Source organism: Cibotium barometz, chromosome 15 (genome assembly GCF_041138505.1).
Source record: "Cibotium barometz isolate CiBa-2024 chromosome 15, ASM4113850v1, whole genome shotgun sequence".
Classification (NCBI taxonomy): Eukaryota; Viridiplantae; Streptophyta; class Polypodiopsida; order Cyatheales; family Cibotiaceae; genus Cibotium; species Cibotium barometz.
In genome coordinates, this window is record NC_141060.1 from 10,167,764 (window position 1) to 10,311,942 (window position 144,179).

The window sequence follows — 144,179 nt, forward strand, 5'->3', positions numbered from 1 at the left end:
TACAGCAAATTCGACGCCTGCACCTGCCCGACTACAGCAGTAGTATGCAGCAACACCTCATCAGAGCAAATTCGACGTCCCCCCCTTTCCTGCAAAACAAATTTTCAGAGGTACATGCTTCAATTTTTTTTTGGGATTTGCAATTGAGTAGGTACAATTATCAATTGAGCATGTATAGGTGCCAAATTGCTCAATTTTTGAGCAAAATTAGCAAAATTGGGTGACATTGGTCACAATCAGGATCAATTTGCAGGAAATTGGATGTCAAAATTTGGGGCTTTTGATGTAATTGTGCAATTAAGCACTCATACATGCTGTATGATGTGAGAAATCGCGCATTTGGGCAAAATTGCAGCAAATTGCAGTGCAAATCAAGGGGCTTTTGTGCCGATTGAATTGATTTGCATGCAAGCAATCACATTTGATGCTGTGGACAATGTGTTGATGCCTTACAAGCACTCAATGTGCCTGTAAATCAAGGGGCTTTCATGTATTGGATGTATATGTGGCCAGGGGGAAGCATCGTGAACACTCTGAATGCCTTCATGTGCGTCAATGTACCATGTATGATCAGAAATTGATCTCAAATCAAGGGGCTTTTCAAGATTTTATGCTTGTAGAGCTTGGCAAAGCAGCAGGCAAGACTTTTATGCCTTGAATCCTCAGAAATCAGCTTGCAGTCAAGGGGCTTTTGCCCAATTTCTGTTCGGGACTGTTGTATGCAGTGTTCGGGACTGTAAAAGTCTGATTTTCACTCTTTTGGACAGCCAGGAGAGCATTTATTGCTACTGTACCTGCTGGTACAGCTTTGGTACAGCTTTGTACAAGTTTTGGCATGGCTGCACATTGATTTGAGTGAGCAAAAGGTTCAATTTCAGCTGCTGTACTTGCCGGTACAGGTTTGGTACATCACAGGTGAGCACTTGGTAATGTTGTACAGTACTTTGGAAGGGGAACAGAGCACATTTAAGGTGCTGTCCTAAATCTGTAGCAACCAGATTTTGGTGATTTCATCACATAAAGTGGGAGTAGAGTTGCATTTGTGCTTCCCCAGTGGGAGATAAAGCTTGGGAGAACAACTGTGAGCACTTTGTGTGCTTTTGGTGCAGTGTTTGCACATTTTGCAGGGAGTCAGGCATTGACAGGTTGCATATTGCTATGGCAACCACAGGTGAGAGCTCTTCATTGCTTCACATCAAGAAGCTTGAAGGCTCACATAACTATGATATTTGGCAAACCCAGTGCTATAATGTGTTGCTCCAGAAAAAGCAGCACAAGCCTATCAAAGAAAGGGGTGTAATGCTCGCTTCTCTTACTGCTGAAGAGTGGGAAGATATGGATGAGCTGGCAAGATCTACTATCATGTTGTCTGTGTCAAACTCTTTACTTTTCAGCATTCGTGAAGAGAAGACAGCTTGGGAAATGTGGCAGAGATTGCAGGACTTGTATGCCCAGCAAAGTGCCTCAAGCAAAGTGTATTGGTTGAAGAAACTCATAGGTCTTCAGATGAAGGAAGGGGCGTCTATGACAGCCCATCTAAATGAGTTTAATGGTATTGTCAGCCAAGTTATAAATCAAAAGTTGGCAATGGACGATGAGTTCAAAGCCACCTTTCTCTTATGCACTTTGCCAGAGAGTTGGGACACATTCAGGACAGCCACTAGCAACTCGAATGCTATGCTGTCATATGCAGATGTTGAGGGTGCTCTTCTTCAAGAAGAGATGAACAGGAAAAACAACTCTGTTGGAAAGTCCAATGCAATGAATGCACGTGGGAGATCCCAGCAAAGGGGTAAAAGCCAAGAACGGGGAAGGAGCAAGTCTCGCTCCAAAAAGGACTTGGAATGCCATTATTGTGGCAAGAAGGGACACATCAAAAAGCAATGCTACAAATGGAAAAATGATCAAAAGGAAAAGGGAAAAGGCAAAGACAAAGACAAAGATGTAAAGCCAAAGGGCAAAAGTGGAGTCAAGATTGAAGAAATCAATGTGTCACATGCAGGTGACAGTGAGGATGAGGTCCTATTTACGTCTTCACTTGATGCCCATTCACTTCTTACAGGTGGTCATGGTATGCACTCATGGATCATTGATTCAGGTGCCTCCTTTCATGTCACAGGTTGCAGAGACTTGTTTGTCAGGTATACTGCTGGCAATGAAGGAGTAGTTTATTTGGGTGATAACCATGCATGCAAGATTCTTGGCAAAGGTGATGTGAGGCTTGTGTTTTCAGATGGCTCACAGCTTATGCTCCATGATGTCAGGCATGTGCCTGAGATCAAGAAAAACCTGCTTTCTACTGGACAGCTTGATGATGCTGATTATGTTACCACATTTGGTCGTGGAAAGTGGAAAATTAGTAAGGGCTCACTGGTTGTTGCCAGAGGCTCTAAGGTGGACACTCTTTACTTCATGCATGCAGGTGTTTGTCACCATGCTAATGTAAATGCAACCGAGTTGCCGGAAATCTCTATGCCGGTTGGGACACATGAGTGTCAAAGGAATGGAGCAATTGTCTCATTTGGGTTACTTGCCTTCTCTAAAGTTTTCAAGTTTTCAGTTTTGTGAGCATTGTATATATGGTAGGCAACTCTAGTGCCCCCACAAGAAAGCTCTTGGACAGAAAGATGCTCAGTTAGAGCTTGTGCATACAGATGTATGTGAGATGCCTCAGCTTTCTTTGGGAGGGGCAAAATACTGTGTGTCTTTTATTGATGATGCCACACGCAAGGTGTGGGTCTATCCTCTTCGTTTGAAGAGTGATACATTCTCAGTGTTTGAGAAGTTTGTTGCTCTTGTTGAGAATCAAACTGGCAAAACACTGAAGGCTTTGCGTTCCGACAATGGTGGAGAGTATATGTCCAAACAGTTTCAGGACTTTTGTGATGCTAAAGGCATCAAGAGAGAGCTCTCTACTCCTTATGATCCTCCACAAAACGGGACAGCAGAGAGGATGAAGAGGACCATTCAGGAGAAGGTCCGTTCTATGTTGTCACATGCTGCATTACCTCATGGTTTTTAGGCTGAAGCTGTTATGACAGCCGTTCACCTTATAAACAGGTCACCTAACACGAGGCTTGGAGGGAAAGTGCCAGAGGAAGTATGGACACGGAAGCCTCCGTCATACAAGCACTTGAGAGTGTTTGGTTGCGTTGCGTACGTGCACATACGGAGGGAAATGCGCACCAAACTTGATCCTAAGTCTCACAAATGCATATTCCTAGGATATGGTGACAAAGGTGAAATGGGGTATAGACTTTGGGATCCCGTGAATAGAAAGATTATACGCAGCAATGATGTCATTTTTGATGAAACATGCATGTATAAGGAGCCTGCAAGGCAACAGGAGCCTGACAGAGTCATCTTTGATGATGATGGACAACAACCAAGGGCTGTAAATCAGCCATTATAGCAGCAAAACCAGCCCTTAAATGGTGCTGAAAATGGTCCAAATGGACAGCCAAATATGGCAGAAGATATCCCTATGGATATACCACAGTTAGAGGAGACACCGGGCATGATTTTTCAGCCTTATGGCATGGAACAGGAGCCACCAATGGGTGATATGCAGGCTGGACAGCAACCTGCAAATGATGGTCATTGGGTCCGGAGGTCCACAAGACCCTCCAGAGCCCCTGACAGGTTTGTTCCAGAGGTTGACTACTTGATGCTCACTGACTGTGGGGAGCCCTCATGTTATAAGGAGGCTTTACAGAGGGCAGATAAGGCTCTATGGGAGCGTGCCATGAAGTCAGAGATGGATTCTCTGCACAAAAATGGAACTTGGAAGTTGGTGCATTTGCCTACAGGCAAGAAGGTTTTGCCATGCAAGTGGGTTTACAGGCTCAAAGTTGCACCTGATTCAAAGCCAAGATACAAAGCCAGGCTAGTGGCTAAGGGCTTCAAGCAGGAATATGGTGTGGACTTTGATGAGATCTTTTCTCCAGTGGTCAAAATGACCACACTTAAGAGCTGTGTTAGCTTTGGTTGCGCATGATGATCTGGACTTGATTCAGATGGATGTGAAGACTGCTTTTCTTCACGGTGATCTCCATGAGGAGATATTTATGCAACAGTCAGAGGGTTATGCAGTAAGCGGAAAGGAGAAGCTTGTATGCAAGCTGAAAAAGAGTCTTTACGGGCTCAAACAGGCACCAAGGGAATGGTATTATAAATTTGATACATTCATGAAATCCCAGAAATTTAGGAGAAGTGACATAGATCACTGCTTATACACCAAGAAAGCTTTGGATGGCAGTCTATTGATCCTCATCTTGTATGTTGATGATATGTTGATTGCCGGGAAATCTCGTAAGGAGATGGATGCCTTGAAGCAGAGGCTGCATCAAACCTTTGATATGAAGGATTTGGGTGATGCAAATCACATCTTGGGTATGCGGATACTTCGGGACAGAAATCAGCATGTGTTGTATTTGTCTCAGAAGGAATACGTTGCCAAAGTTTTGCAGAGGTTCAATCTGGACGGGGGGAAGAAGACTAGTACTCCTTTGCCTCCATATGTGAAACTCAGTGCTATGGACAGCCCACAGTCGGATAGAGACAGGGCTGATATGGCCAAAATTCCGTATGCTTCAGCTTGTGGCAGTCTCATGTATGCCATGGTTGCTACTAGGCCGGACATTGCATTTGCAGTGGGAGTGGTTTCTAGATACATGGCCAACCCTAGCAAGAAGCATTGGGAAGCAGTGAAAGGTGTCATGAGATACCTGAAGGGCACACAGGATATGTGCATTTGCTTTGGCAAACAGGATGCATTAGTGCATGGTTACACGGATTCGGATTATGCCGGTCATCCAGATAACCGGAAGTCTACTACCGGTTATGTGTTTACATTCACAGGAGGTGCTGTGTCATGGATATCCAGGATGCAGAAGTGCACTGCCTTATCTACTACAGAGGCCGAGTATATTGCAGCCAGAGAGGCTTGCAAGGAGGCATTATGGCTATCTCGGTTAGTGGTTGATTTGGGTTATACAGGGGATATTCCATTGTTGCATTGTGACAGTCAGAGTGCCATCCAGTTGGCAAAGAACCCTGTCTTTCATGCAAAGACGAAGCATGTGGATGTGAAGTATCACTTCATCAGAGAGGTGATAGAGAACAAGCAAATTCAGCTTGTTAAGATTCATACGGATGACAACCCGGCTGATCTGTTGACAAAGAGTTTGCCTCCGGAGCGGTTAGCTCATTGCAGACACTTGATGGGCATTGGATGAGGCCAGTTTCAGCCTTGATATGGCCTTGTATATTATCATGTACATGCTGATTTTTTCTCCTCCTTCATTTAAGGGCACTTTGCCTTTAAGTGGGAGGTTGTTGGGGTAAAGGCACTATGCCCACCCTTATAGTGTGTACAAGCCCATAAGTTATAGTACATAGTACACTTAGTACTTTTAATGTACTAAGTGCACTATGTGTACTAGTGCAATATACATGTGTGATAGGGGAGTCACACTCATCTTGATGAGTTGACTTATCCCCACAACTCTCTCTCTCCCTTGTTTCTCTGTGTATGTCTCCCACACATGAACTCTAACCCTAATCTTCTTCTCCCATTCAATATCATCCGTTCCGATGGGATTAGACTGGATCCATCAAAGGTTCGAGAAATCTTAGATTGGGACATTCCTAAGACCGCCCAAAAAATCCGCTCATTCGTAGGTCTTTGTCAAGCCTATAGTACCCATGTCCATGAGTTTTCCAACCTTGCAGCACCTCTTACCGACTTGCTCAAGGGGGTGAAGACTCGCAAGCAGAAAGTCTCAGTTACAAGCAAGACACTTGATGCATTCCGTGCACTCCAGAAAGCCGCCTCAGAAGCGCCTGTATTAAAGTTAGCATCTTGGGATGAACCTTTCGAGGTCATTACCGATGCAAGCAATGTAGCCATAGGTGTAGTTCTCCATCGTGACAATAGACCCGTGGCATACTACAATAGAAAGTTGGATGTCGCCGAAAAGAATAATTCAGTATATGACAAAGAAATTTTGGGTGTGATCACAACACTTAAACATTGGAAGCCTTTTCTTTATAGACAGGTTTTCACAATAAAAACAGACCACTAAGAACTTAAGTGGCTTCAAACCATGCCAAGTGCCCACTGGAGTGATCGGCAGGCCAGGTGGAGTCAACTCTTCCAACAGTTTGGAGGAATGATTGAATACATCCCTGGTAAGCATAACCCAGTAGCAGATGCTCTTAGTCGAAAGGCCAGCATCCAGGCAATCCAGGAATCTACCATTCTCGAAATCACAGGAAAGGACTTAGATAGCATGAAAGACCAATATGTCGATTCCCTTGAGTTTGGTACTCAGTATAATTTGGCCCTCAATTTTGAGCAGGGCCACTATTGAGTACAGAACGGTTGGTTGTTCTACAAGAACCGTCTCTGTGTCATTCGAGAAAAGCGGTCAGCTTTTCTCCATGATGCTCATGACTCCTTAGTTGGAGGACATAGGGGTATCAACAGAACCCTCGAGAAATTAGAACGGTCCTTTTATTGGCCAAAGACGAGGCGTGATGTCTATTCGCATTTTCCGAGATCATTGAGTCAGTCAAAGACCGCTTGACCAAAGCGCAGGAAGCATATAATAGACAGGCGAATAAGTCTAGACGAGATGTCCACTTCAAGGAAGGGGATTGGGTCTATCTACGTATCATGAAACGAAGATTGAAACAAGTGGGCAAACGTTATCCCAAGCTTTCATTCCGTAGTTTTGGACCTTTTCCAATAGTCAAAAAGTTAAGTGATGTCTCCATGAAGTTAAAATTGCCCACCAGTTGGACAATGCATGATGTTTTCCATGTTTCTTGGCTAAAACCATATGTTGGACCAGAAGTGTTTGATGTTTTAGATGAACAGCAGCCAAACGTGGTAGACGAAGCAGAAGTCATCAAGTCCGAGCAGATCCTTCTTCATCGTTGGAAGCATGGTTCCGGTCGACGGATACGTGAGTTCTATACGAAATTCTGAGATCGAGGTACCTACGAAGCCATATGGCTAGACGAGGAATTCTTTCAAGAGTACCTCCAGTTGTTGGCGGACTACCTGGAAGCCATGAACTTGCCGCCAAGCTAAGCAGGAGGGAATGCCACATGCACTCTGCACTGTAGTGCATGGTGACAAGCTGGCTCATCGTCATCAATGCAACTTTGTAACAGTATTAGTTGTTGGTCATGTCCACTCCCGGCTAGTTCAGGTGTGAACCCAGCTTACTCACGGGCACTTTTTCCCTGTGACTAGACACAAGTTTTTTCCGCGTGTGAACACACGTGTGTTGGGCACTTAGCCCTAGGCCTTTTAGTACTCACTTGTACTTTCATTTCATATAATGATTGAGTACATCTTTTCCAGCACTCACGTTTCTCTATGCTTGAGGTTGTGTGTGTGTGTGTGTGTGCAAGCTAGCTTCCCTCCTACCCAACATTGGTATCAGAGCCTGGTTAGGGTTAGGGTTAGCATTAGGGTTTGCCCCCTGCTGCCCTTCAGAGCTTGAGCCTTTTGCACACATCAGGGCATTAGGGTTTTGCTGCATTAGGTTAGGGTTAGGGTTTTGCCCTAAGCCGCCCTCAGCTGCCCGCCGCCTCTGCAGGTTGCCGCCACCGCCGCCGCCCTCAGACGCCTCTGCAGTCACCTTTAGATCCGCCGCCGCTCCTGTGCGCCACCGCCGTTCGCTGCGCAGATCTGGCCCTGCATTGTACGACTTCTGACGTCGCCTCTCAGATCCGCCATCGCCCCTTGCGCCTCAGATCTGTGCACTCCTCACCGCCTGCGCCTCCACCGCCGATAGATCTGCCCTTGCCGCCGCCAGATCTGAGTTCGTCGCCTCTCAGATCTGTGCGCCGCCGCCTCTACCGTTGCTTGCGCCACCGTACGACGCCTTGCCGTCGCCCCCTTGAACTGCCCGTACTGCGCCGACTTGCTCCGCTCCTATGCTACCCGTACTGCGCCGCCAACTTGCTCCGCCCCTGTACTTGCTCGTACCATTGTACCCGCCGATTATGCTTCTGTACCTGCAAGATTGAAGTTGCTCACAATTTGGTGTATTTTTGTAAATTTTTTTTAAATACTCAGAAATTGCTAAATACACAGCATTACTTTTGGGGCTTTTGAACATTGAGCTCAAAATTGCAAACCTGAAATTGCACAAATTGTCTATTGAAATTTGGGGCTTTTCACCATTGAGCTTGCAATTGCAACATTGGCACACATTGGCATTAATTTCAGCAGATTTGGTGTATAATTGCACTAGAAATTTGGGAATTTTGCAGAAATCGGCACTATTTGCAGAAATTGGCACTATTTTGCAGAAATTGGCACTATTTCCAGGCAATTTTGGGTATTACAGGCACATTTGGTTGGCATTGGGGAATTCCCCCCAATTTTTTGGGTATTACAGGCACATTCGGTTGGGATTGGGGCATTTTCCCCAATTTTTGGGCATTGTAGTTTTTGGTACAGGTGACAATCGAGATCCGGTTTAGATTTGGTCTAATTGGCTGCCTAAAAATTAGGGCTTTTCTACATTCAACCCATTTTTGGAACATTCGACCAATTTACCTGCCAGGATTTGCGCACTTGCAACTTTTACAGGTGTCAGCTGATTGTGTTTGTCACGGCACATGTATACATTTGTGGTTTGCTGCAGTATATGTATGCCATTGTGGACACTTTGACAGATTTGCATCATTGTGTAGTACACTTGCAGATTTGGGACATGCATATGTATTTCTCATGGTGAAGGAGTTCCCTTTCAGTCCATTGGTTATCCTGCTATTTATCTCCCGCATTCTTACGGTTTTGCTGGGCATCGCCTACTCGTGGTGACTTGTGACAGATTTGCTGTACTATCATGGCCAACAGTAATAATGACCTCTTTGGAATGCTATCTCAAGAGGACAAGCTCAATGGGGACAACTACCCTATGTGGGCTTATATGATGCGTCATGTTTTGGTTGCCAAAAATGTATGGCTGTATGTGGATGGCACTGAGGAGCGTCCTCTTGCACCTGCTCCAACGGAAGGTGAAGTGATTCCCGCTCACCTTCATGCAGGTCCACCTCCTCGTCTTCCTTCTACTCAGCAGCAGCAGCGTACTTGGGATACTAGGTATGCTCAGGCCCATGCATTGATTGCTCTCTCGTGCCGTAGGCATATCATTCCGCACATGTTCTTGCACCACTGCAAAGGGTGCTTGGGATACCTTGGCGGCATTGTATTCAGGTCACAATGAGGCTCGTGTAGCTTACCTTCGGGGCAAGCTTGAGACTGACCGCATGCTTGAAGGTGACTCTATCGATCAGTACCTTATGCATGTAAAAGACCTACGAGAGCAGCTCATTAACATTGATGAGGTCTTGACAGATAGCTATCTTGTTCAGACAGTTTTGCGTAATTTGCTTGACTCTTATTAGACATTTGGTACCACTTTGTGGTTGTTGGCTGGCAATGCACCTAATGCGGTCACTTTTGACAACCTTGTGACTCTCTTGCTCAGTGAAGAGCAATCTCATTCCAACAGGAACAACATGATGTCTGCTGAGTCAGCAATGACTGCTCCCTTTCATGGGAATAGATCTGGGCCTAAACCTAGCCCATCGGATCCTCCCAAGACAGAGGACACGCTTGAAAAGAAAAAGTGCTGTAACTATTGCAGGAAAACAGGGCACACCATAGAGGAATGCAGGAAGTGTATTGAGAGTGAAAAAAAGAAGAAGCTAGCATCTTCTTCCAGAGGTGCAGATCAGACCAATTTGGCTACACATGTGTCAGCCTTGACCCTTACATCTTCATCTCTTCTGATGCCGTTGCTTTTGATGACTATGCTCTATAGTCTGTACTCCATGGTATGCATTGTCTGGCAGATGCATTTCAGGGGGGGTTTTACTTGCCCACATGCAGTTGGTGATGCCTCATGGTCACTTATATGCTTGTTGACCCTTATGCTGGTCTATGCTAGACGCTTTCTCTGATGTGATGTCTATTGGAGATGCCTTTTATGATGTTTCCCCTTGCAGCGGGATTGTTTCTACAGTGTTGACATTGTCACTTTCTCACATGTGATGTTTACTGGGATTTCCTTTTACACACTTGGCCAGTGTTGGCTTGCTCTCATGGTTTTGACATGTCACATGTACATTATTCATTGTGGGATTATGCATCTTTACACTTGCCATACATGCCACTGATCATGGCATCGCTGAGAGTTTACCTATCCTCTCATAGCATTGGCTGATGCCCGCCTCGAGCCCCCACTTTTTCTCCCCATTTTCAGTTTTTCCCATTGCTGAATTTTTACTTTTATCAGCCCTACCATTGCTGATTTTTCCTCATCGGATCCTCCATTGATGAGTTTCCCTCTTGCAGCTTACATTGCATGTCTCACAGGCATGACTTCTGGATCCTGTTGCCTTTACATGTGTGTATATCTGCCACCTCTTCTTATGCTCATCACTGGTGCAGTTACAGAGCATTGATGTGGATTACATGCAGTTCAGCTTGGCATTTGGTACTTGCCTTCAGGGGGGTATTATGCGATGCCTCTTGATTTGATGCAGTTGATGTCCACATGATCTTTGCCATGCATTTTTGGTGATGCATTTATGTACTACTGTGCTCTAGCATTAGCGCTATGACATTGGGGATTCTCCTTTTTTCCGTCATATAGTGCTTGCTTCTCCATTGGCACTGCAATTCACTCTTACTGTGGAGCATAGTGCAGGGCAGCATTCACAGCTTTATCACCTTGTTGCTACGCGTTCACACCATTCACTTGAGGGGGGTTTGTTGGTCATGTCCACTCCCGGCTAGTTCAGGTGTGAACCCAACTTGCTCATGGGCACCTTTTCCCTGTGACTGGACACAGGTTTTTTCCCCGTGTGAACACACTTACGTGTGTTGGGCACTTAGCCCTAGGCCTTTTAGTACTCACTTGTACTTTCATTTCATATCATTATTGAGTATATCTTTTCCAGCACCCTCACGTTTCTCTATGCTTGAGGTTGTGTGTGTGTGTCCAGTTGTTGGCGGACTACTTGGAAGCCATGAACCTGCCGCCAAGCTAAGCAGGAGGGAATGCCACATGTACTCTGCACTGTAGTGCATGGTGACAAGCTGGCTCATCATCATCAGTGCAACTTTGTAACAGTATTAGTACCATTCAGGATGATATTTGTCTTACGCCATGACCCCATTGTAATCCTCAGTCTAGGATAAGTCAGGCACAAGCTACGTAGGTCATTCTCAGCCATAGCAAGTCAATCAATCAGTCTAAGTCCCTTAACCCATTTAAAGAGACGCATTCATGCATATACTGTCACAGTAGAAACCTTAGGATTTGCATCAGAAAGCATTCTGCATATTGCACATCATTCATCCATTGCATCTAGACCATGGCAAACACCCCAGATATCATCTAGTATTTATCAAGATATTTACTAGGATTTTTCTGGTATTTTTCCCATCATTTTGAGCATTGTACACATCATTTAGGCATTTATGGTGGACATGAGCAGTCGGCCAGCTCAGTAGCCAGCCGACTGGCTCATGGTGTCCATATAAATAGATCACTTGCATATTCAGCCATTCATTCAATCATATTCCGCATAGAGCAATCAACGCTTGGATCCTTCAACACAAGGAGCATAAATCGATTGCAATTTCCAGCCCTATTACCTCAGCATTTTCCTCCTACAGTCCTAGGCGCATCAACGCATGAGCATTCAGCCCCTGCATCAGCAAAACGCAACAGATTCAGCATTCAGCCTTGCGTTTTCTGCATCCATACAGTTTTCAGCATTCATCATCTCATCGTTTTGCTCCAGCCACTTGGTGAAGGTAAAACACAACATTCATATTCATTTACAGCATTCATACTCAGTCTAGAACAGTCCCAAACAGCCGCTCTCTCAACCCTAGCTTTGCATCCCTCCCTCATACCATTGGGAAGAGTGCATAGGCTCAAGATTGGACATCTTTGGTGCTTCTACAACAGTGTACAGTTTAGCCAAACACTTGGTCTTCAGAGGTCTTGCGTTTGGCTTATCATCAGTCACACCGTCAATCTCTTTAAAGATAATAAAGCAAATAATATCTCGGTAATGGGATAGGGGGGCCTTTAGTGGGTAATTTGGGACCCCATACGGTGTACAGTTCTCATCTCTCTCTCTCTCATATCTCTTTAAAGTTTGAAGTCATTAAAGTGGATTGCTAAACTCGCGAAACTCAGGATACAGAAGACGGTGTGAGCATTTGTGTGACAGGATCCTCCAATACGAATACTTCCGCTGCATGTTACACTAGTGGCCTTTCTTGCCACACCGCTCGGCCTTCAGTTTCTCATGGTTTGAATCGAGCTTCTTCCCGGAAGAAGTCTCCAATGAAGACTTCCCTTTGCCCTTGTTGTTGTTACGGCCTTTCGACCACTGGCCAGTCAACTCCTCGGAGCCTCCGCCGTGTGGAGGGTTCATAAAACACTCTTCCTGGTCCAAGACCATAGGCACAAGCTCCTCCCACGTGATGGTGCTGAGCTTGCAACTATTGACCAAAGAGGAGTAAAACGCTGAGTACTGAGAGGGCAAATGGGACAACAACATGATGGCCATGTTTTCTGAAGATATCTCTTTCCCTACCTGAAGAACGTCCTGTTGAAGAGCTTGCAACGTGTTGATGTGTTCCCGCATCGTCGATGACTTTGCAGGATTCATCACCCACATCTGAACTTCCAAGGAGATCCGCTTCATGGGTGATACCCTGTTATACAGAGAAGCCAAATGCTGCCAAATCCCTCTGGCGAGCGTCATATGCTTTATATGGTTGATCATGTGTGGTGTGCAATTTAGGAAGATGAAAGAACGGACGCGGACATTGACACGATCCCATAACTGTGCCTAAGCCTCCCGTTCCTTCCATATAGAGGGTAACTCCCCGTCTTTCAACTCCGGTTGTGGAAAACCAACTACAATGAAATCAGTTAAGTCATAAGACTCCAAAACGGGCTCCTTCATAACCTTGGAGAGTGGGTGGGAAAAAAGAAGAAGAGGAGGCTGCAAATAATATGCAAGGTGGCTGTCCAACGGTGATGGCCGCCTTCTACCTGATCTTTAAGTCCCGAACAGCCCAAGCAGTCTCCAATCAGCACCTCAAATCAACAAACCCTCTAGGTCCCACTGTCTCCAAGCTTCAAGCCACCGAGGGCTCTGATACCATGTCAAAATGCACAACGGAAATCAAGACAACTGCTGTAGAGAGCAAAACGCAGATGAAAGTGAGAGAGAGAGAGAGAGAGGGAGAAAGAGAGAGAGAGAGAGAGAGAGAGAGAGAGAGAGAGAGAGAGAGAAGCTGTGTAACTCTGCTATATACACACCAGAAAATCCCGAAACGTACAATGGCAAGTGTGGGGGGCAAGGGACCATTTATTATGGCCCCAGGCTGCTGGTCGATCAATCCAAAACAGGCCGATAGTACCCTGATGCTCACGACCAGCACAAAAAGTGCTTACGACCTGCTATATGCCAGTCGGCCAGGTTACCAGGACAAGTTGGGTAGCATCAAACTAGTCGGCCAGCAAAAGGTGACAGCCGACAGCCCTCCTACACCCAGAAAAATGGGAAAATATATGGAGAGTGAGGAAAAATGGGGAAACACCAAAACTGGGTGGGCACATCCACAACAGAGGCCCTGGTGTAATGTACAGACAAGAGATGACTGCTAATAGGCATGGTATGATAAGATTGATGTATTCTTTCTTTCCCTTGGATTCTAGAGATGCTTTGCAGACGACAATCTCTATGTCTTTGCTGAGGATGCTTTGCTTTGTTTGATTGTCTTATATGTTGATGATATATTGATCACTGGCTCACATCTTGCCAAGATTGAACAGCTCCAGTCAGATTTAGCTCTCACCTTTGAGATGATTGATTTAGGACTTCTCCACTATTTAATTGGGATGGAGGTCTATCAGTCTTCTGATGGAGTGTTTTTTAGCTAGTACAGATATTTGTAGCAGCTCCTGGAGACATTTGGGATGGCCGAGTGCCATTCAATTTCTTGTCTGATAGATCCTAACTCCAAGCTCTCCCATCATGATCCCTCTCCCCTCTTCGAGGACAGTATACACTACCAGAGGCTTTTTGGTTCTCTTATTTATTTGACTTACAACAGGCCCGACATTTATTTGACTTACAACAGGCCCGACATTTCTTACAGTGTAAGTGTTCTCAGTCAGTTTTCCTCCGCTCCTCGACATTCTCATTGGCAGGCTGCTTTGAGGGTTCTCCGATACTCATCCGGTAGCTTGGACTATGGTCTCTCTTTTAGAGGAGGCACTGAGCTTGGACTATGGTCTCTCTTTCAGAGGAGGCATTGAGCTTGTTGGATACTCTGATGTTGATTGGGCAGGTGATCATGATACTCAACGATCCACTTCTGGTTATTGCTTCACTCTTGGTTCCTCTTGGCTGATCAGAGGGAGGCACAATGTGTTATTGTGGAACACAGATCTGTGTGCATAGATCCTCTGTGCTGAGAAGGATTTGTGGGCCGTCAGATTGGACTTACAGGTGTAAACTCTTGGCTGATCTTTGTGTTGTACTCAGCCTTTCATATTATTTTTAATTGAATAAAGAAATACCGCAAGGGGCGCCAAGCTTTGGGGCCAACAGGTGTCGCTGTGTTTTCAGATTTGGGCACTCTAGCTCCAATCTGCTTTGTTTTCACATCTAGACTACAAGTGGACGGGTGATTGCTAATCTACCGCACTCTGGTTTTCTATCAGAGGCCGGTTTCAAGGATCCGTTGCCGGGACCAATCATCAACTTTCTGAAGGGGGTGAGCTCGTGGTTGCTTTGAAGAAAGCCATCGCTGAAAATTCAGCAAACATGTCTGATACAGAGGAAGAGTACTTCTATCAAGAAGAAGAAGAGCAAGAGACTTCTCCTGAGAGAGATGTATCTGAGGATATTTTTGCAGGAGAACAGGCTGCAGATGTTGAGCCTTATGAGGATGTAACACAGCCAGAAGATGTGCATGGTAAAGAGGATGATGATGCTCGGTTCAAAGATCGCTTGGCTGGTGTTATGGATACTTTTATGCAGCTCACACAGAGTGAGAGATTTGCTGAATTTATGAGATCTCGGTATGAATGTTGGGGGCAGCAATCTTACGAAACCACTTCCATATGATAATCTACCGCCTATGGGAAAGGCAAAGGATTACAAGGAAGGGGGAGCTGCAGTGAAGTTTGACACTTTCAGTGGGGCCAAGGATAAACTGAAGGCACTTACCTTTTTACAGCAGTTTGATGCTGCTTTTTCTGGTGGGAATTACACAGAGTCCTCTAAGGTGAGGAAAGCTGCCACTTTTCTCAAGGGCAATGCTTTGCAGTGGTGGTCTACTCTTCTTTTGCAGGGCATAGCACCCACCACATGGGTCCAATTCAAACAGGTTTTCTCTTCCGTATGGCTCACATCTACATTTGAGGTGGATGTTATGACCGCATGGCACAAGCTGGATGCTTCAAAGTGTGATAGTTTGGAGGATTATAACAAGAAGTTTTGGGAAGCTTTACTCCCAGTGACTTCTTATCGTGCCGTGCCATTATCTGAGCAGGTAGAGAAGTATTGTTGTGGGCTGCCCAAGGAGGTACGAGATTATTGTATAAAGACAAGAGTAACGAACATAACACAGATGATTGAAAATGCTATGACAGCTAATGCGTTACTCACAGGTGGTTCATCTGGATTTAAAGGCCGTAAGAAATTGGGCAAGAAAGCTGAAAAATTTGGGCATGCTTCTCGAGATGCTAAAGGGTCGTCAGAGACAAAGTATAAGAAGTTGCCAATGCCCAAAAGGACTTCTGAGGAAAGACAGGCTTTGAGAGATGCTCAAAAGTGTTTTTACTGTACTGAAGAGGGGCATATGTCATTCAATTGTCCCAAAAGAACGTCCAAAAAGGACCCTGACTATAAAGGAGAGCCCAAGCCAAAGAAACCAAAGCCTTCTGCAGGCTTAGTTCCTGATCTTGTGGGAGAGCAGCTAAGTGGTGAAGCTACAGAGTTGTGCAGGGCATGGGGCAAAGTGAGAGATCAGAATGCTTTGATCTTCTTTGACACAGGTGCTAGAGCCAACTTCATTTCACCAGATTTGGTTGGCCGATTGGGGATTCCGCAGAGGAGATGGGGCCGTTACATGAGGCAAATATGGCTTGTCCAGGGTATGCAGAACCCGTTACTCCTATCATTGGGAAGCTTCGGCTTCATTTGCAGGGTTATGTGGACAGCGAAGAGTTTTTCATCATGCCTTTAGATGGTTGTGATGTTTTGTTGGGGATGCCATGGTGCCACAGGGTACATGCGGTGGTGGATACTTACAATAGGAAAATCACTCTGACTCATAGAGGGAAAGAGCATGTATTGGATGTAAAACTCAAAGGGGAATCGGTTCCTATTGTATCCGCTTCGACGATTTCATCAGTAATGAAAAAGCATCTTTCCGCGTACTTGATTTATGTAAAGGATGCACAGGATGATAAGTCTAAGTCTAATTTGTCAATGTTAGATAAGGACAGGGCTAAGTGGGTTTCAAGACTATTTTTCCGAGTCATTGCCAGGAGAATTACCTCCTGAGAGGCCAGAAGATCATGCCATAGATCTAATTCCTGGTAGTACTCCACCTAATAGACCGCCGTACCGTGTTAGTGCAGCCCAACAGGAAGAGATTATGAGTCAGGTGCAGGAGCTTTTGAATAAGGGGTTGATTCAGCCTAGCTCATCACCCTTTTGCTCACCTGTGCTCTTAGTGCAGAAGAAGGATGGTTCTTGGCGCATGTGTATTGATTACAAAGCGTTGAACAAGAATACCATCAAGAATCGATTCCCCATACCGAGGATCGATGACATCTTGGACCGCTTACAGGGCTCCACAGTTTTTAGTCGTATTGACTTGAAAAGCGGGTATCATCAGATACGCATTAGACCCGAGGATGTGCATAAGACAGCATTCCGAACCACGTTTGGGTTGTATGAGTTTTTGGTTATGCCCTTTGGTTTGACGAATGCGCCTGCCACATTTCACAGAATGATGGACAGGATTTTCAGACCTCATAGAGAGTTTGTGGGCACATTCTTTGATGATATGATTGTGCATTCACAAACTGAGGAAGAGCATAGAAGGCATTTGGCCATTGTGTTTGCAGAACTCAGAAACCATAGGTTGGTGGTAAATGGCAAGAAGAGTGAGTTTTTCTTGCAGGACATACAATTCTTGGGGCATATTGTGTCTGGTCTTGGAGTCCGTATGGATCCAACAAAGGTGGAAGCAATACTTAATTGGCCAGCTTTGAGGACAGTGCATGATGTACGCAGCTTTCTAGGATTGTGTTCCTATTACAGGCGTTACATACGGCACTTTGCTGAAATTGCTTCGTCTCTTCATGCTTTGACGAAGAAAGCAACTCCGTTTAGATGGGCTGATCGGGAAATTACAGCATTCAAAAAGCTCAAAGAAAAGCTTACTTCGGACCCAGTATTGGTGTTACCGGACCTCCAAAAGGCTTTTGTTGTCCAGTGTGATGCATGTGGAAGTAGCATTGGTGCAGTTCTCATGCAAGAGGGACATGTGATAGCCTACGAGAGTAGAGTTTTGCAAGATGCTGAGAAGCATTTACAGGTGTATGAGAAAGAGATGTTGGCTGTAATTCACGCTCTTTCTACATGGAAACACTACTTGCTTGGGGCTGATTTCACTGTGCAGACAGATCATCAGACCTTGCGATATTTCCTCACGCAGACTAAGCTTTCAGAGAAGCATATGCGTTGGGCAAACTTTTTGTCAATGTTTCACTTCCACATTGTGCATGTGGAAGGCAAAAAGAATATAGTGGCGGATGCTTTGTCACGCAAGCCACAGGTCTCTGCAGTTTCACTTGCTTATCATCATGAGCTTGATGAAATGAAAGAGCGGTATGCCCATGAGATGAGGACTTTGAAAAGTTATATGATTAGATGTCTGAGGGTCAGCGGCATGAGCACTATACTCTCAGAGATGGGTTTTTATTGATGCATGGCAGACTGTGTGTTACCAGGCCATTGCGACTCAAGGTTATGATTGAAAGTCATGCTCCACCGTATGCAGGTCATAGAGGTATTGACGCCACGGTCAAAGCAGTGGAGACTTTCTTTTATTGGCCAACCTTGAGAAGAGATGTTGATGCTTTTGTGAGGCAATGCATCGTATGTCAGAAGGTAACGTTTGACCGTCAGAAGACACCAGGGTTATTACAGCCTTTACCTATTCCGGATAGACCTTGGGAGAGCATTGCCATGGATTTTGTATTTGATCTTCCACGGACACAAACGGGAAATGATGGCATCTGGACTATCATATGCAGGTTCAGTAAGCAGGCACATTTCATTCCCGTGAGGAAGACAATTAAAGTGGATCATATGGTGAAGTTGTTCATGGCGAACATCTTCAAGTATCATGGCTTGCCTACGTCTATCATTAGTGACCGTGATCCACGGATGACGAGTTTGTTTTGGAGAGGGTTGTTTGACAACATGGGTACAACTCTCAAGTTTTCATCGTCATTTCATCCATAGACAGATGGTCAGTCAGAAGAGGCTAACTCTACAGTGTTGGATCTTCTCAAATGTTATGTATCAGAGCACAAGCAACAATGGGAAAAGTATCTTCCTTTAGTGGAGTTTGCATATAACAACACTGTACATAGCTCAACAGGCAAGGCGCCTTTTGAGATTGTAGAAGGAGGGAAGAAGGTTCCACCCATTTTGCATACAAAGGATAAGATCTTTGAGGCTGATCAGTATGTGGAGAGCTTGGATGAAGCTTATCGGAGAGTTAAGTTGGCCCTCCAGAAAACTCAGCAGAAGCAAAAGAAAGCCGCAGACCGTCACAGACGTGATTTACAGTTTGCATTGGGTGATTGGGTTCTTTTGTGCTTTGAAAAGGCTAGACTCAAGAAGATGAAGGGTAAACAGCGCTTATTCCCTAAATTGAGCATGCGATATTATGGGCCTTTTCAGGTTTTGGAAAAGATTGGTGAGGTAACCTATCGATTGAAGTTACCAGATCACTGGAGGATTCACAATGCTTTTCACGTGAGTCTTCTTAGACCTTTCCGTGGGGATGTGCCTGAGGATGCATCAGATGAGGCTCAGCCGGAAGTTGAGGAACTTGATGAGGTTCTGATTCCAGAGCAGATACTGGCACATAAAGAAAGGAAGGTACGAGGTAAAGTTTCCCGTCGCTATCTTGTGAAGTTTAAGAACTATTCACCGATGGATGCGAAGTGGATGGAGGAGGGTGACTTAACAGATTCACCTCAGGTTTTGCAGCTTTATCTCGATGCCTTTGAGTTAGAGCCGACTCTTATTGTGGCTCATTCAGGTTCAGCAGAGCATGGGTCTGGAGCATTACCTGATGCTCAAGAGGGGGGTAGCACCTCCACTCCCTTGATACAGACAGGCTCAGATGACATCTAGAGGTCGCTTGGTGCAGTTTTTCTCTCACCCGAAGGTACTGAGGCTGACAGTACATCTGTTTATGGGACTTCTATGATATATGTGTACTAGTCACATGGAGATTTTCGTGGATATGTATGGTTCACAGTGGTATACAACTTGGACTATTACTATGCCATTGGTTTGCAGTGAATGTTGAAACATGTGTATGGCTTAGAGAGATTGGGACGCTGATCTTGCCATATTGTATATTTCACTTTGGATATTTTGATGCATCACCAGAATGCAATCGAGGACGCTTGCCATTTTTCAAGAGGGGGGTATGTCATGGCCCTGTGAAAATGGAACAGTACAAGTGTGGGCATGGTGGTTGCAGAGTCAGAATATTTTAAGTTTCACATGGGGGGTGCCCGGACAGAGTTTAAGATGTGTGGACATCCCTAGGTGTGAAGGGGGGAACTAGAAACATTAAACTTTAATGTTTATTAGAGTTTGCCCCTAGGCCTTAGTGGCCCTAGGGAACTTATTAAAGTTTGGGGCCCTAGGGATTAATTTGGGAAGAGGGCCACTTATGGAGAGTTTCTCTCTCTTCTCTCTCTCTCTCTTCCCTTTTGGGGAGTCGTGGAGCAAAAGGGATACACAAGCGTGGAAAAGCACAAGGAAGGAGGCGGCTGCTGATTTCTGTGTGTTTGCTGCTGTTTTCTTCTGCTTAATCAACTGTACTTTCCCACGTGTGCAGCCCGTACAGCACTGTACGACTGCAAGTACAGGCTGCTGCTGAAATCTGCTGCAAACGTACTTCTTCTCTGCTGGAATCTCTGCGCCCAGGCCCTACACAGGTTGTACCAGCAAGTACTCAGCAAGTACAGTACTGTACGGCTGCCGTACAGTGTACGGACAGCCAGGTACAGCAAGTACAGTGCTGCAGGTGGTGCAGACAGGTGCTGGACAGGCCTGTGTACTCAGATTCAGGCGACCAGAATCAGGACAGCAGACCGTTTGTGCAAGTACAACTCCTGGCACGTATCCCGAGGTGGTACAGACGGGTACAGTGCTGATTTTCAGATCTGTAATTTCAAGGACAGCATAAGAGTGAACATCAGGAGGAAGATACAGGCAATTACAAGCACATGTGTGAAGCAGGGTTGTGGATACAAGTGCCTGCAAGTACAAATTGGTGCTGTTGCTTCCTCCAGTGCTGTTTCACGGGCTGAACTTGGTAAGCTCTGTTCCTGTTCAACTATCTCTCTTTCTACTGCTTGATGTCTGTTTGCAGATATGTGTTATCTGGCCCCTTGTGAGAGGAGGGGTATGGCAGATTGACAAGGGTTGAGACAGAGTTTGGACAGCACATGTATGTTTGAGCTGAGATGATGTATCATGCACTTGAGTTATGCCAGATGTATGCCCATGGCTGGCCTGCTTAGTGATCTTGGCTGATCAGAGGGAGGCACAGTGTGTTATTGTGGAACACAGATCTGTGTGCATAGATCCTCTGTGCTGAGAAGGATTTGTGGGCCGTCAGATTGGACTTACAGGTGTAAACTCTTGGCTGATCTTTGTGTTGTACTCAACCTTTCATATTATTTTTAATTGAATAAAGAAATACCGCAAGGGACCAAGCTTTGGGGCCAACAGGTGTCGCTGTGTTTTCAGATTTGGGCACTCTAGCTCCAATCTGCTTTGTTTTCACATCTAGACTACAAGTGGACGGGTGATTGCTAATCTACCGCACTCTGGTTTTCTATCAGAGGCCGGTTTCATCTGGGGTGTTTGCCATGGTCTAGATGCAATGGATGAATAACTGGCAATATGCAGAATGCTTTCTAATGCAAATCCTAAGGTTTTTACTGACTGTATATGCATGAATGCGTCTCTTTAAATGGGTTAAGGGACTTAGACTGACTGACTGGCTTGCTATGGCTGAGAATGACCTACGTAGCTTGTGCCTGACTTATCCTGGACTGAGGATTACAATGGGGTCACGGCGTACGACAAATATCATCCTGAATGGTACTAATACTGTTACAAAGTTGCATTGATGATGATGAGCTAGCTTGTCACCATGCACTACAATGCAGAGTGCATGTGGCAACTAGTGGAGGAAGTGACCCAAGCGGAATACCAGGAAGAGTGCTGATTCTTCAGCTTCAGATACAACGACTCCAGCCGGATGGAGTTTAAGGAGCATTCTATTGCTCTATGGGACAGAGAAACAGACCAAGTTGTATGGGAAGGCGGAGTGGAGAACGGTATCTACAAACTCTCAGCACTCTCCTCTCTGACAGGCACTCAGATAGATGACTTGTAGCACTTTCGGTTTGGCCACTTGAATGTGGATGCACTGCAGTGGGCTTTCCGGGACCAGATGGTGGTTGACTTGCCAGATGTTGGCAACAAGCAAGGACGCTGTAATTCTTGCATTCGTGCTAAGCAGCACACGGAATCTTTTCTGAAGCAGGCTTCCAGGCGGGCTTCGAAACCTTTGGAGTTGGTACACACTAACTTGTGTGGACCTATGCAAACCCCATCCTTGGGAGGTTCTTTGTATTTTATGCTACTACTTGATGATTGTAGCAGATTCACATGGGTTTATTTCCTTTCCCAAAAGGACCAAGCTTTTGCTCGGTTCAAGGAGTGGCATGTGATGGTGGAGAAAGAATCTGGCTTGCAGATAAAGACTCTTCCGGCTAACAAAGGAGGAGAGTTTTCTTCCAATGCATTTGTACAGTTTTGTGCGGAACATGGCATCAACTGGGAGCTGGCCAATACAAGTTTGCCTTCAGAGAAAGGAGTAGTTGAGCGAAACAACCGGACTCTGGTGGAGATGGCGAGGACGATGTTGGAGCATCGTGATCTTCCTCGTCCACTTTGAGGAGAGGCTGTGGCTACAGCTGTCCATATCGTCAACCGATCTCCGACGGCTTTAGTACCAAAGATGACTCCCTTTGAGGCTTATTTTGGCAGGAAACCAGATGTCTCCCATTTCCGTGTGTTTGGGAATGATGCCTATGTTCACATTCCAAAGAAGCAAAAGGGGACGCTTGACTCGAAGTCCCAGAAGCTTGGCTCTATAGGATATAACTCTCTTTCCAAAGGATACAAGCTGTATGACCTGGAGCGGAACGAGGTTGTTGTCAACATCGATGTTGTTTTTGATGAGCATGTTCCAGCTTCCACTGTTGATGAGCCGCCATTTTTTGGAGACCAAGATGAGTCTGATGATGATTCCCAGTCGATTGTTCCAGCTCGGCAGCCTCAGTCAGTTGAGGAGGTTGACCCGCAGTTGGAGATGAGCCCCCGCAACAGCATGAGGCTCCGCGTTTTGTTCGAGTACCCAGGTGGTTGTTAGACACCCTTCGGGAGTTAAGTGTTATAGAGCTTCCCTCTGAGTGGACCACAAAGGACGAACCTCGAAGATCGCATAGAGTTCGTGACAAAAGTCATTCAGCGGAGCTCTTACAGGTAAACTATGCTTTGATGTCTCGTATCATGCGACACAAAGAGCCCACTTTCGTAAAGGAAGCCCTTTCACAGGATACTTGGAGGAAAGCCATGCAGGTGAAACTGGATGCCATAGAGAAGAATAAAACTTGGGAGTTGGTTTCGAGGCCGTCAAAACGGTCAGTCATTGGTGTCAAGTGGGTCTTTAAGACCAAGTATACGTCAGATGGGTCGGTGGACAAACACAAAGCCAGACTGGTGGCTACGGGTTATGCTCAACGGCCTGGCATCAACTATGAGGATACATTTGCACCGACAGTGAGGATGACCACGATTCGGACTGTTCTTGCCCTTGCCTCTTCTCAGCGGTGGCCCGTATATTAGATGGATGTGAAATCCGCGTTCCTTAATGGTGACTTACAGGAGGAGGTGTATATTGAGCAGCCTCTAGGCTTTGAGGTTCCAGGATCAAAGGGGATGGTTTACAAGTTACTGGTGGCTACGGGTTATGCTCAACGGCCTGGCATCAACTATGAGGATACATTTGCACCGACAGTGAGGATGACCACGATTCGGACTGTTCTTGCCCTTGCCTCTTCTCAGCGGTGGCCCGTATATTAGATGGATGTGAAATCCGCGTTCCTTAATGGTGACTTACAGGAGGAGGTGTATATTGAGCAGTCTCTAGGCTTTGAGGTTCCAGGATCAAAGGGGATGGTTTACAAGTTGTGGAAGGCCTTGTATGGTCTTAAGCAGGCTCCCAAGGCTTGCAATCAGAAGATTGATTCCTTCTTCGTACGGACTAGATTTCAGAGATCAGTTGCAGATCCTAACTTCTATCTCTTTCGGGAACATTGTTTGGTCACGTTGATCATCCTTTATATGGATGACCTCATTCTCACTGGCGGTCATGTGGAGCACATTGCAGTGACGAAGGCTGCCTTGTCAAAGGGGTTTGAGATGACCGACTTAGACTTACTCCACTTCTTCTTGGGATTGGAGATCTGGCAGACCCAAAGGGGGTTCCTTGTCTCTTAGCAGCGATATGTTCATGAGTTGCTTTTGTTTCAAATCATAAAGGGCTTTGTGCAATCTGTACACCTTACCCTCAAATCTGGGAACTTGAAAACCTTGAGGTTGTTTAGCATACACCTCCTCATGTAAGTCGCCATTAAGAAAGAAAGACTTGACATCCATTTGGTAAATCGGCCAGTGCTCATGAGCACAAAGAGCAAGAGCTGTCCGGATGGTGGTGTATCTTGCCACACCTTCAATCAAAGAGTACCCCTTTGCAACCAATCTAGCTTTGTGTTTGTCTAGAGATCCATCAGCATGAAACTTGGTCTTAAAGACCCACTTGACCCCAATCACCTGTCGATGCAAAGGCCAGTCCACAAGCTCTCATGTACAATTACTCTCAATGGAATCAATCTCGGCCCCCATGACTGCTTGCCACTTAGGAAGAGCAAAAGCCTCTTTAGCTATAGTAGGCTCATATGACTGTATCATTGTACTCATCAAGGTGAGGTTACAAGAATGGCGAAGCTGCTATAATCTCCATGCCCATGTCAAAGATTGTGCCGAAGAATCAGCAAGCTGATGAAGTTCCATATCGGAGAGATGAGAATCACGAACAATGGTTTCCAGCCATCGTGGAATCTTAGGGGCAATCCTCTCTTGCACAAAAGCAGGAGTAGGAGAAGCCATGGAAGGAGGAAGTGGGGGTGGAGAGGCAAGGGGTAAAAAAGTTCATGGTGGTGAAGTTGAAGTGGCTCAGGATGAGAGCAAGAATCATCTAAGGGTTCAACAAAGTGAACATCGCGAGAAATCACCAAGGATCTCAAGATGAGAGCAAGAATCATCTGAGGGTTCAACAAAGTGAACATCGCAAGAAATCACCAAGGATCGCGACTCCCAATCCCATAATCTGCAAGCTTTGGAATGAGAGCTATATCCAAGGAATTTGCACTTCTTAGACTTGGCATCAAATTTGGATATATCAGAATCAAGAATATGAACATAGGCATCACAACCGAAAACCTTGAAATAAAAGACGCTTTCTAGGATGCTGGAGAGCTTGGAAACATGAAGCACATCCTGAATGGTAGAAGGCTGGCCCGAGGAAGAGTTAAGTTGCACATTACCAACCGACGAGGCCTTCAAGTTGGAAGCATCACCAATGGACACCGTCGAAGAGCTGGGACAAATGTCATGAAGAATGATCCTATTAGGAGTCATGTACCCACTATCAACCTCCCAATCCGTAAGACGTGAGGTGGAAGGAACAAAAGAGGTAGAGAGAAGATCCTCAATACCGATGAAGACAGTCTCCTTGGTGGAAGAGGATTTGTGAGTTTGATTGGTGGATCAAAAGGTTTGATTGGGGGGTTTCTTAGCAAAACCACCGTCTCTCTTCTTCTTTCAACAATTAGACTGAATGTGACCTTTGAGACCACAATAATGACAAATAAGCTCCTTATGAGCAGGATTGTTGGCAGGTTTATGGTCACCTTTGTTGCTCGTGGAAACCTTGGACTGCCATTTGCTTTTACTCTTAACCTGAAGAAGGGTACCCTCGCTGGTCTTCTTTCTCATGGCCCTAACCTAAAGCATGCCAACAATGGTATGTAGATCAGGAGGAGAAGGAAGAAGTGATATTGCATCACAAAAAGCAAAGAAAGTCTCGGGCAATGGCGAGAAGCTGATCGACAAAGTCCTTGTCAGTAGCTTTGCGCCCCAAAGAGACCAACTGTTTCTCAATGGTTATGAACTCCGTAACAAAATCCATGATGTTAGCAGTATTAGAAATCTTTACGTTGGAAAGCTGAGTCTCCAAGGTTACCTTCTGACCAGAATTCTCACGGTGATACCTCCTCTGGATGGTATCCCACAATTCTTCAACAATTTCCTCATCATCGTCTTGGACCAAGAGGAAAGATTCTTGAACCCTCCACAAGGCAGAGGTTCGGAGGCCTTAACTGGCCAACGGTCGAAAGGCCGTAATAACAAGGGCAAAGGGAAGGCTTCATCAGAGAAGTCTTCTGAGAAGAAGTCCGACTTAGACCGCGAGAAACTGAAGGCAGAGAGGACCTGTAATTATTGTGGCGAGAAAGGCCACTATTGGAGGCAGTGTCCCAAGCGGAGCACCGAGAAGGGTGCAGAATCCTCGGCAGCAACCGTGAAGACTCCAGCTTTTGTGCACATGGAGGTTATGGACACCGGTGTTTCATTTTCTTCATGCAGGGAGGAGGTTGGAGGACTCTCCGCTACGGATACTCAGGAGTGGATTCTAGACAATGGTGCTTCCAGGCACATGACTCCGTCCCGTTCGGATTTACAGGATCTCTGCAGGTATTCTGGTCACATTCTTACTGGGGATACATCCACTATCCCAGTTCACAGTGAGGGCAAGTTGAAGATAGTTCCCGATGGTAGAGGGGGGAAGCATTCCTCCCAAGTGTTGTATATTCCATCACTTGGTTTTCATCTGTTGTCAATGCATTAGGTTTGCAAGACTGGCGTGCGGGTGGAGTTTGATAAGCATTTTGTTGCTCTCCGAGACAAGGCAACAGGCCAGGTCGTTTGGGAAGACGGAGTGGAGAATGGAGTTTACAAACTTTCAGCACTCACTCTCCCAAGTCCTCAGTTTTGTGATGAGTGGCACTCTGGTAATGGCCACTTAAATGTGGATACGCTGCAGGAGTAGGCTTTCCCGGACCAGATGGTGGATGGCTTGCCAGTTGATGGCAGCAGTTGGTAGGAACTTTCCAGTACAGATGTTGGTAGTTCTTGTGTTCCTCAGTCAGAGGAAACTTTACAGGTAACCTATGCTCTAATGTCTCGTAGCATTCGGGACAAAGAAACTCCTGTCGATAAGGAAGTTCTTTCCACAGGGACCTATTGGAAAGCCAAGCAGGTGGCAGTTGATTACTTGCAGGTGGAGGTGGATGTTGCACATTCTCCAGGCTTTGTGGTTCCGGATTCAGAGGGAGTGGTTTACAGGTTTTCGAAGGCCTTGAGTGGTCTTCAGCAGGTTTCCAGGACTTGGCATCCCACCGTAACAGTTGTTGATCCTTGTGAGCAGTATGATGCCTCCTTGACTCGGAAGCAGAATGGTTCATTGATTTGTTGATGCATACCAAATTGGACGGGAGCTTCCTGATGAGGCTGTTGAGCTCATGTTTGCAGAGAACATCTTGCTAGAGTTCTGTTCGAGGGAGGACAGTGCGGTGGACCTCTTCACGAAGTCTCTATCTAAGGCTATGCTCCGGCGGCACTCCAGCTCACTGGGGTTGGTTCCACATCTAGGAGCTAAGAGGGGGTGTTAGCAGTCATCTCCTGTCTATATATTTACACCAGAGCCTCTGTTGTGGGTGTGCCCGCCCAATTTAGGTGTTTTCTCATTTTTCCCCACTCTCCATATTTTTTCCCTGTTTTTATCTATTTTTACCACGTGTGGGAGGCTGCCCTGTGGTTCTGGGATTGATCTAGTTGATAGCCGACTGCTCTGCTGCTCCCCGTCTCTGTCTGTAGCTGGCCGACTGCACACGTGTGCTGGCCGACTAGGATTTCTGCAGGTCGGGTGTCTTTTTGATGCTGTCGGCTGTCCTTGCTACTGGCCGACTGGATCATAGGGGCCATATAAAATGGCCCCTTGCCCCCACACATGTTGTATTCAGTTTCCGGGATTTTCTTGTGTATATATAGCAGAGTTACACGCCTCTCTCTCCTTCTCTATTGCTGTGTTTTTCTGCAGTGCACTTGCTCTTGAGTTTTCAGATTTTGTCTTCATCTCCGCTGCATATTCTGACAACCTAAGCCAACTTGGAACTCCTCCACTAGATCTAGGCTACTGGAATTACAGAATCCCCAAGAGGTTACTCATCAACTTATCTGATTCCCTAATGGTTCTTGTCTAGCCCACTATTCGATCTATCAGTTTTTCAAATTGTGAATTGGGTCTCCACACGGGAATTGGGTCTCCACCCCAATACCGTGGGAACTTACATCATAAGAAGCTACTCCCATAAACTTACTCACCACGGTAGGTGAGTTCCCCCAAGTCAACTGGCAATAAAATACCCATTACGATCCAACATCCAAGAGATGGCATGCCGCATCAAAATCGGTAAATAAATATCTGATTCGCTCCCTATATGAGTACTTACATACGTCATGCCATGGGTAAACAAGATAGTCAATACATGTCTCATGTAAACTTAAGATCATGCAGTGATAAGCATCACTCATGCAGCCACTCTTCAACCAAAGTCATGCGAATTCAAATCCACCTTGACCATCTCCACTGTGTGCAATACTCGGACAATCTTGTGTTCATCCAGTCAAACTAAACAATACCCATACCAATACTGCCACAAGTCTCATATTAATATATGAACCTTGCAATCGCTTGCACAAACTACACATTGTACTATGTTGTCCGGCAACATCTTTCTCTCAAAGCAATGTTGGCAATACACAAGGTACATGCTTCCGTGCATGGGACAGGTTCCCACCATTGTCCTACCCTCAAGGCCCATTATTGGCAATACACAAGGTACATGCTTCCGTGCATGGGACAGGTTCCCACCATTGTCCTACCCTCAAGGCCCATTTGCGTTGTACTACATTTGGTACTTAACAAGCACCAAATCTCAATAGTCAACACTGAAATCTCAAATGATTTCATTCTAATTGTCCAACTACCAAATCTCCTCAATATCAACAACCTAAATCAAGGGCTGAATTGAGATCGAATTTGGAATCAGTTCAACAGTCAATAGATTTTGTTGCTTCTCCACATCTTTCGGCCAGATGTTCCTTCTGTCCACCAGAACTGGCCCGAGTTACCATGAAGCACAAGTTCTGATGTAATGAAGTCTCTCCCAACCCACCCCCCAACCCCCCCCCCTTCCTTGGCAATAAAGATGTGAAAAGTAATCAATCTCTGATCAAGTCTCTCAGAAAAAAATCCCAACTCGCTTCTGGGACCAAGCCTTAGCTGTCAACCTTCTATTCTTGTCTGGATCTCCTCTCTTTCACCAAAATCTGTCCTCGAATAGAATCTGCTCCTATGGAAGTCTCTAGCGGAGATCACTCAACATAAATTGGAAATCTCGAACTCCAAACCCCTCATGAAGCTCGACTTCTATCTCAGATTTCTTCCATTCTACCTCTGAGCTCACTGCTCGTAGAAGAGGATTCCCAACCAAAGCAAATTGTTCCTCGAGAGCAAACATTCTCTCAAGAGTCAAGATACATTCATATCCTAGCTAGAATGGCCTGACTCCTCGGGTCATCACGCATTTCCAAAGCAATCTACAATGAAGGCAGTATGCCGTTCTGGATCTACCTTGCTCTCCATAGACAAGCCGGTTGTTCAAGCTACTCTCCACCCCCCAAATTCGGTGTTTTCAACATAAACTTCCTCATATCACTGGTTAATGGAATCTCAACGACACTCGGAGACTCCCCAGGACAATACCACAAGTCACAAAATCAAAGAGATTCTATCAACCAGTTCTTACAGATGTTCTCCTTCAGGACGCAACTATTGAATCTCTGGGACTACAAAAGATCTTACTCACAAAAGCAAAAAATTCAATTAGCCAAAGGTTTAACCTTCAGCAAACTTTCTCTCAAGATACATTCATATCCTAGCTAGAATGGCCTGACTCGTCGGGTCATCACGCATTTCCAAAGCAATCTACAATGAAGGCAGTAAGCAGTTCTGGATCTACCTTGCTCTCCAAATGCAAACCATAGACAAACTAGTTGTTCAAGCTACTCTCCACCCCCCAAATTGGGTGTGAACTAAAGGCAAGCTTTTCAACATAACTTCCTCATATCACTCGTTAACGGAATCTCAACGACACTCGGAGACTCCCCAAGACAATACCACAAGTCCCAAAATCAAAGAGATTTCTATCAACCAGTTCTTACAAATATTCTCCTTCAGGACGGAACTGATTGAATCTCTGGGACTACAAAAGATCTTACTCACAAAAGCAAGAAATTCAATTAGCCAAAGGTTTAACCTTCAGCCTAACTCTAGGGCGAGTATACAACTCCACTCCCAATCCACCGTGTCCTCACATGTCTTTGTGAAGAGAAACACACAACCTCCTCAACAAGAGGTTTACTTCCACCCCATATCCATGGTGTGCACCCCATAAGATAGGTGGATTTCCCTTGACTACTAGAATCAAGGGACTAGGTGCCTCAATGGATTTCCATCCACCTATGGAGCAACAGATACATCCATGGAACTACACCTTCCTCGGAGCATCAATGAACTTTGTGGGATCCTCACACACAAAGTCAATAAATCATTGCTGTCCCAAAACCTAGGACACAACTAAATGGTCTTTGACCCAAGGTCTCCGACCCATAAGTTCTCAAATTTCTCATCTCTTTTATATACAACTGAGGCTGCTCTTTGTACACAAGGTACAAGCTTTTACAACAGTTTGACCATATCACGAAGGCTCCATTCTAGGGCCACCCCTAAGCCTCACGTTGAATTGCCATGAGTCGGCCAAGCTCTGATAGTCACACTCATCCACTTCCAGTGGATCTAACAGGCTCTGTAGACTCGAGTCCCACATACTTGCGCAACAGGCTTACATGGACTGCATTGTGAATTTTCCAATGATCCAGCAAAAAATCCACTTCATTGACCTCCTCAATGACTTTGAATGGTCCATAATACCTAGTAGAGAGCTTAGGACACATCCCCTCTTTTCTAGGCCTCTTCCTGAGTCTCGCTTTCTCGAATATCAGCGATACCCAATCATTTTCTTTCATGTCCAATTGCCTTTTCTATGCTTATCTACAGCCTTTTTATGCTTCTATTCAAGTCAAGATCTTACCTTATCCTTGCTGAATCATGTTTCGGGTCTTGCCTTTGAGACGCAATGCAACTCACCGATGTGCGTGTACTAGCTCTCCGTTGTCACACCGGAATGCTCCTTTGGTAAGAGGCTGAAGGTAGGGAGTAGTACAGTGGAATACTTGATTGGATCCCCGACCTTCACATCCCATCCATACCTCAAAACAGTTAGTATGATGAAGAATGTAAAGCCTACCACTTGCAACTCCGCCAAGATCAAGCAAGGGGAATCATCACGGCATGTCAAGTGCAAAAGTCTCAACGGTTTACCCGGCACAAGAAGAGGGCTTTCTTGGCCGAGCGGGAGGAGTTTGACAAATTGTTTCTAAGTGCAGATATTTCCAAGGCATGGCAGATGTAGGAGTCTCCCACTCCCATCACAGACCCAGCTACCTCTATGATGTCCCAGCCCAACCCACCTTTGACACATCTTAGATGCCCCAATCATAGTTCATATCATACGTTTCATACTGCCATACGTCAAGGAGAATGATATGCAAAGAATAAATTGTGGCTGGTCAGCTGGCTGAAAGCTGGTTGCCTGGTCGGACATGTCCACAACTCTATAAAGTGCACAAATGCTGTCTACACCTATTTTGACCATGGCTGCCACTGTCCAGGTGTCTAAAAAGCTATCCATCTCATCCAAACACGCCTTCGAAACTTGCTCTTTAGGCAACTGCAACTGAAGAACATGTTCATGTTCATGTGCAAGTGCATTAACGGATGCACATGACATATTTAGGCTTTGGGCTGAAAATACGGCAACAAAGCGCACTTATCAATAAATATAACTAACTATAGCTTTTCACGTTAATCACAAAGTCACTTATTCCCTCTCTGACCCATCCACAGCCAGGCCTAGCCTCAAAGTACATGCCAACCACGTTATGTCCTTCGTGGCCATAATAAAAATCCCCTATGAGATCCTTTGTTAACATCATGATCAAATTCAGACATCATGTCAATAAAATACAACTAAACTTAAAAAACATCCACTTGCAAAGTTTAACCTTCTTTCTAAGAAACAACAAGGCAGTTAACCTCACCATCCATTTGAAGAATCGGTGATGTCAACATAAACAGCCTCTAGCGGCAACCTTCTCTGCAATTAGAACCAGTAAGAGCAAGCTTTAGAATAGTAAGACAAAATCTTCAATGTACACAGCATTGACACCCTTTAAACATTTACAAATTAATTTTCAAAACACATAAAGCTACATATGCATCACTCATCATGACAATGCTCCAGATGCAATAAACACTGGATTATATAGGAAGAGAGAGACGTACACCATAAACCTTTTCTCCATCTTGTCTATAGGCTCAGCTTGAAGGCCGAAACATAGGCACCAAAAAACGCGTTTTGATCTTGTGAAACTTGTGAAACGTTTTGTGACAAAACGTTTCTACAAAACCTTCAAAACCTTTGACAAAACGTTTTGTTCACTTTTAAAAAGTCATTTTTTCCCATTTTTTCTCTCCCAAAAAACGCGTGCGACTGTCGATGTCGATTGCCCCCAATCTGCCCGTTGCGCGCTTCTGTCACCACCTCACCTTCACGCGAGTCTACTGCTAGTCTCCACGCTGCTGCACCCAGGCCCCACATTTGCCCACGCTGGAGACTCCCCATGTGCCCACGTTGGAGACCCCAGCGCCCCACATATGCGCCCACATTGCCGACTGCTGCCCCCTATGCCCTCTAAGTAGTGAGCACTTGCCACTACTGCCCCTACTTGCCATGAGTTCTAACCATATCATAGTCACCTCTATGATGATTGAAATTTTATGATGATGCTTTGAAGTTTGATATTTGAATTGTGATTTATCATTTGTCACTCGTGAAGTATCTTAAAAGTTAAAGTTTTAATTTGTATGTGTACAATACTACAATGTCTTACTATGTATATATAAATTAAAATTTCATATACATACATACATATATATATATATATATATATATATATATCTCCAAAACCTACGGTTTTGTAGATGACGGACGAAAACTTTCAAAAAAAAACCTTCAAAACTCGAAACGTTTCAAAACTCAGAAACGTTTCTGGTGACTATGACCGTCGAAACCTCGTCGATGTAGAGGCCACAGAGAATGGGAGACAGTGGGCATCCTTGCTTCACTCCAATGGTACTGGAGATCTCCTCTGATAATCCTCCTAGGCATCTCACCCGTCCTATGACCAACTCATATAATGCCATGATCCCCCAAATCATGTCTGATGGTACCCCCAAATCTTGGAGTCTCTGTAGTAGTCTGGCTCAAGGCACTGTATCAAATGCTTTGTGGAAATCCACAAAGCAACAGTAAACCCGTTGGTGTCGTGCTCTAGCCTTTGCTATGATGGCTCGGAATGACCTACGGAAGCCTACCTGCCCCAACGCTCTATGCCCATGTCTCTCTGCTAGTGTGTTGAGCTCAAGCTCAAGTACTGACCCATAAAGTTTGGCCAATCATATTAGTCTTGTAGTTGTTGGGGCGAGAGAGAGAGAGAGAGAGAGAGAGAGAGAGAGAGATGTGACAAAGCTAGTATTGCACAACTCAATGATTGCCTCTATTGATGTGATAACCTTCACTAAGTATCAATGCTTTTATAGGCATGTAGCCTTATCTTTTGACCCATAGAAATTACACACACACTAGACAAGTGACACATGGCACACTTATCAACTGGATGCTGCCCCGCCTGCTGGTTGCCGACTGCTGCCTAAAGGCATATATGGCTGTTGATTGGTTCCGTAATCCCTCCATGCTGGTTATGCTGCTGATGGTGATGCTGAAGATGATGATGATGCTAATGGAGATGGAGATGCTGTTGATGATGGTACTGCTGATTTTTATGCTGAGGATGATACTGATGCTAATGCTACTGCTGATTACACTGATAATGGTAATGATGATGATGCTACTGATGCTAATGATGCTCTAAATGCTGTCCTAACTACTGTCCTAATCAGGGATTATGATGTTCCTGCTGCTCGGAGTGACAGTAGAGCTGCTTGACAAAACCTTCCACAATCATAATGAGTTGGCCTCTAGACTGTACCATGTACTTCACTGCAGCAAGAACAGGGCATGTTCTCCACTGAGGCTCGGCAATGAGCATGGCACAGAGCCTCACATATGAGCATGGCTTAGGGGCTCACAAAACATGGTCTTTGCGAAAGCTTCATAGACCAAGGTTTGCTTCACGGAGACAGTGGCACCAACACCCATACTCTCATGTTGAGCCTGATATTGGAACTTGACCAGAAATGACAGCCTACATTAATGTTGGACCGTGTTCATCTCCAGTATTTATCCCATTTAGTGCACCATTTATGGAGCATATTTATCTGATGTATTTTGCTCAGTCGTGGGTACTTTTTCCCACATTTTTAGGCACTTTTTCCTAGTCGTAGGTATTTTTCACCAGCCGTGGATTTCCTCTACTGACCAACTTGGCTATTTGTGTTGTATATATGAACAGGCTTTTTGCCATTTAATTCATTCACTCTGTTGAACCCGTGTCTGATGAGAAGAAGTCCTTAGTGATTTCCCGCGATGTTCACTTTGTTGAACCCTTGTCTGATGATTCCCGATCTCACCGCGAGCTTACCATAGAGGTTCCTCATCCCCCACCCCCCTCAGCTTCTCTGCCTCCAACTTCTCCACCCCAAGTTTCTCCACCCTCAGCTTCTCCTACTCGTCCTACTTCTATGCCACGGAGGGTTGCCTCTAGGATTCCCCGATGGCTGGAAGCCACTACTCATGATTCTCATCTCTCAGATGTTGATCTTCATCAGCTTGCCGACTCCTCAGCAACACCCTTGACACGGGCACAAAGATTACAACAACTTCGTCGTTCCTATAACCTCGCCTTGATGAGTAAAGTGGTGCAGTCATATGAGCCTACTACAGCTAAAGAGGTGGCAGGAAGCCATGGAGACCGAGATTGATTCCATCGAAAGGAATGGTACATGGGAGCTTGTGGACCAGCCTTTGCATAGGTAGGTCATTGGGGTCAAGTTTCATGCCGATGGTTCTCTGGACAAACACAAAGCCAGATTGGTTGCAAAGGGGTATTCTCACATTGAGGATATTGACAATGAGGAAACTTTTGCCCCTACAACAAGATACACCACTATCCAAACAATTCTTGTTCACTCCGCTCATCCTCACTGGCCGGTTTATCAGATGGATGTCAAGGTCTATGTTGAACCGCCTCCATGTTTTCAAGTTCCTAGACATGAGGGTAAAGTGTACAGATTGCACAAAGCCCTTTATGGTTTGACATAGGCACGATTGATGCGTTCTTTCTTTCCCTTGGCTTCTATAGATGCTTTGCAGACAACAATCTCTATGTCTTTGCTCAAGATACTTTGATCTGTTTGATCGTCTTATATGTTGATGATTTGTTGATCACTAGCTCTCATCTTGCCAAGATTGAACAACTCCAATCGATTTAGCTCATTTTTGAGATAACTAATTTAGGACTTCTCCATTACTTTCTTGGTATGGGGGTCTATCATAATCGTGATGGAGTTTTCCCTAGCCAGTACAGATATCTACAGCAACTCCTGGAGACATTTGGCATAACAAAGTCTCTTCCTCTTTCCTATCCGATGGATCCTAACTCCAAGCTTTCCTGAGAAGATTCTACTCCCATCTTTGAGGACAGTACACAGTACTAGAGGGAGACAATGGCACTGTAACACGCGGAAGCTCTGGGAGTCTTCTTTCAGCCCTAAACACTACTTGAAACATGCTGATGCAAAACACAGACATGAAGAGAGAGTGGAGAGAGAGAGATATGCTAGAAATTCAGTATATTCATACAGTACAAAAGGGTACTCCTAATCTATAGCCCTTTTCAATAAACACCTGGCCCGGTCTCCAAAACCACTCTGTCTCGGATTAAGATCTATGCATCTGTAACATCTAGTCCACAATCCATTCCTGCCCTGACTCTGAACACTGTCTTGGTCTTCATTCCTGAGAAATGAGTCTGGCACTCTCACATCACCCCTTGGAGGATAATCCTCCCTTGGGACCGTTGCCCGAGAACCTATCTGGCTCACAGGACCGCCATCCCCTCTGGCTTTGTGGAACACCGCCAACAAACCTCCTGGGAGCTCTTCCCGATTCTCTGTTCCTTGCCTTGGGCTTCTTATCCGTGTACTTTCCTGTACCTTGGACTTGTACACCATCATATGGGACTGATTCAGTGTTTGGCTTTGATGAGCCTGATGCTCTGATACCAATGTAACACGCGGAAGCTCTAGGAGTCTTCTTTCAGCCCTAAACACTACTGGAAACATGCTCATGCAAAACGCAGACATGAAGAGAGAGTGGAGAGAGAGAGAGAGATGCTGGAAATTCAGTATATTCATACAGTACAAAAAGGTACTCCTAATCTACAGCCCTTGGCTGCCTTCATAAAAAGGTGGGAAACACCCAAAATCTGGTCCTAATGCTGGACCCTAAGGACCCATTCTCTAGAGGAATGAATGACTAACACAATGAGCATCTTATGCTATTTATAGTCTCTTGAAATAATGGAGGAGCTGGCCGACTGCTGTCGGACCAGCCGACTGGTGCTTGGACCCCAATATATCCTGGTTGGGCTGCGCCTCTTCATGACCTGAATCGCCTGCTGCTGCAGCCGCCATGTTCTGGTACAGCCGACAGGCTCTTGTCTTCAGCCGACATCTTTTGGGTGCAGCACACTCTCCCATACTAGCCACTTCAGCACCCTATGCTCCATCTTCTGGTTCTACTGCTCTTTTGCTGGTTGCCCCTTCTAGATTAGCCTTGAGAAGGTACATGAGCATGTCATGCACATGACAGGCACCAACACCCATACTCTCATGTTGGGCCTGATATTGGAACTTGACCAGCAAATGACACCTTACATCAACTCACCAGGACAAACCCCCTAGACCTAAACAGGGGTAAGACACGAATGATGGAGCCTTTTATAAAACAAGAGGACATTACAAAGACAACACACACAAGGATTATTTAATTCAATTTTTGGGAGACTTCCCGGGTAGAGAACCCTTGACTCACTAATAAATGAGATAATTTTGGAGTTTAAAACTCCCCCTCGAGCATATGTGGGTGAAGAGTGGTCTCTTTCGGCACCGTTTTTCCACGCCCGTGCCACTGACAACATGTTGAAGGTGCTCACAAGACGATACAAGCAGCAAAGCACAAGTGGTGGCGGTGACGAATAGTGGCGGAGGTGGTTGTCGGTGGTAGCAATAGTCAGGAAGACAACGGTGGCAGTTGGACGGCAGCGACAATCGGACGGACGGTGTGGCCAGTCGGACCAAGGCAACGGATTGGTGAGCATGGGCAATTGTGGGCAATAAATGATGTTGGTGGGCTATGCAGGTGGTGATAGGCAATGTACGTGGACTTGGCTACGAGATGGAGACACGGGTATATGTGTAGGCAAAGTCAGCAAAACGGCAGACTTCAAAGATGGTAGGTGGATATCGAAGAGCTGCCAGATGAGACAGGCGCTGAGTACAGCGCAAAGGTGAAACGAGGCTCTGAAACCATTTGATAGTACTTGGTTCTCTTGAAAGGCTATCGTGGATGGAAGATATTCTTGGTGTATGTGTGTAAGAAAGGAAGTGTCACATGCACACTCTCCCAAGTGTGATGTGGACATGCTTCTACCCATTGGCCAGCTCAGAGGTCGAGTGCGTGGCCCGATTCATGTGTTTGTAACGGCTATTGTGCCACTTCATTGTAATATTGTCCAGGCACCCATTGAAAGGCTATGGTGGATGGATGATACCCATGGTGTGTGTGTGTGTGTGTGTGTGTGTGTGTAGGAAAGGAAGTGTCACATGCACATTCTCCCAAGTGTGATGTGGGCATGCTTCTACCCATTGGACAGCACAGAGGTTGAGTACTTGACCCAATTCATGTGTTTGTAAGGGCTATTGTGCCACTTCATAATATTGTCCAAGCGCCCATTGAGCAGCCAAGTGTGAACAAAGTTATTAGGTTATAATAGAAACGCACTTAGTGGGGTTGGTAGGGTTGGTAGCCAACTTACCGACACTAGACACTATAAATAGGAGTCTAGGCCTTACCCACCCTTTCTCCATCGCACAAGGATGACACCTTCGCTTAGTCCTTGACCACAAAGGTGTGTTATTTTTCTTTGCATACATCTACAGCACGTACATGTGTATAGACCATGGAGTTTCGGCAAATGTCACAAAGCTCTTTGGTTTCTTGGGAGAAACATGGTCCACCAACATCAATCTCTACAAGAGCATAGTGGAACCATATAGGATAGAGAGGCGTGAGGAGATTATCCAGCAGTTGGAGAGCAACTTGGCAACTTGCCAACAAGAGATCCAAGCAAGAAAGGCAACGCATACAGTGGTAAGTCCATCCATAGATGAAGCTCAACACAAGGGAGTGTCTAAGGATGCCGGAAAGCTTTCAAGAGAGGAAGTGGTATTGGTGACAGAGTTCCCCAGTAAGGAGTAGATTCTAGACGAGGAGCCCAAGGTGCAGACACTACCAAGCTTGGAGGTGATCTAGATAGATGGAGGACAACCCATCCCAAAGTCCATTCCAGTTTTCGAGGACACGGAGGAGTCAACAAGCAAGTTGCAGACTTTTCTCTTCAAATCCATTGAGGAGGAGGATGAGATGAGCAATTCCTCAGTGGTGTCAACCATGCTAGATGAGCATCTAGAGCATAGTAACAAGAAACGGCCGTTTCCTAGCCTAGAAACGCGGAAACGCCATTTCCTGAGAGTCGTCCTTTTCATTTCCGTTTCTCCATTTCCTAATCTCCAATAAAAAATCACCCATTGATTTGTCTCATCTAGTGCTTGCTTAGTGATTTTCTACAAATTTTGATTTCAAATTATGATGGTGTACTCCTCAAACTTTTCCCTAGTTATTAATTTTCTCATTATTTTCATATTATGTATCATACATCCATCGTTTCCTAGCCGTTTTGGTTTCCTAGTTTAGAGCCATCGCCATTTCCTAGAGGCCGGCCATTGCCATTGCCGTTTTCGTTTCATGCAACTATGATCTAGAGGCAGAGAGCCTCGTTCCAATGCCAACAGTTCCCGAGGAGGTAATAGCGGAGACATCATTGGAGAAAGTAGGTCAAATAGCCATGCTATTGGAGTTTGAACCGGTGTGTGGAGCAGATAGCGAGTTCGCCAGAAGATCTCTACCAGGGTGAAATGGGGGAGCATCATTTGCGCCCATGCTCCAAGTTACGTACGAGGGGACATGCTTCTACCCATTGGCCAACTTAGAGGTCGAGTACGTGGCTAGATTCATGTGTTTGTAAGGGCTATTGTGCCAGTTCATTGTAATATTGTCCATGCTCCCAATAAACAGCTAAGTGTGGATAGAGTTTATTGGGTTATCATGGAGCACGCTTAGTTGGACATTATTATTAGGGTTGGTGGGGTTGGTAGCCATCTCACCAACATTAGACACTATAAATAGGAGTCTAGGCCTTCGCCATATTCATTCATTGATGAATCAGTCTTGATTGAGTCATTGAGAACTTAGATACACTGCTACCATTGAGTATCTCTATTCAGCATTGTATATATTTCATGTTAGTAATACATAGTACATTAAGTAATATCTCTCTACTGTTTATTGAGCATGAAGAAGAAGCAGTTTGTAGTGCATGGATTTAAGTCTAATTAGCGCTAATTGCAATTAATCAATTCATAAAAATGCTTCCGCAAGCACCCATGTTAAAGAAAGAGATAGAGACAGAGACAAAGATGTAGGCATATGCTCACTTATGGTAGTGCTATGTGTGAACAGGGCTTAACCAAGGGCACTTTTTCCCATGTGGTTTTTCCCCTTGGACATCAAGTGTGAAAGGACACTCTTAACATATAATATTTTGTACTTCTATATTATATGGATGTGGCACACATGCAAGGGTTGACTTGCATTTTGTGTATACCACACTTTTGGCTCTCTCTCTCTCTCTCTCATTTCTGTGTGTGAGCTTCTCTACCCTGCACCTAACCCTAATGTGCAAGTTTGTGTGTGTGAGTGTGTGAGTCCAACACCCAACATTTGGTATCAAAGCTGGGAGCTGGGAGCTGGCCTTGGAAAACTGCTGCTGGAAAATTTTCTGAGAAATTCCGTCCGCAGGCTGCAAAATTCCGTCGCCTGCGTTTTTTCGTCCGTCGGATTCCGTCGCCGCTGTGTTTCCGTCCGTCGGAGCTCCTCCGTCCAGCCACCAGTTTCGAGCGGCACTAGTGGGGAGCCCACCACCTCCGCCCAGCCTCGCGGGCGGCACCGCCCTCCAGCCGCCGACCCAACACCGACGCCGCCCAGTTCCGTCAACGTCCACGTGCTCCCCGCCCCGCCGTTCCGTCCAGGCTCCCGCCTGACGCCATCCGTCACGGTCCTGCTCCGGCGCCGCTGTCCGTCCGTCGACGACTGCAGGCTGGCCGTCCCAACGCCCGTTCGCGCCTACCGTCACCGTCGCCCGTTCGCGCTACCCTCCTCACCGTCTCCCGTTCGCGCTGCCGTTCCGTTCCGTCTCGCTCCCGCCAGCGACCTCAACACCTGCCGCCAGCAACTCGTCGCCTGCTCGCCTGCCCGCCACCAGCTCGACTACCCAACATTCGACTGCTTGCAAGCGACTCCCGACTCCAGCGCTCAGCAGTCCTCCGCTTCTGGCTCGCCCGACACCAACGCCCATCAGCTCCGTAAGCTTCAGCCCAGCTCCCCGTTGGCTGCCCACAGCCATCCGTCTGCTCCGCCTTGCTTTCCTCTGCACACCTTGTGACCTGTGTGCACCCATCTGCAACTTTGCACGCCTCCGTCTTGCCATCCGTGCTCTGCAACAACTCCCTCCAACGCCTTCACCTACAACGATTACCTTCAACAAGGTCTTCCCGGCTGCCAGGTACCTGTGTTTCAGTAAACAAAATAGGGTTTGCCAGGAAGATTTGAATTTGCAGGTGGTACAGGATTCAAGAAATTTGGGGAATTTATCAATTTCAGGACAAATTGAAAAAAATTGGGCATTTTGCTTTGCCTGCAATTTGGGGGTTTTTGAAATTGAGGTCAAAATCAGCAAATTGAACCTCTCTAATTTGCAGAAATTTGGGGGTTTTCAAAATTGAGGTCAAAATTGGCAAATTGAAGCTCATACATTTGCAGAAATTTGGGGCTTTTGAGGAAATTGGCAAATTAGATGCACATTGAAGCGATTGGAGTGCATAAAAATTGGGGATTTTCTGATTGGAGCATGTAATTGGGCATTACAGCTGCGATTTGTCGCGTATGTATACACATTGAGTGTAATTGGACAATTTGGTGCAGGTTTACACTTGCTTTGGTTTGCAGGCATACATTTGCACAGGACATTTGGTTGCCAGGCAGTGCACATTGGTGCTTGGTTTGCTTGCAGTTATACTTTGTTGACATGGCACAGAATGCTACAGATGTATTTGGTGTGCTCACCCAGGAGGACAAGCTGGATGGATCTAACTACTCCCTCTGGAGTTTTATGATCCGTAATTTGCTGGTAGCCAAAGGGCTTTGGGGCATCGTGTGTGGTGATGACACACGCCCACATACCATTCAGCCAGCCACGCCTCAAAGGGGAGGTGCTCAAAGAGCTCCTGATGTAGATCCTGCTCCCACACAAGAGCAGAAAAGATGGGACTCTAGAGATGCACAGGCCATGTCATTGATAGCCCTTTCAGTGAAAAGGACTATTATTCCGCACATTCGTTCATGCAAGACATCGAAGCTTGCATGGGACACATTGGAAGCAATGTATCAGGTACGCAACGAGGCAAGAGTTGCCTACTTGAAGAGGCAATTGGATCTTCTTTCTATGGATGAGGGTGACTCCATGGCAGATCATCTCACCAAAGTGAAAGATTTGCAGGAACAATTGCTCAACATTGATGAGGTTATCCCAGACAGACAGATGGTCACCAACACTCTTCATTCTTTACCGCCTTCCTACTTGGGCTTTCACACCTCTCTCAACCTCTCGATGAGAGGAGGTGGTGATCCCGTCACTTTTGAAGAGCTCGTGGGTTTAGTCTTGCAGGAAGAGCAAACAAGAGCAAACATATCGAGCAACCGTGGTGGAAAAAAGGCATTTACAGCCAAGGACAAGGGTAAAGCAAAGAGCTTTAAGCATGGGGGACAACAGTCTAGCAAGGCTGGTCATGGACAGCCCTCTTCTAGTGGTGAAAAGTCTGACAAAGGGGATGCAAACAAGCCCAAAAAGAAGGGCAAATGTCACTACTGCCATAAGCCTGGACACTACATCAGTGAATGTAGGAAAAGGATTGCAAAAGAGAAAAAGAAAGAAGCAGGCAATGCAGTAGCAGACTCTTCGGATGACAAAGCACAGCAATCAGCTAATGTAATCCAGGAAGAGTACACTTTTTTGGTCACATGCACTAGTGACACACCAGGTGCTTCAGACACTGATATGTCTTGCATTGCATCTGACACACAGAATGCATCATGGTATTTTGATAGTGGTGCTTCGAGCCACATCACTTCATGCAAAGATGTATTTCAGCACTTGGTTTATGCTTCAAATGGCCGCACTGTATCATGTGCAGATCATACCACATATCCAGTAAAGGGAATTGGTAATGTCATACTTATTGCAGCCAATGGTGCCAATATATGTATGAAAAATGTATTGTATGTTCCAGGGATAAAGAAAAATCTGCTCTCCGTCTCAGCCATAAACGACCAAGGTTTAAAGGTTGAATTTGAAGATGGGAAGTGTTTGGTAAAAGACCCATCAAAGGGTTATGAAATAGTCACTTCTGGAACACGATACAAAGGCTTGTATAAGCTGGACAGCTATGATAAGCGCACTTATGATGCAAATACAGTGGCTGCCCACACTCCTGCTATGCATGATGCAGAGCTATGGCATGCTCGTTTTGGGCATGTAAATTTTCAGAGTTTGATGCTTTTGCAAAAGCATCATATGGTTGATAATATGCCGCCTCTTGAGTCTCCGCCAAGACATGTATGTGAGGGGTGTATTTTGGGAAAGATGCATCGGAAACCATTCCCCAAAGATGGAGCTGTTAGAGCTGAAAGTAAATTACAGCTCATACATAGTGATGTATGTGGTCCAATGCGGACACCATCCATAGGGGGGCATCTTTACTTCGTCACATTCATTGATGACTACTCCAGGTTTGCTTGGGCTTACCCTTTGAAAGCGAAAGAAGATGTGTTTACATGCTTTCGACACTTTGTAGCAATGGCTGAAAATATGGGTGCATGTAAAGTCCAAACACTTCGCTCAGATAGAGGTGGAGAATACATGTCAAATGCATTCAAAGATTATATGCTTCAAAAGGGCATCAAACACCAATGTACTGTGCCTTATACACCGCAGCAGAATGGTGTAGCCGAGAGAAAAAATAGATCTCTCATGGAGATGGCAAGATACATGGTGAAAGCACAAAAGTTGCCTCACAAATTCTGGATGGAAGCTATAATGTGTGCAACTCATGTGTTGAACAGGTGTCCAACAAAAGCTTTGAAAACCATAACACCATTTGAGGCTTGGTATAGCCGAAAGCCAACAGTGGATTATATGCGTACATTTGGGTGTTTGGCATATGCACATGTGCCAGAACAACTCCGAACAAAGCTTGATGACAAAGCAATTAAATGCATTTTTGTGGGCTACAGCAATGAAAGCAAAGGATACCGTCTTTATAATCCAACTACACGAAGGATTTTTGTGAGTAGAGATGTGATATTTGCTGAAAATTCAGAACAGCCCATGGTCAGCTTGTATAAAAGCAATGATACAGGCATACAGGACATGTTTGATGGACTTTTACCCATTGCAATTAGGGGGGATTCAGATCAGCCAGCCCCTACACAAGAAAATCCACATGTAGAACATGTGGACCAGCCAGCCATTCAGCCCCCTTCTGTGGAAGAAGTGGAAGATCTTGTCAGGGAAGAGCAAACAGCCATAGACACAGCCAAGTCAGTGCCAAGATGGTTGCTCAAAACTTTGCAAGAAAGCAAACTTGCAGCTCCACTCACAGGTAGAACAAGGGCTAGTTCCAGCCATGCTTTGAATGTACATCGTGGGGAGTCTGCATTCGCAATGGGTGGTCTCTTTGATTCAGAAGAGCCTTCTTCTTATGAAGAAGCACATGAGAATGAGCATTGGTTGCAAGCTATGCAAGCTGAAATTTCTTCTATCATGAAGAATAATACATGGGATCTTGTGGAATTGCCTAAAGGCAAGCATGTAATTGGCACAAAGTGGGTGTACAAAGTCAAAAGAAAGTCTGATGGTACTATTGACAGGTACAAAGCAAGACTTGTGGCTAAAGGCTACTCCCAGAAAAAGGGAATAGATTATGAAGAGACTTTTGCTCCTACTTCGAGAATGACCACAATAAGATCAGTGATTGCATTGGCTGCCCATAAAGGATGGAAAGTGCATCAGTTGGATATCAAAACTGCATTCTTGAATGGGGATTTACAGGAGGAAGTATATGTAAATCAGCCCATTGGTTTTGTAGTTCCTGGTGAGGAACATAAAGTATGCAGGTTGCACAAAGCATTGTATGGGTTAAAGCAAGCTCCAAGAGCTTGGTATGATAAGATACATGCTCATCTAACCAGCCAAGGTTTTGAGAATAGTTCAGCTGAAAGCACATTGTATGTGAAGAAAACCGATGCCGATATTCTCATAGTCATCTTGTATGTAGATGACATGCTCATTACAGGTACAAGCAAAGCACAAATTTCAGATTTCAAAGCTGATTTGAAAGCTGAATTTGATATGTCAGATTTGGGGCCTTTACACTACTATCTCGGCATACAGTTTATGCATACAGATGATGGCATTGTTACGCAGCAAACTAAGATGATACCAGGCAATCCACCAGTGGGAATTGTTTTTTTCTTGGCAGCTCATGCATATCTTGGTTGAGTAAAAAGCAACCCACTGTTGCTACATCTACTTGTGAGGCTGAGTACAGGGCAGTCTTTACAACTACAGTAGATTGTGTATGGTTGAGGAGACTATTGGCTGATCTTCGTGAGTGTCAGCAGACACCCACCACCATTCTCACTGATAGCCAGAGTGCTATGGCCGTGGCACGAAATCCAGTATTTCATGCATGTACCAAGCACATAGAGATTCATTATCACTATGTCAGAGAGAGGCTACATGCAGGGGAGATCAGTTTATCTTATTGCCCTACACAGGATAATGTTGCAGATCTATTCACAAAGGCTTTACCTCGAGAAAAGTTTGAAGCTTTCCGCAAAGCTTTGGGCTTACTCTCATACAGAGAGTGATCTGCTACCCTTGTACAGGTTCACACTTCCACTACAGGGGGGATTTGTAGGCATATGCTCACTTATGGTAGTGCTATGTGTGAACAGGGCTTAACCAAGGGCACTTTTTCCCATGTGGTTTTTCCCCTTGGACATCAAGTGTGAAAGGACACTGTTAACATATAATATTTTGTACTTCTATATTATATGGATGTGGCACACATGCAAGGGTTGACTTGCATTTTGTGTATACCACACTTTTGGCTCTCTCTCTCTCTCTCTCGTTTCTGTGTGTGAGCTTCTCTACCCTGCACCTAACCCTAATGTGCAGGTTTGTGTGTGTGAGTGTGTGAGTCCAACACCCAACAAAAGAGAGATGTGACAAAGCTCGAGAGAGAGAGAGTATTGCACAACTCAATGATGGCTGGTGCACAATCCAAGGAGAGGAACACAAGACATGCAATAAGTTCCTAGGAGGTTGGTTCATGGTGTTCCACAAGAACCAAGGGGAATAGCAGTCCTGTGAGTCGGGTGCCACTTGGGGCACACCAAGAAAGGCTTCAAGGCAACAGTTCCAAGGGAGGATGATCCTCCAAGGGGTGGAGTGAGAGTGCCAAACTCAATACACAGGAAAAGAAGACCAGAGAAAGTGTTCAGGGATAGGGGACAGGATGGAACAGATGCATGGATCTTCAACAGATTTGGAGTTGGATTTGGAGACCGCATCCTCAACCTCTTTCCCTCTAGTCCTCTTATTGCTAAGATATCAACCTCTTCATTCACTGCAATCAGATTCATCTCTCCCTGTCTAGGACCATTCGCTGTTATTGAGCTTGTGGTACCTGCTAATCTTGCATCTCCTCCTCCCTCCTAGCATCTTGTCTATCTTCTCTCCTAGGTGGAAAAGGGTATATATCACCTCCCATCCTCCTTGGATAAGGGCAAGTGAGGAGAAATATGGCCTCTTTCCATGCAGTTGAAGCATTGTACATTCATATTAGGTGCTCCTCTTCCGCTTCCTCTTGGGTTATTGGAGTCTTCTTTCAGCCCGAAACACCAACCTAGAACATGCTTGATGCAAAATGCTAACAGAAGATAGAGAGGAGAGAGAGAGAGAGAGAGAGAGCTGAGTATTCAGTATATTCCATAGTACAAAAAGGTGTACAGGTCTTGGCTCGCCCATGACTGCCCCATCAAAAGGTGTACTTCATGTAGTCTAAAGTCTAATCTATGACTCAGCCCATGGAAGGACTGAATCAGAAAAACAATGAGCAAACAATGCCTTAAATAGGCCTGCAGGGCTTTACGAACGTACGGATCTAACTCTTCATCATCGGTAAGAGGATCCGGCTGCCTAGCACGGGCCGCATGCCTCATGATTCTGACAAAACAATATTTTTGTCAACTTAACTTTGTCAACAGATTTATGACTATTTAATTTTTGAGATTTATTTCATAAACAAATAAATATTCCATTATAATTCTTGAAAACAAGATTCACTCTGATAATTTTATTAACCAATATTCACAACCACGAAAACAATTTGGAATCTTTTGCAAAACATCATTTATTATCAAAAGTTTTTGATATATACATAGAGCGTCTCGGCTCCAAAAGTCACCGCCTCAATCGCGTACGCATAAAAAGGCGATATTGCGATGGAGACATGCTATGATATACACGATTCATCACTGATAATGGTGTTGTAATTCTACTCGTAGGAATAAAGCGACTAAGAAGTCTAAAAATACGGCAAGAAATTCTAAAATTCCGGAGTGAGTGATTATAGAGTTGTACATAATGAACAACAACTGTATTCTTGTATAAGTCGCTGAGGTCGTATGCGAGTGCTCGTGTTAGGAGGGACTCACTTAGTCCTTGGGCTACCTCCCTTCCTACACTAGTTAGTATGTCCAAGGTATGGGCATCCAGGAAAGGGTTGGTACTTATAGGATTTGTGGAGATGTTAGGTAAAGGGCCAAAGCCTGGTGGAATTGAAGTGACAAGGGGTGTAAAACCCAATGACACGTTTGTTATAGGCATGGCCAATGGTATTGGGAGGTGCATTTGTGGCATAGATCTCAATGGCTCGAATATGTCAGCCATTGGGTTCAGTCGTGTGATCCCTGGCAATCCCTCTATTATTGCCATGTCTGATTGCCTAAATGCTCTTTAATGAGCAAGCACACATTTTTTTTAATAGCTTTTTATACAAGTCATAAAACCCTCCATGCGCTGGCCAGCAGCCTCATAAATCCTCCACCAGGCTTCCCTACCACAAGCAGTACATGCTCCTGAATCTGGTCCAAAACCTTGTCTTTATCTGTTGCGAGGATCAGCCCTGGGATCAGCATGTACATGTGCATGCACCCTCATATGGGATGACATCAGCAGTCCATATGCAGTTCTGCACACAGATTTAGTAGCGCACGTGTAAAATTCAGCAGGTACAGCAGCATACACAGGTTCACCAGGTGCGGATGTGTGACATCAGCAGGTACGGCTGCAGCAGGAGGGCTGTATGGCCTGTTCTCACTGTACAGATGGAAGCAGCACCATTTTTCTTCTCCTTGCATGTGCTTTTCCCTTGTTCAATGTAGAGAGAGAGAGAGAGGCGCCTAGGTGGTTGGTGGTGGGTGGCCATGCACCCACTTGGTGCCAAGTGTTGGGCCACTCCACACCTGGCCTCAATTACCTTAATAGGTAGTGGGTGCCCACACACACAAAGGCCCGCACCACAATATTAGAGGGGCGCCCTTCATGCCTATATATATATATATATATATATATATATATATATATATATATATATATATACCAAGTTATATAGTGAGACTGCAGGATGTCCGATGGGGAGAGCGACTTTTTCAACAACTTGTAAACCTTGCAAAAATCAACCATAAAAACACCTTTAAAACGCTTTTTTTTTTCAGTTTGCCCTTGTTTGCACACCGTTAGGATTTTTTGAACACCAAATAAATGCATAAAACGCATCCCATTAGGCAATCAAAATGCCTTCTCCTCCTTGCAATTACTTCTCAAGGAGTGGATCTTGTCATCAAATTTAAACATTATGACATTGCCAAGCCCGCTCTTTCTCAAACCATATTCATCCAATCAATGTGCATGAGCTTGGGTTTCAAAGTTTTACATAACCTTTGAAGTTCTACCTCATCACGATGATACATGGTGGGCACTTCAAGAACTCCATAACAGCATTGTCTGGCCGGAAGAGCTTGAGATTCATTGCATTGTTAACAACTACACTCAAACCCTAGCTTTATCATGAAACTCACAAGATTATGGTGGCCTTTCATAATAGATCGTTTGCCTCAGTCTTACGCACATCTCTAAAAGCCTTGCACAGTGTAAGGTAGCGATTAATTTCACAAATTTCTATCTTATGCTCCGAAAGATAGACTAAAACAGAGGTTTACATCTTGGAAAAAAAAACACACAGAGGTTTACATGCCCAAAACATCAAGGGTGAAGGACTGCAGCACCCAATTTCGAATTAGGGTGCAAACTGCTTGCTGATTACCATTTTCTAGAGCAAATGTGAGCACTGATTTGCAATCAAAGCAAGAAAAAGGGCCCGGTCTTTGGCAAAATGAAAGAGCCTTACCTGATCAAGAAGCTGGAGGTGACCACGCGTGTAACGGATTGCTTGCAGTGCGTTTTCTGCGCTGGAGTCCATGGCCGAGAGACCCAAAGCAAAAAGCGGAAAAGCAAAATGCAAGGTTTAAGGCACTTGTGAGCAGAGCGAAGCCATTTGTACTACTGTCTTAGATTTTCCAGAGATGCCAGAAAGGGGTATAAGTTCTGAAATTTGCAAGCGAAGGCGATGGCTGTGGCGATGGTGGAGGGTATATGTTGAAGGGTTTAGGTCTCGTGGGCACTACCTTTAAAGACCCATAGGCACAATCTATCATCTCACTTTCATATATCCTTTCTAACAAGGTGCCCACACCATAATAATAATAATGATATCAGGGGAAAAAAAAACCCTCCTCCACTGAAATTGTCATTCACAAAAACCATTTGTACTTTTGCCTAGCCTTTATTTTAAAGATTCACATTTCGAAATTTTAATTATTAACCCCATTCACCTATGCATTTTTTCAATAAACTCCGGTTGAGCTTAAAGGTCATCCCTTTTTTTTTCACTCGTTTTAAAAAACGTTTATTTCTGGCATTGCCCCATATGCCCACCATTTCAAAGTGTATTTTTCCCGATTAGAATTGAAAGATCTAGTTCAAATCTGACATTGCCTTTCTTTTCAAGGAACAAAAACATTTACTTCAATTTATAATCCTAGTATTTTCTATTTTACTCTCAAGCATTATCTTTATTTTTGACTGGTTGTCTCTAGCACTAATGCCCATCACAGTGTGCCAAAAAAGCGCTTATATTTTCCCTTTATTTTTTTGTGATTTGATGATGATATACAACAGTGTTGAGCATTGGATGAGCTTCTAGCTGTTGAGATATCAAGCTCAACTCCGCCAGATTGATATCATTAGCAGAGTGTGGACACTAGGACATTAGTGTGTGGACAATAATGGCCGGAGTGTGTGGACATTTAGTCTAGGTTTACTTTAGTGTGAACACACATCATTATGTGTGTGTAGCTTGTGTGGAGAATAATGAAGCAAAGCTATGGTGCTTCTCTATCTTGTGTTGATGATTAGAATATAGATATGGTGTGTGTCTCCTATGTCTTGCCCTCTTCTATTTCTTATTATGGTATCAGAGCCTGAGTTGCTAAAATCTGAGTTGTGAGAAAGAGGGAAGAAGCTGTGAAGAAAGCCATTGGAGCTTGGAGACTTGTGAAGCTGTGGAGCACACCAAATCAACAAATCTGAGAGCTTGGCCTATCGGGTAAGAATAGCTAAACACCCTTGAGCGGTTTGCAGGTAAATCTAACAAGAACAAAGCAAATCTGAGTTGCCAAAGAGCAAAGCAAAAATCTGGTTTTGAAGCTTTCCATTGAAGCTTGCAAGAGTCAGATGATGTTGTACTTGCAGATCTGGAGCCAGAACATGTATGTGGCAAGGTTGGATGCATGAGCAACTTGGAAGGTTGCATTTGCCTTGATCTCGAACAAAGTTTTGAATCATTTGAAGAGGGAAAACTCTGTTTTGAATCTCTCAAAAAAACAGCCCAATAGGTGCTCAAAAATCATGGCAATGTGGAGCATTTATGCATGAAATCAAACCATTGAAGGTTTGGGAGTATACTAGGGACCTTTGCTAAGCCTCATAAGCATCAAAGGTGGTGTGTAGCTCTTCCATATCCTCACACAAGAAGGCGGTGCAGCCAGAATGCAAAACAGAGATTTTTCATCCAAAAAAAAGTGTCAAATCTTGGCTTGCTGAGTGTTGTTTGGGCAAATGAAGTGGTGTTGAGCTTAGCAATTGGGTGGAGATCACTCTTGTGAGCATTGCTATCAAGTTGGTTCAGCTTAAAGCACACTTTGGAGTAGATTTTGAGCTAATTAAACAAGGATTAGCAAATCTGTTAAAATAGGATTAGTGAAACAGAGCATGCTTAATTGGTCAATTACTACCTACTGAAGAAAAATTGACCAAATTCCTCTTAGATGGTGTTAGAAGACATCATTGCTAAACTTTTGAATGCCTGTGCCCTCAATTTGGATAACATTTGAAGGAATTAGAGCGGGATTAATCTCTAGTTACCTATTTTTTCTCAAAACAGAGAATTGGATTAGTACACATTTGGGTTGTACACATCTTGAAGAGTGTTTATATGCAACATTGAGCATGTTGGGATGATGATTCATGTTTCCCACACTTGATTGAAGTATTACATTGTAAATTGATGCATTTGGAGCCTCGGGAAGTGTTCCAAAAACACGGTATTTTAAGCCTCCAAAACAGGGTATTTGTGAAGTGATTTCGACATCACTTGTGAAGTGTTTTGAATACTTTGAAGTGTCTGGGACATTGTTTGGAGATTATTTGGGCTATACATAGCTCATTTGCAGGTGTTTAAGCTTGTGGCATTGTGTTGCCAAGATGGGTGATGGTCCCGTACAAATTGTTGGTGAGAAGCTTGACAGGAACAACTTCCAAGTGTGGAAGTACAGGATGACAAATTTCTTGAAAGGCAAAGGCTATTGGGCCTTGATTACAGGTGATGGAGGAGGAGCCAAGGCTCCCAGTGGAGAATGTAACTCTTGTACAAAGGACAGCACGCAAGACATGGATAGAAAGAGCATTTAAAGTGTTGCATTACTTCTCTATATGTGTGACAGATGCCATGCTTTGTCATATACAGGATTGTGGAACTCCTAAGGAAGCATGGGACACTTTGGTGAAAATGTATGACACCAACACGCAGCCCAAGAAGATGCAATTGAAACAAAAGATGCATAGCTTGACTCGCAACAACAAGAACATAAATGATTATGTGCAGGAGATAAAGGGATGTGCAGATGCATTGGCATCTATTGGTGCACCCATGGATAATGAAGATGTTGTTGCAATCACACTGAATGGTCTTGGAAAAGACTACAAAGCTTTTGAGACCTCGATTAGGGTTCGAGGTGGTGAGTCTCCAGAGTTTGAGGAGCTTGTCTCGTTACTCATTGTTGAGGAGATGAAGCTTGGACTTGGTTCCTCATCTAGCAGTGGTCATGCTAGGGACCAAGCATCTAGCAGTGGTCATGCTAGGGACCAAGCATTCTATTCATTTCATGGTGCTAGAGGCAGGGGGAGATCTGCTTCTAGAGGTCATACAGGTGGTCGTGGATGGTATGATAGACATCCACAACAACAACAGGATTCTCAAACATCATATGGTGCTCATGGTGGTAGAGGTTATGCTCCTCATGCTAGAGGCAGGTCCATGCCTAGTAGAGGACGAGGTCGCTGGCTACCTCAACAACAACAGGGAAGTGGCATTGATTGCCACTACTGTGGTAAGCTTGGACATATGGCCAGAGACTGCTATAAAAAGCAGAATGATATACGAGGTGGTAGAGTGCAACATGGTGGACATTATGCATCTACTAGCAATGTTGGCAATGAGGATCATCTGTTTGCCATGAAGCATGTAATGGGCAGTATGTCATCACACATGGAGAGTGATGATACTTGGTATATGGATTCATGTGCATCAAACCACATGACAGGTCATGGTGAGTGGTTTGACAGGATGTTGCCTATTCAGACACAGGGCTATGTGGCTACAGGGGATGACACTCAGCATCCCATTACACATGTTGGTAATGTTTCGCTCAAGATGCATGATGGGAGAGTCAAGACAATGTCAGATGTCTTGTATGTGCCAACCATAACAAAGAATCTTGCATCCGTTGGTCAAATGGTTGAGCAAGGAATGCAAGTGAGATTCAATAAGCATGGATGCTTCGTTGAAGATTTCAAGAACGGTTGCAGGTTGATTGCCAAGGGGCAAAAGGATGACAGGCTATTTAAGTTGGATGCAGGTATCCCAGAATTGAAGTCTGCCATGTTCTCAAAGAGCCAGGGTGTTGTGCCTGACATAGACATATGGCACAAAAGGATTGGACATGTGAATATGCAAAAGTTGAAGTCTATGCAAACCAAGGGTATTGTTGGTGGTTTGCCTAGGTTCAAATATGATGGTAGCAACCATGTGTGTGATGCATGTCAGTTTCGAAAGCAGGCAAGGTTGCCATTTCCAAAGGATGGCCAGATCAACAGGAGGCCATTGGAGATCATACACAGTGACATATGGGGTCCCGCACAGACTCCATCTACTAGTGGTTGCAGGTACTATGTCACCTTCATTGATGATTTTAGCAAGATGACATGGATCTACTTCTTGAAAGAGAAGAGTGAAGCACTTGGTAAATTTATGGACTTCAAAGCATTGGTGGAAAAACAATATGGCCAATGGGTAAAATGCATAAGGACAAATGGAGGTGGGGAGTACACCTCACATGCATTTGATAGGTTCTTGCGAGTACATGGGATTCGGAGACAGATTACTTATAGGTACTCACCTCAGCAAAATGGTGTTGCTGAAAGAAAGAACAGGGTCATTGGTGAGATTGCCAGAGCCATGCTCAATGAGAAGAATATGCCAAATTACTTTTGGGCCGAAGCATGTGCTACAGCGGTGTACTTGTTGAACAAGACACCTACAGCTGCCATACATGAGAGTACTCCTGAGATGAGGATGACAGGTTGTAGGCCTGACATTGGACATTTGAAAGTCTTTGGATGTGTGGCATATGTGCACGTGCCAGATGAGAGGAGGAGAAAGTTAGATCCAAAGGCCAAAAAATGTATATTTATTGGGTATGCACAGGACAGGAAAGCATACAAATGTTACAATCCAATGACCAAGCAGGTGGTCATTAGCAGGGATGTAATATTCTCAGAGATGGCTAGTTGGTACCATCTCCAGGTGTAATGAAAGACAGGTACATTCCACCACATATGAGAGCTCATGGAGCTCGTAGTGACCCTCAGCCTGTGAGGAAGTCACAAAGGGTTAAGTATCCTGTTTAGAGATTAACGTACAGGAACTATGCTATGCATTATGCATATATGACTTCCATGATGGTGAAACAGGTTGAGCCTACTCATTTTGAGGAGGCTATTGGTAAACAAGTTTGGGACAGTGCCATGGATGAGGAGATGGATGCATTGTCTAGCAATGAGACATGGGAGTTGGTTGCCTTACCAAAAGGAAAGAATGTAATTGGTTGCAAATGGGTGTACAAAGTGAAGTGTAAGTCAGATGGATCTGTGGAGAGACATAAGGCAAGGCTAGTTGCAAAAGGTTATGCACAAACTCATGGCCTTGACTATGATGAGACATTTAGTCCAGTGGCCAAGATGGCCACCGTGAGATCCGTGATTTTTATGGCTGAACTCAAAGGTTGGGAGTTGCACCAAATGGATGTGAAGAATGCTTTCTTGAATGGTGAATTGCAAGAGGAAGTATTCATGGAGCAGCCCACAGGGATATGTACATCCAAAGTTTCCCACATATGTATGTAGATTAAAGAAAGCCTTGTATGGGCTTAAGCAGGCACCTCGAGCTTGGAGTGATAAGATAAGCAGGTACCTTATTAGCATTGGATTTCAAGTGGGTAATTTAGATTCTTCATTGTATGTGAAGAAGACAAAGAGAGGCATTGTGGTGATAGTCATCTATGTGGATGACTTGATAGTCACAGGTGATCATGGGCATGATGTTGCAGATGTGAAAGCATCATTGAACAGCGAGTTTGACATGAAGGATTTGGGAGAGCTGAGATTCTTTCTTGGCATTGAGGTGATTAGGACATCACATGGCATATGGTTGGTGCAAAGGCAATATGCCTTGGACATGCTTGCAAAGTATGGGATGACACGATGCAAGCCTATGTCTATACCATTGGAGCAAAATGTGAAGCTCAGGGCTGATTTGGGTGATGAGTTGGAAGATGTCACCATGTATAGGAAAATGGTTGGTAGTCTTATCTACTTGACTATCACGAGGCCTGACTTATGTTATGCAGTGGGACTAGTGAGTCAGTTTATGCAGAGTCCCAGGAAGCCTCATTTGGATGCCGTCAGGAGGATCATGAGTTATGTCAAGACTACTGCCCATTATGGCTTATTCTATGAGCAAGGGGGAGATGTGCATGTGTATGGATACACGGATGCAGATTGGGCAGGTAGTTCTTATGTGACAGGAGATCGACCAGTGGGTATGCTTTTAGCATTGGTAGTGCTGCAGTGAGTTGGAGCAGCAAGAAGCAACCCACAGTTGCTTTGTCTAGCACAGAGGCAGAGTATAGGGGCGCAGCTATGGCTGCATGTGAAGTGGTGTGGCTGAAAAAGCTACTTGATGATTTGGGTATGCATTATGGTGACAATGTTGTCATTCATTGTGACAACATGAGTAGCATAGAGTTGGCAAGTAACCCTGTCTATCATGCGAGGACCAAACACATAGAGGTCCATTATCATTTCATCAGGGAGAAGGTATTGGAAGGACAGGTTGGCTTGTCTTATGTGAAGACAGGTGAGCAAGTGGCTGACATTTTCACAAAGCCACTTGGGAGAGAGAAGTATGAGTACTTCCGTGACATGCTTGGAGTGCATGAGATGGACATGATGAGCTTGAGGGGGAGTGTTGAGATATCAAGCTCAACTCCGCCAGATTGATATCATTAGCAGAGTGTGGACACTAGGACATTAGTGTGTGGACAATAATGGCCGACCCCAGATGGCCGGAGTGTGTGGACATTTAGTCTAGGTTTACTTTAGTGTGAACACACATCATTATGTGTGTGTAGCTTGTGTGGAGAATAATGAAGCAAAGCTATGGTGCTTCTCTATCTTGTGTTGATGATTAGAATATAGATCTGGTGTGTGTCTCCTATGTCTTGCCCTCTTCTATTTCTTATTACTAGCATGGTGAGATTCGATCTTGGGCAAGCACATAAGTAAGTGGAACCTGATGTTGGTGTGTTTCATTTGGTATCAAAGCCCATATATTGTTTAAAAGAATGGCTTTCTTATTTATGTGTTGAATGGAAGATGATTTCTTTTTGTATGTGAGAGAGATGGTTATCCATTTAACAAAAATGTTCATTGTATAGTAACCACTCTGATAAGGAGAGAAATGAATATATGTTTTTCTTTATGCTTGGCCATAAATTTTGAGCGTAGTTTTTGGGTTTGGAGAAACATTAAACCTTTTTTGGTTAAGGTTTGATATTCTCAAGTATATGATGAAACCTATTTATGTGCCTATTGGCGACGACCATAGAAGCTTTGTTTTGATTATTATATGTTGGTTTCTTTTTTCCCAACAATGACAATAGATAATTCTTTGTAATGTTTACCAACTAGGTGGCAGTCAATGACTAGTGTCTTTGGCTATCAATGACGACTAATGTATTTTTTGCTCCAATTATTATCTTTGACAACACTATGTACAGCCAAAGTATTATGGCTACTAGCAACGCCTATAGTTAGACTTTAGTTCTCCTAACTATCATATCACCATCGTCTACAATAGTCAGTTCTATGCCGTGACAATTGTTACCTTGGTGTCATTGGCAAGAGCCACCACATTATTGTTGACCTTGCTAAGCATGACGTTGGATGTTCCCTGGACCATCGTGTTGGCACATGCTAGGTGTAGCTTGCAAATCTATTACTCAACCATGTTGATTACGTGTGGATTGAGTTGTAAACTACACATCATCTTATAATAAATTTTTGCCACCCACGACCAAAACACTGAAGACCCCTATGTACACATGTTTATTTTTTGACATGTGTAAAGTTCTTTTGGGCACCCCATATTTTTTGCCAAAACACTGAAGACCCCATATGTACACATATTTATTTTTTGACATGTGTAAAGTTTTTTTAGGCAACTGTAGATTTTATTTTATCCGTCTTTCTAGTTGGCAAAAAGCAACGCTTCATTTCTTTAACAGAGATTCATCTCTTTAAAACAAAGAAGTGAAATGTTTTCCTAAAAATTCATGCATAAAATTTTTAAAAATTAATGAAGAAAACTAAACCTTTGTTAGTTTTTATGGGTTAAAGAAAGATGATTTACACATAAATAAAAGCTAAACTTTTGGAAATGTTTGGTAGAAAACATGGAAGCTTCTCCTTCTCTGTGACCAATTTGGTCATAGACTTGCTATATGGGACAAGACACTAATGGTCCTCTCCCAGATAGTAGTTTCTCAGGCTATAGTGGGTGTGGGGTTGCCACAACCATAGAGGGTCCTCATCAATCCAAATGAGCTACAAAATTTATTCCAACAAGTTCAGGATCTATAGACTTGAGTGGCACAAAGTGAACATTGATGGACCCCCCCACCCACAGGTTGGGCCATTGGGTACTTTTGTATCCTTCTTTTACTCCAAAGTGGTTTTCTAGGGAGAAGAAGGAATGTTATCCAGACTTTGTCAGAGCCTAGTTGAGTCATTGGGAGACACATTTTGCCATTGTTCGTTGCCCGTAGGAGCATAAAATAATGGCGGTAGAAATGTTTTTAAGAGATTGTGCCTTTTGGTGGCAGGATTTCAAGTTGAAACTCATAGCTCCTAAGACCTAGGAAAACTTCAAGACTATATTCTTGGAAACTTTCTTTAGAGAGAACCTGATGAAACTATGAATTTTTGTCAAATTTACAAGATATAATTGGCATGAAGGCCTTTTGAGGCTTTCATTCAAGAGTTTTGGGAGCTTATAGCTAAGTTCTTAGATCTCCCAGATCGTTACGTCCTTTTGTTCTCTTTTTTCAAGCTTCACCTCATGATTATCAAAATGAAGTAAGACAAAACGTAATTAAGTCTTAAGGATGCATTACACTTTTCACCTATCTATGATGATACAGTTTGCAACAAATGTGTGAGAGGAAGGACAATACATGTCCTTCTAACTAGAGAAGTAAGGATGCATTGCACTTTGCACATATCTATGATGATACAATTTGTAGCTATGAGAGGAAGGACACTTCATGTCCTTCTGCTGACTAGAGAAGTGCAGTAAAGAAGACAAAATGTAATTAAGTCCTAAGGATGCATTGCACTTTGCACGTGTCAGTGTCTGGTCTAGACCCGGCACCTGAGTGGTTCCAAACCACATAGTCCAGCTCCGGAGGAGTCTGGAGGAGACGCAACTAATACAAATGTGCCCAACACGATAAGTTAATGCTAGCACATTGTGCCGCCGATCTGCCTACACCAAGGGAGTTAGTTACGATAGCACCAATGTTAGCTCCTGCATCTACTAAGAATCTAGATTTAGTTCCTGATTCTGTTTCTTGATAGGAGTCACTTTCGGACAGGAATGACCTTAGACCTAAACTCCACTTAGAAGACATGTTTAAATAGAAAACATTGATGATGCAACGTAGAAACCAAATAGAATTACATAGTATGAAGAACTAAAACAATAATCACTGTATGTTAGAGTCGAGACTTAACTCAAAGTAGAATGCCCTAGTCCACGGTTGACACTCCCTATTCTTTCCTATCACGATAGTGTTTCTTTTACCTTTTTCATCACCCTGGGTACTACCCATTGGCAAGATTCAGTTACAAGGTTGTTACAAGAAAGTTGTTGCTCAACGGATACACAAGACAACAAGATTCGGCGCCGGTCGGTGGTGGCTGGATGACCCCCAACGCTTAGCGATCACGGTGGACGTGTTAGCAGCGAAGCGCACATGGTTTCCTATTATTTCCTCCCGGCTTCTTCCATCCTTTGAAAATTCAAAACTTTATTTTTGGAATCCGGATCCGATTCCTAAGGCCTATTCCAGCCCCCTTCTTCTGGTCCTTCTTATGTGGCAAGGCCCCAAAGATAAATTTAATTGGTTTGTTCTGGGCATACTTGGACTCATAAGCCCTCTTCGTGTTGCCTACTCCTGCATGGCTAACCCCCATTCTTTCATCCACCCTTCGGAACTGTATGTTGATGGGCTTGGCATAGGGGTACTTCTTCCTGGTCCTTTCCATTACCTTGATGGCCATCCCCGTAGCAAAAACGTGTGGCTCATTTAGCTCTGGGAGAATGGTAGCGTTCTCGAATACTATCTGCTCAAGCTCTCTTGACCTCCTTCTTCCCCCTTGACTCCACTTCCACCCATAGGGTGGTTTGCCTGTTGGTTCCGGACTGGGTCTTGTTCTCTCTCTTTTTGCCAGGAGACTCTGTTGGCAAGGGGCACTGGTAGTCCAGCTCGGTGCATGAGCTATTACCTCCTCACCAAGGTTCGCAATCCACCACTTCCTTGAACAACCCGAGATCCAAATGAGGGGCTTCTTCTGTATGTCGATTCCCATGCATGTGAGCTCCATTGGCCTTGTTTCTCCATGCTTTTGTCCAACTGGTTCATGAAACATGCGATTTCATTCTAGTTGGATGGTTGTACGGCCCCCACTTGTTTAGCCACATGAATTACACTCCTCATGTGTTCGAGGGTCGTCTCTTTGCAGAACTCTGTGCTTCCTTGCTTCCTCTCTTCCTAGAGCCTTTGCTACATTTCTTCCTTTTCTGCCTTATCTCTTTTCGCCCACTCTTGGGGAAGTTTTCGATCGGGCCAAATTCCTTTATGATGTCCTCATCCTCTGTTGCCTTAGCTTCACCCTCACCTTCTTACTGGAAGCTTGAACACTTCAACCACGTAGAGGGGATTAAAGGCTTATGCATGCTTGTCAACCTCCTTGTACAGTGTGGATGACAGGGCTTCGAACTCCAACACCATGTCTTCTTCTTCCTTAAGAATGCTAGGGATGCTTGGAAGAAAGCGGAAAAGCGAGAAGGGTTTAGTAGGAGGAGAGTTAGGTGCACATGGTAATTTTTCAAAAGTTGATTTGGGAACTATGCATTCGATGGAGAGGCATTCGGCCGTTGCTATGAGGTGCACCCTTCCCAAAGGCGGCCATAATTGCTTCATCTTTCCATGATTGCCCCAGATCTCCCTTGTTATTCGACCACTAGTCTCTTCTGCACTCTTTGCAAGGTTATTAATGGCCTTTACACGTCCATGCACCCCTTTTTGTGACAACAACCTCGATTTTTCTGTTCGTGCCATGCTGCTGCCACCTGGCTCCTCAGTGTCTGTACACACCGTTATCATATTTACACATGGGGGATCTGATTTTGGCCTATTTTTGTTAGCATTTTTAAATCCTCTGGAATCAGGTCCTTCCTAATCCTATTTGGACGAAGGTTCTCAATTATCTCCGGCCCAGGATTCTGAATCCCTCCTGGACACTTCCTTCCTCCATCTGGTATCTTTCCATAATAGGGCTTTAACCTGTACCATTTACTAGTTGCTTGAGTTTTTCACCATTCAGACTTGCTAGCTTGAAATTTCCTGTTTCCAACTTCTCGACAATCCTGTATGGGCCCATCCATCTCATTTTCAATTTTCCTGGGTGGGGTCCCATTCTTGATGTAAATAGCCGAACATCATCTCCTTCTTCAAATATCTTGAACCTTGTGTTCCTTGTCCACCTAGGACTTTCTTCTCTTTTGCACAATTTCTGCTGTCCATGCGCTCTGTAGTCTTCTTTCATCAAGCTTTAGGACCTGTTCAATCATGTGCATCTCTGATTCTTCCGGAGAGAGCCTTTATGCCATTGCTATCTTGAGACTCTGTGTCAAGAACTCCATGGGCACTACTACTTCTAGTCCATACACCATATTGAATGGTGTAAGTCCTGTTCCATTCTTATAAGTTGTCCCAAAATGCTCATAATACCAAGTGCAGCTTCGTGTTTGAATCGTTCCTATTCTCATTTACTATCTTGATCAAGATTCCCTTGAGGATATTATTGGTGGCCTTTACTTGCCCATTGGCCTGTGGGTAGTAGACTGTCGACTTCTCGTGTGCCTTGCAGTCTCGAAGGGCCTTGGACTCTACCCATTGTGTGCAATAATCAGTGGTGGGCCACCAAAATGTATTTGTTTCCTGTCCTGTGATGAGTAGCTGGTTTGAATGCGCTGACGAAGTCGAGACTCCACTTCTGGAATGGCTCGAGTGGCGGCATTCTGTCTGCATTGCTTGGTTGCCCCATCCTCTGGCACATGTCGCACTCTTTTGAGAACTTATGGGCATCTTTTGAGAACTTATGGGCATCTTTTAATGAAGTTGGCCACCACATACTTGCTTGAAATACCTTTCGTCCTGTGACTTCTCTGGAAAAGTTCCCACCACTTCCACCTTGATGTGCTTCTGCTAACACATCCTGTTGCTCATGCTCGGGAACACATCTCTTGAGAATCTAGTCGATGCCCATTTTGTAGAGCTGCCCAGCCACTACCATGAATGACTTACTGTGGAGAGTCAGCTTCTTTCTCTAATCTTTGGACATGTACTCCGGAAAGGACAGGTTAGACATGAATTGTAGCATTTCATCATATCATACCAGCTGCGCCTTTCTCCTTCTATGAAGAAAAGCTACATCGTCATCTACCCCTTCTAGATCTTCTCCTGTTTCCAGTTGTGACATGAAGTTTGCCACTGCATGTTTGTTCCTAGGGGTGTGGCTTATGTTGAACTCAAATTCTTGTAGCAAGAGCATACATCTGACCAACTTTTTCGCCAGGTCTGATTTGTTTATTAAGTACATGATCTACATGAAACTCAAACATATTACCCAGTAAGTAGTGCCTGAACTTCTTGATGGAGTAGATCATTCCCAGTGACTCCTCTGTTGGTGGAGTAGTTCTTTTTCGGTCTACACTGCCTCCTACTCGCATAGTACACCGGTCTGTACCATCCCTCCTGTGCGTTCTGTATTAGAACACTGCCAATCCACATCCGAGGCGTCGACAAACACATGGAACACCAGGTCATATTTGGGATGCTAGAGGATGGGCACTGTTGACAGTATCTTCTTCAAATTTCGGAATGCCTCCGGACCAGACATATTCTGCATCCTTCACCGTTAGGCTGTATAAAGGCACTGCCACATTAGCTAGGAACCTTATGAACCTACTGTGCCACTTGATTAGCCCCAAGAATCTTGCAAGCTCTTTGGCATTCTTGGGGGGCTACAGCTTTACAATGATTGCGACCTTGGCCAGATCCACCACAAGTCCTTTCGCAGACACTATATATACCAAGAGAGATCCACTAGTTACAGTGAAAGGAACACTTGGCTAGATTTAGGTTCAGTCTATCCCTTCTGTGCTTTTCCAGGCACATTATGAGGTGTGTGATGTGTTCTTATTTCTTCTCGAACACACTAAAGTCATCCACAAACACCCTCATGAAGGTGGTCAGATATTCATAGAATATTTCCTGAACCATCCTCTGGAATGTAGCAGGAGCATTTTTCACCCCGAATGTCATCACTTTGGAGGCAAATGCTCCCCATTATATCACAAAAAGCACTCTTTTCTTTATCTTCATGAGCCATTTGCACTTGATTGTACCCACTAAATCCATCTAGGAAAGAATATGTTTTATAGCCCCGCTACTACATCCAGCAAGGAATCAATAAAAGGCAATGGGAACGGGATAGATATAGTGGAAGCGTTCAGCTTGTGGTAGTGGATGCACACCTTGAGATTCCCATTCTTTTTTGAAACAATAACTATCAATCACAGCCATCCTGCCCGCCGATCCATACGATAGATGAACCCCACCTTTAATAATTTGTTAATCTCTTCCATCACCTGTTTGGCATAGTTTGGTGTTAAAACCCTAAGTTCTCTCTAGATAATTGTTATGCATAAACATGCATTAATCAGGCATAAACTCATCCACCCGACCACCCCCAAGTCCAAGGGATGCACACATGAATTATAATGAAATACATCATACCTTTACCTTGATGTCCCATACCATCAAGAGGTATAACTCCAATCCAATAGCATGTAGAAATAGTGTGAAATGGTAGGCGAGTAGATATGATCCTCTACACAAGAGACCATAGCCTAAGCCTCCAAGCCCCCCTTAAGTGTGCCCCATGTCCCTATTATATAGGGGGACCCTCAAGTGACTCTTGACTCTCCATTTCCCATGTGTGACCCTTGCATGGCTGACCCTAACCTTAACCCTTAAGGTTAGTCCTAACCCATGCTCCCAAGCTCATAAGCCTAATGTGGGTTAGCCTCCTAGTATATGCACATATAATGTGCGTATAACATTTGGGTTCATCCTGTATCTACTCTACCCGATTGGGGTTGCATCTTCTTTTAGGTTACTTTTATGTTGATAGAAATTGGGATCAATCCCCTTCATGTTTGAATAGTTCCAAGCAAAGACATCCTTGTAGGAATTCAACAATTCAAGGAGCCTCCCTTTGAATTCTTGATTCAGTGTGGCACTAATCCTGATAGTCTTGGGTTCCTGATCATCTCCCAGGATTACCTCCTCAAGCTCATCTTCTTGCACTCTAATATTTCTTCTCATGAGCTCAACTTCCTCCTGTTTTAGAGCCACCGTGGATTTTTCCTGTTCTGCCTGTAGCTCTTCCACATTATCCTGAGTGTCTTTTTTCTCTTTAAAAGTGCTTTCCTCATTAACTATCACCTTAGGATGAGCTACCAAGACCTCTGGGTCATACCTTTGCACAATCCTTTCTATGCCTACTTCAAACAAGGAAAGCAGATTTGGATTCTCCTTCAAGATCCTCTCTTCTTCATCATCTTTTACCCCTTCTAGGTAGTTCAGGCGGTTTGCATGCATTGGTCGGTTTCCTAGGCAATCTCTTCCTACCATTGAGATGTAGACCTTCTTTTTGCCTTTTCTGATCATCATGATCTTGTTCGTCTCCCAGTTATGCTTTATTCTTCCACTCTTGAGCTAAGTCCTTCCTAGGAGCATGGGATATGCACCTGCTATCTTGGTCATCTTGAGAACAATGAACACAACAATGAAGCTACATCTTGCCACCTCTATCTATTCTCCCATGATTATCCTAACAGGTCGGACCCTTCCCTGGTTAGCCATGCGAATCTGGAATGGAGCGTGTTACATGTTAGTGATTCCTATCTTTGTAGCTAGGTTATCTGATATTATGTTTACCCCTGACCCACCGTCTAGAATGACTCTTGCCACTGTCTCACCTCTGATCCTGATGGTTACTTCTAGAACACACATGTCACAGTTCTGAACAGTTTCCACATTCTTGCATTCTACCATTGGGTTTTCTGGTTCCTACAAAGGCATTTGTGCCAATTTTTCATTTGGTATTATGGCCTGCAGCAACTTCTGTCTGTAGTTGGGAGCTAGCTTCAGCATTTGATCTAGAGTGATATTCAATTTCATCTTGCTGAGATCCTCCCATAACTCATACTCCTTTCTGGAATTACTGCTTTTCTCCTTGCTAGTGGGCTCATCTTGATCTCTACATGTTCTTTCTTCTTCCTGGTTTACTTCTTTCTCTTGTTCCTAACTTCCCCTTGTTAGTTTTCCATTCTGGATGTTCTCCAGATTTTCTTCTACTTCTTTCCTTATTGCGACGCTTCGTTGTTCTAGGCTGTAATTGGCTCTAGTAGGCATTTTTGCATCTTTCCTGAAGTTTCTCTTTTGTTTAGATTGGCTTCTTTCCTACCGCAATTTTCTCTCTCTTCTTGATCAGGCTGATCCTATCCAAATTTCCTTCAGAGTTTTCTAGGCATGGGCTTTCCTATATTTTTCTCATCGTTCCTTATGCACTTTGCACTAGTTTGGTGATTTGGTCACAGACTTTCTATTGTTTTGCCCATTGCTCTGGCTTCTATCTCTGTTCTAATTTGGCATTCTTGCCTACCGGCATCTTGACAAGTCCTTGTGATCTTGTCACACGGCCATCGCTTTTGGTGGCTTTGTCCTTCCTTCTCCATGGTCTATTTTCACCATATTCATAGTTGCATCATTTCCTGCCATGTTTGCCTCCCTTGCTGGCCTTGTTTCCTTCGGTTCTTGCAGATGGCATTGCAATATGGGGTAGTCATTCTGTTTGTGCCCCATACCATTGCAATAGAAATAGGCTCCTCTTGGACTGAATCTTCCACCCGACATGAATCAAGGCCCTAGTGATAGAGTCATGATCTTATATTAGCATTGCCTAAGGTGTCTACCCACCTACATACATGTAACATTCGAAGATATGGTTGACACCCAGTTCTGGAGATCACACTCTGCATTCAGAAGAACCCTAAAAAAGCTTTAGTCATGCCGGAACTTCTATCGTCACATGAGTTCAGCGACGACAGGTCTTTAGATCTCAGTGTCAGGTTTTGAGGTTAGAACCTACATCACATAGGGGGGATGTTAATCCCATTTTGGATTAACAAATATGCTCCTCCATTTGAGGACATTAATAAGTGTCATGTAAAGGCACTATAAATGTTGTACATTATGAGATATTGGCCACCCAAGGCCTTTTAGTAAGTTTTGGGCACCCAAGTGTGAATAAGGGCCAATTGTATATAAGGCATTTTCTCATAAATGAATGGACACAATCCCCCTTTGTGCTATGAGAGTTCTTGCTTTTGTCTTGACAGAGAGTGAGAGAGAGTAATCTAGCACATGTGCCTTCTCTATACTTGTATGCTTGTATGCTTGTGTGGAGAAGTGAGAGAGAGTGATTGCCTTATGTGATGGTGTGAGCGACTACGGTGACAGCGTGGAGGTGAAGCTTGGAGGATTGGAGCTTCTCAAGTGAGCTTGGAGACCTCAAGGGATACGAGCTCGATAGAGTATCTTGTGGAGTAGTTGTCGATGATGAGGCTTTCAAGCATGCGGTTGTCTCCTTTTGTGAGGTTTGACGATGAAGAGGCATAGGCTCTGGGGATTTTCCTTTGAATTCCTTGTTAGAGATAGATGGTTGCGTGGGGGGGACTTCTTCAGGAATGGCTATTGATTGCGAGGTTTTGGCATCGAACTTCATTGGTGAGGATGGAGTTGAAGGAGTAGATGCTTTATCGGAGTTGGTCGTTGACGCAGATGGTAGGTCATTTTGTAGAGGGGCTTCTGTGGAAGAGGCTTTTAACCTTTTTGCGTTCAGCATCATAGAGATCCATTAAAGTTGGATCCTTTTCCTTGCAATATGGTATTTTCATCTTTTTTGGAAAAAACCCAAATGTCCCACCATGGGAGTAGAATGCATCTCATCCATGACCTTTTTCTTGAAGGATGAGTGGGGTACAAGATACACCATTTCCTTGTGATATAGGAGACCATTTTGTAACAAAAAATGAGGTAAATAATCACAAATGCCATGCTGTAATTTTTGCACTTTTTGTGAAGCCTCATAAATCAAGCATATATTCCTCTTGAATCTCCTCAATCCAATCATTATGCACTTCCATGATGGCTGACAAAGAACATGCCCACATTCTAGAAAGTGAATCTGCCACCACATTTTCCTTTCCCTTCGTATATGTGATCTGAAAATCATATTGTTGAAGGGTAGCCAACCAACTTCTTTGCTTAGGTGAGAGATTTGATTGTGATAGGAAGAACTGAAGAACCCTATGGTCACTTGGCACAAATTACTTGCTTCCATAAAGATAGTGATGCCATTTCTTGATTGCATGTGAAATAGCAATCATCTCTTGGTCATACACATGCATCTCCATCTCTTTGTCATCGTTTGTGGCTTTATGCAATGAATCCATGGTCTTGATAAAACACCGCACCAATGCCTCTTCCACATGCATCCGCTCTAATAGTGAAAGGCTTGGAGAAATCCAGGCATACCAAGATAGGTGCCGAAGTAAGCATTCTTTTTAGCTCATCAAAACTCTTTTGTGCCATTACATCCCAAAATAATGCCTCTTTCTTCAACTTATCCATCAAAGGAGCTGATATATGTGCATACTTCTTAATAAACCGGCGATAGAATGATGAGAGACCTAAGAATCTCCACTTGAGTGAGATTGGTGGAAAGAGGCCAATTCTTCACACAGTCCACCTTCTTGGGGTCCACCTTTATGCTATCAATGCTCACAATGTGACCAAGGTATTCCACCTCTTTTTCCATGAATGTACACTTGGTTTCCTTGGCATGCAATTGGTTGGCTCTTAATGCATCAAATACCTTCTTCACATGAACCAAGTGCTCCTCTTCCATGGGGGATCGACCTAAAAATATGTAAGTGTAGCACATGAGTTTATTAGAAGGAGTATATTAATTTAAAAAATCTACATAATTACATTTACAGGAGGGGATTTTTTTACCAATTTTGAAAAAACAAAACCATAAGTTTATGAAGAAAAAGGGGTCATTTTATTCATAAAAGTATGTAAGTGTAAGGGGTTTTTTAAATACCCTTTGAACGCACGTGATACAAAATTTCTTAGAGATGAACCCCCTGAGTCCTCTTCACTCTTGCTATACACCAATATGTCATCAAAAAACACCAATACAAACTTGAAGAGGAATGGCTATAGCACTTTGTTCATCAATGCTTGAAAAGTGACCGGTGCATTACATAACCCAAATGACATCACCATGAAATGATAGAGACCTCTTTTGGTACAAAATGCCTTCTTATGGTCATCCCCACTTTTCATTCTTATTTGGTGGTAACCAAACCGTAAGTCAATCTTGGTGATGAAGAACTTGGCACCCTTCAATTCATCTAAGAGATCATCAATTCTTGGGATTGGGTACCTATTCTTGATGGTGATTTTGTTAACATCCCGATAATCTATGCACATTCTAAAAATCCCATCCTTCTTCTTCATCAATAAAATAGGCAATGCAAATGATGATTGACACAGTTCCACCCAACCAATATCAATGAGCTCTTTAACTTGCTTTGCCACTTCATCTTTCTCCACTTTTGATAATATATACAAAGGTTTGTTGACCGGCCTTGCATTTGGCTCCAACTCAATGGCATAACTCAATGGCATGATCTGCCTCCCTCATCTGTGTCCCTCATCTGTGCTAAGAACTTGGGAATATGAAACACATCTTCATACTCTTTAAGTAGATTCTTCATGCCCACATGTGTAACTTTGCTCTCTTTTTCATTGTCCTCATCCTTATTACAAAGCTGCAAAATATACATATAGCCACTCTTTTCAATTCCCTCTTGAGTTGTGTGCTATTGATCAAGGTTAAATTTGAGGTGACAAAACCATGCAATGTAATGGTCTCCTTCCCATTCATAAACCTCAAAAAGCCTTGTTGCAAATTCATAGAGAAGGTTCCAAGAGATGATAGCTAATCACACCATAAAACCAATTAGTCAGTCCCATATCGAGCACCAACAATTCAGCTTTGCAACTGTACTCTTTTGAGAGCATCAATTCCACATTTTTGCAAATCATTGTGCAATCCATACTATCCCTATTTGCTACTTCAACTTTTCTCTTCATTGCCAATGCATTCGGGTACAACTTCACATTTCCCAACGATTTGTAGTTCACAAAACTACGTGTGCTACTACTGTCCCACCAACATAAATGCATCTATTCCCTTGACCTTATCCTTGAATCTCCATGTATGTTCCCCTTTGCAACCAACATAATATTCATTGTGTATGGAACAAAGAGAAGCATTGTGTTCATATGCATTTATAGCACCCAAAGTATGAGGTAAGCCATCATCATAGTCTCATGAAGATCACCAAGAGAACCAATAGGGTCAAAAGGAAATTCTCCGTCCGGTTCTAAAGAATAGTCGGCATCCATAAACTCATATGGCTCCTCAAGTGGCTCAAATTCTTTGTCATTAGTGTCATCCACCACTTCCAAATAAACCATATTAATCTTGACATTGTGGGCTTTGCACTCCTTCAATAGTCCTTGGTATACTTCCCACCACATTTGTAGCATAGATTTTTGTCCCTCATCTCATTAATACGGTCTTCCTTCACAAATTTGGTCTTGGTAACCCCATCATTAGTTGGCTTTGCACCCACTTGTGAAGGAATTTGAGAAGTATTCCCACTTTTGAAAGCACCTGCATTGTAGCATAGATAGTAGGAAATTTGGGTACATTGGGAGTGGCAAGAGATGGCTTTGTGAAAGTCTTTGACCCATAATCCAGTTGACAATTCACCCATGTATTTGCATACTTTTCTTCATATACTTCAGCCAAGATCATTGCATCCTTGAGAGTTATTGGTCTTTTTTCCTTCACATCCCTTCCAATTGCATTTTTTAAGCCCTTGATATACTTCACTATTTTGAACTCCTCACTAAACCCTTCAACATGAAGCATAAGTTTGAGAAACTTATGTGTATACTCCTTCACACTCAAGTATCTTTTTTGTAGATCGTCCCATTCACAAACCATTTTGTCCTTGTGCATCTTGGAAGTGAATGTGTCTCTCATATCTTCTTTGAAAGCATCCCAACTTGTGGCCTCATAAACTTGTGATTGGAGATGCCTCCACCATGCATAAGCACCATGCATAAGCATACCCTTCCAAATGTAAGGTGGCAAAGTAAACCATAGATTTTTCACTTCGAGGCTTCATCTCAAAATAGAGATCCAATTTGTTCACCCACTCCTCAAAGATATCATTATTAGTGTCTTCACCACTAAACTTTGAAAGGATGATCTTATCCTTCACACCCTTGAATTCATCTCCATTCCCATGATGGTCACCACGCCTATGCATAGGCCCATCCATATAATGATTTTAATCCTCAAACTCACCAAAGAAATCTTCCTCAACATGAGGCCTTGAAGCACCGCCTCGATGAGTATTCCCTTTGAATGGAACGTGACCATCACTCCTTGGTACTCTTGAGCCTTCATTTGGAGATGCATGACCTTTGCCTTTGGCACCATTGGGTGTGTATGGAAACATTGGGTTGCACATAGCACCATGAGTAGAATGAAAAGTTGGGTGGTGATCCTTTTTATCTTCAACGTAAGCTTGTCGAACCTTGCGAGATGGTCCACCCTTGTCTTCATCCTTGGTCTTCATGTCATCATGCATGCTCCTAATCTCTTGCACAAGTGTTTGCATCATGGTGCCTGTAATCTCTTTCACAAGTTTTTGTGTCATGCTTCTCATCATCATCATCACTTGTGACATATCATTTGTCATAACGGACATTGCTTGTGCATTTACTCCCCCCAATTGATTTAATGTATTTGCCACATTTGCAAAACTTGGCCCACTTTGCACATGATTTGTCCTATGTGCCGCATTTGCAATGTTGTTGTCACCTTGTAAATTGAAACCCTTACCAATCTCCTCTACACGATCCTCATTCACCATTTCCCTATCTTCCCTTATCTCTTGCTTAGACACAAATTTCTCTCAAGATGTCTTCATGTTTCAAAAATTTGGCATGGCCAATAAATAGTCCCTATTAAGGGTTCTACCAGAGATGCCTCTCTATAAATCCATCATCAGTGATACTCATGAAGTGATCTCTGTAGTATAGCATCTTCGGTGGAAGAGGCTGTGTAGGTGATATCCATGTCTCTCGCGTATAGAGCTGCCATAGGTCCTGTCTCAATACTCTGCTCCTCTCACTATGAGAGAGACGGATATGTGGTGCATCCCTGTCATACTGGAATGGTGGTAGATGATCCATGTCTAGGCCATGCTGTGAGAACCAATGTGTGACATGTGCATACCATGATCCTCTGTCTCCTGCCTCAGCCAGCTGTCTAGATGCCTCAAAAGCTCTGTATGACAATCTGTCCTATGGCATCTCTCTGAATATGTCTAGCAGGCATATAGTCTGGAATATGGCCTCTACCATCATAGGAGGCGCAGCAAACTCTGCTTGGATAATGTCATGAGGTACTGACGGTTTGCTACGTATCATGCGTGCCATCATGAGGGCCTATGGTCTCTCTATCCATGTCCACCAATGGGTAGCAAGTCCTAGCGCCCATACCGCTGCTCCATACATCAGTGCGCCGGTGTGACTAATGTGTCAAATAGCCACCTCTTCCTCCGGGGCTCCTGAAAATGCGCCTAGTGGCATGTCTTTCTAGCCTAGCCAATGCTGCATATCCCCGTGTCAATCTGGCTCTGGCTACTGAACCCATGGTGAAGCGCGTGGCTGCTCTGGCAGAGAAGGTAACCCCTAGGTACACGTATGATGTCACCACCTCCACCTGGCGTCCTGCGAGAGTGAATGTCAGCTGACTCTTGCCCTGTCTCGATGTATGAAAGACCATAACATTGGTTTTCCCAAGGTTCACAATAAGACCCCTCTGTGTGCAGAAATCATCGAGTGCATGTAGATGCTGCCGTAGACCTCCTGGAGACTCAGACACTAATACAATATCATCAGCATAAAGCATAATATGTACTAAGGTACCTGCTAGATCAACTCCATCTTTGCCTCCCCGTGTAACCCAAATAGCATGGGGGAAAGTGGACATCCTTGCTTCACACCAATGGTGCTAGCAATAGTCTCGGACATACCTCCTGGGCATCTGACTCGCCCAAAAACTTGCTCATATAATGCATAGATGCCCCATGTCATATCTACTGGTATGCCAAGAGACTGCAGGCGTTGAAAGAGCCTATCTCGTGGTACTGTGTCAAATGCCTTGCGGAAATCCACAAAGTAGCAATAGAGCTTTCTCTTCCTCACTTTGGCCTAATCAATCATACATCTCAAAGTGAATACATGGTCAGTGGTAGAGAAAGCGCTCCTGAAGCGCCTGCCTGCCCTGATGAGCGTAAACCTGCTCGCTCTCAGCATATAAGCTAAGCTCTTGCTCCAACACTGCACCATAGAGTTTGGCCAGCACGTGGCCAACCATAATCGTCCTGTAGTTGCTCGGATCGAGCATATCCCCTGTTTTGTGGATCGGCACAATGGTGTGCATCGTCCACTCCATAAGTAAACCCTCTGCTAGTGCCCTGTTAAACAGGTGTGCAAGAAAAGGAGCCAAAGAATCTACTGCATATATGAGATGCTCACCCTGTAGGCCCATATGGTCGGCGGCCCGTCCATGCTGTAGGAGGCGGCGGATAGCTTCCTTTACCATCGAGTGGGTAAAGAAGCTAGCTATGGTAGGTCGAGGCTCCTGTGGTGGCTGAGGTATAGGTGGCTACTGTGGGGCGTGGTATAGGCCATCTGCATATGTGTGCCATATGTGTGGGTTCGCAATGGGTGTCGGTGTTCGGGGCTCTTTGAAGTGCCGCCATGAGATAAGACTATCTCTACTCATAAAGAAATGGAAGATCTCTACCTCCTGTATCTCTGCGAAGGCCCGCCTTTTGCGGCGGCGGGTAAGTCTCCTCATCTCTCTCCTCGACTCTTGCTCTGTGATGGCTCCCAAGGCTCTCTGTATGCGGAGCCGTGAGTATAGGGCTCTGCACTTGTCATCATACCATCTGTTCTAGGGCATAGTCCCAGATCTTGCAGGCTCTCCTGAGTGGACACAATGTGGGAAGCTCTGTAATGCAACCGTGTGTAGGAGTGATGCCAACTAGGTTGTAATGGTATCCATAGGTGCCAGGGGATCCATGAGTAGGAGCCCATCCTCTACTCTGCCAGTGTATATGTCAACCATGTCATGTGTGAAGTAGATGGTAGTGTGTGGCATCGGTATGTGGGGGGCTCGTGATACTGGTGATCCGGCTAGTGAAAATGCCAAGTATGTATGATCTGCCCCAATAGGACGAGGTGGGATGGAGAATGTGGTGACAAGCTGTGATGCCTCCAAAGACCCCATAATGTAGTCCACCACCGTGCCTCCGGTCCGTGTATGACCCCCATGTGGGAAGCATGTCAGCCCTCCTGATCCTGGCCACTGTAGCATCCCGCTATAAATAACGAGACGATGCCTGGCTCCCAACTCTAGTAAGTGGTCCCCATAATGTCCTCTGTCTGGTCCAGTGTCCTCTGATGCCCGACTAGCCCACACATTTTCCTAATGATAATCTCACACTAAAATAACCCAAAGCTAATATCCACACACTTGGCCAGTTGGACATGTTGAATAAGATTGATGAGTACATGGGGATGAGGGATAATATATGAACCATAACATTAGGGGAAATTTTTGCAAGGATCAAAGTTGTAATCACCAAGCAATAAGCTCTCAAAAGGCTTCATCATCCAAGTACGTGGAAGCAAGCAGTAAGCTCTCAAAAAGGATTCATCCAAGTAGGTGGAAGAAACTCTTGAGGAATCTGGTAGATGAGAGATCATCATCATCCAAGTAGGTGGAAGAAACTCACTTTACAAGCTAGAATCAGGAAGAGAATGTGGGAGCATCTCATTAGTGAATTATGCCATTATGCTGGTCATTTGCTAACTACTTTCCTTATTGCTAAGTATCTTAATTATGTGCATGCTTAGGCTTAATACACCATCTAATGCTTGTCTTTAATCCACCATGAACTTCAATCTTTGATGGCCCCGTGAGAGTGTTCTCATTGATCTCCCCCTCTTCCTTCTCGGTGTTCTTGACGGCTACCAGTTCCACTTTCAATGCACTCACTTCCTCCTTGAGTGCTGTGTTCTCTTGTTCAAGGTCCGTGACTCGTGCTTCGAGGGCCATGATGTGCCGGTGTAGTTTGTTCTCCACCTCATTGAGGTTGTAATTGGATGTCTTCTTATTCTCCTTGATTAGTGCCTTCATTGCCGTTCTCGAGGGCCTCGAGTTTCTCTTGGAGACTCGGGGCCATTCCTCAAGATTGAGGAAACAGAGAGAGTTATGTTGCTGCCTTGGGGGCCTGAGCAAGGGTGGGCGGGGAAAGGGGAGTGCAGGGCCTACCGGACATGCAGGCGGGGGCCAGCATAGCGCCAACAGTACTGGGCGCCAGTGGGCGAACAGAGAGGGCAGCTACGCACAAAGGCGCGAAGCGAACAGGGAACGGCGAAGTGAAGCAAGCGGCGAACAGTGCAGCGAAAAGCGGGTAGCGAACAACGAAATAGGGGCGGCGAGGGCAGAGGCAAGGGCGAACAATTGTGGGCAACGACAGTAGAGAGATTAACAGCGAACAGGGGCGGGCAAGGGTAGAGGCGAACTGGGGCGACGAGAGCAAAGGCAAGGGCGAGGAGGGTAGGCGAGGGGAGAGAGAGAGAGAGAGAGAGAGAGAGAGAGAGAGAGAGAGAGAGAGAGAGAGAGAGAGAGAGAGAGAGAGAGAGAGAGAGAGAGCCCAGGGAGCGCAAGGTGCAGGTAGCGAAGTAGCGCACAGGCCGAGCAGAGAGATCATATGTGCGTGTGCATGTACATACATTGGATGGGCAGATGTCAACATCATGGAGTGATCATTGATGGAGAGGAGGGTTTCAACGTCATGAATGGAGAGGAGGGTGTCAACGTCATGAATGAACAAACTAGGGGGTGTTAACGATTGAGCAGGTGTGCATTAGCATAGAGAAGGATTAGAATTTAGCAATATTCATCTCTCTCATCTATCCACTCTCCTCCTCCTCTCCTCCTCCTCCTCCTCCTCCTCCTCCTCTCCTCCTCCTCTCTCTCTCTCCCCATTTATATACTTATCAATGTAAACACTTCCATATGTCTAGGCAAAAGAGAGAAAGAGAGAGGAGGCGGGGGGGAAGGGTATAAGGGAGAGGGAGGGTTGGGGGGGGGGAAGAGGGCATAAGGGAGAGGGAGGGTGAAAGCAAGAGGGAGAGAGGGTGAGACACAATGGAAACTTAGTGAGGGAGAGGAATGGAGAGAGAGAGAGAGAGACGCCATGATGCCTCAGTCTCTCTAGTTGTACAAGCCAACAGTTAGCTGTGTATGTAAATGATGCCGTTAGTGTTAGGTTCTTTTTCATTTATGTTATTTACCAGGATCATTGTAACCCATGTTATTTATTAGGAACATTGTAACCCATGGATACTTTGTAACATATTATTGGTCTCATAGACCCTAGTAATATTTTGAAGATGTTAATATTATTTTCTCTCTCTCTCTTTCTCTCTCTCTCTCTCTCTCTCTCTCTCTCTCTCTCTCTCTCTCTCCCCCACCCTCTCTCTCTCTTTTTAATTTTTTGCTAGCCACTCTCTCTCTCTCTCTCTCTCATGTTGATCTCTCTCTCTCTCTCTCTTTATTTTTTTGCTCGCCACCCTCTCTCTCTCTCTCTCTCTCTCTCTCTCTCTCTCTCTCTCTCTCTCTCTCTCTCTCGTGTTGACCTCTCTTCTTGTCTCTCTTAATGGTTACTATTATCCTTTTTGTGGTGGACATATGGAAGCGATGGGTATGTAAATGGAGAGAGAGAGAGAGAGAGAGAGAGAGAGAGAGAGCGAGAGAGAGAAATATTAAGCGTCTACTAAAGACCCAAAGGGCCTATCAGACCAAAGTGATACGATAATGTCCATGTCACATCTCATCATGGAATGGAAAATAAAACAGAAAGAAAACATAAACATAGCTATCTCACGGGGGTGATACAAAACTGTCCATGGAAACTCATCATAGAATACAAAGAATATAGAAACATGGAGCAGCATTAGCTCCGAGTAGATGGTATACCACTCTCCAAAATATCAAGCATGGAGCTAATGAGTACGGCGAAGAGGTCTCCCTTAGCTATGTCACGTGGAAAGGTAGCTCGATGGTGGTGGAGGATGTCCTAGATCTGGAGCTGATGAGGTTATCATGGGTGACGGCCGGGGGGCTGGGGGAATCGGGCACGCTGGAGTGTGGAGGCTCGGTCCAAGGTAACTCCTCTCAAGCAAGGTAGGTCTGGAGCAGCTCGTGGAGGGTCCGCAAGATCCACTATATCGGTGTCCTCTGCCTCCTAGGTCTGGAAGAAATTGGTGATGGTTGGCTGGCGAGGGAGGTGGTTGGGGCCGAAGCTCTCTCAAGGTGTCCTTGTGTCTGCGGAGCTCAAGCAGGAAGAGACCTAGGCAACGCTGGTCCTGGAAGTCAATGATCCTGGGGAGTGGACCAAATCCCTCACAAAATAGACAATGAAACATCTCGTGGATCTCATAGTATACTAGACAGTGGCATATGTAATGCTGCTCTGTCTCAACCTCTGTGTCGCATAATCGACAAATCCTCTCCTCTCTGGGTCTCCGTATGAGCTTCGCGGCTCTAAAGATGCGCTCAGCTCTACCTATCTCCACTCTAAGTTAGTGGGATGAAACCCGTATTTGGCCAATCGCAATCCGCATGGCATGGGACATGTCCATCCTCAGTGAGTGTGAGGAAGTGATCTCTGTAGAAGTGCATCTTCGTGGTGGGGAGCTTCAGAGGTGTGATCCATGTGCAATGGGTGTAGAGGCTGAGAAGATCTAACTAAATAACTCGGTTGGTATCCTCGTGAGAGAGCTGGAGAAAAGGGGAGTCCAAACTGTACTGAAGGGGGGGTAGGCGGTCCATGCAGAGCCCATATACTGAAAACCAGGTGAAAACTAGTGCATACCATACTCCAGAGTGGCCCTCAAGTGCTACTATCTTGAGGACTCCAAGGCAAGCCTCGGGTACCAAGCCTCGAGTACCTGTGGGGATCCATGTGATTGATGCGATGGAGGTATGTGACTGTTTGGAAGAGTGCATCCACTACCATCAGGGCTGCAGCAAACTCTGCCTGGATAATCTGGTGTGGGACTGATGGTTTGCTATGGACCATATGGGAGAACATCATGACCTGGGGCCTCTCAACTCGCTGCCAATCCTCATCGGATAAATCTGGCCCCCAGAAGGCTACTCCATACATCAAGGCTGGTGTGACAAGGGTGTCAAAAAGCTAGCCCTTCATCTTGGGCTCCTGGAAATGTGCTTGGAAGCACTGCCGCTCAAGTAAGCTCAAGGTTGCATATCCCTGTGTCACTCTGGCATGTGCTGTAGAAACCATGGTGAAGCGCCACTGAAAGTGACACCAAGGTTGAGATAGGATGAGACAATCTCCATAGGATCCCCTCTACATGTGAAGCTCAATCTGGATGTGAAGGGGCGAGAGGTATTGAAGACCATTACCTTGGTTTTACCAAGGTTAACAAAGAGGTCCTGTTGAGTGCAAAAGTCCTGTAAGGCATCCAACTGTCTCTACAGCTCCTCGGCTAAGTCTGAGAGGAGAACAATGTCATCTGCATAAAATAGTATGGGGATCAATATGTGTGCCAGTGTGGGACCAGTCCCACCTAATCTGTCAATGAAGCTCGAGATCTCATCAATGTAGAGGCCGAAAAGAGTGGGTGATAGAGGGCAGCCCTGTTTCACCCCAATAGTGCTGGAAATGTCCTGTGATATACCTCTTGGGGTTCTCACTCGTCCGGTGACGGACTCATAGAGGGCGATAATGCTCCAAACCATGTTAGATGGGACTCCTATCGCATGTAGACGGTGTAGGAGGTGAGCTCGGGGTATAGTATCAAAAGCTTTGCGAGAAATCCACAAAAATCCTTTGATGTTGTGCTCTACCCTCGATGATGGCACGGAGGGTGAAGATGTGGTCAAGGGTAGAGTAGCTCCTCTGAAAGATAGCTGTCCTGAGGCTCTACATCCCTAGCTCTTTGCAAATGAATTGAGCTCCGTCTCTAGCACTGATCCATAGGGTTTGGCCAATGTGTGGCTAATCATGATTGTCTTGTAATTATTAGGATCAAGTGGATCTTCGGCTTTGAGGATGGGGTTAATGGTGTTGGTGGACCAAGAGGGTGGAAATCCTTCATAAAGGGCTCTATTAAACATGTAGAGAGAGAGAGAGAGAGAGAGAGAGAGAGAGAGAGAGAGAGAGAGAGAGAGAGAGAGAGAGAGAGAGAGAATGGATGTGACGAGGGGTTGGGGAGCAATTTGAAGGCTAGGTTGGGGCGACTGGGAGAAGGAGGGGAGGAGTGACGAGGAGGAAGATGAGTGAGAAGAGCTAGGGTGGTATGGGTATGGAGAGAAACTCGCTCACTCCAAAGCTCACTCTCCCCATCCCACTTAGGGAATGGCTTATCCTTTGTGGGACGTCATGCTTTGGGTCTTCATCTTTGGTTCTTGGGGAAGTGAAACTTTTAGAGGTCCTTGTGGATTTTTAAGGATGCGAGTTTGAAACTCTTGGACACTCCATAAGCACATGTTTTTCTCTCCTACCACATGTCACTCTCTCTAGCATCTCCTCTCCTCTAACCAAGTGGCAGGAGTGTCTCTAGCTAGGTGACAACAATGTACAAGCTCTACCTCTCTAGCTAGGTGACAACAATGTACAAGCTGTGCCGCAGCATGGGCCTCCCACTTGTGAGCATGGCTTGGGAATGAGGTGGGGGGCAAAAGCAAAGTGTGTGCCACAGGGCTCCAGCTCGTTACACACGAGACTTCTGTTCTGTCCATCCCTTCTTGGGCGGCTCTCCATGTCCGTTTGGCGGCGCAAGATTTTTCAGAGCTGCGGCCAGCGTAACTTACAAAAGTTCAAGCTACTTGGACACTCACTATGGCGGTAAGCAAGCCTGCTGCTGCCGCGGCGGCGGGCGGGCAGAAGAGGTACTTCTCGTCGGGGATTCGGCCGATTCTGCGTGCTCTGGTCGACATAAAGAACAAAGAGGAGGCCAACGTGGGGAACAAGCTCTTCAAAAACAAGGCCTTACCTGCAAGAGAAGAAACACCAGCAGCATCACAAGAAGAAGAAGCAGAAGGAGAGAAGCTCCCAGCCGTTGTGAAGGCAGAGATGGAGAGGAGGAAACCAAAGGCACCCAAGAAGAAGGACCTTCTTCCTCCCGTGGTCGCATTGAAGACCAGGGATGCCTGGGCCTGCATGAAAGGCTGCGGAGCTTGCTGCTACCTCGAAAAGGGGCCTCAGTATCCCCCCGTTGAAGAGGTCCTCACAAACCCCGACGAAGCTGCCGTACGTATCCCCTTCCCCCCTTCCCCCCTTCCCCCTCCCCCCCCCGTTGAAGAGGTCCTCACAAACCGCGACGAAGCTGCTCAAAAACATCAAGAAATATTTTTACAATGGTTTTTCCTTTGCTTGTTCTTTTTCTGAATTTAAAGAAGAAGACACTTTTAGATGGAAAATCTCAGGGAACAAACCAAGTCTCAAAAGAGCTCTTTTTGGTGAACAACGCTGGCTGCTTTGCTGTTCTGGGCTGATTTGTTGCTGGTCGTCACTGCTTTGGGCCGTTCTGTAGCTATGGGAAAGGCTGTATGTCAGATGTACACTAATGGAAGTGTGCTATTTGTGACAAATGATATGCATGAAACTGAATGTGCAGATAGAATAGGAAGGGAAGAATAGAGATGTACAGCAGAAGACTTGGTCTTTAAACTACTGCATATCTCAACTGATTGACTGAAAATGAATATTTACAATGATATTTGCAAAATCTAGATCCTGATGTGGGTTAATTGTACTATTGATCTGGACTGAATTCTGCTTCTTTCTCGAGTGGATCTTCTCTCTCTTTTGGTTTCTCGAGAAAGTCTTGTAGAATATATTTAGGATGGGGATTTAGAGTTATTTTTTCTAGGAGAAATCCTTGTACACTAATTGCAGTTGGCTAGCCTTTTGTAAGCCCATAAATCAGCACTGAAATTGCTCATACTGGGCTAAATACTGCCCCCTTGGGTTGCTGGTTTACGCATGCTTATGCGGCCAAAATTGGTGCAAAACTGCTTTAACCTGCACATTACTACACCATACTAATTTACCACTGGTTCTATCCTAATCACACTAATTACCCTGTTCAAGTTTCATCATCTATTACGGCACATGCATCTAAAGATGACATCCCCTCCTGCCTATATTGGAACAGAGGGAAAAATCGTCATCCCCAAAGCTCCGCCAGGATAATCCATGCTTCACCAGCATGGGTGCGAGCACTACTTGGGCACCGTCTCATAAATAAATAACACTTAAAACACTTATAACAACACAAGACAAAGACAATGCTGAAAATGAACAATGGCACAGTGACACCACGCTGGGGCCAGAACCGGGCTGACCCTCCTCAAAACCAAGTATATTATTGGAGTATTTTATTTTGTACAATATTCCATGGGCTCTTAAGCCAGATTTGCCATAAATATGTACATGAAATATGAAAACATGTATGACACAATATATTTGGTGATGACTCCTGCACCTCTCACTCGAGTGACAATCTCAAAACTGGTGTTTCGGGTCCACACGTGTACTTGGTGTGCTTGTACTAGCGCTTGGATTGACTCACGGTGATGGGAATCCTAAAAATGAAGAACTGGCACTAGAAGTCACTCCCAAGCACAAAACTAGGGAGTGATGGAGTCTTAGAGTCCTGTCGCGTAAACATCAATGGACTGGTCACAAGCGTTGCCCACAAGCACAACTGGACGTCGGGAATGGTCTTGAAACAATTCGACCAATCCCAGAAGGGGTTGAACAATCCAAAATAGGCCGGCCAACAGCAGGGGCTGATTAGGGGCAGTATAGTGAGGCCGTACAGCAACCGGCTGATGATGTGGTAACCGTACAGGTCGCACTAGATGGAGTCGCTGAAAAACATGCGTGGAGGAGTGTAGTAGGTTGCCCTTCTGATGAGGATCACAAATCTGAGCTTTGTTTTGCGAATGGATGAGTATAGCCTCTTGTATGAGCAAAACGATGGAGAGCTTGTGTGCTGAGAAGATGGCGACAGACCAAGCCTACAGAGAGGGAGAAAAGAGTTGTGCATGCTTACTTGAGTGCCCTCACCCACCCCTTGCCACTTGGGATGTCGCCTCCCATTTACTGGGTGTCCATCCCACACTCCATGGCCACCAGGGTGCCCAAACAGTGTCACGCGCACACTTGTGCCATGGCTAATCTTCAGCATGAACAACATAATCCCTGATTAGGATAGCAGTTAGGACAGCATCAACATCATCATCCTCAGCATGATAAGCTGTCATGTGCATAAAATGCCATGGACATTCTCTGGAGCTAGTCCAGAAGGGGCAACCAGAAAAAGAACAGGAGAACCAGAAGATGGAGCATAAGGAGCTGAAGTGGCAAGTTTGGACTTGGAGGAGGACCATGAAGGGGTATTGTCGGCTCCATGAAGGGGTATTGTCGGCTGCTTACAGGAGGCGTCGACTGTACCAGAGACCAAGGGGGCTGAAGGAGCATCATGACATGGCAAGGCGGCTGTAGGCGCATCATTTTATGATTAATATGTCCAGTCGACTGGCCGACTGCTGGTCGGCCAGCACTCCATGAAGTCCAAGAGGCCTATAAATAGGTAGTTTGCTCATTGTTGATTCATTCATTCCTTTAAGGAATGGGTCCCTAGTATAGGAGTAGTTTTGGTGATGTTCACCTTTTCCAAGAAGGCAGCCTATGGTTGTAGAATAGGTATCTTTTGTACCATATGAATATACTGAATTTCCAGCTATCTCTCTCTCTCTACTCTCCCTTCTGTTTGCGTTTTTGCATCAGCATGTTCTCAGTAGTGTTTAGGGCTGAAAGAAGACTCCCAGAGCTTCCGCGTGTTACTTAGAGCATCAGGCTCAGCAAAGCTAAACACTGATTCAGTCACATATGATGGTGTACAGGTCCAAGGTACAGGAAAGTACATGGGTATGAAGCCCAAGGCAAGGAACACAGGATCGGGAAGAGCTCCTAGGAGATTTGTTGGTTGTTCCACAAAGCGAGAGGGGATGGCAGTCCTGTGAGCCAGATAGGTTCTCGGGCAATGGTCCCAAGGGAGGATTATCCTCCAAGGGGTGATGTGAGAGTGCCAGACTCATTTCTCAGGAATGAAGACCAAGACAATGTTCAGAGTCAGGGCAAGAATGGATTGGGGACTGGATGGAACAGATGCATAGATATTATTCAAAGTCAGAGTGGTTTTGGAGACCGAGCTGGGTTTTCAATGAAAAGGGTTGCCAGAGTTGGATGGATGACAGAGGGACTCCGAGAATAGAGTGGGATGATGACAGTCATCCAAGAACAGGTTGGAATCCCGTCATCAAGTTTAGCAGAGGGGGATGTCATGTGCATAAAATGCCATGGACATTCTCTAGAGCTAGTCCAAAAGGGGCAACTAGAAAAAGAACAGTAGAGAACCAGAAGATGGAGCATAAGGTGCAGAAGTGGCAAGTTTGGACTTGGAGGAGGACCAGGATGCTATCGGCTGTATGAAGGGGTATTGTCGGTTGCTTACAGGAGGCGTCGGCTGTACCAGAGACCAAGGCGGCTGAAGGAGCATCATGACATGGCAAGGCGGCTGCAGGCGCATCATTTTATGATTAATATGTCGAGTCGGCTGGCCGACTGCTGGTCGGCTAGCACTCCATGAAGTCCAAGAGGCCTATAAATAGGTAGTTTGCTCATTGTGTTACTCATTCATTCCTTTAAGGAATGGGTCCCTAGTATAGGAGTAGTTTTGGTGATGTTCACCTTTTCCAAGAAGGCAGCCTATGGCTGTAGATGTCATGTGCATGAAAAATGCCATGTACATTCTCAGAGCTAATCCAAAAGGGGCAGCCAAGAAAAAGACCATTAAAGCTAGGACTTGGAGCAAGGATGCAGAGGAGAACCAGTTTGGACTTGGAGCAAGGACAAGGAAGGCTTGGGGAGCTGTCGGCTGAGACAAAACAGGCTGTCGGCTGAACCAAGACAAAGGCGACTACAAGCGCATCAAGATTTATGATTTAATGTCCAGTCAGCTGGCCGACAACAGTCGGCGAGCTCTCCATGAAGTCCAAGAGACTATAAATAGGGATGAAGGCTCCTCATTGTAATCATTCATTCCTCTAGGGAATGGGTCCTTAGGGTCCAGCATTAGGACCAGATTTTGGGTGTTTACCACCTTTTTATGAAGGTAGCCAAGGGCTGTAGATTAGGAGTACCTTTTTGTATTATATGAATATATTGAATTTCCAGCATATCTCTCTCTCTCTACTCTCTCTTCATGTCTGCGTTTTGCATCAGCATGTTCTCAGTGGTGTTTAGGGCTGAAAGAAGACCCCCAGAGCTTCTGCGTGTAACATTGGTATCAGAGCATCAGGCTCAGCAAAGCTAAACACTGATTCAGTCCCATATGATGGTGTAGAGGTCCAAGGTACAGGAAAGTACATGGATACGAAGCCCAAGACAAGGAACACAGAATCGGGAAGAGCTCCGAGGAGGTTTGTTGGTGGTGTTCCACAAAGCCAGAGGGGATGGCAGTCCTGTGAGCCAGATAGGTTCTCGGGCAATGGTCCCAAGGGAGGATTATCCTCCAAGGGGTGATGTGAGTGCCAGACTCATTTCTCAGGAATGAAGACCAAGATAGTGTTCAGAGTCAGGGCATGAATGGATGGTTGTAACATGCGGAAGCTCTGGGAGTCTTCTTTCAGCCCTAAACACTCCTGGAAACCATCTGATGCAAAACGCAGATATAGAGAGAGAGTAGAGAGAGAGAGATGTGCTGGAAATTCAGCATATTTCATATAGTACAAAAAGGTACTCTTACACAGCCCTAGGCTGCCTTCTTCTAAAAGTTGAACATCACCCAAAACTGTCCCCCTATGAGACTCCTAGAGACCCAATCCCTAGAGGATTGAATGATGAGCCTCCTAGCCTATTTATAGGTCTTCCACAAGACATGTGAAACTGGCCGACTGCTGGTCGGCCAGTCAACACTCCATTTAATGCTCAAACCGACTTGGCTTCTTCTTGTATCTTCATGCGTCTGCAGCCGCCTCCTAAAGTGCAGCCGCCTCAGCTCAGGTACAGCTGACAACAAATCTGCAGCTAACTGTCCTGGTCCTGCCTTGAATCGAACGCAACTGTCAGTGCCACCTATCTCCAAGTCCATCACTGATTCTGCTCTTGAGGCTCTTAAATTGTGGTTCTACTGATCTTTTACTGGTTGCCCCCTTATGGAGTAGCCCTGAGAAGGTACATGGCATTGATCATGCACATGACATCCCCCTCTGCTAAACTTGATGATGGGATTCTAACCTGCTCTTGGATAAGTGTCATCATACCAAATCTTCTCCTGAAGTCCCTCTGTCATCCATATATCCCTGGCAACCCTTTTCTCTGAAAGCCCGGCCTGTTCTCCAAACCACTCTGTCTCAGACGAAGATCTATACATTTGTTTCCATCTAGTCCATAATCCATTCCTACCTTGACCCTGAACACTGCCATGGTCTTCATTCCTGAGAAATGAGTCTGCCACTCTCACATCACCCTTGGAGGGTAATCCTCCCTTGGGACCGTTGCCCGAGAACCTATCTGACTCAGGACTGCCATCTCCTCTGGCTTTGTGGAACACCACGAACAAACCTCCTGGGAGCTCTTCCCGATTCTGTGTTCCTTGCCTTGGGCTTCGTATCCGTGTACTTTCCTGTACCTTGGACCTGTACACCATCATATGGGACTGATTCCGTGTTTAGCTTTACTGAGCCTGATGCTCTGATACCAATGTAACACGCGGAAGCTCTGGGAGTCTTCTTTCAGCCCTAAACACTCCTGGAAACCATCTGATGCAAAACGCAGATATAGAGAGAGAGTAGAGAGAGAGATGTGCTGGAAATTCAGCATATTTCATATAGTACAAAAAGGTACTCTTACACAGCCCTAGGCTGCCTTCTTCTAAAAGGTGAACATCACCCAAAACTGTCCCCCTATGGGACTCCTAGAGACCCAATCCCTAGAGGATTGATTGAATTGAATGATGAGCCTCCTAGCCTATTTATAGGCCCTCCACAAGACATGTGAAACTGGCCGACTGCTGGTCGGCCAGTCAACACTCCATTAAATGCTCAAACCGACTTGGCTTCTTCTTGTATCTTCATGCGCCTGCAGCCGCCTAATGGTACAGCCGCCTCCTAAAGTGCAGCTGCCTCAGATCAGGTACAGCCGACAACAAATCTGCAGCCGATTGTCCTGGTCCTGCCTTGAATCCAACGCAACTGTCAGTGCCACCTATCTCCAAGTCCATCATTGATTCTGCTCCTGAGGCTCCTAAATTCTGGTTCTACTGATCTTTTACTGGCTGGCCCCTTCTGGATTAGCCCTGAGAAGGTACATGGCATTGATCATGCACATGACAATGGTGGACTAGATGGAAGAGATGCATAGATCTTAATCTGAGGTAGAGTGGTTTTGGAGACCGGGCCGGGTTTTCAGTGAAAAGGGTTGCCAGAGTTGGATGGATGACAGAGGGACTCCGGGAATAGAGTGGGATGATGACAGTCATCCAAGAACAGCTTGGAATCCCGTCATCAAGTTTAGCAAAGGGGGATGTCATGTGCATGAAAAATGCCATGTACATTCTCAGAGCTAATCCAAAAGGGGCAGCCAAGAAAAAGACCATTAAAGCTAGGACTTGGAGCAAGGATGCAAAGGAGAACCAGTTTGGACTTGGAGCAAGGACAAGGAAGGCTTGGGGAGCTGTCGGCTGAGACAAAACAGGCTGTTGGCTGAACCAAGACAAAGGCGACTACAAGCGCATCAAGATTTATGATATAATGTCCAGTCAGCTGGCCGACAGCAGTAGGCCAGCTCTCCATGAAGTCCAAGAGACTATAAATAGGGATGAAGGCTCCTCATTGTAATCATTCATTCCTCTAGGCTTAGGGTCGAGCATTAGGACCAAAAGGGCTATAGATTAGGAGTACCTTTTTGTACTATATGAATATACTAACTTTCCAGCATATCTCTCTCTCTCTACCCTCTCTTCATGTCTGTGTTTTGCATCAACATGTTCTCAGTGGTGTTTAGGGCTGAAAGAAGACCCCCAGAGCTTCCGTGTGTAACAGTAGATTAGGTATCTTTTGTACCATATTGTAACATGCGGAAGCTTCGGAGAAGATCGGTAACTTCAATGCTCAGAAATCAGCACTCTTTTCGCGACGGAATTAATGCACAAAACTGAATGAACATGTGCAGAAAATAGAGAGAGAGAGGGAGAGAGGAGAGGACACAGTATTGGGTCCCAAATACCCTTTGTAGGGCCCCCACCACGGATGGTGTATTTGCTTTATTAGAATGATGTAAATCTGAAAAGAAAATACAGAAATCTTGACCTTTCTTGGCTGAGAAATCTCTGCCCTTGACCTGCAGTCCTCCACCCCTTTGCTTTAGCAACTTCTTGGCTGTCCTAGCCCTGTTTTTGCTTGAGCAGTTGGTGAATTGTGAGATAACACAAATGATCTATGGCTCACCTATTTATACTTCTTCCCAACAGCAGTCGGCCAGCATCATATCCAGGCGGCCAGCAATAAATTGTCCCACCACTGAATATTCAGCATTTAATGCTGAAAAATTCACATAAAAAACTGCGCTTCTTTCCCTAGATGGCTGGGCATCATGAGCTTGAATTCCAAGAGGCTGGGCACTGATTTTGCAAGTACACTGGGGTTGGGCAGCCTGTATCGGCTGCCCCATACCTGTCCTACAGCCATATAAATGCTTCATGTACTGTCGGCTGCCCCTGGGGCTGTCCTACAGCCCCTCCATGGCTGGTGGGTTCAGCCAGGGCCTTCCTGGCCCTCATGGGGGTGGTTTCACACTATCCCCATGCTCACACTAAGACTTGGGGTAGCCCTATGGGCTGGTCCCTATTCCTAAAAGCCAACCCTAACTATCTACACAATGATCTGGCATCCGGTACCATACCAGATACACAGAATCACTGACATCATTCGAGAGGGAGACTCACAGCGTGGACTGGCACTATTTCATGTGCAGGACAGTGCACACCTGACCTTGGACTCATGTGCAGGACAATGCACACCTGACCTCGGACGACTGAGATGGATCCTTGGCTGACTCGTCCCGGATTGGGCTCACATGGGACAAGTTTACCATCCCAGGTCCTGCACCTTCTGTAAAGATATGTCTACGTGGCATCCAAGTGCGGGATGCACGTGACACATGAATATACTGAATTTCCAATCTAGGAGCACAATTTGCTCCCAATTTACAGGTGTTCAAGGAGGTAACACTGTTTTCTCTTCTGGCTCACCTTCTATTTCTGCTTCTAATGTGTTTTGGAATACTGCTTAATCACAAGCCTCCCACCCAACCCATGGTGTTGGCATGCAGCCATTACTGGCCGCACCCGCCACAGGGACTTGCGTATGGGTTTTACCCGCCACAGGGACTTCTCGGCACTTTGCCTCTTGGCACTGTGTCACCACCCAACATTCCGGGGTATCAAGTAGTTTACCAACCCATCTCAGGCACTATCTCTGTTCTTGCTTATGTGCCTCCTCAAGGATTTGTGCCTTTGCCAGGTATTTCACTTGTGCAGAGTCCCCAACCTTATATCTTAACTAATGGAGTACCCTCCCTAGGTTCTACACCTGTGTCGGGTATTAGTGGATTTTTTGGAGTTCCTCCTAACCCTCTACACTTCGGATATGGGTATCAGCCATCCTGGGACCCCCCACCTCCTTCCTTTCATGTCTCTGTGTCCAAAAATGCTTTCACAGAAAAGACTCGTTTTAATGGGTCTAATTACACCACGTGGGCTATCTTATGGAACAGGTTTTCACTTCCCAAGGTTCTTGGAACTTGGTAAAGAGATTTGAACCGAAACCCCACCCCTCCCTAGCACCTCATGAAGTCATCCGCTATTGGGAAGCTAGAAATGCCCCTGCCATAGTACCAGAGTTTCATTCACAACTCTAGCAGTTTTTCTATGTCTCTGACAGATGGGCACACCTTGCAGAGAGAGATGTAGCACGTGATCGCACGCGTCGCATTGATCTCGAGCATCAAATCCAAATTTTTTCTATCAAAGAGGGGGATGACCTGACCGTCAAGGTTGTTGAATACCGACGCCTTAACGCGGAGTACGCCACCACTGGCTTCACCAAGTCGCAAGAAGACTAGGTTATCACTTTATTGAACAAGTTGCAGGCCCAGGTACAAGACCTATAAATGCTGAAAACTGATGTTTATTGCTGAAATCTGAGCACGAGGGAAGCCCGTAGGTGCTGTACAATGATGAGAAGCAGTAGCAGCTACTAATGACCTCAATTGAATGCTGAAATATGAGATGAACTGAGGGAAAGGGAGCCAGCCCTTATATACTACCTCAGGATGCTGGTCGGCCAGCTGTAGTAGGCCGAGAGCATGGCTGTAGCATAAAATGCCTAAAAATACCAAAAATGGTAGAAAAATGCTGAATAATCTCTGCTAAGATATGCCAATGCAGGGCCTCATAAATGGCTAATACAAGCATGAAAAAGGTGATGTAGACCCTCTGGAGATGATATAATCCAGCATAGGTAGGCAGGACCGTAGAGAAGGGGGGGGGGAAAGGGGGAGGGGGTGCAGGCATGAGCAAGGTGGCGAAGGGGGAAGGAGAGGGGGGGCACAGGCAACAACGATGAGTAGGGGGGAGCGCAGCTTCGCTCATGAGTCGAAAGAAAGATATATTAAGTGTCTACTAAAGACCCAATGGGCCTATAAGACCAAAGTGATACAATAATGTCCATGGCATATCTCATCATACATAGAAACCGACCTTATACAATAATTGGAAATAATCTCTATATCCAAGGTGGTGATGGGATTTTTTGTAAGGTGGTTTCTCATATAGATGGAAAAAAGCTTCTTGAGGAGTTTCATGAAGGATTATATGGAGGTCATTATGCCGACAAGGCTACTGCTACAAAATCCTCAGTGCAGGGACCACTTCATCCTATCCTGCCTCTTAGTCCTTATGAAAAATGGGGGATAGACATTACTGGGCCACTCTGTGTAACACCTAGGAGGAATCAATTTATTGTAGTAGCCATTGAGTATCTTACCAAATGGGCTGAGGCAAGACCTATCAAGAATGCAACAGGGAAGGAGATTGCACGCTTCATGTATGAAAGACTTATGGATCACACCTTCGAAGCTCCCACCAAAGATGCACTTCTTTGATCTAACACCTCCTCATGCTCATTGAGGATGAATTCATCCTACAAACGGGCTACCTAAGTGTTCACATGTCCCATGCCATGCGGATTGCGATTGGCTAGATACGGGGTCATCCCACTGCCTTAGAGTGGAGGCAAGGGGAGTTGAGCACGTCTTCTTTAGAGCCGGGGAGCTCATATCGGGAGACCCATGGAGGATAGGATCTGCCGTCTGCTCCATGAGCTCATTAGCTCCATGCTTGATATTTTGGAGAGTGGTATACCATCTAAGGACATACAGCTTTTCCATTATGAACAGAGAACACTTTTGAGGTTTAAGTTAGGTTGACCATCCTTTTGCATTGGTGGCTTGTTATATGGCACATGCTATCTGGAAACATGCTATTGTTTGCCAATAAGGTGGTAGGTCAAGCTCACATGTGAACCCATATTTTTGTACGCTTATGTATATATGTATGTCCACATGCATGCTTGTGTATATACATATGTAAACAAAGGCATATACATATAAATGGATATTTAAGGCATATACATATAAATGGATATTTAAGGTCACTTTTTCTATTGGATCCCATGGCAGACTAGAGAGATCAGAGCACCCCTTGGAGGATTTCAGAGGCTGCACCTTGCAGAGGGTGAGGGTGATTGGTTTTCGGGCACGGGAATGGCACATAGATCCAGCACTGGCCAAGGTGGCCAAGGAGAGACTATGGCGGCTTTGGATTTAGGAGAGCTGACCTCTCACGTGGGATCCGAGAGAGTGGACTTGGCATGATCATGCATATCGTGAGGAGACTCTTGATGCCCCCTTTGCATATACAACGCGGCTTGGCCGCAGGTTCCAGATGCCTGAGATAGATGTCACATCAGCAGTAGCAGCACACTGGCAGTCTCAGGGCCGATCACAACGCTTCCTTTCAGATTTCTGGAAGAGGCTTTGGGACAGCTTTCGGCTGAGGAAGAGCACTCTCTCTCTTTGGCTGATGGCACACAGGAGTTTGGCGGTCGGTACTTGGCTGGCAATCAGAGGTCGGTTAGTAGCTTGCACGAGGTGTGGCCACACCCAAGAGTCTTAGCGTCGTTGCCTTTGGGATTGCCTGAAGGCTCAACAGATTTGGCAGTGGATTCTCTGCATCTTCCTCACAGAGCAACCAGCCGAAGGAGAAGCATCTCTTCCCCTTTTGATCATTTGTTTCCCGCCCTTATATGAGGCGAGTTTGTATCTAGCCCGTTGTGGTTGTACTTAGCCCTTTTTGGCTGTTTTTTCTTTAATTAATTGAAAGATCTTTTTCCCAGAAAAAAAAAAGGATATTTAAGGTTCCAAAATATAAATGGATATTTAAGGTTCGAAAATCAAAGTATTCATGCACTTTTCAAGTGAAGTATGGCCTTTGATTTTGTATGGGGGTTTCAAAGGAGGGGCTTGCAAAATAATGCTTATTTCTTGGTTGTGAACTTATTATACTTTTTTGTGTTACAGCTATACAAAAGCATGATAGGGAAGGATGGCTGGTGCAAGAATTTCGATAAGGGCTCTCGGCAATGCACTATATACAATGGTAAGGTTATAGTAAGGAAAGAGGATTGCAAGGGCTGTGTGGAAACATCTAATGTAAAAGTTCTGTTTTTCTTTCGATCCCTAGAGTAGATATAACTATGTCATGACCATAGTCACATAAATGTCTGATGTGGCTTGCATGTAACATTGCTAGAAATTTAGTATGTGTTAGGGACTTAAACATAAAACAACTCCCATCTTCTATAGTTAGCTTTCTTTAGTGATGTATTGTGCTTTCTTTGCTAAGTAGAGTGTTCTCGTTTTCTTTACTTCCCAGCCCTGGCCTAGCAGTGGCATGCGGTCTATAAGAATGCCCCTTGTTAAAGTATCTAGAGGCTTTTCAGCCCATGCCATCCAGTCTCTTGCTTGTTGAACAGTCAAGTAATTTTGGGTGTTGATGACGTGAGTGGGGAATCGGGACATCATAGCATGTAGTCTGTGCTATGCATGATGGAGTTGATGATTTAAGCTTTGTGACTACACTCATGGAGTCAATTTTGCACTTTGTTTTTGTTAAGTTTGGGAAATAATTTGACCTTTCCATTGGTATATTCATTATGTCTATCCTCAACTTAGGCCTAAACCCACCTGTAGGTGACATATCCGTGTTAAGCTTCTTGATGAAGGGTTGATTAGGGTTCTCTCTCAATCACTCGTATCCGTGTCCCTTGGGAGAGAGCCTTTTGTAAATGTGTGTGTGGTGTGGAGGCAGCCATGGGTGGGGCTATGGCTGTGTATAGAGCAAGAAGACCTTATTGTCCTTGCCCAAATACTGAAATCTGGTGGAATAGTAAGCCCTGGACTGATCTGTGTTAATTGCTGCTGTTTGGATGCTCTTTGGGCAGGGCTCACAACAAGGGTTGATTCCTGTGCTAAAACCTAACCTTAACTAGTAGCTCTACCCTCTAAGCTTCTCAGCTGCTGTTTGCTCTACCCAAGTGTATCTGAGCTTGCCACCATAAGCTTGTGGCTTCTTGTCAGGTTACTTTGCCTGAGCCTGCTGCTTGTCTGCCAGGCACATTTTTTACGATGCTAGTTGGACTGTTTGATGCCGCATCTGAACTTTATAGTGTGTTTACATATTCTGCTGCCTGCATCATTTACATCATCACCGCCAAAATTTAGGAGGAGGGCATTTGAATCTTGGGTGCTGAGTGTTGGGTTAGGCTTAACCATAATGTGCAGGAAATGGGGGCAGAGAACAGCACAGAAAGAGAGAGAAAGAAAGAAAGAAAGATTTTATTAACGTCTTCTAAAGGCCAAAAAATGGCCTATGAGACAAAACCTGCGTACATGATCATCATGTCTCAATGGACATCAAATGGATACAAAAGAAAAAAAAGGTACAAAGTACTCTATAATGTGGAGATAAATCACATACAGGGCTGTGGTTAACTACTATGGGGTGGGTGGGAGGGAGGGGGGGGTAAATACATCCAATAAAGCAACTAGCTCCAACTGGTGCCAATGAATGGGTGTAGGATGTCATACATCGGGTTAGAGGCAAGATATCTCCCAATCTGTGCTAGATCAATCTGGGGTCTGTCCTCTCTGCTATGTCTCCTCAAGATCTCATCAATCTGTGTTTGGTGGAGACCTGGGGGGCGAGGGCCGACGGGGGCATCTCTTGGATCGTAGCTCTCTCGCTCGGGCTGATGTCATTCCTCTACTAGTAGATGTAGAGATAGTGCGTCTCCGAGTGACCCGGGTTTGGACCAAAGGAGCTGTGGAGGATGTCCCACCATTTAGTGGCTGGAAGAAGGTAGTGATCTGTGTCTGAGATGAAGCATCCCTATGCTGTGGGAGCTGCTGTAATAGCCGCTCTCTATGATGTCGTAACTCCATCAAAGATCCCCCCAGGCATCTCTGAACATGAAACTGCATAACTCTGCTGAGTGGACCAAATCCCTCCCTGAAGAGACAGTGGTATCTCCGCTGAATCTCAATAGTATACTAGGCAATGGCAAACATATTGCTCCTCTGTCTCCACCTCTATGTGGCACAATCTGCAGATACGTGTCTCCCTTGGGGCTCCTGTAGCTCTCCCTGCCTCTCATCTCTAGAGTGTGTGAAGATACCCGAAGCTGCCCAATAGTAGTGTGCATGGCATGAGACATATATACATCCATGTACCCCGGTCTCTGCACAAACCCATCCTCTGTGAGCTGTAAGAAATGATCGTGGTAGTGCTGCCTCTTCACAGGAAGAGGTTGTGGAGGATCAATCGATGTATGACGTGTGTATAGCTGTATCAAATCCTGATGTATCAATCGGTTCCTCTCCCGTGTGTCTTATGGTCGGATGGTCCTCATCATACTGAAACGGAGGGAGCCCGTCCATACTCATCCCATGTAGTGAAAACCACTGTAAAACCTCTGCATACCATGACTGTCGCCCTGATGCTGCTACTCGCTCTGATGACTCTAGGGCCTGTCTCGGTAATCTATCTGGGGGCATGTGCCTAACCCGCTGAATAAATGTCACTGTCTGAAAGAGTGCCTCCACTAGCGTGGGTGAAGACGCAAACTCTGCCAAAACTATCTCATGTGGCGTCGAGGTTTTACTATGAATCATCCGAGAGAGAGAGAGAGAGAGAGAGAGAGAGAGAGAGAGAGAGAAATGAAATGAAGAGAGAGAGAGAGAGAGAGAGAGAGAGAGAGAAGCATGAAGCGCAGGAGAGAGTGCTGCTCGAACCTTCACGTCTTCCCTGTTTTGACACACTTTTTGCTCGCTGTTATACCCTCTGCTTAGCTACTGTTTATCGCTCCTCTTCTCTGTACAACCCTCTGTGTGTGTGTGTGTGTGTGTGAGAGAGAGAGAGAGTGTGTGTGTGCGGATAGTCGCCATCAGCAGGCAGTCGTCACCCCCAGCAGATAGTCGCCATCAACAGGCCGTTCAGCAGAGATACGCTTGCCCTTTGTGTGATCGACATCCTTGCAGAGAAGACAACATACCGCCTTTCGTTATCAGTGGAGCTGCTTGCAACAAGAGGTATTACTGTAAATACAGCAGGTACACTAGGGTTTCTAGCAAGTACTGCAGGTTCAGTAGGGTTTCCAGCAGGTGCTGCAGTACAGTAGGGGTTCTTCGAGGTACAATAGTCACCGCAAGTACTGCAGGTACAGAAGAGTTTCCAGCTGCCGGTACTGTAGGTACAGTAGGGTTTCTAGCAGGTGACTTGGAGGTACAGTAGGGTTTCAGCAGGTGGTACAGAAGAGTTTCCAGCCAGTACTGCAGGTACAGTAGGGTTTCAGCAGGTACTGCAGGTACAGAAGAGTTTCCAGCCAGCACTGCAGCAGGTGCTGAATTTGGGTTTGAGAGAACGAGTTTTCTTTGCTTTTGTACATGGATTTGGATGACCCGGCTGCTGCTGTTGGCGACATGGCTGCCAATAGCCTTAACATGGATCTTATTGAGGAGATGATCGAGAAGGATGTGGGTTATGCTTCAGATGCCTCAGAGCAACAAAAACGTCAAAGGCTTGATGTTGATGCAAGCTATACTCCGGTGAATGTTGGAGAGAATGCAGAGGAAAGTTCTCAGGCACCTTCTCCGGAGTTTGCACGTTTGCTGCAGATCACTGGTGAGCTTCTGCAAGAATATGTGAAGGCAAATAGCGTGCAAATGGCTGCAGTGGATAATAGTGGTGTGGCTGATGTATGCATGGAGACTCCTTTGTTGCTACAACAGCTAGCAGATTTTCATGATCGTGCCGCTATCTTTTTCTTTACTAGGCGTATTCCATTGTTGCCTCGTCTTAGAGCATGGCTGGGCCACTTGGTGTCGCCTGAGGCACTTTAGGAGATTTACGATGGTCCGAGAGGCTTTTATGAAATACTTTTTCGCACTTCGGAAGCCCGTAGGGCAGTCTTGGAGCAGGTGCCACTTTTTTTGGATGGGCAGTTGGTTCATGTGGTTCCGTGGAAGCCTATGGCAGAGTACCAAGATATGTTGCGCCAGGCTTGCCCAGTTTGGGTTGAAGTGAAACAATTCCCACCAATGTTTTGGCGTGTTTTACCAAGTCTCATGCGAGGTATCGGTGATGTCTTGGTGGTGCCTCGAATGACATCTAGAAACCGAAATCGTCTATGCATGTTGTGGAATACTGGGAGACCTAGGCCGACACATTTGCGTGTCAATATGGCTGGGCTGCAACCTTTAATGTATGAATTGAGGTGGGATACATTTGCTGGCCACTGTTTCAAATGTGGTGAGATGGGCCACTTTGTCTCCGAATGTCCTAAGAAAGAACAAGTTGCTGCTACAAAGGATATCCTTGATGGGCAGTTGCCCGTGGAAGATGAGCATGATGCTCCTTCACATGATGCCCAACACATGGATGTACATGTGGATGTTCAGAATGAGGTTGAGCAGCCATGGGTGGAAGTACGTGGTAAAAAGACACGATTTGTTGCCCCGCGGGGGGATTTCTCAGATGCTGTTTGGCGGGGGCCTTTGCGTGCTCATCAGGGGCCCTTACATACATATGCTTGTCGCCCTTTGGGTTCAAGTGCCCAGCAACAGACCAGGATTGAGAGGCCGGGAGGCCAACTTTCTCAGGGTACAGGGCCTCTTGGGGTGGATAGAGTAGAACGCTATCCTATTAGAAATCGCCTAACAAAAGAAGCACAACAACAATTGCCTCTTGTGTTTGGTTCGAAGGGTGAGGTCATCTCGCCATGGGATGGTCATTACCCTTTGAAGATCTCTTTTTGCCAGAGGTTCTTACTATGATGGTTGATCAGCAACAGGTTTTGTCAGATCATTGGCCGCTTGTGTTTGAAATGGTCTATCATCCTGTGGATGCATATAAAGGCTTGTTGGGACGCTTGCCTTTGCGCTTAAATCACACTTTTTTGGAGCATGAAGTTTTTGATGTTTATATGCGTCAGTTGATACGACATTTCTCCACAAGAGTGTCCATGGCTGATTATCATGCTTGGCCAGTGTTCCTTACCAACACTCGGAAATTAGCACGTCATTATGGTCTTGCTAATGCCTCTATACAAAAACAGCATGTGGCCCTCCTTGAGTCGCTTTTAAAGGGCTTGCAGGCGTTCATGTTTACTGACTCTATGGATGCTGAAGTTGCGGATGCCATAGAATGGTTGAAAAAGGAGCTATCTAGGGTGCAGGAAGCACAATATGTTCGCTTTAAACTACTTGCACGTCTTGATGCTTTGCGGGATGCTAACTGTCAATCTCATCGCTTCTATGATAAGTTGCATCAAAAACATATGCGTGAGAATATTGTTAGGCTGATGGATGCCAAAGGCAACCTTGTTACTCAACCTTCTGAGGTTATTCAGCATTGCATCAGGTTTTATGAAGATTTGCTTGCCCCTCGAGAGGATGTCTCACCGGCTGTCCTGGCTGCAAGGGAATATCAAGTTGACCCTGATGTGGCGGTTCAGCTTGATGCTCCTGTTACTCAAGGGGAAGTGGAAGCTGTTCTCTCCAAACTTCCCATGGGAAAGAGCCCTGGTTGGGATGGTTTGACAAATGAGTTTTTTCGAAAATATGCTGATCAGCTTGCAGAGCCTTTGACGCTTATTTGTCAAAGGGTTTGGGATGAGGGATATATGCCTGCCGATTGGAAGTTGGGCATACTTCGTTTGTTGCCCAAAGTCCCTTCGCCTACTTCTTTGGCTCAATGGCGCCCGATCTCACTTATGGGTATTATGTATAAAATCTTTACAAAGATTTTTGCCAATCGCTTGCAGAAGGTGCTTCCTACTCTTGTTCATCCATATCAATATGGATTTGTGCATGGCAGGAATATTTTGCATAATATTCTTAATGTTCAAATTGGAGTGGATTATGCCAAGGCAAAGAAGCAAGAGATTGTGATGGTGCAGCTGGATCTTGAAAAAGCTTTTGATCATGGCAGCTGGTCTTTCCTTTCTCAGTTAATGACAGCCATGGGCTTTGGTCCCAAAATGGCTAATTTGGTGCATTTACTTGGCTCTGGCTCTATCACGCGGATTATGCTCAATGGAGGACTTTCGGATGGTATTTCTCTCACCCGTTCTCTCCGGCAGGGCTGTCCTCTTAGCCCTCTTTTCTTTGCCATTGCCACTCATCCTATGTTATCTCGCCTAGATGCTATGGCATCGCATGGTGAAGTGGTTGGTTTGCATCTCCCTCATGGCAAGCAATTGGTTGCTCAAGCCCTTGCGGATGATACTTTTATGTTTCTCAGGGCCGAAAAAGCCAATATAGATCGAGCAATGGAAGCTTGGAATAATTTTGCATTGGCTTCTGGGCTGAAAATAAATTCATCAAAATCAGCCCTCATTGTATGCACGGAATTTGATCTTGAGGCATTAGGGTGGCAAGGCCGTGTGGTGCATACAGGAGACATTGTTCGTCATCTTGGATATCCGGTGGGTGTGGATGTGGACCCCCAAGCGCTTCTTGCTTGGATTTCTGCTCGGATCTCAGATAAATTTGTGTATTGGAAAGCTCAAGGGTGGCCTATGCATGTGAGGGTTAAGGTAGCTCAGGTTATTATGCTTAGCATGATTTCCTATTTTTTACCTTTGCTACCTTGGACGCACAAATCTCTCATCCGTTTGGTTGCTCCCATTCGGTTTATGCTGTGGAAGAGGCAAGGAAATATTATGGGTCAAACATGGATAGCTTGGAATCACATTACGACGCCCAAAAGAATGGGTGGGGCTGCTTTACTGGATGTCCGCTTGCATATGGTGGCGCGTAGGTGGGCGCTTTTTCAGGATATGTGTTTGCAAGAGCAGCCTTGGGTTTTCATGGCTCGTGACTTGATTGAGTTGGAGGGATTGTCACATGGGCGGACACGTGTGCAGGCTTCATGGTGGGACATTGTGAATGCGGCTCATCCTGTCCGTATTCGCTCATCACACATTTTATCGCATATTCTCCTTTCTTGGCATGAAGTTCTACTGTTGGCTCGGTGGGATCCTGGTCATGAAAGACTACTTTTGAACTCTTTGCAGTTCGAAACATTTGTGGAGTCGCGTGTCATTGTTTGGCCAGACAGAGATGCTTCACGCATACGACTCAACCGCATGGTCAGGCTAGGCTTGGTTAGAATCCGAGATGCTGTGATACCTGGTCGTGATAGGCCATATTCATTTCGTCGTATTCGGCAGCACTTTAGGGTTCCTTGGACATTTCAGCCACTATGGGCTGACATCATGCATGCAGTTGAGCCTTTTACTCCATTGCCTCGGCCATCTGCAGATCAGCCTTGGCTTGATTGGGCACTATGTAAATCTGGTGACTTGATATCACTCTCAGCTAACCAGGTCTATCATAAGCTTGTATCAGAGAAAGATTGGGTTTCAGCCAAGGCCAATAAGGTGTGGGGATTGCACAAGTCTAAATCATGGTGGCAGAAAACTCTTATGCGTGGTTGACAGTCTAAACTCCCTTACCAAGGTAAGGTTTTCATTTGGAGGATGTTGGTGGGAGGGTTACCTACACGGGATCAGCTGAGCCGTCGTAAAATTACACTGGCCTCTTGCTTCTTCTGCACGACATGCACTGAAACAGTTATGCATCTGTTCATGAGTTGTCCAGTGGCCCGTCAGATTTGGTCTTTTGTCTCTCGCGTTTGGGAGGTAGTAGAGAGGTCTACTGTTTCGGCTCATCAGTGGATATTTGGGATTTGTCCTCAAGTCATTACTTCAGACAGCCACCTTGTGATATTCCATTTCCTTAGATGGACAGGACTTTGGCATATTTGGACTACACGGAATGGGTTCATTTTTGATTCCTTGTCTGGAATACATGGGCACATTCTACGTATCCGCGGTTTGTTGCTTTGGCAGTTTTCTTCTCTTCTCTCAGCTCAGCTACTGGATGCAGATGTTATTTCCTTATGGTCTACGGCGGCTCGGCTGGCTCATCTTTGATGCTTCTATCTGGGATGCTTATTTGGCTAGGAGGCTTTCTTATTAGTGTACAGGTTTGCATGGTCATGATCCTTTAGAGGATCTTTTGTGGGGGTTTTGTTTGGGGCCATAGGTTCTGTGTGAGCCATGTGGCTGATGTACATTTTACATATAATATAAAACACCATTTCACGAAAAAAAAGAAAGAAATGAAATGAAATGATATATTAACGTCTGCAGAAGGCCAAAATGACCTATGAGACCAAAAAGGTTACAACAATTGGTGGATCTGATACAATGTCTGTGTAAGAAAAGCTAAAAACAACTAAACAACTAACTGAAACTGAAAAAAACTATGAGGAAAAGTACGGTACTAGGAGCTCCTAATGGATAACATCTGGGAGGAAAACTCCAGCAACAAACGTAAGCATCATACACATCACTATCCAAAGATGTCTCATCGTTCGATGGCGGATATCCTCAATGTCCTCCATGGTGAGTACTCTGACTGGACATCTCCCATACCGTGCTAGTATGGTCCTGATCCTCTGTTGTAGTCTCCGCCGGTGTCGAGATGGGCCTCTCATCTTGGGGGCCTGTACCGCCTTAGCTCTATAGCCTGATCAATCAGTGTACCTCTGGTGCGGCTATACTCTGGGGCTAGCTGCAATGCCTGCTGGCCTGACTGCTCAATCTCTGGTCGAAAGAAGTCTGTAATCTGCCTCTGTAGGTGTCTCTCCCTCTCTGATCCCCTCCCTCTCGAGACCCTCTCTATGTCTACGCAGCTCAGCAAGTATAATCCGAGGCATCTCTGATCCTGGTATCTCATGACTCTAGAAAGTGGTCCGAAACCCTCTCTAAAACAGGCAGTGAAAACGGCCTCGTATCTCATTATATACTGGACAGTGACGTATGTAATGTAACTCTGTCTCTGGCTCCATCTGGCACAGCTGACAAATCCTGGCCTCAGCTGGTACTCCTCTGAATCTGCCAGTCTCAATCTCTAGCTGGTGTGAGGATGTGCGCATCTGACCAATAGCACAGCGTACCCCATGAGAAAGATGAGTATCCATGTAGCTGGGTCTAATCACAAACCCATCCTCTGTGAGCTGGAGAAGATGATCTCTATAGAAAGCCATCTTCGTACCAAGCTCGTGTGTCGGCTGTATCCATGTCTTCCTAGTGTCCAGCTGAGTCAAGTCCTGCCTGATAAGTTTGGTAATCTCTGCCCGTGTGAGAGGGAGGGAGGGTGCATCCAGGGAGTACTGAAATGGAGGTAGCCTGTCCATACTAAAGCCATGCAGTTGGAACCAAGCTGCCATGTGTGCATACCAACATGATCCGTCTCCCTGTGATGCCAACTGTCGTGAAGACTCCAGGGCTAAGCGAGCATATCTGTCTCTAGGGAGAGCCCAAGTGCTATGTATAAAGGAGACTGATCGAGTGAGTGCCTCTACTACCAATGGGGGGGCAGCCATCTCGGCACGGATAATATCATGTGGTACGGAGGCCTTGGCCCTAATCATCTGGGAAATCATAGAAACCAAGGGCCTCTCCATACGTCTCCATCCATCAGTGCTACCAGCTCGGCTGTGGTGATCCACTGAGGGTCCCCATATCTCCACTCCATACAGCATGGTTGAAGTGACCAAATTGTCAAAGAGCTAGAGCTTTGTTCGAGGTTCCTGAAACTGAACCTGCGAACACATCCTCTCTAGTCTCCCCAATGCTGCATAAGCTCTGGTCAATCTGGTCTCCGCTGCTCTCCTCAAGGAAAATAGTGGGCCACTAAAAACCACACCAAGGTAAGTATATGCATATGTATACTCCACTGTCTCCTGACCATATGTAAAGGTGGGTACTGACCTCCTAACCCACTGTGCTGTGGTGTTAAACACCATCACCTTGGTTTTACCAAGGTTAACAGACAATCCACTGTCCTGTGCAAACGTGTGCAATGCATCCAAATGACGCTGCATCCCCTCTGGAGAATCTGAGATCAACACAATATCATCAGCATACAATAACAGCGGAATCCATGTCTCTGCTAGCTGTGCTCCTCTGTCACCCTCCCGCTCTACATAGTCCAAAACCTCATCCACATACATCCCAAATAAGGTGGGAGAAAGGAGGCAGCCCCGTTTCACCCCAATAGTGGAGTGAACCATCTCAGATATACCTTGAGTAGTACGTACCTGCCCCACAATTGTCCTGTATAAAGCGATGATTCCCCAAATCAGCTCTGTGGGCACTCCCATCTCTTGTAGTCTGCGCATCAGTCTGGCTCTCGGTACTGTGTCAAAAGCTTTGCGGAAATCCACAAAGATATGGTCAAGAGTGGAGAAACCTCTCCTGAACCCTGCCTGCCCTGATGCACGTATGCCCTCTCTCTCTGCCCATCTACTCAACTCTTGCTCAAGAATAGATGCATATAATCTAGCCAATGCGTGACCAATCATGATGGTACGATAATTCCCAGGAAGCATGGGATCCCCTGACTTGAAGATAGGCACAATCGTGGACATATTCCAAGTCTCAGGAAAACCCTCACACATGGCTCGGTTAAACATCATAGCAATAAGCTCTGCAAGCATATCTCTGGCATGAATAAAGTGCTTTGCTACCAAACCATCATGATCATATGCTCTCCCAGTCCTCATCCTGTCAATAGCTTTCCTTACCATCTCAGCAGTAAAGAAAGCACATGTCTCTGGGCATGGCTCCGATGGGTCTGGCAGGGGCGACTGTCCTGGTGCTGTGTACAGGGATGCTGCATACTCACCCCAAATCTCTGTGGAGGTAATGGCTGGTGATGGTGAATGCTCATGGAATAGTCTCCATGCCTCGCCTGAGTCCTGACTCATAAATAACTGATACAAATCCCTCTCTAACTGAGCAAGATAAGCCCTCTTCTTCCGTCGCACTAGGTGCCGGAAGGTAATTTGTGACTGTCTGTGAGTGGTAACGCCCATGAGCACCTCTCTCTGTAATCTGATCCTCATCTCTCTGCACTCCTCATCATACCAACTGTTCTGGGGCATGTTCCCAGATCGTCTCCGTGTAGGCTGACTATGGGGATATGCCTCTGATGCTGCAGCAGGAAGCGTCTCAATCAATATCTAAGTGAGCTCATCTAATGGCCATCTCGGCTCCTTGGCACATAAGCGTCTATATATCTCATCCGTGTACACGGTGTCAGTCTCCCTCGTAAAGGTATAACGAGTGTGTGTGGAGACCTGTCCCAATGGAGCGGTGCTGAACTGAAATGTGAGCGTGAAGGACAAGATAGCATGATCCACTGCTGTTCCAACCGGCCTAGTGCCTACCATAAAATCCTGAAAAGAGGGAATGAGACTGGGCTGAGCCATAACATAGTCCACTGTACTAGCACCATGCCGATGTGGAAAGCTAGTGAAACCGCCCGATGTCGGGAATCTCTGTAGGCCATTCAGGATGGCCAATCCATGTGCAGTCCCCATGTCTATCAAATACCGCCCATACACTGTATGTTCCTCATCCTGTGAGAGTCTAGATAGGCCCATATCCCTAACATCAAGCTCCCTCAACATCTCCTCTGAGGTATCATAAAATACTGTCTGGTTATGGGCGGTCCTGGCATTGAAGTCCCCCAGGAGAATGATGTCACCATCCCTGGAGAACTCCCAAATGTCATCATCCAAAATAGAAAAGGGAGACTGCCCGCTAGGTGATGCATACACTGATGTACTAGGAGCAAAATAGCATATAGCAATGTAGAGATATGTGCCCGTCTCTGCCCTCAGTCTAACCCACATGTACCTAGCCTGCTCATCTCTGCGGACTATATGTATCAGTGGCTGTAGCTCCTCTCTAAACAATACTGCCACTCCTCTTGAGCCCCGTCCTTTATGCTCTGAACGAGTCTCCTGTCTACAAGCTCTCTCCCATCGGTATCCACTAACATGTGGCATGGACCGTCCAGGAGCCTGATGCGTCTCACAGTAGAAGATGATGTCCCTCCCAGTGAAACTATCCTCAAAAGCCCCTACATCAAGGCGTAGAGATCCATTACAATTCCAAGTAGCAACTTTGAGTGTAGTCCCATAGGTCTCGCGCCGTCATGAAGAGCGCCTCTCCATAATCACCACTCTACCATCTCTATAGAAGGCCACTTTCCCTTTCTCTCGGGCATAACTTCTTTCATGTGGGCAAGTTGCGAGAGTGTGGTCATCTCCAAGAAATATTCCCGTCTTCTTGAGTGTAGGACGTCTCTTCAAGAAGTCCTTCTTCGCTTCCAGAAGAAAGAAAGAGAGATTTATTAACGTCTTCCAAAAGACCGAACTCGGCCTATGAGACAAATCAGTGTACCTGTGTGGGGTATCCTCTGTCATCCCAACAAAATGAAAAAGTACTGAACTAAAAAAAAAAGCTGAATCTGGGTGTGCAATAAGTACAATGAGTGGGGGGGAGGGGATGGAGCTCTACTACTAGGAGAGAGAGAGAGAGAGAGAGAGAGAGAGAGAGAGAGAGAGAAATGAAATGAAATGATATATTAACGTCTTCAGAAGGCCAAAATGACCTATGAGACCAAAAAGGTTACAACAATTGGTGGATTTGATACAATGTCTGTGTAAGGAAAGCTAAAAACAACTAAACAACTAACTGAAACTGAAACAACTATGAGGAAAAGTACGGTACTAGGAGCTCCTAATGGATAACATCTGGGAGGAAAACTCCAGCAACAAAGGTAAGCATCATACACATCACTATCCAAAGATGTCTCTCATCGGTCGATGGCGGATATCCTCAATGTCCTCCATGGTGAGTACTTTGACTGGACGTCTCCCATGCCGTGCTAGTATGGTCCTAATCCTCTGTTGTAGTCTCCGCCGGTGTCGAGATGGGCCTCTCATCTTGGGGCGCCTGGACCGCCCCAGCTCTATAGCCCGATCAATCAGTGTACAAAAAGGCCAAAATGACCTATGAGACCAAAGATTACATCATGTGACATGTCCATGGAATACATCATCATGGGTACTAAAAATAAAAGAAAGGAACACAAGCTGAAATGCCAAAGTTGATGCCAATGCAAGGAGCGTCAAGCACTCACATCACCCTAAAATATCCCTCATAGGGTGCTGCTGCCTGCATCATGGTACCCAATGTAGTAAAGCTGAGCCGGTGGGAGAAAGTCCTATGGTGATGGGAAATGATGGCTCTGATCCTCCTATGATGACACGAGCGTGGGTGGGGGCGTCGGGCTCTGCATAGCTCGATGGCTCTGTCTAGTGTCACTCCTCTTCCTCCATCATCTTGGAGGTTGAGTGTAGTGGGTGGACTGCTCTTGGAGCTCTAGTCTGGAAGAAGTCAGTGAGAGCTCTCTTTGCTGGTCCTCGAGTGGATGCAGCTGGTCTGGGCTGCAATAAGGACTCCCTTTGTTTGCGGAGCTCCAGAAGGAAGAGCCCCAGGCATCTTTGGTCTGGGAAATCCATGATCCTGGAAAGTGGTTCAAATCCATCTCGGAAGAGGCAGTTGAACCTCCCCCTGATCTCATAGTGTACCGGGCATTGGCATGTATAGTGGGCCTCTATCTCAACCTTTGTATGACGAAGCTGGCATATCTTGTCCTCTGGTGCAGCTGCCCATGGCCCATATATGACTGTCTCCACTCTCCACTAATGGGATGAGGTGCGGATCTGTTGAATCGCACATCGCACCCCAAATGACTGATGTGTGTCCATGTATCATTGGTGTATGATAAAACCGTCCTCTGTCAAGCGAAGAAGATGATCTTTGTAGAAGGCCATCTTCATCCCCAGGGTCTGAACGGGTGAACGCCAGGTCCTCTGAGTATCCAATTGCACAATGTCTGTCCTGATGACCCTATTCATCTCTGTGCGGCTGGGAGCAAAGAAGGGGGCCTGTACTGAAACGGGGGGAGTGCCCCCATTTGCATGCCATGTATACCGACTTGTGCATACCAGCACTGCGTGTCTCTGTCTAGTGCTGGCTGTCTCAAGGACTCTAGGGAGAGCCGGGGGTATCTATTTGGTGGGAGCTCCCATAATCTGTGCCGATACGTCATTGTCTGGAGTAGAGCCTTTGTCACGATTGATGCAGCCCCCATCTCCGCTCACACAATCTCATGTGGCACTGATGGCCTACTGCTAATCATGTGCGACATCATCATCACCAGGGGCCTCTCCATCGGCGTCCACCCATTATATACCTCTTCCGCATCTGTCGTAGCTGGCTCCCCCCTGCGTCTCCTCCTATGGTACAAACTGGGACCCCAGATGGGAGCTCGATACAATAGTACAGGTGTGACTAGTGTGTCAAATAGCTAGAGCATCATCCCCGGCTCATGAAACTGTATCTGTGAGCACTACCTCCTCTCGAGAGAGCCCAAGGCTGCATAGCCATGCATCAATCTGGTTTTGGCCGCCTTCCGCATAGAGAATTGCAGTCTAGCAAAAGTGATCCCAAGGTATATACTATATGTCACGGGCTCCCCACTATATGTAAATTGCGGTGTGGATCTACTATCCACTACGAGGAGGTATTAAAGATCATAACCTTGGTCTTCCCAACGTTCACAGTGAGGTCCCGTGATGGGAGAAGGAGAATTAGGGTTAGGTTAATGTGGGAGACATACACAGAGAAGAACAAGGGAGAGAGAGAGAGAGAGAGTTGTGGGGATAAGTCAACTCATGAATAGCATGAGTGTGTGACTCCCCTATCACACATGTATATTGCACTAGTACACATAGTGCACTTAGTACATTAAAAGTACTAAGTGTACTATGTACTATAACTTATGGGCTTGTACACACTATAAGGGTGGGCATAACGCCTTTACCCCAACAACCTCCCACTTAAAGGCAAAGTGCCCTTAAGTAAAGGAAAAGAAAAAATCAGCATGTACATGATAATATACAAGGCCAAATTAAGGCTGAAACTGGCCTCATCCAATGCCCATCAAGTGTCTGCAATGAGCAAACCGCTCCGGAGGCAAACTCTTTGTCAACAGATCAGCCGGGTTATCATCCGTATGAATCTTAACAAGCTGAATTTGCTTGTTCTCTATCACCTCTCTAATGAAGTGATACTTCACATCCACATGCTTCGTCTTTGCATGAAAGACAGGGTTCTTTGCCAACTGGATGGCACTCTGACTGTCACAATGCAACAATGGAATATCCCCTGTATAACCCAAATCAACCACTAACCGAGATAGCCATAATGCCTCCTTGCAAGCCTCTGTGGCTGCAATATACTCGGCCTCTGTAGTAGATAAGGCAGTGCACTTCTGCATCCTGGATATCCATGACACAGCACCTCCTGTGAATGTAAACACATAACGGGTAGTAGACTTCCGGTTATCTGGATGACCGGCATAATCCGAATCCGTGTAACCATGCACTAATGCATCCTGTTTGCCAAAGCAAATGCACATATCCTGTGTGCCCTTCAGGTATCTCATGACACCTTTCACTGCTTCCCAATGCTTCTTGCCAGGGTTGGCCATGTATCTAGAAACCACTCCCACTGCAAATGCAATGTCCGGCCTAGTAGCAACCATGGCATACATGAGACTGCCACATGCTGAAGCATACGGAATCTTGGCCATATCAGCCCTGTCTCTATCTGACTGTGGGCTGTCCATAGCACTGAGTTTCACATATGGAGGCAAAGGAGTACTAGTCTTCTTCCCCCCATCCATATTGAACCTCTGCAAGACTTTGCCAATGTATTCCTTCTGAGACAAATACAACACATGCTGATTTCTGTCCCAAAGTATCCGCATACCCAAGATGTGATTTGCATCACCCAAATCCTTCATATCAAAGGTTTCATGCAGCCTCTGCTTCAAGGAATCCATCTCTTTACGAGATTTCCCGGCAATCAACATATCATCAACATACAAGATGAGGATCAATAGACTGCCATCCAAAGCTTTCTTGGTGTACAAGCAGTGATCTATGTCACTTCTCCTGAATTTCTGAGATTTCATGAATGTATCAAATTTATGATACCATTCCCTTGGTGCCTGTTTGAGCCCATAAAGACTCTTTTTCAGCTTGCATACAAGCTTCTCCTTTCCACTCACTGCATAACCCTCTGGCTGCTGCATATATATCTCCTCATGGAGATCACCGTGAAGAAAAGCAGTAAGAAAAGCAGTCTTCACATCCATCTGAATCAAGTCCAGATCATCATGCGCAACCAAAGCTAACACAGCTCTAAGTGTGGTCATTTTGACCACTGGAGAGAAGATCTCCTCAAAGTCCACACCATATTCCTGCTTAAAGCCCTTAGCCACTAACCTGGCTTTGTATCTTGGCTTTGCATCTGGTGCAACTTTGAGCCTGTATACCCACTTGCATGGCAAAACCTTCTTGCCTGCAGGCAAATGCACCAACTTCCATGTTCCATTTTTGTGCAGAGAATCCATCTCTGACTTCATGGCACGCTCCCATAGAGCCTTGTGTGCCTTCTGTAAAGCCTCCTTATAACATGAGGGCTCCCCACAGTCAGTAAGCATCAAGTAGTCAACCCCTGGAACAAACCTGTCAGGGACTCTGGAGGGTCTAGTGGACCTCCGTACCCAATGACCATCATTTGCAGGTTGCTGTCCAGCCTGCATATCACCTATTGGTGGCTCCTGTTCCATGCCATAAGGCTGAAAAATCATGCCCGGTATCTCCTCTAACTGTGGAATATCCATAGGGATATCTTCTGCCATCTCTGGCTGTCCATTTGGACCATTTTCAGCACCATTTAAGGGCTGGTTTTCTTGCTGTAATGGCTGATTTACAGCCCTTTGTTGTTGTCCATGATGTCCATCATCATCAAAGATGACTCTGCCAGGCTCCTGTTGCCTTGCAGGCTCCTTATACATGCATGTTTCATAAAAAATGACATCATTGCTGCGTATGATCTTTCTATTCATGGGATCCCAAAGTCTATACCCCATTTCACCTCTGTCACCATATCCTAGGAATATGCATTTGTGAGACTTAGGATCAAGTTTGGTGCGCATTTCCCTGCGTATGTGCACGTACGCAACGCAACCAAACACTCTCAAGTGCTTGTATGACGGAGGCTTCCCTGTCCATACTTCTTCTGGCACTTTCCCACCAAGCCTCGTGTTAGGTGACCTATTTATAAGGTGAACGGCTGTCATAACAGCTTCAGCCCAAAAACCATGAGGTAATGCAGCATGTGACAACATAGAACGGACCTTCTCCTGTATGGTCATGTTCATCCTCTCTGCTGTCCCGTTTTGTGGAGGATCATAAGGAGTAGAGAGCTCCCTCTTGATGCCTTTAGCATCACAAAAGTCTTGAAATTGTTTGGACATGTACTCTCCACCATTGTCGGAACGCAAAGCCTTCAGTGTTTTGCCAGTTTGATTCTCAACATGAGCAACAAACTTCTGAAACATTGAGAATGTATCACTCTTCAAACGAAGAGGATAAACCCACACCTTGCGTGTGGCATCATCAATGAAAGACACAAAGTATTTTGCCCCTCCCAAAGAAAGCTGAGGCATCTCACATACATCTGTATGCACAAGCTCTAACTGAGCATCTTTCTGTCCAAGAGCTTTCTTGTGGGGGCACTGTAGTTGCCTACCATATATACAATGCTCACAAAACTGAAAACTTGAAAACTTTAGAGAAGGCAAGTAACCCAAACGAGACAATTGCTCCATTCCTTTGACACTCATGTGTCCCAACCGGCTATGCCACATAGAGATTTCCGGCAGCTCGGTTGCATTTACATTAGCATGGTGACAAACACCTGCATGCATAAAGTAAAGAGTGTCCACTTTAGAGCCTCTGGCAACAACCAGTGAGCCCTTACTAATCTTCCACTTTCCACGACCAAATGTGGTAACATAATCAGCATCATCAAGCTGTCCAGTAGAAAGTAATTCTTCTTGATCTCAGGCACATGCCTGACATCATGGAGCATAAGCTGTGAGCCATCTGAAAATACAAGCCTCACATCACCTCTGCCAAGAATCTTGCATGCATGGTTATCACCCAAATAAACAACTCCTTCATTGCCAGCAGTATACCTGACAAACAAGTCTCTGCAACCTGTGACATGAAAGGAGGCACCTGAATCAATGATCCATGAGTGCATACCATGACCACCTGTAAGAAGTGAATGGGCATCAAGTGAAGAAGTAAATAGGACCTCATCCTCACTGCCACCTGCATGTGACACATTTGATTTGACTCCACTTTTGCCCTTTGGCTTTACATCTTTGGCTTCATCTTTCTCTTTGTCTTTGCCTTTTCCCTTTTCCTTTTGATCATTTTTCCATTTGTAGCATTGCTTTTTAATGTGTCCCTTCTTGCCACAATAATGGCATTCCAAATCCTTTTTGGAGCGAGACTTGCTCCTTCCCCTTTCTTGGCTTTCCCCCCTTTGCTGGGATCTTCCACGTGCATTCATTGCATTGGACTTTCCAACAGAGTTGTTTTTCCTGTTCATCTCTTCTTGAAGAAGAGCACCCTCAACATCTGCATATGACAGCATAGCATGCGAATTGCTAGCGGCTGTCCTGAATGTATCCCAACTCTCTGGCAAAGTGCATAACAGAAAAGTGGCTTTGAACTCATCGTCCATTGCCAACTTTTGATTAATGACCTGGCTGACAATACCATTAAACTCATTTAGATGGGCTGTCATAGATGCCCCTTCCTTCATCTGAAGACCTATGAGTTTCTTCAACCAATACACTTTGCTTGAGGCACTTTGTTGGGCATACAAGTCCTGCAATCTCTGCCACATTCCCCAAGCTGTCTTCTCTTCACGAATGCTGAAAAGTAATGAGTCTGACACAGACAACATGATAGTAGATCTTGCCAGCTCATCCATATCTTCCCACTCTTCAGCAGTAAGAGAAGCGGGCATTACACCCCTTTCTTTGATAGGCTTGTGCTGCTTTTTCTGGAGCAACACATTGTAGCACTGGGTTTGCCAAATATCATAGTTATGTGAGCCTTTAAGCTTCTTTATGTGAAGCAATGAAGAGCTCTCACCTGTGGGGTTGCCATAGCAATATGCAACCTGTCAATGCCTGACTCCCTGCAAAATGTGCAAACACTGCACCAAAAGCACACAAAGTGCTCACAGTTTTTCTCCCAAGCTTTATCTCCCACTGCGGAAGCAAGAATGCAACTTTTCTCCCACTTTATGTGATGAAAACACCAAAATCTGGTTGCTGCAGATTTTGGACAGCACCTTAAATGTGCTCTTTTGCCCTTCCAAAGTACTGTACAGCAGTACCAAGTGCTCACCAATGATGTACCAAACCTGTACCGGCAAGTACAGCAGCTGAAATTGAACCTTTTGGTCACTTAAAACAGTGTACAGCCATGCCAAAACTTGCACAAAGCTGTGCCAAATCTGTACCAGCAGGTACAATAGCAATAAATGCTCTCCTGGCTGTCCAAATGAGTGAAAATCAGACTTTTACAGTCCTGTACACTGCATACAACAGTCCCGAACAGAAATTGGGCAAAAGCCCCTTGACTGCAAGCTGATTTTTGAGGATTCAAGGCATAAATGTCTTGCCTACTGCTTTGCCAAGCTTAACAAGCATACAAACTTGAAAAGCCCCTTGATTTAAGATCAATTTCTGATCATACATGGTACATTGACGCACATGAAGGCATCCAGAGTGTTCACGATGCTTCCCCCTGGTCACATATACATCCAATACATGAAAGCCCCTTGATTCACAGGCACATTGAGTGCTTGTAAGGCATCAACACATTATCCACAGCATCAAATGCGATTGCTTGCATGCAAATCAACCAAATCGGCACAAAAGCCCCTTGATTTGCACTGCAATTTGCTGCAATTTTGCCCAAATGTGCGATTTTTCACATCATACAGCATGTATGAGTGCTTAATTGCACAATTACATCAAAAGTCCCAAATTTCGACATCCAATTTCCTGCAAATTGATCCTGATTGTGACCAATTTCCTGCAAATTGATCCTGATTGTGACCAATTTCCTGCAAATTGATCCTGATTGTGACCAATGTCACCCAATTTTGCCAATTTTGCTCAAAATTGAGCAATTCGACACCTGTATCTGCTCAATTGTTGGTTGTACCTGCTCAATTGCAAGTCCCAAAATTTTTTTGAGGAAAATACCTTGTAATTTTCTGATTTTTTCTCTGATTTGCAGGCGGGTTTTGTTGTTGCAGGAAAAGGGGGGTTGATGCTGTGCAGAAGGGGGATGATGAAGCTGCTGTAGCTGATGTACGGTTGGCTGCCTGCTATGAAGCTCTCATCTTCAGCATTACTGTGCTGCGTGTATACAACTCTGAGAAACTCGTAGCGATTATGAAGTGCTCGGAACTCCTTTTCTCCACCTTTTTCCACAGCCAAGGCATCCTTGTCGACTTGGGTTTTCACGGAACACGCGTAAGGTGTTCTCGGCCAGACTTACAAGCGCCTGCTGTTGACGGGCAATGGTGTGTCGCCTGTGTATCCGCTCGCTGCTCACGCTGAAGGGCCAGCGCTGTGTCGAGTTTGCCTGCCTTCGCTAATAATTCAACGCCCGCCAGCCAATTCGCTTGTGTTTGCCTTCGCTCAAGCCTAGCGCCACTCGCTGTGTAGTGCTACGTCGCCTAGCGCCTGCGTATCTTACTCGCTCAAGCTGTGTTAGCCTAGCGCCTGCGTATCTTACTCGCTCTAATACCAGATTGCTGTAGGCGAGTAGGCGCCTGGCTATGCCTGAGTATGGACAAAGGCCTACGACTGCCTAGTCTCCCGCTTCACCAGCTCCATCGTGTTGGAAGAATACTGCACATGATGATCCGGCGCCAACTGCACATGCAGAGAGCTGCAGATTGGCTCTGATACCAGTTGATGGGAGAAGGAGAATTAGGGTTAGGTTAATGTGGGAGACATACACAGAGAAGAACAAGGGAGAGAGAGAGAGAGAGAGTTGTGGGGATAAGTCAACTCATGAATAGCATGAGTGTGTGACTCCCCTATCACACATGTACTAAGTGCACTATGTGTACTAGTGCAATATACATGTGTGTCAACGCCCGCCAGCCAATTCGCTTGTGTTTGCCTTCGCTCAAGCCTAGCACCACTCGCTGTGTAGTGCTACGTCGCCTAGCGCCTGCGTATCTTACTCGCTCAAGCTGTGTTAGCCTAGCGCCTGCGTATCTTACTCGCTCTAATACCAGATTGCTGTAGGCGAGTAGGCGCCTGGCTACGCGTGAGTATGGACAAAGGCCTATGATTGCCTAGTCTCCCGCTTCACCAGCTCCACGCCCACCATCGTGTTGGAAGAATACTGCACATGATGATCCGGCGCCAACTGCACATGCAGAGAGCTGCAGATTGGCCCTGCTAGCAGTTGATGGGAGAAGGAGAATTAGGGTTAGGTTAATGTGGGAGACATACACAGAGAAGAACAAGGGAGAGAGAGAGAGAGAGAGAGTTGTGGGGATAAGTCAACTCATGAATAGCATGAGTGTGTGACTCCCCTATCACACATGTATATTTCACTAGTACACATAGTGCACTTAGTACATTAAAAGTACTAAGTGTACTATGTACTATAACTTATGGGCTTGTACACACTATAAGGGTGGGCATAACGCCTTTACCCCAACATCCCGGTCCTCGCAAGCATCCAAATGCTTATGGAGCCCCTTTGGTGAGTCAGAGATAAGGACAATGTCATCTGCATACAATTGGATATATATCAAGACTCCTGCCAATCATACTCTTGGTCGTCCCCGTCTGTCTATGTAGTCAGATCTCATCAATGTATAGCCTGAATAGAGTAGGAGACAGGGGGCAACCCTGTTTCACCCCAATAGTGTTGTGTATGCCTTTGAGTCACCTCTTGGGGCCCGTACTGGGCTAGTGACAGACTCGTAAAGTGCGAGGATCCCCCAAAGCAGTCGGCCTACTGTAGAGCAGCCGACAGGACCACAAACCCCACGACTTGCTGAAATGTACAGTCGGCCAGCAGCAGGGGGGGTCGGCCAGCATGCTAAACCATGTACGAACAAAGTGCCTCTGGATGACCATGGGTTCCTCCAGTGGAAGCCCAAGCCTGCAATGCAACTTCTGCGACCTCACCACCTCACAAGCAGCATCACAAGTAGCCCGGTACTCTGCCTCTGTCGTCGACAAGGCAAAAGATGACTGCCTCTTACTGCTCCATAAAACTGCTCCTGGACCTGAAGTAGATCTCCTTGTGTCCGGATCTCCTCCCCAAACTGAGTCACTCCAACCATGGAGTCGGACTCCATCAATCAATCCCCCTCCTGTGTAAAAGAGTCCATGATCCTTCGCATGCCACAGAAACCACAGGATACGCAATCCTGCTTCCCAAAGAGTCATCCGCAACCATGAGCTCAACTGCCTCATCAGGAAGCTCCCGTCCAATTTGGTGTCCATCAACCAGATCAATGAACCATTCTGCTTCTGAGTCAAAGAGGCATCACACTGCTCACAAGGATCAACACCTGTTACGGTGCAAAGCCTAGTCCTGGAAACCTGCTGAAGACCACGCAAGGCCTTCTGAAACTTGTTAACCACCCCCTCTGAATCCGGAACCACAAAGCTTGGAGAATGCACCTCCTTTTGCAAGTAATCAACTGCCACCTGCCTGGCTTTTCGAAAGGTCCCCGTGGAAAGAACATCCTCATCTACAGGAGGTTCTTTGTCGTCCCGAATACTACGAGACATCACAGCATAAGTTACCTGTTCAGTAATGAACACGAGCCACCAACATTAGTACTGGAAAGTTCCTGCCAAGTGTTGCCATCTACTGGCAAGCTATCCACCATCTGGTCCCGGAAAGCCTGCACCTGCAGCGTATCCACACTTAAGTGGCCATTACCAGACTGCCACTCATCACAAACCTGAGGACCTGGGAGAGAGAGTGCTGAAAGCTTGTAAACTCCATTCTCCACTCTGCCTTCCCAAACCACCTGGCCTGTTGCTTTGTCTCGGAGAGCAACAAAATGCTCATCAAACTCCACCCGTACGTCAGTCTTGCAAACGTGATGCACTGACAACAGATGAAAAACAAGTGATGGAACATACAACACCGGGAGGAATGCTTCCCCACTCTGCCATCGGGAACTATCTCCATCCTGCCCTCACTGTGAACTGGGATAGTGGATGTATCCCTAGTAAGAATGTGACTAGAATACCTGCAGAGATCCTATAAATCTGAATTGGAAGGAGTCATGTGCCTGGAAGCACCACTGTCTAGAATCCACTCCCGAGTATCCGTTGTGGAGAATCCTTCAACCTCCTCCTTGCCTGAAGAAAATGAAACATCGGTGTCCATCACCTCCAGGTGCACAAAAGCCGGAGTCTTCATGATTGCTGTTGAGGAATCGTCACCCTTCTCGATCTTCTGCTTGGGACACTGCCTCCAATAGTGGCCTTTCTCGCCACAATCATTACAGGTCCTCTCTGCCTTTAGTTTCTCGCGGTCAGTAACGGACTTTTTCTCAGAAGACTTCTCCGATGAAGCCTTCCCTTTGCCCGTGTTACGGCCTTTCGATTATTGGCCAGTTAAGGCCTCCGAACCTCCACCCTGAGGAGGGTTCGTGGATCGTTCCTCTTGGTCCAAGACCATGGGCACAAGCTCCTCCCACGTGATGGTGCTGAGCCTGCCATTGGTAATCAAAGACGAGTAAAATGCTGAGTACTAAGAGGGCAAATGCGACAACAACGTTATGGTCATGTCCTGTGATGATATCTCCTTCCCAGCCTGAAGAACTTCCTGCTGAAGAGCCTGCAGCTTGTTAATATGCTCCCGCATCGTCGACGACTTTGCAGGGCTCATAACCCGCATCTGTACTTACAAGGAAATCCTCTTCATGGGCGATACCCTGTTGTAAAGAGAAGGCAAATGCTGCCATATACCTTTGGCCAGCGTCATATGCTTTACATGATTGATTACCTGCGGTGTGTAGTTGAGGAAGATAAACGAACGGACCCTGGGGTTGACACGATCCCACAACTGTGCCTGTGCCTCCCGGTCCTTTCGGATCGACGGTAACTCCCCTTCCTCTTCTTCCGGCCGTGGAAACCCAACAACGACGAAATCAGCGAGGTCGTAAGACTCCATAACAGATTCCATCATAGCCTTCCATATGCCGTAGTTGTTCCCGTCCAACTGATGGTCCACTGGGAACGTGGGGAGTGTCGGGATCTTCACATGCCTCTCGGTCATCTCTAACAGATCTGCCATTGCGGGGATGTACTCTGAAAAAGGGTGGGTGGGTGGGAACAAAGAAGAACTTACACCTGCAAGTGGCTGTCCAGCTAATCAGCCCGCCGTCCTCTTACTTCTCCTCTTCCCGAACAATCCCGAACAGTCCACCAATCAGCAACACAACAGTCCCCCTCTTGCTCACACAAATCCCTAGAACTATCTAGAGCCTAGGCTCTGATACCATGTCAGAATACGCAGCGGAGATGATGACCAGATATGGGAACACAAGAGCAAAACGCAATGCAGAAAATAACAGCACAAGAGAGAGAGAGGTACAGGCGTGTAACTCTGCTCTATATACACAAGAAGAATCCCGGAATGATACAACATGTGGCAAGGGACTGGGGGCCATTTTATATGGTCCCCCTACAGCAGTCGGCCTGCTGTAGAGCAGCCGACATTCCACGTTACCTTGTTATGGGCATAGTTGTTACGAGGCGTGCCTCTAACAGTTCGAGGCGTTCGAGGCATACGACTGCCCGATCGAGGCGTCCACAAAAAAAATAAAAATAAAAATAAAAATAAAAATAAAAATATATATATGTGTATATATATATATATATATATATATATATTAATTTTATTATTATTATTATTATTATTATTTGCTGGTGTGAGTCTTAGTTAGGGGCTTTAAGGGCCCAAGGCAGCCCCTCTCACACACACTATCTCTCCCTCATTCTCTCCCTCCCTCTCTTAAGCCTTTCTCAAGACCCAAAGTTCAAAGTTCAAACTTCAAACACACTAGGATGATGATGGTTTTTATACCCACTTTTGGAGCTCTCTCTATACTCTACTGGTTCATTTCAGTTCATTTCATTTTACTTTGTACCGTTGAATCTTGATGATGTATCCAGATGATGAGGATGGACTATTTTGGTCTCATAGGTCATTTTGGCCTTCTGCAGACGTTTAATACAACTTTCTTTCTTTCACACACACACTCTCTCTCCCTCTCTCATACACACCCCCTCAAGGCTCACACATACACACTCTAGTCTCTCTCTCTCTCTCTCTCTCTCTCTCTCTCTCTCTCTCTCTCTCTCTCAACTTTCACTATATATATATATATATATATATATATATATATATATATATATATATATATATAAAACAGACGCCTCTAACACGCCTCCAACGTTTCTAAAAAATACGAGTCTTTTGAGACGCGTACCATACCTGCCTCGTACCAAACGCCTCTGACGTCTCTAACAACCTTGGTTACGGGTGCCAATTTTTCCAAGACTTCTTTAGCCTTAATCTCACTATACCAAGTTTGTGAGTTTGATTTGATTAAGGCGTGAGATCGCAGAGAAAATTCACGCCGTGAAGAGAGAAGGTTTCATGTCGTGAAAAGTAATTAGTTCACACCGTGAACTAAAATAATGGTTTCATGTCGTGAAAAGTAATTGGTTCACGCCGTGATGAGAGAAGGTTTCATGTCGTGAAAAGTAATTGGTTCACACCGTGAACTAAAAATGGTTCATGTCGTGAAGAGTTTTGAAATAGTTCACGTCGTAAACGATTTTCCGCACATTCACGATTCTTAATTTTGTCAGATCTTGTGGTGTCAGAGGTGTGAGGATAAGGCTACCTATTTTTGGCAAGATAACCCCGTGAATTGTGGCGTTAATCGCGGCGTTGATGCCGGGAGTGGTTCACGGCGTGAAGTTGCAGAAAACAGTTCACGTCGTGAACGATTTTCCTACCGTTTCACGTGGGAACTTCTCGCATCGACTAATGTGATTTTGGGTGCAAAATACTTATCCAATTGTTTCCAAAATGATTGTGCCACACCTAAGGAGTGTAATATAAGTTCAAGGCACAGTCAATGGCTCCTTATTTTTTTTATTTTTGTGAATTTTTGAAAAGAAGAAAAAACAGAACACCAATCTGCTGGTTCACGTTGATGATTCCAGTGATGCAAATATCAAAATTAACTAGAAAAAACAGTGAAGCTCTCTTCCAAGACTACTCCACTACACACATACATAACAAACACAACCAATTTCTCACGTTTTTTTAAAAACTTCCACACAAATCTTATCCATTCATTTCTTATACGATGCACTACCAGAATGCAAAGGCAATCATGAATCTTATGCAATGGGAGCTGAAACTCCAAGAGGAAGGAAGAAACAAAGGTGTTTCCCCGACAGCGGTGCCAAAAATGTTATGGGCTACTACACCTCCAAGAGGGAACTCAATGCATTCACCTAAAGGAAGAGCAATAGAACACAACTGTCATAGGGCACTTACCAATGCTTCGAATTTGAGTCCGTTGAGGCCTCCAAGCTCACTTGTTAAGCTCCAAACCTCCAAGCTCCACCTCCACGCTGTCACGGTAGAGTCGCTCACACCGTCGCTCATAGTGTACAACTTCTATAGTGCCTTTTCATGATACTTATTAATGTCCTCAATTGGAGGACCATACTTGTTAATCCAAAATGGGATTAACAAATATTTTCATGTTACCTACACCTTTATTTAGAGTTCCATTGGCATAAATGGATTATTTTGAGGGTGGTGGTAGTTTTTTAAGAGCCTTATTGAGCCAAAGTTGTACATGCTTTTTAGTGGATGTAACTGCAACCATATCTATGTGCAACCATATCATATACGCTTGGTGCGTTGTCAATATTGTCAAAAATTGAAAGGTAACTAATCTTAGCATATGCACTGTTGAAATATGCAAGTGAATGGGTGTGTGCAGGAACAAGTCCTTAGCTAGAGATTGTAAAAGGGAGTCAGAAATTGAGTGGGTAGCAGTGAAAAGGTGAGAAGAATCTACTGGATGAGAGAATCAAGGGTAGCATGAGTGAAGAAAGATTCTAGGAAAAGGTGTCTTTAGATGTAGGGAAGGTGGCACAAATCAAGGAGAAATCAGTGGAGTGGGTGCTTGGTCCCTTGTGGATGTAAAAGCTATAAATTGAGGTATTGGTCTAATGAGAAATTACTAGTTTTTTGAATATCCATGCCTACATTATACTATTAGATTAATTGTGCACTAATCTTGCCTTAATCAACTTCTAATTACTTGCTAATCATGTTGATTCTTGCATTTGATTCACCATAGCTCATCACATTGTTGCAAATTCAACATGGTATCAGAGCCAGCTTAGCATTTAGCTATTGTTTTAATCCTAATTATCCTCTTAATTACTAATTAGGTACTAATAGCTTTATAAGCCACTTTTTTCACTTTCTGCAGTACCCACTCTCATTGGAGCTTAGATCTCTCCCTCCACACAGATCCATCGTCTACAAAACTCACACACCTTCTTGCCAACACACTAACACTTAGGCATAGCACTTCAGGAGATCAAATCGCCACTGGATACAGTCGAAAATCGCGAATTCGCTGGATTGTCCATGCATTACCAGGAATCAAAAGTCCATACCAGGGGTTCCTTTGATAGACAAAGGATTTGAGGGTAGATTTTTTATTTTGGGAGTTTGGACTAGTTCTTGGTGTGATTCTTATCGGCCTGCGTCAGGAGTCGGGGACCTGGGGCTTGGAAAGCCAAAGCATTACAAGTGGGCACCCATTCTCCCAGGTGTGCTGCTAAACTCAAGTGTCACTAAGGCGGCCTTTGTTCTGTATTACAGATAGGGTTCACAAATGGCCTTTTATTTGGGAAACCCTAGATGGGGTTCACAAATGGCCCTAAATCTAATGACACGTGCATCCTTGTCTGGGGATGCTGCATACCTCTTCAAGTCTGAGGAATAGTGGTTTTTAAAGCTGAAATCCAAAGGCTTAGACCTTGGCTCCACAGAGGGCACCAAGGTTTGAATGTGTCTCATGTTCCACTTGTTCCTTTTTGTCAGGCTGGCTCTATAAAACATGTGTGATATTATCTAGGGGGGTTGAAAAAGTGCAAATATAGTCGTTAACAGGTGTACAAAATGTGATTTTTATGGTGGCAGATCGGCCTCGTTTTTGTCGCGTCGAGCCTGAGGTTTTGGAGGATTTATTTGATATACCTGAGCATAAAGTTGACAAAGAAGCCTGCAGGTTTGTACTTTTTTCTTTGAGGTCACAAATTAGTCAACCTAAATTTTTTAAAGTTTCTCTAGGTGGGTTTGTAAACTTATTATGTATTTTTCCTCCTTTCCATGGTGCTATAGTTTATGCCGAGATTCGATATCTGATGTGTACGGCTGTAAATCAAAGGAGATGAAAAGCTTTGAGCGGCTGATTGCGAGCTTAAAGAAGGGTGGTGTTGTGTAGAGGTGAGGTAACTTGTAAATTAGGTTGTCACCCTGGTTTTGCATTTCACTTCTTCTTGTGCCCCCTATCGAGGTTACTTGTATACAAATTATAGCCCTTGCCACCCTACATTGGATTAGACTTTTGTGGAGATTTGAGAGTGCAAATTTTATGCCCTTCTTTGGATAGTTGCTTTTGCGATTCAGGTGTCTTAATTGGAGTAGACTCTTGTGATTAAATGTGGCAAGTAGTGCAAAGAGTGTGTGTGTGTGTGCTCTCGCGTGTGGACTGTAGTGTATGACCATTGGGGATTACTAAACCAGTTTTAGAGTGGAAACTTGATTTCGTTCTCTTAATACTCTCCTGAGTTACCTCTATACGTTATCATATAATTTAAAGAAGATAATTTACAATAACTACAAGGAATTTGAATTAAGGGATTTTATTGTAGGATGTTTTTGGGCTTCCTTTTTTGAGATTTAATAGTTCGTATTGTAGTTCATTCAGAAAATTTTAAAAAGAACTGCTTTTTAAAAGTAGAGCAACCCAGGCGTGCATAAGGCTTAGTTATTCAACTTGTGTCTGAGTAGTGAGTGTAACAAGCTGCTGCCTGTATTTTTTACTTTTCAAGTGCTTGCTGTCCTGTGTGTGAATGTTTTGAGATTCAATTGAAAATGTTGTAGATCATGTAACTTGATCCTTAACTGCTTGGTTACGAATTCGCTTCTAACCTATAATGATAAATGCATGGAGACACCTGCTGGTGCAGAGGATTGCAATGTTCTCAAATCACCATTATGGCACTTATAACGCATAGAGACACCTTCTGCAGAGGATTGCACTGTTCTCAAATTGCCATTATAGAGATAGTTGTCCTTCAACAAGAGCTCATGAGGCACACTGATTACTCTACTACTCTCAAGGTTGCACACGACTGCTGGGCGCATGTGTGGCTTTGGGAGAATCACCCCTGGGCTCGTTTTCAGCAGCGGCAGGAGGTTGATAGCGCACTCTTATTATGGTGGCAGCTCCATGTTGATGGGCGCCCATCAGTGCACATAGTAAGTAGCTCATGAGGAGTGTCGTCCTCTTGGCCTATGATTTGTCCAACCCAGGATTTTTCCTTGGGAAAAAGAAGTTAATATATTCATCACTCCTAAAAGCATTACAGTATGTAATTAAGGTGGGATTAATCTTCTTGTTTTTATTTTTAATTCCTCGGGCGATTACAAGTGTCAAGCTTTTAGTGAACCCCACCCTTTATCTGAGCTGGCAACATTGTTCTCTATAAAGTAAAACTTATTTTAGTGACATATATTTTAAACAAAACTTTTTTTCCCTTTTATAAATGCCACTATTAAAATTTTTTTTTTCTAGCATGAAAAAAATTCATCATTTTTTGCTTTTCATAGTTCATTGATTCGAACTACGATTTGAGAGTCACGACTGTTCCTTTTAGTAAAAGGATCCTTTGAGCACGGTGATGATGATTGTGTTTATTTTACATGATTAGATAAGAAGATAATGATGTTTTCTTTTTCAAAAAAATAAAACTATTTAAAATTCATCTTTTTTTTTTAACATGGTGAGATAAAGAAAATGATATTTCTATAAACTTTTCATGACTAAGTGAGGAGAATATGAATATTTTTTTTTGCCCTTGAAAATTTCGTTTGCAAGGGTATTCTCAGTCGTAGCAAGCTCAACCACCTCTTTGCTTAACTCTTATTCTTTCTTGGAGAAATTCAAAGCTTATTTCTCTGGAAAAGGAATTTTGGAGACACAATGACAATCATAAACCTGCAAAATCAACATGATGGTCAAAAAAAATTGGTCATAAGTCACGTTGTAGCTTAGGTTGAGGAGTTGTAAAAAGCAAAAAAGAGGTCTATTTTTGGTACTTCATCTAACCATGCAATTAAAAAATGATATTACATTCTTCCACGAATGTTGTCATTTGGTGACATGATGCTAGTGAAAGAGAGTTATAACTCTCAAACCGTAAAAACGATGATGATAGTGAAAGAGACAATCATAACTCTCAAACTGTAACTCATATCGACATGTTCTAAAAAGAATGAATAATATGTTTTTCAAGCTTTATTAAATCATACTACCATTTTTTTAAAAAGAACTTTTAGACTTCCAAAAAATGTGTGTGTGTGTGTGAGAGAGAGAGAGAGAGAGAGAGAGAGAGAGAGAGAGAGAGAGGGGCAAAGAGATGACAATGTTAAAACGAGCATGGTGATGATAATAGTTGTGTTGATTTTACATGATTAGATAAGAAGGTATTGATATTTTTTTCAAAAATAAATTTATTTAGAATTTATCATTTCTTGAAAATGATTGCATGATGATGTAAAGAAAATGATGTTTTTATAAAATTTTGCATGATTAAGTAAAGATGATTTTTCTTTCTCCAAACATGTTTGAGTAAGAGGATTCCTACATAATTTGTTCTTAAAAAAGGTAACACTTATACTATTTCTTTCTCCAAATATGTTTGAGTAAGAGGGTTCTTACACAATTTGTTCTTGAAAGTGGTAACGCATACTATTTCTTTGGGAAATGATAGATTACATAATCCAAGTATGCTATAAAAAAACAGTCACTCCTTAAATTACGTATCCAAAGCAATCCTATTGGCTAGCATGTGGGGGCTTGATTATTGTTAGAGGGTTTGTTATAAGCCAATCATTGTAGAGGAAGAGTTTTTTACTTCATTAAAAATTTTATCTGCAAGGGCATTCTTAGTCATAGCTAGCTCAACCACATCTTCACTATAACTCTTATTCTTCATTGGAGAAATTCAAACCTTATTACTTGGGGAAAATGAATTTTGGAGGCATGATGATCGTCAAAACCATGCAAAAATAATATGACAATGGTCAAAAACATGCAAATACAATATGATGGTCAGAAAAAATTGTCATAACTCTTTTACGTTGTATACAGCTTAGGTTGGGTTGTAAAAAGCCAAAAAAAAAGTTTGTTTTTTGTTCTCTATTTAACCATGCAATAAAAATAAGATATTGAATTCTTCCAAGGATCTTGTTGCATGGAGACATGATGATAATGAAAGAGATAGTCATAACTCTCAAACCGTAGCTCAATTCGAAAAGTGAAAGAGAGAGTCATAACACTTAAACCGTAGCTCAGATCGATAAGTTGTAAAAAGAAAAAATGATATATTTTTCAAGGTTTATTAAACCATGAATCATTTGTTGGGAGAAATTTTGGACTTCCAAAAATAATGTGTGTGTGTGTGTGTGTGTGAGAGAGAGAGAGAGAGAGAGAGAGAGAGAGAGAGAGAGAGATGATCACCATGTTTAAACATAAGCATGGTGATGATGATGGTTGTGTTGATTTTACATGATTAGATAAGAAGATAATGATATTTTTTAAAATAAAATTATTTAAAATTTATCATTTATTGAAAAAAATGCATGATGGTGTAAAGAAAATGATGCTTCTTTGAACTTTTGCATGATTAAGTTAGAAGAAGAAGAGGATATATTAACATCTTGCAAAAGACCCAATGGGTCTATGTGTATAATGTGTCCATGGAATCTCGTCATCATGGAAAAAAAAGACAACATAACAAAAAGAACTAATACTAATCCCTAGGTAAATGTAGATATATATGGAGCCTTGGCCTCCTCAATGAGGCTCCTGAGTGTGAAGAAGGGTTGAGAAGGTCCGCCTAAACTCCTGGCCTTGTCCTCTATGTCCCTCTCTCTCTCTGCCAATGCGATGAGCTCCATCTCGAACACGGATCCATATAGCTTGGCCAAGGTATGGCCAATCATGATGGTCCTATAGTTATTGGGCTCCATAGTTTCCCCATCTTTGTATATAGGTGAGATGACGTGTGATGACCAAGTGGGAAAAGCCTTCCGATAGTGCCTTGTTAAAAACATGTAAGCTAAGAGAGGGGTGCAAGGGTGCCAATGGGTTACATTTGATAGGGTACTCCAATCTAATCCCCTCATGATCCTAGGAGCGACCGTTTTGGATTTTTCGGATGGCCTTTTCCACCATGGTTGATATGTGAAGAAAGTGCATGTAGTGGGGTGAGGTTCGAGTGGGTGTGGGAGTGGAGACTGATTGGGAATATGGTAAAGTGAGTGTGCATAAGTGTGCCAGATGGGAGGATTTGTGATGGGTAAGGGTGGGCGTCGTTTTCTCAACCTATGCCTAGTCCTCCTTAGAGTTACCACTCAAGAAGAGTTGGTATATCTCCTAGTATTGCTTTATCACATATGCTCATTTCTTGCATGGCCGAGTGGGAGAGCAATTAATCCTTTGAGCATCATACCTGAGGATTTGAGAAGAAGAGGATGATTTTTCTTTTCTCTAAATACATTTGAGTAACAGGGTTCTTTACGGCCACGGCACTTTGGAATGGAACGGTCATGGCAACTTTTGAAATTTAAATTTGGGATTTTAATTTCAAATTGGAGGGAAGTGAGTGGGGGATAACTAAGATCCCGTCATTAATGCAAGTAGATGGGAAAGGGCTAAAGTTAGAGGCTACCTCTTAATTAGTGGATTTTTACTAATTTAGAGGCACTCTAACTTAACTAAAGATTAATCTCCTTGATCCCACTGTTAATCACTCCTTAACCCTCTTCTTTGCCCTCTAATTACTCTCCTTGATCCCACTGTTAATCACTCCTTAACCCTCTTCTTTGCCCTCTAATTACTCTTAATTGGTGAGTGGATTAGTAATGTTTAGGCTACTCCAAAGATGTGATTATCTCAAATTAATTCCTCTAATTAGTTCTCTAATTAACCCACTCAAAAGAAGAAGAAAAAAAGACAAAAGAGACCAAATTAGTGCTAATTCTTGCTAATTAAGGCCTAATGGGAGTGAACTAAACATAGATTTGGATCAAGGCAAGTGTTTAGAACAGTAATGCCACTCCAATTAGTCTAATTACAAGCAATTAGGCTAAAGTTTTTGGTTTTTTGCTCTCTTTAAGTCCACTAATCACACTAACTAGTAGATTAGTAAAAATTAGTGAAAATTAAGAGAGTTTATGGTTTTTTAGGTTTTTATTTGATTAGTGTTCTATCTAGTAATGCTAACCTACCTATGCAAAGGGATTAAGCAAAAGAAAAAGGATTAAGCTAAAAATTAAGAAAAACAATCAAAGAGCTTACTTGGCACTAGGCTATGGAGGCTCCGTCTCGACGGATTCGAATCAAATATAGCATAGACAAGTAGTGGATTGGCACTCCTCGAAAGTGGCACCAAAGATGTTAAGGAAACCCTACCCTAACGTGTCGTGGGAAGTTTCCTATCCACCAAGCTCGAGCTAGGCTCAAGAGCTCCACCGTAGTTGCTCGTCACCGCCGTCCTCTTGCACTTGTTATCACACCGAGACAGTTGCTCTAATCCAATGGGTGATGCAAGCTCTTTCGTAAAGATCGTGTGGGATCTCTATAGAAGAGGATCGTGTTGGTTAGCCTAATCGAGAGAGAGAGAGAGAGAGAGAGAGAGAGAGAGAGAGAGAGAGAGAGAGAGAGAGAGGAAGCAAGTGGGAACAAGTGATTAGCACTAATTACTTCCTCCAAACCCTAACCCTAAACACACCACACATGCTAGATTAGAGTTGCAAGAGAGAGGGAGAGAGAGAACACTCCACTTATATTGCACAAATGAGAGAATGAGTTACAAACAAGAGAAATTGGCTTTTATAGTTCCAAGCCTTTTCCCACTAGGCCACCCGGGAGTAAGTGACCCAGGGCGCCTATTTACAAGGCTTTTCTCTATGGTTTGGCCAACAGACAAGATCCTCTTGTCTGTCCATTGAAGTTCAATACCTGGAAGTATCTTTAAGGCGTTTCCCTCATCAAATGATGGATTTACTATATAGCACGAGTGCTCATTACATAAGTGTGTGGACATAGTTGTCGTAGGAATGTGTTAACCAATATGTGGTTAACATTCCCCCCCAAAAATAATCCGTCTCCTCTTTATTTTGTGCAGCTACCCTCTATCTTTATACATACCCCTACTTTACCCAATCTTTTCAGCTTTTTTCCATGCAACAGAAGCTAATAACAGCTTATTACAGCCATACGTAAATATCTATGCAAAAACCTAATCTCTATGAGCATATTCTTTTGGTCCCTAAAAATTTATATCATCTTTTACCAAACCCCCCCATGGTTGAAACATTCATGCTCAACCACTTGTTTGGCAAACTCTTATGCAAACTAGCAACTACCTAGCTCTTATCTACTTGTGCATACCACCCAATTTCAATATAGTCCTCCACCTGGATAAAATGGGTACAGCATAAGCTTATTCCAAAGCTAACCTACTTTACTGAACCATCCTCCTGGATCAAAGATCTGCAACAAACAATCTGCAAACAACCCTTTAGCCTTGCCTTTAGCACATGGTTGCATCTCACATGTAAGCTTACTGTATCATCTGTATCATCAGAGAAAGGCGGCTCTGATAAACTCTCTTCCTCACTCTCTTCCAAAGCATTAAATGAACTTGCAGGCTTCACATCGGCATCCTTAAACAAAGTAGTCCTCATGTCGTGCTCCTGTAGAATCTCCAGCATACTCGGGACCTCTTGCCCCTCTATAATGGATTCACCATCTAGGCATTCCTCCTCCTCCACTTTGCTTGGCATGTACCATCTCCAATTTTGGGTCCGTAGACATGCCATCGGTATTCTCTTCACCCTCACAAACATACTGCTCCATAGCCTTTGCATCTTCTATTACAACACTTATACAAGGATCCATAGCATGACAGACATCAAGCAAATCAAACATAGCAACTCTACCTGAGCTAGTAGATGGCTACTGTCCAGACACTTGATCCTCTCTAACTTCCCTATTGACCCCTTGTCTCTACAGCAGCAGTAGGACTGACTCCACCTGGTGCTTTCCTTGGTTGCCTCTCATCATCTCCTTGTGTGCCATGGGAAGAGTGTAGGAAACTACTCTTGCAATGGGGCCTTGCCTCACCGCCCTCGAGAGCATGTGGAAGCTCAATCGAGAAACCAAAATGCCATGGTCCAACACACACAAAGCACAGTCGAGGTGTGTCACTCACCTCGTGAATGCTCGCAGCTCACCAATCCTCGAGATAGCAACACAAAAGAAGCAATTGAGAGGTCAACTTCCTTGTCACATTTTCACACACCAATGGAAGCTCAACCCTCCTCACAATTCAATCTCACACACATACAAGCAAGTGCACATAAGAGCTCAAACAAGCAAGAGGCAAGCAAGAAACCAATAGCATAAGAGAGTAGAGAAGAACATCACTCTATTGAATTATCATAAGAGAATACCAAATAATAAGAGGTTTGCTTTCCTTTTATCTTATCTCCTTCGTTTCTAGGGTTACACCATTTGGGCGGAAAAACTTAAAAATAAGGTCCTTGGGCTCTCTCTCCCACCTAGGCTAGTGTAAACACTAATCCAAAGGTAGAAACCTAAACTCCTTGATCCCTCGTGGTGTGCCTTTCATAGACAAGCATGGCAAGTACAGATGCAAAATATACAATATATGGCTTTTAAGTGAATTGTGGCCATTCTTGTGCATGTGGCCCAAAGAAGGTGAAAATGATATGGGGGTGGCTGGCATCGATGCCATAGAGGTCTTCACAGCAACAAGGGTTAACAAATCTCACCACCCAAGAAACAATATGGGGGTGGCCAGCATCCATGCCATAGAGGTCTTCAGCAAGGGTTAACAAATCTCACCATCCGAGAAACATACACTAATGTCCAAACTAATAACCTCACACACACAATAAATAGCCATTCATAATACCAATCTTGTTGACAGCAACAACAAAGCTTAAATATTACTCTTACAAGGGTAGCCTGGTGCAACCCTCAACGTCAATAAACCCTTTTCTTAGGGGTATAGCTACTCTAATAAACCCTCTTTTTAGGGGTATAATTGCTCCAATAAGTGCCATTGACATGTTTCCTATGAAGGACTCACTTTTTGAGCCAACCCCATATGTTGCAGAAGCTTAGCAATAGAGACAAGAACCCACTCTCTCAAAAAGGAGGGTAGCCACAAAAAAGTAAGCACATAAGAACCTATCGAAGTGTCTATGGTACTTTAATACAATGGGACCAAACTTGAAATGTGCCAAGGATAAATTAGAGAATCTACATGAACATCTTCTCTTTAATTTAAGGACATTTAGTTATCATTAGCATACTCATCAAAGGTAGATTTGTCTCAACATTTCGTTAATCCATTCCTAGGTTTAACAAGAGCTATTGCCATTATCTTACATCAAAAAGTATGGTAGATACACCAAAGGGTCATACATTCAAGATATGAAGCAAGAGTGTCCAAAACTATAACTTGGACGGCCACCCGTAATGGTGTGATGGAGTATTTTTGGCGATTCCCGCTCTAAGAGCGTGCTAGCAAGTTAGGATGAAGTCCTAAGTGATTTACTTCATGGATATATTATGAGAGTAGCCATTATTTATTATGAGAGTAATCATTGTAATAGCATTAGGCCTCTTATGAGCCTAGAGTGCCCGGTCGGCCATAGTTTAAGTGAGTGTGAACATTAATGGCCATGTATATAAGTGAATTTCTCTCATAATACAACATGCTCTTCCATTGTGTAATTTAGTCTAGCTCTTACTATTCCTCTTGCTAATCGATTTTCCTAATGCATGCTAGTGAGTGTGTGTGAGTGAAGTGAGGTGAGAGAAGGGACGAGTATCCGGAGTGCAACGCAGCGGTGTGACAACGCTCGTGGGAGAGGTGTGGTGGAATTGCTTCTCAAGGAGTTGTAGAGCTTGGAGACCTTAAGGGTTACGAGCTTGGACATTGGAAAGACACGACAGTTGCGGTTCACCAGGTAATCTCTTGTTGGATGTGTTTCAAGGGGAGTTAGGGTGAGCCATAACATTTTTTACGCTGTTGTTGTTGCGGAGCCATCCCTTGGCTTTTTCCATTGTTTTTCCTCTAATCTATGCATTACCCATTGCCCATTATCTTTATTAATGTTTTCCCATGAAAAAGATGTGGATTTGATGGTGATTTATATGTGATTTGGTGTAGAATAGCTCTCCTTTTTGTTTTTGTAAAGAAAGCTTTTTGCTTAATTTATTGTTTTTGTTGTTGTTATTGTGGTTTTTCATGTTCTTAGGGCTTGCATATAGTTTGTATTAGGGCTTAGTTTGTATCCATTGCATTAAACAATGCAATAGAATACAATGTTTAGTGAATGTTAGCTCTCTTTAGTGTTAGACATAGAACTAAAATCATTAATTTTAGCTTAATTGTGTGTTTTTTGTTGGAATTAATTGCATTAGAGTGTTAGCAAGCATTAGGAGTAGCTTAATCCTTCAAAAAAAATTTCAAAATGATGAAAAAATTCCTTGAATTCAATTAATTTCTCTTAATGGATTGGTTTATGTCATTAAGGGTGATTAATCTTGTTCAAGAGGCAAAAATTTTAGAAAATGTGTTGATTGGGATCGAAATTGATCATGTGAATAATTAAAATTAGCATTTTTGAGTGTTTTGAGAGCATCTGGATGCATCAAAATACTTAATTACATCAATTTCTTCATCAATTGGAGGAATTTGACTCTCTTTGCTTAATTTTACCTTAAAAGAGGAGACTAAAATTAAGAGCCTAATTAATCTCCTATTTTAGATTAATTTACACATTTGTTGATGCACATAGATTAGCATTTTCTTGCTCTTATCCAATGATGTTCTCAATTGTGTGAATTAATTAGGGATCTTTATCACTTTTTTACATAACTCATTAAGACTAAATGAGCATACTCATGAGTTGTCAAAATGGGTAGATACTCATGAGTTGTCAAAATGTCCATTTTGGGAGTCATTTATGAAGGGTGTAAGGGGTGTCATAAAAAAGTTAATTTTTTTGATTCCCACTTACCTTTTTGGGAAAATGTCAATATCTCCTAAATTTTAAATTCAAAAAATATCTCCCCAAAAAAGAAAATTCGTATTTCCCACTAGACTCCAAAAAAACAAAGTTCACACCGTGAACCTCTTCTACACTTTAACAGCCTAAGGTTTCACGCCCTAGGAGTCCACATCCAAAACAAAAATAAAAATTTAATTTTTCTGTGAAGTCTAGTTCACGACGTGAAAGACCTCATTCACGCCAAAAAAATAATAATAATAATAATAAATTTTCCATGAAGTCCGCGGAGTTCACGGCGTGAAAGACTTCGTTCACGCCCAAAAAAAAAATTAACTTTAATTTTTTCGTGAAGTTGGTTCACGGCATGAAACCCTAAGGTTTCATGACGTAAGACTTTGTTCACGCCCAAAAAAAAACTTTGAATTTAATTTTTCTGTGAAGTCCGTCCGGTTCACGGCACGAAAGACTTCATTCACGCCAAAAAAAATTCAAAATTGATAAAATTTGTGAAGTCCGCTCTCACACCATCATGAACTACACCCTGCTAGTTCACGACATGAAAGGGGGTCCGTCGGTCCCAAAAAAAAAAGACTTAGGAAAACACCCCTGTTTGGAGGCTCGTATCTCCTAAATCGTATATCCAATGAAGGCGCTTCAGGGCTCATTGGAAAGCTAACATCGAGCTCTTCAAATTTGGACTCGATCGTCCAAAGTCAAAATCGACCGTTTTGGCCTCCGACTAGTATACTCAAAAGTTGACCTAGAAATCAAGGCAAAAAACAACCCGAAGAGCATGAAAAATCACAAAAAAACTACGTAAAAATGACGTCGAACCATATTCGAGCTACTTTTTGAGGGTCTAAAGGATAAAATCACGAATGACTCGAGACAAAGTTGTAGTATACCAAAAATACTACAACTCTAGAGTTTTTCAAATTTCCTTTTGGAACACCTTAAAAACCGTGCTGCGAAACAGGGAAATCCAAAAAAAATTCTTTGTCTTGAGACAGTGATGGAAAATAGGTTTTAGGACCTCCTCTTCCATCTGGGAAGTTACTAGCGTGCAGTTTTTTTGAAAAATTATCTCAGGTCATTTACGTGCGTATAGCACCTAAGCTAATTAGGGCGAACGGGCGGACACTCGTTTGACCCAACGAAGAGAATGCCATGTCTCTTAAGGTTGTAAGGAGTTGTGAGAAAATATAAAAAGCTATTAAAAAAAAATGTGTGCTTGCTCATTAAGGAGCATTTAGGCAATCAGACATGGCAATAATAGAGGGATTGCTAGGGATCACACAAGGACTGAACCCAATGGTTGGCTGACATATTCGAGCCATTGGCCACAAATGCACCTCCCAATACCATTGGCCATGCCTATAACAAACGTGTCATCGGGTTTTACACCCCTTGTCACTTCAATTCCACCGAGCTTTGGCCCTTTACCTACATCTCCACAAATCCTATAAGTACCAACAACCCTTTCCTGGATGCCCACACCTTGGACATACTGACTAGTCTAGGAAGGGGGGTAGCCCAAGGACTGAGTGAGTCCCTTCCAACACGAGCACTCGCATACGACCTCAGCGACTTATACAAGAATACAGTTGTACAAATCTCCAAAATCATGGGCAAATATGACGGAACAACAGATTCTGTTCAATTCATACAAATATTTGAACAGATATGTGAAGCCTTTGGAAATCTCGATTTTCCCACTAAGGTACATGTGTTGAACCTATGTTTAGAGGGAAAGGCTAGTCGATGGTTCATCACATTGATGCTGGCGATCAAGACCAACTTCAGAATCTTAAAGTCAGTCTTTGTCCATGGCTTTTCAAGACAAGGTGATCGCTGGAGTGCAGCAAAAGAATTCTATTCAATCGAGCGTAACCCAAACAAAACCATTAAAGACTTTATCCTTCGGATAAAACTCTTAGACTCACAATGTGAGTCATGGAAGAAATTAAACGATTCTTAATTGAAGAGATGTTTCATGATGGGATTAAAGAAAAATAGCTTACACAACTTGATCATTGTTACCAAACCCGGAAACATTCGATCAATGTTACAAAGAAATAGTACATTTAGATGACGACATGCTAGAAGATGATCATGCTACGAGATGTTCCTCATCTAAACCAAGTGAAGCAATGGCAAAAGAAAGACTGATCTTGGAATTGTTATTCCCTGAAAGCTTACAACTAACATCTCTAAGAGAGGATGAGATCCTTCAAAATCAACCATCCTTAATGCCTCTACAAGTGAGGAGTGAAATGCCTTGTGCTCAGTACAATCACTATGACCATCCCAATCCAAATTATGCTTACAAGGCACCTATTTTTCTGTACTGCATATATTGTAAATCCTTTGATCATGATACCAAAAAGTGTCCCAATTCATCAATAATTGACTCAAAACCCCCATCTCCTGTGCACCAAACAGAAATAGTCCAAAGGGTCGAAACTGCTCAGGAAGCAGTTAATCGAGCACTTCATTGTTTCTATTGTCGTGGACGACAACACAAAGTGGCAGACCACACTTTGGAATACTTCCATGCCCATAGTCACTGACACTTTACAACCAATGTGTGAACGATGTGGCATTTATCACATGTTCCAAGATTGCCCAAGATGAGTTACTTCAATGCAACTTATCTCATAAAAAACAACTCTTAACATCTTAAGTGTACAAAACGAGCAATTGTCCATGGTATCCTTGATTGTGCTTACACGCTTACAAGCCAAGGCACGAGAAACGGTAAAAAAAAATGCAAAAGATAATACCTCAACATGGGTACAAGAACATGCTTTAAAGCAAAACCCAAAAGAGAAAACAAAACCTTCTAAACCCAAGAAAAACAAGGGACAACAAACTATCGAAACCAAGGTTGAATTAAAGGACAAGGAAAAAGAGCCTACGGAGGAAATAAACCCAAAAGGGGACATAAACTCAAAAGAACCAAAAGCTATACATGATGCAAAAGCATCCATCTCAAAGGCCACCACACAAACCTCAAAACCTATATGTGCGACACATGGTACAAAAGCCCAAAAGAAAATGTGATCTTGTTGCATGGACAAACACATAATGAAAAACTGACAATCCAAAGAAAGTCAAAAAATGAAACAAGTTCTAGTACGTCACTAAGTGAGGATGAAACAAGTTCTTATTCGTCACCCAGTGCACTTAATAGACCAATCAAGAAACTACAACCCACCCAACCACTCCAAATTGAAAATCATAATCATATGACATATGGAAAATGTAAAAAGCAAGCTCAGGAGAGCATGCTTAGCTTGGTTGAGTGTCTTATAGGATCACCAGTTGTGATTGAACCCGATAATGCCAAACCTAAAAAGCAACCAAAATACAAAACCCAGAGGAGTACCGTTTTCCCTTTTAAGAGAAAGACATACTCTCTATAGAAGGGTTATTCAAGACAGATTGCACGAATTATGCAATTGAGAAAACACGTAAGGAATTCAATAATTCCCTTACAAAATTAAAGCAGTCTCTCAAAACCTTGTTTAGAGGAATGCTCTTCTCTCATGGTGGTGAAGCTAGCATAACATCAACACTTGCACCTTTAAGAGCTCAACAACATGAGTTATACCAAGACATAAAGAGCTCCATAAAACAGGACTCTGAGGATTTGTAAGTTTCCAAACAGACCTCATTTAGAATTGTCAAAGGACCGAGTGTGCCAGTGTACACATTGGGTACTCTTGAAAAATCAAAACCTATGATGCCATAAGGAAGAGTTTTCATTGGAAAGGGAAATGGAGGGAATTCAAAGAGTATGTTGCTAAGTATAATATGCCTTGCTAACTCAACAAGGATCCCACACACAAGCTCGGTGGTTTGTTTCAGCCTTTACCTATTCCAGAGGGTAAATGGATGCATATTGATATGGATTTCATTATTGGCTTGCCTTCTACCAAGAGAGGATGGGATAGCATCTATGTGGTAGTTGACCGATTGACAAAAGTTGCTCGTTTTGTACCCAAAAAAATGAGACACTCGACATCTATGGTGGCATATCAATTCATGGAAAATGTGTTCAAGTTGCATGGTATGCCGCAACAAAAAGTGAGTGATTGAGATGTGAATTTTATGGGCACATTTTGGCGTACATTGTTTGATAGCATGGGCACTAAGTTGACTCCTAGTACGGCCTATCATCCAGAAACTGATGGTCAAACCAAAAGGGTCAATAAGTGGCTTGAGACTTACTTGAGGCATTATTGCTATGAAATGCAACATGCATGAGACGATTGGTTTCATTTGGTGGAGTTCTCCTACAATAGCACCTATCATAGTAGTATTGGAATGTCGCCTTTTGGGGCTATGTATGGCTACAAGGTGCATGTATCGATTGTAGCATTCAAGCAAGAGAATGCAAATCCACATGCAAGGGAGGAAGTGGAAAGAATTCAAACTCTTTTGCAAATATGCAAAGAGAACATCAAGAAGTCTCAAGAGAAGATAAAGCATTATGAAGATGCTGCACATTGAAGGCCATTGGAATTCAAAGAAGGGGACTTTGTGTTCTTGAGGATACCTAAGACTCGATATGGATCTCTCAAAGGTAGTACTGACACAAAGCTTGCACACCGTTATTATGGGCCATACAAAGTGAGAAGGGTTGTTGAAGTGGCTTATCAATTTATACTTCCATCTACTACAAGAATACATGATGTCTTTCATGTATCACATTTGAAGGCATATGTTGGGCCGTAGGTACAAGTATTGGATGAGATTCCACGTATGAGTGAAGATGGCATGGTGGAGTACATTCCCAAGAAGGTATTGGGAGAAAGAGAGAAGGTGTTTGTTATGCTAAACCACACCTCCAAGAGGGAACTCTACACATTCACATAATGGATGAGCAATGAAACACAACCGTCATGGGGTACTTACCAATGCTTCGAGCTCGTGTCTCTTGAAGCCTCCAAGCTCGCATATATGCTCCAAACTCCAAGCTCCACCTCCTCACTGTCACTGTGGAGTTGATCACACCATCACATAGGCCAATCACACTCTCTCATACAAGCATAAACACACAAGCATGAGAGAGGCACAATGCTAGAATGCTCTCACTCCTCACTCTCTCACAAGTACAAAGGAAGAGCTCTCAATAGCACAAAGGGGATTGTGTCCTTTCATTATGAGAAAATACCTTATATACAATTGGCCCTCATTCACACTTGGGCGCCCAAAACTTACTAAAACTAGGCCTTGGGTGGCCAATGTACAACCTTTATAGTGCCTTTACATAACACTTATTAATGTCCTCAATTAAGGATCATGGTTTTAATCCAAATGGGATTAACATTCCCCCTTTCCTAAAGTAGGTTATGTCCTCAGAACTTGTTACCGAGGTCTGAAGACCTGGTCACCAAATTCTTACGGGAAGATTGGAGTTTCCTGAGTGTGCACCGGAATGCCGAATGGGACTTCCAGAACCCGGTGTCGATCATGCCTTCAAATGTTATGTGCATATAGCTTGGAAGACATCTTAGATGATGGTTATATTTCATTATACCTCTGTCGTATGTTGGCCCTTGGTTCATATCGAACTGTAGATGCTGAGCCTCGTAGCCATCATAAGGTTCTCTAGGTTGGTCTATGAAAACCACTAATAACTTCATGAACCTGACACTTGCTACAATTGCAGGATCTGGTATATTTCGCCAGGTTTTGATCCAATTGAGTAGTTGTTGTCTTTGTGTCTGAATACTGGCAAATGTGGCTAGGTTAAATATTGGAAAATTGTAGGAGACATGAGAATCCCTCTCTTTTGCTACTTAAAACTCCAGCGGTGTCCACCTCCTCTTGACAGGCATGTAGAGTGGATCCACTCGTAATGTTGGTGGCGCACTCATGTAAATGCTACTGTATTCACTGGCTGTTAGAAATTCCTTTCTCCATGAAGGTTGCACTCCAAAATCCTGCAGTTGTGGTGCCTCTTCATTTGTGTGTATGGTAGTGTATCCACCTCTGGTGTGCACTGGATGTTTCCTCCTCCAACTTCTGTAGAATAACTGACCATAAAAGTGACCAGGCGAATTTCCAACAAGTCTGAGAGATGGGGGTTTGCTAGCTTCATGTGTTTTGCCACATTAGACCATAATGTTCCTTCTTTAGCCAATGGCAGTAATTCCTATAATTTTGGACGAGTGGCCCCGGAGAGGGTACGGTAGGGGGTGACCGCATAATATGCCTCTGGGAGAATCTTGCTTATAGGATCGAACGGGGTAATTTGCATTAGGGCATTGAACATAAGCTCTGGCTTTAACAGTGGATTGCCTTGTTGTATGAATTCTTCATATTCTGTAGCTGTCATGGAATCCAAAACATCATTGTTAGTGTAAGGTGTAATATTATAAGCGGGAGGCAGATTACATACCTCCTGAGGTTGCCTTAGTGGAGATGGAACAGGTGCCAATATCTCCTCGGGGGCGAGAGTGTTAGTGGGAAACTCTAATTCAGGTGGGGAGAAGGAAGAGTAGATGCATCTAGCTTGTGAAGAAGTAGTAGGAGGCGTGCTTGGATAGGGGTCGAGAAGCCTACCGGCGATATTATTATACATAAGGTAGGTGTTTTTGAAAAAAGAAGATGGATCCTCATCCTCACCATGACCCGAACTAGGGGGCGGGTGGCTAGGTTTGTGAGCTTGAAAAAAGGTTTGAATTTCAGGGATTTCTTCGTTATCCACATCTGGGTAATTTATGTCAGTTGCATCAAAATTATTGCTTACAGTGGTAAGCATAGCTTCTAAATGCTTATGGATATTAGTATATAGCTTAAGGATGCCCACTGAGTGATATAAGGTAGACCCACAAAGATTTAAATGCTAGTGGGTAATATATCGAGAGTAATCATTGTAATAGCATTAGGCCTCTTATGAGCCTAAAGTGCCCGGCCAGCCATAGTTTGAGTGTGAACATTAATGGCCATGTATATAAGTGAATTTCTCTCATAATACAACATGCTCTTCCATTGTGTAATTGAGTCTTACTCTTACTAATCCTCTTGCTAATCTATTTTCCCAATGCATGCTAGTGACTGTGTGTGAGTGAAGTGAGGTGAGAGAAGGGACGAGTATCCGTAGTGTAACGCATCGGTGTGACAACGCTCGTGGGAGAGGCATGGTGGAATTGCTTCTCAAGGAGTTGTAGACCTTGGAGACCTTAAGGGTTACGAGCTTGGACATTGGAAAGATCCTCATGACAGTTGCGGTTCACCAGGTAATCTCTTGTTGGATGTGTTTCAAGGGGGGTTAGGGTGAGCCATAACATTTCTTACGCTGTTTTGCGGAGCCATCCCTTGGCTTTTTCCATCGTTTTTCCTCTAATCTATGCATTACCCATTGCCCACTATCTTGATTAATGGTTTTCCATAAAAAAGATGTGGATTTGATGGTGATTTATACGTGATTTGGTGTAGAATAGCTCTCCTTTTTGTTTTTGTAAAGAAAACTTTTTGCTTAATTTATTGTTTTTGTTGTTGTTATTGTGGTTTTTCATGTTCTTAGGGCTTGCATATAGTTTGTATTAGGACTTAGTTTGCATCCATTGCATTAAACAATGCAATAAAATACAATGTTTAGTGAATGTTAGCTCTCTTTATTAGTGTTAGACATAGAACTAAAATCATTAATTTTAGCTTAATTGTGTGTTTTTTGTTGGAATTAATTGCATTAGAGTGTTAGCAAGCATTAGAAGTAGCTTAATCTTTCAAAAAATTTCTCAAAACGATGAAAAAAACCCTTGAATTCAATTAATTTCTCTTAATGGACTGGTTTATGTCATTAAGGGTGATTAATCTTGTTCAAGAGGTAAAAAGTTTAGAAAATGTGTTGATTGGGATCTAAATTGATCATGTGAGTAATTAAAATTAGCATTTTTGAGTGTTTTGAGAGCATCTAGATGCATCAAAATACTTAATTACATCAAGTGGAGGAATTTGACTCTCTTTGCTTAATTTTACCTTAAAAGAGGAGACTAAAATTAAGAGTCTAATTAATCTCCTATTTTAGATTAATTTACACATTTGTTGATGCACACAGATTAGCATTCCCTTGCTCTATCCAATGATGTGCTCAATTGTGTGAATTAATTAGGGATCTTAATCACTTTTTTACATAACTCATTAAGATTAAATGAGCATTCACAATGGGTAGATGCTCATGAGTTGTCAAAGTGTCCATTTTGGGAGTCATTTATGAAGGGTGTAAGGGGTGTCATAAAAAGGTTAACTTTTTTGATTCCCACTTATCTTTTTTGAAAAATGTCAATATCTCCTTAATTTTAAATTCAAAAAATATCCCCCCCAAAAAAGAAAATTCGTATTTCCCACTAGACTCCAAAAAAACAAAGTTCACACCGTGAACCTCTTCTGCACTTTAACAGCCTAAGGTTTCACGCCCTAGGAGTCCACATCCAAAACAAAAATCGAATTTAATTTTTCTATGAAGTCTAGATCACGACGTGAAAGACTTCATTCACGCCAAAAAAAAACAAATTTAATTTTTCCATGAAGTCCGCAGAGTTCACGGTGTGAAAGACTTCATTCACGCCCAAAAAAATAATAATTTTGACTTTAATTTTTCCGTGAAGTCGGTTCACGGCATGAAACCCTAAGGTTTCACAGTGTAAGACTTCGTTCACGCCCAAAAAAAAAACTTTGAATTTAATTTTTTTGTGAAGTCTGTCCGGTTCACAGCGTAAAAGACTTCGTTCACGCCCAAAAAAAAATTCAAAATTGATAAAATTTGTGAAGTCCGCTTCACGCCATGAACTGCACCACCCTGCTAGTTCACGACATGAAAGGGGGTTCGTCGGTCCAAAAAAAAAAGACTTAGGAAAACACCCCTCTTTGGAGGCTTGTATCTCCTAAATCGTATATCCAATGAAGACGCTTCAGGGCTCATCGGAAAGCTAACATCAAGCTCTTCAAATTTGGACTCGGTCGTCCGAAGTCAAAATCGACCGTTTTGGCCTCCGACTAGTATCCTCAAAATTTGACCTGAAAATCAAGGCAAAAAACAACCCAAAGAGCATGAAAAATCACAAAAAAACTGCGTGAAAATGACGTCGAACCATATTTGAGCTACTTTTTGAAGGTCTAAACGACAAAATCACGAATGACTCAAGGAGACAAAGTTGTAGTACACCAAAAATACTACAACTCTAGAGTTTTTCGAATTTCCTTTTGGAACACCCTAAAAACCGTGCTGCAAAACAGGGAAAAAATTTCCAGAGAAATTCGTCTTGAGATAGTGATGGAAAATAGGTTTTAGGACCTCCTCTTCCATCTCTGGGAAGTTACTAGCATGCAGTTTTTTTTTAAATTATCTCGTCATTCACGTGCGTATAGCGCCTAAGCTAATTAGGGTGAACAGACACTCGTTTGACCCAACGAAGAGAATGCCATGTCTCTTAAGGTTGTAACGAGTTGTGAGAAAATATAAAAAGCTATTAAAAAAATGTGTGCTTGCTCATTAAGGAGCATTTAGGCAATCAGACATGGTAGTAATAGAGGGATTGCCAGGGATCACACAAGGACTGAACCTAATTGGCTGACATATTCGAGCCATTGAGATCTATGCCACAAATGCACCTCCCAATACCATTGGCCATGCCTATAACAAACGTGACATCGGGTTTTACACCCCTTGTCACTTCGGGCTTTGGCCCTTTACCTAACATCTCCACAAATCCTATAAGTACCAGCCCTTTCCATGATGCCCTCCCCTTGGACATACTGACTAGTCTAGGAAGGGGGGTAGCCCAAGGACTGAGTGAGTCCCTCCCAACACGAGCACTCGCGTACGACCTCAGCGATTTATACAAGAATACAGTTGTACAGATCTCCAAAATCATGGGCAAATACGACGAAACAACAGATTCTGTTCAATTCATACAAATATTTGAACAGATATGTGAAGCCTTTGGAAATCCCAATTTTCCCACTAAGGTACATGCGTTGAACCTATGCTTAGAGGGAAAGGCTACTCGATAGTTCATCACATTGATGCTGGCGATCAAGACCAACTTCAGAATCTTAAAGTCACTCTTTGTCCATGGCTTTTCAAGACAAGGTGATCGCTGGAGTGTAGCAAAAGAATTCTATTCAATTGAGCGTAACCCAAACAAAACCATTAAAGACTTTATCCTTCGGATAAAACTCTTAGACTCATAATCTGAGTCATGGAAGAAATTAAACGATTCTCAATTGAAGAGATGTTTCATGATGGGATTAAAGAAAAATAGCTTACACAACTTGATCATTGTTACTAAACCCGGAAACATTCGATCAATGTTACAAAGAAACAGTACATTTAGATGACGACATGCTAGAAGATGATCATGCTACGAGATGTTCCTCATCTAAACCAAGTGAAGCAATGGCAAAAGAAAGATTGATCTTGGAATTGTTATTCCCTGAATTCTATGTAACCTTGCTTAAAAGCTTACAACTAACATCTCTAAGAGAGGAGATCCTTCAAAATCAACCATCCTTAATGCCTCTACAAGTGAGGAGTGAAATGCCTTGTGCTTAGTGCAATACGACCATCCCAATCCAAATTATGCATACAAGGCACCTATTTTTCTGTATTGCATATATTGTAAATCCTTTGATCGTGATACCAAAAAGTGTCCCAATTCATCAATAATTGACTCAAAACCCCCATCTCTTGTGCACCAAACAGAAATAGTCCAAAGGGTCGAAACTGCTCAGGAAGCAGTTAATCAAATACTTCATTGTTTCTATTGTTGTGGACCACACAAAGTGGCAGACTACACAATTTAGAATACTTCCATGCCCATAGTCACTGACACTTTACAACCAATGTGTGAACGATGTGGCATTGATCACATGTTCTAAGATGGCCCAAGATGAGTTGCTTCAATGCAACTTATCTCATAAAAAACAACTCTTAACATCTTAAGTGTACAAAACGAGCAATTGTCCATGGTATCCTTGATTGTGCTTACACGCTTATTACAACCCAAGGCATGAGAAACGGTAAAAAAGAATGCAAAAGATAATACCTCAACATGGGTACAAGAACATGCTTTAAAGCAAAACCCAAAAGAGAAAACAAAACCTTCTAAACCCAAGAAAAACAAGGAACAACAAACTATCGAAACCAAGGTTGAATTAAAGGACAAGGAAAAAGAGCCTATGGAGGACATAAACCCAAAAGGGGACATAAACTCAAAAGAGCCAAAAGCTATACATGATGCAGAAGCATCCATCTCAAAGGCCACCACACAAACCTCAAAACCTATATGTGCGACACATGGTACAAAAGCCCAAAAGAAAATTCGATCTTGTTGCATGGACAAACATAATGAAAAACTGACAATCCAAAGAAAGTCAAAAAATGAAACAAGTTCTAGTACGTCACTAAGTGAGGATGAAACAAGTTCTAATTCGTCACCCAGTGCACTTAATAGACCAATCAAGAAACTACAACCCACCCAACCACTCCAAATTGAAAATCATAATTATATGACATATGCAGAACGCAAAAAGCAAGCTCAAGAGAGCATGCTTAGCTTGGTTGAGTGTCTTACAGGATCACCAGTTGTGATTGAACGTGATAATGCCAAACCTAAAAAAGTAACCAAAATACAAAACCCAAAGGAGTACCGTTTTCCCTTTCAAGAGGAAGACATACTCTCTATAGAAGGGTCATTCAAGATAGATTGCACGAATTATGCAATTGAGAAAACACGTAAAGAATTCAATAATTCCCTTATAAAATTAAAGCAGTCTACCAAAATACAAAACCCGTTTTCCCTTTCAAGAGGAAGACATACTCTCTATAGAAGGGTCATTCAAGATAGATTACACGAATTATGCAATTGAGAAAACACGTAAAGAATTCAATAATTCCCTTACAAAATTAAAGCAGTCTCTCAAAACCTCGTTTAGAGGAATGCTCTTCTCTAATGGCCAGCATAACATCAACACTTGCACCTTTAAGAGCTCAACAACATGAGTTATACCAAGACATAAAGAGCTCCATAAAATAGGACTCTGAGGATTTGTAAGTTTCCAAATAGACCTCATTTAGAATTGCAAAGGACTGAGTGTGCCAGTGTACACATTGGGTACTCTTGAAAAAGCTAAGAGCCAAAAAGAGAACGAAAGTGAATGAGAATATGAAACAGAAATGGGATCTGAAAAGCTGAAACAAAAACTGAAACATCCATGGTTCCTCTTGAAGATTCTATCATGATATGGTTGAATTTCCCTACAGGCAATGATGTTAAGCGCAAATACGCATTGATTAGTCCTCAAGCTAGTCATAACATCATGAGTCATGACAATAGACACTTAGGTGTCATTGGGACAACCTAAACTCATCCCTACAGACAATGGTCTTGTAAAAGGAGCCAATGGACAAAACATTAAAGTTCCCGATTATTTTAGTTATGCTACTCAAACCATCAATGGAGATGTGGAATTTACATTCCATGTTATCCTAGATTCCCTTGGGTATGATGTCATCCTTGGTGGAACTTGTATAAGTGACTCGTTGTAGTCAATAGATGAATCCATGTAAACAATCACCTTGAACACTCTTGCAGACATTGTACAATTGCTATCACGGGAGGAAGAAACCTTGGAGGAGCTGGAACTTCCAACATATCTTACTGTGAAAAGATCCCTAGGATTTTGGTTAGATTGGAGATTTCAAATAAAATCACCACCAAAACTCAAGCACAACTATATCCAACACGAGAACACAATCTCATGACCCTCGAGTTATGGGATTTGTTAGGTCAAGAAACACTCACGACTCATCTTGAAAGAATTCCCTTTATACAAGACTTGAACATGATATATTTGGGGTACTTTGAACATATAATGTATATTGAAACTAATCCCCTTACTTGCAAGTTTTTTGTGGTTGATTATGTGTTGGAAGTAGATTTGATCTTGGGGCATAAATGGACTTTTGCTACCCAAGCACCACTGTGCTTTGCTAGCGATAGAGTCATCATGATGGTCAATGACAAAAAGATGAAAATACCATATTGCAAAGAAAAGGATCCAACTTTAATGGATCTCTATGATGCTGAATGCAAAAGGTTAAAAGCCTCTTCCACAGAATCCCCTCTATAAAATGACCTACCATCTACGTCAACGACCAACTTCGATAAAGCATCTACTCCTTCAACTCCATCCTCGCCAATGAAGTTCGATGCCAAAACATCGCAATCAACAGCCATTCCTGAAGAAGTCCCCCCCACGCAACCATCTATCTCTAACAAGGAATTCAAAGGAAAATCCCTGGAGCCTATGCCTCTTCATCGTCAAACCTCACGAAAGGAGACAACCGCATGCTTGAAAGCCTCATCATTGACAACTACTCCACAAGAGACTCTAATCTTATCATCATCAAAAATACCCATGAGTCTCAAACCTGCAGTCTCAACGCTAGTATAGGTTAAGTTTTGCACAGTCAATAAAAGTAAACTAGCCAAAAGAAGCCTAGAAAGAAAGCACACAGTGTTAGGAATGCTAACTAGAGAATCATTAGAGCAATGGAGCGGGCATGGAGAACGAAGGAAGCTCAAATAAGGAAAGGCGATACTGCCGTAGAGACAGCGGAAGCTATAGAATAAGAAGCACCTCCGCACCATCCACTACGCCGACCAAGAAGATTAGCTAATGGGATTCCACAATAGCAGCAGAAAGATTGATTCCGGAACAACTAAGGAATCGCCGGATAGCATTGCACATCAGCATGAGAGACTGATTTCGAAACCACCAAGGAATCAAGAAGAAGATTTCAGGAACCAAAACAGGAGAGGCAGGAAGCTCAGGAAGGGGAAGAACTAGTAGTTGTGTGGGCAGGATGTCCCTCAAGTATGCAAAATTCAAAGGCAAGAGTGAGAAGTACCAGGATGCCCACATTTTCACCTTTTAAAGCATGTTCCAGAAAAATAGAGCTCCGTTAGGAAAAAAAAGACGAAGTATTTTGCTACAATGTTGGGTAGCAAAGCCACCAGCTTGGCATGCCCAGTATGGACTGGAGCACTTCCAGACATTTGAAGAGCTGAAGAAGGCTTTCTTGAAGAGATTTAGGAAAGACAAAACCATAACAAAAGTGCTAGAAAAGCTGTAGAGGATGACACAAAAAAAGAGGCCAACAAAAGACTACATGACTGAATTCAGAGCAATGCTGATATGCGTGGACCAACCCAACCGTCCTGCCCTAGCCACACTGAGCCATTGGTTTGTGAGAGGACTGAGGGAGAAGCTCTAGACAGTAACAACCTCATACGACCTATAAGCGCTGACCTTTAAACAAGTGGTGGTAGGAGCCGCCAGAGGTGAAGGAGTCCTGAAGTAAACAAACAAAAACCCCAAAAAGAAAAAGAAGAACAAGAGAAAGAAAAAAGAGGAAGAAACCTCAGAATCTGATCCAGAGAGGATACCTCATAGTCAGAATCTAGTCAGGAGTCGGACGCTAAAGAGCAAAAGCCCCAGAAAAAGAAAGGCAAAAAGTAGGCAAAGAAAGTATGGAAGAACTAAGGACCGCCCTAGGCAAGATTGTCGAAAGGACACGTAGGATCCCCAACTTAGACCAGATGTCTGGTGCACGAGGTGCAACAATCAAGGGCACACAAAAGAGGAGTGCCACTTAAGATGCACACAGCAAGTGTGCACCATCTATTTCTATTGAAGGTACAATCACTCTACAGAGACATGTTACTATAACATACAAAACAGGAACCCAAGGGTGGTGGAAAGGCAGCAGCAAGCCTCCACTGTCAATCAAGTCACCACAGGACCTCAAATCAACAGACCGTATGGAAGAGGAGGTGGAAGATTTGGGGGAGGTGGAAGATTCAGTCCAAGAGGAGCCTATTTCTATTGCAATGGTATGGGGCACAAACAGAATGACTACCCCATATTGCAACGCCATCTGCAAGAACTGAAGGAAATAAGGCTAGCAAGGGAGGCAAACATGGCAGGAAATGATGCAGCTATGAATATGGTGAAAATAGACCATGGAGAAGGAAGGACAAAGCCACCAAAAGCGATGGCCCTATGACAAGATCACAAGGACTTGTCAAGATGCTGATAGGCAGGAATGTCGAATTAGAACAGAGATAGAAGCCAGAGCAATGGGCAAAACAATAGAAATTCCGTGACCAAATCACCAAACTAGTGCAAACTGCATAAGGAATGATGAGAAAAATATAGGAAAGCCCATGCCTAGAAAACTCTGAAGAAAATTTGGATAGGATCAGCCTGATCAAGAAGAGAGAAAATTGTGGTAGGAAAGAAGCCAATCTAAACAAAAGAGCAACTTTAGGAAAGATGCAAAAATGCCTACTAGAGCCAATTACAGCCTAGAGCAACGAAGTGTCGCAAGGAAAGAAGTAGAAGAAAATCTGGAGAACATCCGAAATGGAAAACTAACAAGGGGAAGTTAGGAACGAGAGAAAGAAGTAAACCAGGAAGAAGAAAGAACATGTAGAGATCAAGATGAGCCCACTAGCAAGGAGAAAAGCAGTAATTTCTGAAAGGAGTATGAGTTATGGGAGGATCTCAGCAAGATGAAATTGAATATCACTCTAGATCAAATGCTGAACCTAGTTCCCAACTACAGACAGAAGTTGCTGGCAGGCCATAATACCAAATGAAAAATTGGCACAAATGCATTTGTAGGAAGAACCAGAAAACCCAATGGTAGAATGCAAGAATGTGGAAACTGTTCAAAACTGTGACGTGTGTTCTAGAAGTAACCATCAGGGGATCAGAGGTGAGACAGTGGCAAGACTCATTTTAGATAGTGGGTCAGGGGTAAACATAATATCAGATAACCTAGCTACAAAGATAGGAATCACTAACATGCAACACGCTCCATTCCAGATTCGCATGGATAACCAGGGAAGGGTCCGACCTATTAGGATAATCATGGGAGAATAGATAGAGGTGGCAAGATGTAGCTTCATTGTTGTGTTCATTATTCTCAAGCTGACC

General features: G+C 44.2%; 2 protein-coding genes across 3 annotated transcripts in view; one reads left to right on the forward strand and one right to left on the reverse strand.

Annotated features, from left to right (window-relative positions):
• Positions 1-49,115, reverse strand: part of LOC147630956 (methylthioribose-1-phosphate isomerase-like) — a 66,148-nt gene extending 17,033 nt beyond the window's left edge. The window contains exons 1-2 of one of the 2 annotated variants that reach the window (XM_086809301.1): positions 48,797-49,115; positions 31,885-31,940 (exon numbers count right to left, since the gene is read on the reverse strand). In XM_086809301.1, coding sequence (XP_086665427.1) covers positions 31,885-31,940; positions 48,797-48,868 — 128 coding nt within the window. In that variant the 5' untranslated portion in view covers positions 48,869-49,115. The remainder of the gene's footprint in view (positions 1-31,884; positions 31,941-48,796) is intronic. The other variant, XM_086809302.1, reaches the window with a different exon arrangement.
• A 28,707-nt stretch (positions 49,116-77,822) lies between these two features.
• LOC147630958 (zinc/iron-chelating domain protein) lies at positions 77,823-118,478 on the forward strand. The gene is made up of 4 exons (XM_086809300.1): positions 77,823-78,334; positions 89,795-89,873; positions 117,957-118,044; positions 118,158-118,478. Exons 1-4 carry the CDS (start codon positions 77,924-77,926, stop codon positions 118,258-118,260), a joined length of 681 nt encoding a protein of 226 aa, XP_086665426.1. The 5' UTR covers positions 77,823-77,923; the 3' UTR covers positions 118,261-118,478.
• Positions 118,479-144,179: the final 25,701 nt, after the last annotated feature.

Bases quoted from the DNA above. Each gene is read 5' to 3' on its own strand.
- LOC147630958 (XM_086809300.1), top strand. From the start codon at position 77,924: ATGGCGGTAAGCAAGCCTGCTGCTGCCGCGGCGGCGGGCGGGCAGAAG. The intron at 78,335-89,794 runs GTACGTATCCCC...TTTGTGTTACAG, and splicing joins CAAACCCCGACGAAGCTGCC to CTATACAAAAGCATGATAGG. The intron at 118,045-118,157 runs GTTTGTACTTTT...ATGGTGCTATAG, and splicing joins GTTGACAAAGAAGCCTGCAG to TTTATGCCGAGATTCGATAT.